This window comes from Cuculus canorus, unplaced genomic scaffold (assembly GCF_017976375.1).
Source record: "Cuculus canorus isolate bCucCan1 unplaced genomic scaffold, bCucCan1.pri scaffold_54_arrow_ctg1, whole genome shotgun sequence".
In the NCBI taxonomy this organism is placed as follows: Eukaryota; Metazoa; Chordata; class Aves; order Cuculiformes; family Cuculidae; genus Cuculus; species Cuculus canorus.
In genome coordinates this window covers 401,106-508,192 of record NW_026527841.1, presented here as the reverse complement: position 1 = coordinate 508,192, position 107,087 = coordinate 401,106, and the positions used below count along the sequence as shown (strand labels likewise).

General features: G+C 46.7%; 3 protein-coding genes and 1 long non-coding RNA gene across 6 annotated transcripts; all 4 read right to left on the bottom strand.

Moving 5' to 3' along the window:
- Positions 1-3,044: 3,044 nt before the first annotated feature.
- On the bottom strand, positions 3,045-8,193 carry LOC128850704 (ubiquitin carboxyl-terminal hydrolase 36-like). Its single transcript, XM_054055684.1, has 12 exons — positions 8,056-8,193; positions 7,658-7,820; positions 7,300-7,521; positions 6,405-6,515; positions 5,989-6,091; positions 5,315-5,382; positions 4,837-4,907; positions 4,506-4,588; positions 4,207-4,318; positions 3,790-3,930; positions 3,491-3,591; positions 3,045-3,240 (listed from the first exon to the last, which is right to left on the bottom strand). Exons 1-12 carry the CDS (start codon positions 8,191-8,193, stop codon positions 3,045-3,047), a joined length of 1,509 nt encoding a protein of 502 aa, XP_053911659.1.
- A 6,501-nt stretch (positions 8,194-14,694) lies between these two features.
- LOC128850711 (uncharacterized) lies at positions 14,695-41,781 on the bottom strand. 3 transcript variants are annotated; one of them, XR_008448056.1, is made up of 4 exons: positions 41,539-41,781; positions 20,494-20,585; positions 18,761-19,724; positions 14,695-17,163 (listed from the first exon to the last, which is right to left on the bottom strand). It is a non-coding gene; the product is annotated as an uncharacterized LOC128850711 (long non-coding RNA). The 3 variants fall into 3 exon arrangements; XR_008448055.1 differs by having other exon boundaries at positions 14,695-18,948; positions 19,595-19,724; XR_008448054.1 differs by having other exon boundaries at positions 14,695-19,724.
- Positions 41,782-58,652: 16,871 nt separating this feature from the next.
- LOC128850703 (E3 ubiquitin-protein ligase RBBP6-like) lies at positions 58,653-61,229 on the bottom strand. Its single transcript, XM_054055683.1, has 2 exons — positions 61,064-61,229; positions 58,653-58,756 (listed from the first exon to the last, which is right to left on the bottom strand). The coding sequence occupies exons 1-2, from the start codon at positions 61,227-61,229 to the stop codon at positions 58,653-58,655; spliced, it is 270 nt and encodes an 89-aa protein (XP_053911658.1).
- A 10,584-nt stretch (positions 61,230-71,813) lies between these two features.
- On the bottom strand, positions 71,814-74,534 carry LOC128850702 (uridine phosphorylase 1-like). The gene is given in 6 exon segments (XM_054055681.1): positions 71,814-72,061; positions 72,511-72,625; positions 73,555-73,600; positions 73,602-73,702; positions 74,206-74,323; positions 74,524-74,534. Coding segments are annotated over 6 exon segments (639 nt in total).
- Between the last annotated feature and the right edge of the window lie 32,553 nt (positions 74,535-107,087).

Genomic DNA, 107,087 nt, shown 5'->3' with positions numbered 1-107,087 from the left:
CAGCTCCCAGGTGGTGTGCTGGCCTCATGGTCTGGCTCGGGGCTCTGGACAGCTGTGGAGAGCCTGGCTCCATCACCAGTCTGGTGTTGCCAGGCACATATTGCTGCTGCATAAACAGAAGAGACACTAGCCCCTCACCTGCCCGAAAAGCACTCTTTTGACTCCATTCTCCTCCTTTTCTTCTTCTTCCCCTCCTTCTTCTTGAGCTCTGCACCCAACTCCTGGCAGCCTGGCTCCTTCTGGCCACCACTGGGACTCTTGCCTGCCTCCTCCCCCGTGATGGACACCGAGTTCCCGGGCGTGCAGCTCTTCTTTCTGGGCGGGCTGGAGGTGTCATCTTTGCCATTAACAGACTGAGCTGGAGGGCTGCTGTCTGCCCTATGGTGGCGCTTTTTCCGCATGCAGCTGAGGTCCTCAAGGGCTGATAATTTGATGATGATTTTCAAGGGAGGCTTTTACGGATTCGGCAGTTTCAGCGCAGATGAAGATGTGCTGAAAGACAAGAAAAGATGCAGACATGGTCTGAAAGCCAGGCCCTGAGTAGGAGCCCCTCCCTTCCTCACCATCCCGAGATGCACAAGCACAGCACTCAACTGCTGCCATCTCAGCCACAGAATCTAAATAACACCCTACTCTAGGGCAGCAGCTGCAAGCTGCTGCACAAACAGAAAAGACTCTAGCCCCTCACCTGCCGGAAGACAGAGCCCTTCTCCTCCTCTTCTTCTTCTTCTCTTTCTTTTTCTTCTTGTCCTTCTTCTTATCCTTCTTCTTCTTCTTCTTCTTCTTCTCCCACTTCTTCTTCTTGTCCTTCTTCTTTTTCTTGTGCTTCTTGTGCTCTGCACCCAACTCCTGGCAGCCTGGCTCCTTCTGGCCACCACTGGCACTCTTCCCTGCCTCCTCCCCCGTGATGGACACCGAGTTCCCGGGCGTGCGACTCTTCTTTCTGGGCAGGCTGGAGATGTCATCTTCGCCATTAACAGATTGAGATTGAGGGCTGCCGTCTGCCCTATGGTGGCGCTTTTTCAGCACGGAGCTGAGGTCCCCAAGGGCTGATAATTTGATGATGATTTTCAAGGGAGGCTTTTACGGATTCGGCAGTTTCAGCTCAGATGAAGATGTGCTGAAAGACAAGAAAAGATGCAGACATGGTCTGAAAGCCAGGCCCTGAGTAGGAGCCCCTCCCTTCCTCACCATCCCGAGATGCACGAGCACAGCACTCAACTGCTGCCATCTCAGCCACAGAATCTAAATAACACCCTACTCTAGGGCAGCAGCTGCAAGCTGCTGTACAAACAGAAAAGACTCTAGCCGCTCACCTGCTGGAAGACAGAGCCCTTCTCCTCCTCTTCTCCTTCTCTTTCTTCTTCTTCTTGTCCTTCTTATTCTTCTTCTCTTTCTTCTTCTTCTTCCTCTCCCTCTTCCTCTTCTTGTACTTCTTCTTCTTCTTCTCCTTTTTCTTCTTCTTCCTCTCCCTCTTCTTCTTCTTGTCCTTCTTCTTCTTGTCCTTCTTCTTTTTCTTGTGCTTCTTGTGCTCTGCACCCAACTCCTGGCAGCCTGGCTCCTTCTGGCCACCACTGGCACTCTTCCCTGCCTCCTCCCCCGTGATGGACACCGAGTTCCCGGGCGTGCGACTCTTCTTTCTGGGCGGGCTGGAGGTGTCATCTTCGCCATTAACAGATTGAGATTGAGGGCTGCCGTCTGCCCTATGGTGGCGCTTTTTCAGCACGGAGCTGAGGTCCCCAAGGGCTGATAATTTGATGATGATTTTCAAAGGAGGCTTTTCTGCATTCGGCAGTTTCAGCGCAGATGAAGATGTGCTGAAAGACAGGAAAAGATGCAGACACGGTCTGAAAGCCAGGCCCCGAGTGGGAGCCCCTCCCTTCCTCACCATCTCGAGATGCACGAGCACAGCACTCAACTGCTGCCATCACAGCCACAAAACCTGAATTAGACCCTGCTCTAGGGCAGCAGCTGCAAGCGCACACGATGACCTGCCCCACGCCAGCCCCACACAGAGCACACGCTGTCCCACGGGGGACAGGGAAGGAGCAAGTGTTGCTGCAGCACGTGCCGATGGCAAAGGTTACAAGGGAGACCCAGAGGAAGATCTAGACCAGGCTGGTGCCTCCTCATCCCAGGGGACACCAGAACATGGCGAGGGCTTGCAAAGCTCCCTCCCACCCTGTGCTAACAGTCAGAGGCACCGCCCTGCTTCCGGGATCCAGAGCGAGCCCTGCCAGCCCAGGAGAACAGAAGAGCCGGCTGCCAAGATCACTCCTCGAGCCAGCTGCCAGGCCAGGCAGTTGCTTCATGGACTATCGGAAGATTGCTACTGGCCTTGCTGCCTGGGAGCAGCTGGCACCACTCACCTCAACTTGCCAGAAGGCTGGGAAGTGGAGTCAGGGTGGGTGGTGTCCATGGGGTGCATCTGCTCTGGAAGCTGCGGCTGAAGTTGTGTGCAACGGTCATCTCTGCTCACCGCCTCCGGAGTGCTGCCCTGTAGTTATGGACATAAATAAAAACTTGGTGGTCTAAAGAAGAGATTCTGTAAGCCAAGAGGAGAAAATGAAAAGGGGGAGCCCAGAGAAAGGGGAGGGGGACAGGCAGCCTGGGGAAGGAAGTGAGAGGTGGCAGAAGAAGAATCAGAAGGTGCCTACTGAAGACTGGGCAGAAACTCAGACTCACCTTTTCAGCAGAGAGTGCCAGCTTCTTGGCTGCTGGTGGTGATGTGGAGCTGCTCTGCTCCACAGCACTGACGGCCAACAGGGACCTCTTCAATTTAGCCTGCCTGGAGTCTTCTGGAGCAGGTGGCTTGACCCCAGGCACAGCAGAGAGGTACTTTCGGAGCTCCTGCAGCAGCTTGGAGGCAGTGGGAAGCTTTGGCCCTGTACTGCATGTTCTACAGGGCACAGACACCCCAACCTCCTCCTGCCCAGACAGCTTGTTTGCAGGCTGCGTCTCTGGTTTCTAGACAAAGAGAAAGACAGGCAGAAGTTCAGTGAGGAGGGAATTCAAGGGGCACGGCCCACCCAGGAACCCTTGGCTCAGCAGGGTCTCTCCTGCAAACGGTCCTCCCTTGTGCCCACCTTCCTCCAAAGCTGCAACCCCTGCCCTTGCAGAGTGGCAGCAGCTCCCAGGAAGCGAGCGTCGGGACTCACCTGGCCCATCACTGGCTGGCTGGGCGCGATGGACACAGCCTTGGCAATGGGTTCCTCAAAGCTCTTGCTGGTGCCGGGTGTTCTGGTGAAAGCAGAGAAGCGCATGTGTTAAGTGTGAGAGGGGCGCCTGCAACACTCTCCTCAGAGATGCACAAAAGAAACAAGGAGGTGAGCTGCTCTTGACCTAGAGTGCTTGATCCACAAGGGCTGGACCTCTCCCTGCCTCCCTGCTCTGAGCCAGCTCCGTCCCACACCCTGGCTCATGCTACCAGCCCTGTTCCAAATGCCGAGAGCAGTGGCCAGAGGGGCTGGGAGACACAGGGTGCTCTCACCTCACGTAGAAAAGCACATAGGCCTGCTGGTTCAGGACCACCTTGAGGTTGGTGAGGCAGACAACAGCATCATTCATTTGGTACCACTGCCCATCGCTGGCCTGCAGAAGAAGAGAGAACGGGGTTGGGTTGCATTTGGGGACCTTCCTGGTCTGAAGAGCAGCAGGAACGGTGCCCAGTGGCAGAGCTCGGCTCCACAAAACCCACAGGTGGCTCAGGGCTAGGAAAGGGGATTTGGCGAAAGAGAACCCACCGGCACCCAGCCCAGAGCGGGTGCCAAGAGAGCGCACTGGGCTCACCTTCACGTAGCAGTAGTAGTGCCCTGAGCGGCAGGAGTACCCAGAGTGCACCAGCACGGCGTAGAGCTCGTAATTCATAGGGTCCCCTTTGTCCTCTGACAAGTAAGGTCGGATGTCCAAGACCTCAGGGTATGTCACGTCCTGTGGAGAGACGACATCTCAGGAGCCCGCACAACAGACCGCTTTCTTGCCGGAGCAACAGCTCAGCTGTCCTCCGAGTCCCCTGTCTTGAGAGAGGAGGGCTCGCTCTCCCCAGACAGAGGTCACAGTGAGCAAGACACCAGGACCAGCTCAACTACCACTGCACAGCTGGAGAAGGGCTGCAGCAGAGCTCGCACCGTGCACCTCCCACCCTGCTCTGGGCCACAGGGCCTTGGGCCAGGAGACAGCCCCAGCTCTGCAGTGCCAAGTACTCACCTTCTTGATTTTGCCTCCACTGAAGATGGAAAAGCGCTTCAGCGAGACTATGAGAACACTGGAGGCTCGGTGGATGCTGAAGCGTTTGATGGCTTGCACTTTGGTCTTGCACCTGCACAGAAAGAGCTCGAGCTATTCCAGCTATTGCATGGCAGATGGAACTGTGATTGCCAGGTGGTTGCCAGCCCTGGCCAAGCGGCTCCAGTGAACGCTTCCATGGCCACGTACCTCCTGGTTTAGCCATGGAGCAGGTAGAGAAGCCCTGCCTGCTTCCCCCTGGCACAGGCCCACACACTCACTTGTCACACATGTAGGCGTTCTCCTCGCACAGCATCTCTGGCCTCACAAACAACTTCAGTGCCTGCTCGATGCTTTCAGCTTCCTGCAAGGACAGAGGAGAGGTCAGGGCACAAGCGGCCTGTCCACGCGACAGCCTGGCTCCCTTCCCAGACACTGGCCCAAGAGACAACACACAGTAGGAGGCAGCGCAACAACAGCATCTGCTTCCCTGCCGCCTGCACTGAGACTTGACAGCAGCAGGTTAAGGAACCCTGAGGCACTAACGGTGCAGCTGCAGCAACAGCCCCTCCGAGAGCTGAGCTCCTCCCCATCGCCACCCTGACACAGTACCTCAATCTCCACCGCCAGGTCCAGGAAGGGTTCATAGGTGTCCGAGGGCCAATTGCACACTTTGCACATCACTGCAAAAGAAAAAGCCATGAGCACTCCCTGACACAACGCCAGCACCCACCATCATCTCAGCACATCGCAGGCAGTGCAGGATTCCCCCTCTCCGTCTTTGGGCACCAGGATTCACCACCTGGCAAGGACGAAGGCCGGCAATTCCACTTTGTGTAGGGGCAGCAAGAGTTGCCAGAGAGCTGGCAACACAGGTTCCTTTGCTGGTGGCAAGGAGCTGTGGACCCACAGCCAACAGCTTTTACCATCTCCACCACAGGCATCACGGCCCGCAGGGATTGCATGATGGACCAGCTGCAGCTCCAGATAATTTACACATACTTAGTAATTTTCCCAAAAGATTTTCCCTGCAAGGCTCTCGGGGAAGCAGCAGCCCCGACAGCTACAGGCCCCGGCAGCCAGCACTCACCACGCGACCGCAGGAAGCCACCAAAGATCTGGTGAACCAGCGTTGTGGTCTGGCTCTGGTGATCCAACCTAGAGACAGCAGCACCGTATCTCACACCGCCCCTCCGCAATGGCCACCCCACGGGCCACTGCTGTGCCCTCAGGACACCTCCCCGCTGTGTTCTGGTCAGCAGAGAGCTGGCAGCCGGTGAGTCACAGCCCCTGTCACTCTGCTCCCCGCGTGGCACAGCTCAAGGGGTGGCACCAGGCTGCTCGAAGCAGCACAAACCCCTGCCTGGAGCTCTGCGCTGGGCACTGCAGGCAAAGGCAATGCAGCTTCCCGCGACACAGGCCTCCCAGGAAGCCCTCCCACCCGCAGCCACAGAGACGGGGCTCAACTAGGAATCACACCTGGATTGCTTGGCACCTGGGACAGGATCCTAAACCCAATGCACCCTTAGGATTTGGTGAGAGGAGCTCAGCTATGCTGGGCCAGAGGAGTCAGGGCAAGGGAGCAGGCAGACAGCAGCCCAGAGCTGTGTCACCGTGGGGCAGAGCTGCACCCCGGAGGCAGCACCTCACTCCAAGCCAACCCGGGGGGACACGTTCACCCCACAGTCCCCTCCCACAGGCACACGGGAACAGTGAGGGGACAGCAGAGAACAGCAGCACGGGCTGTCAAGGGGCCCCACATACTGGGTGCAGCCATCCAGGCAGGCCCTCTGCATGGCATTGATGGTGAAACTCAGGAACTCATGTGCATCCTCCTGGCGGCCTAAGCGGATGTGCGTGGCAATCTCTGTAGGAGAGGGAGGATTCAGTCCCAGCACACGCTCCAACACAGGCAGGCCTTCCTTTTCTCCCTCCCTCCTTCCCTTCCTCCCTCTCTCCCTCCCTCAGGGCAGGGAATATAGGGCTTGAGCCCCCTCAACCCAAACCAGATGTCAGACTCAGGCTGGCCGCGGGAGAAGCCCCACGCAGCCCCTGGCAGGCTCCAAGCGTCAGCTCTGAAGAGCAGTCTGCCAAGACCTGTCCTGATCTCAAAGGTTCTGCTCCTGCATCGCTCACTGTTGCCCTGCATGGCTATGAAAGGGGAGCACAGCTATCCTTACTCTTGATGTTTCTGACGAAGGCCGTGGGCTGTATTGCGCTGCCGCTGCTACTGAAAACCTGCAGTATGTGCTTCTCCATAATGCACAGCATACAAAACTCCCCTTGCTGGCCTGAAGCAGGAGAGAAGACGTTGGGGACAAAGCCAGGAGAGATGGAGGCAGTCCACGGGACAGAGGATCTCTGGTCCAGTACAGCTCAGCCACACTCCGTCTTCCCAATGAGCTTGGTGCTGTGGTGCAGTTCGGGGCCATCCTGGCTTTGCAGGGAGCAGCACATGCCACCCCCAGCTGACGCAGCCCCAGTCGCAGCCCCGGCTGCTGCAACATCCCAGGCGGGACAACTTCCATGTGGATGGAAAACAGATCCCAGGGCCAATCCCACCAGAGCCCTAAGGACAGGGCTGGAGCACCGCAGGCTCCCCTTTGTCACAGCTTGGAGCAGTGCGCACCAGGACACCCCCTGCCAAAGTTCCCCAGAACCAGCGGCGCCTGTCGGTGCGCCGTCTTCTGCTGGAGCACCGCAGGCTCCCCTTTGTCACAGCTTGGAGCAGTGCGCACCAGGACACCCCCTGCCAAAGTTCCCCAGAACCAGCGGCGCCTGTCGGTGCGCCGTCTTCTGCCCTGTGGGTGACTTCACGCAGTCCCCACAGGCAGAGACTGCTCAACCCCCACAAAGCCAGCAGGTCCCATTGGACCAGTCTTAGTCCTGGGTATGCCCAGCAGAGTCAACGCCTTCCCAGACAAAAGGAGGCACAGCTTGGCAACGCTGCTGTCGCTGCGAAAAGTCAAATGGACACAGGAACGACCTCTTGATGGAGAAACGAGGCAGGAGGGAGCAGACAAGGCACGTCCTGACACCCACACACCCTCGCCAGAGCCACTCCTCCCCACTCACAGGTCCGGCTGTGCTCCCTGGACAGCAGGTAGTTAGCGAGCGGAGGCGTGTAGGTGAGGCACTGCACGGTGGAGTTGAGGAAACACGTGTTCCCCAAGTTTTTCAGCCCGGCGCCGATCTGGTGGGTCCGCTGCCACTGCATGGAGAGGCGCTCCACGGGGAAAAGCACCTTCTTGGGCAGAGGGATCCCGTCGCCTTGCATCTGTGGGACATGTTCGCTGCCTGTGGGGAGAGAAGGGTGGTGAGCGGCGAGGTGTGGGCTGCAGGGAGGGCTTCCCTCTCCCTCTCTACAGACGTTGCTGGGCAGGCTCAGGGCTGTCACCAGCCTCCCTGCAGGGGTTGAGCAGCTCGTCCTTACCCTGCAGACGGTTCAGCTGCTCGGAGGTGCTGTGCTCGGTGGGTTCCACCTCCATCTTCTTCTGCCGCGGCGCCTGGAACGGCGTGGCCAGCTCCTGGTGCAGCTCTCGCCCATCCTTGCCGAACTCCAGATGCTCCTCGATGGCGATGGCGCTGCCCGGCGGCTGCGGGGAACGGAGGGGTCGGTCGAGCGGGCGGGGTGGGCGCCAGAGCGTTCCGCTCCAGCGCGCTGCGTCCTGTGGCCACGGCAACGGACCCGACCTCTCGCCTTCCCCCGCGCCCCCCGGACGCCCCATCCGGTCCCCTCCGCGGTCCCCGAGCGCCTCCCGCCCCGCCCCCCCCCCGCCCCTGCCGCCGCGGCGCCGTCCAGGCCGTCCCGGACCGCCCCGCTACGCTCACCGATCCGCGTCGCCGCCGCTCCGCGCACGTGTCGCCGCTCCGCACGGGAGACCGGCGCCACCGGACCCGCCCCGTGTCCCCGCGCTCCGCCTCCCGGGGTGGAACGGGGGCGGAACGGGGGCTCACAGGGGGCGGCATCGCGCTCCTCCCTCGCTCCAACGAGGGCACAGCCTCCGCGCTCCTCCGCCTCCCGGGGCGGAACGAGGCTCGGCTGCAGAGCAGAGCCCTCGTGCTCCTCCTGCCGGGGTGGGACAGAGGGAGGAACAAAGGGAGAACGAGGGCAGAGCCTCCGCGCTGCTCCTCCCGGGGTGGAACAGGGGGAGGGACAGAGTGCGCTGTCTCCTCGCTCCCCCGCTCAGGGGGGAACGAGGGCGGAACGAGGGCGGAGCCTCCCTCGCTCCTCCGCTGGGGTGGGAACAGAGGGAGGAACAGAGGGCAGAGCCTCCTCGCTCCTCCTCTCGAGGGCGGAACGGGGGCGGAACGGGGGCAGAGCCCCCGCGCCTCGTCGCTCCTCCTCTGGGACGGAACGAGGGCGGCAGCTGCGGATCCTCTGCACTCCTTTTGCCGTCGATTGAGGGTTGAACCTCAGCGCTTCCGCGTATATCTCGCAAATTCTCCAAAGGCCGTCCGAGAGCGGGAGCTCAGCACTCCTGCGTCCGGGACTCTCCACCTCGAGAGGCAGAGTGAGAGACGGTTGAGCGCGTCCCCGTCGCCAGGGCAGCGAGTGGGCGGAGCCGCGCATGCCCATTGGCTGAGAGGCCGAGGGGGCGTGGCCAGGGTGCCGAGTCTGGTCTTCCCATTGGCTGTTGTGCGGAGGGGGGCGGGTCCAGGCGAGGCTGCTCGTACCCATCGGGACCCGTTAAGCACGGGGGGGGGGGGGTGCGGACATCCAGCGTCCCTTCATCTCCATAGTGGCCCTGGCAGCCCGGTTCTCATTAAGCCCTATGATCACGGTGGTCCCCGTTAATCCCCGTGGTGGGGGACTGGGACCCCGTTAAGCTTCACGGTGACCCCGGTGGTCCCTGTTGAGCTCTGTGTTAGAGGGGGGTCTCATCCCAGTAAGCCCCACAGGAGGGGGTTCAGTCCCCATCGAGCCCTGTGGTGGCCCTGGTAGCTCAGTCCCCATTAAACCCCGCAGCTGCCACTGCCCTCCCCACTGCGTTGGCTCCCGTCCATCCCTCCCCACATCTACAGCCCCATCAGGTCTCCCCCCTGCCAGTGGACAGCAGGAGAGTGATGAATTCCGGCTTTCCTCACATTTTTTTCTGACCCAGCTTTAATTCCTAGAGTGAAGCTGGCCAGATTTGTTCACAACTTCCAACTTTTCCACACTATTAAACCACTTTTCTTTTCCGGAAAGATTGGAGTCTTTTCAAAATATTTAATTTCATTAAAGCCATCGTGGTCCCTGAATGCTTTTTACATGCTCACAGAACACTAGAACATCTTCACTTCCTCCTAACACCCTGGAAAAACAAGGCAAACTGGAAATTCTCCAGCTCCTGTCCTAGCTTCAGCAGAGCAGAGGCTGTCCATGCTGCCGGTCAGACACCAGCTGAACCTCTCCAATGCCAAACTCACCCCCCTTGCTCTCCTTCACCCGGGTCACATCCACATCTCCTCCCAACTAATGCTCACAGCCTCCTCAATCACAGTAAGGGATTAATACGCTCACAAGGTATCGCTCCAAGCGTTTGGTCCTGTCAGTAATGGTTTTAAGTGCTTGGTTAGTGGGTCATTCGAGTGTTACTTTGCAAAGTCTTTTTGTGTAACCTGGTGTTATCAATTCTGATTTTACCGGACAAATATAAGCTATGGTTTATATGCCTTTCCCAGCTGTGTATGTCATCCAAAGCAGTTGTGTTGCTCAATTAATACCATTTCAAAGATGTATTAGCGAAAATAGGCCTTCAAGTTGCACCTGAAAAAATTCAAACCTGGAACTATTTTGAGTGGAAAATTTTGAATGCCATCATTGAACCTCAGCAAGTCAAATGGCAAACAGCACGTGAGATGTGTTGACCTGATTCGTGTCAGTGTGGAGCAATGCTGGGACCACAGGGTGACATGTAATTTTTAGCCATTCTGTTTGTCCTTGTTCAATGCAGACTTGGGGAAAGCAGGATGGTGCGTATATGGTTCCTATTTGGGAAAAAAAGGGGTCTGCTGTGTTTTTCTGTTCAACCTGTTTGTGTTGCACAAAATTACTGTTACTGCACATGGGTAGTAAAGGGCTTGATTGTTATATAGAAGATCTCTCGATCACCGGAGAAGCTTCTAGAAGAACTACTACGCCTGCGCAACCCAGGGGTGGAGAACTTGTAGGGGAAACACGTCCATTAGGAATATGTAAGTAAAGCTGAGTTATAAAAGAAGTTGCCTTGTATTGTAGGGTGTGCGTTGTGGTTGAGCAGAGACTCCCGGCGCACCCAGCACTGTTTGCTTGCCTTTACTTAATAAATCGTGGACTTTGATTGGAATCCTGCTTTGGTCTAAAGTATTTATCACATCATAGAAGGCAAAACATTGGTAAACATTCTCTCTGCAAGGAAACGGTAGAGTGACCTTCCTGTACCTGAAGGGGCTACGGGGAAGATGGGAAGGGACTCTTTAGCAGGGAGCACAGGGATAGGACAAGGGGGAACGGTTTGAAGCTGAAAGAGGGGAGATTTGGATTACAGAGAGGAGGAAATTCTTTCCCGGGAGGGTGGTGAGGCACTAGCACGGGTTGCTCAGAGAAGTCATGGATGCCTCAGCCCTGGAGGAGCTCAAGGCCAGGCTGGATGCGGCTTTGAGCAACGTGATCCATGCAGGTGTCCCTAACGCTGCCTCCCACCGTGGAGAGGTGAGAACTGGATGGTTCCTCCTGACCCAAACCATTCCAGGACTCCGGGAGATGCCCTGAGGCAGCGGCCGCCGCGCGGCGCCACGGGAAATGGAGTCCCCCAGCGCGCCCCGACGGCGCAGAACTACAGCTCCCGGTGTGCCGCGCGGCGGCCCCCCCTCCCCCCCCCGCGCCCCCTCAAGGTGCGCCCTCCCGCTGGGGCCCATGGCAGCTGCAGTCCGAGCCCGGGGGCGCCCCCTGCCGGCCGTGTGCACCGCGCTCCGGCCCCGCTGCCCGGCTCCCTCCGCGGGAGGCGGCGCCCGCGCTGTTCGCGAACGCGGCGGGTCCCGCTCGCCGCGGGGCGAGGAGAGCGCGGGCGGCGCCTCTGCCGGGGAGCGGAGCCGGCGGCCCGGCCCGGGTCCGGAACAGGGGGCGGCCCCTCCTCCTGCCGAGCCGGCCGAAAGCCCCGCTGCCCGCACCGGACATGGCGGCCGCGGCGCCGGAAGCCGCCCCGGAAGCCTTCCCGTCGCTCCCGTGATGCCCCGTGGTGGCGCCCGTTCGAGCGGCGGCGCCCGTCCCGCGCCGAGCAGGAGGCGGCTTCTCCCCGGCCCTGGATGGCCGCGGCGGGGCGAAGCAGAAGCGAGCTGGGGGCGGCGTGTCCTCCGGGGCGGGTGCCGTTCCCGGGCGCCGTGTGCCGGGAGAGCGGCTGCCGCTTCGCCCGCCACCTCCTCAAGCCCGTCCTGTAGCGGCGGCAGCAGCTCCCGCTGCCCTCACCCTGTATCCAATCTTTTTGCCTGTTTCTGAACCTGTCCCCATTCTCTCTGCCTTTATCTCACCCTGTCTGCGATCTCTCCGCCTGTACCTCACCCTGTCCCTGTCCTCTCTGCCCATATCTCAACCCGTCCCGATTGTTGCTGCCCATATCTCACCCTGTACCTGATCTCTCTGCCTGTATTTCACCTGTCCCCGTTCTCTCTGCCCATATCTCACCCTGTCTCTATTCTCTCTGCCTAACCCTAACCCTAACCCTAACAATGACCCTAACCCTTAAACATTTTGTCTGATAATCGTCACCCATTTGTGTGCTTTGTGGCACCAGCCCCGCAGTGTGGGGTGGTCCCCACTAAGCCCTGTGGTGGGGGTGACTCCGTCCTGTTTAGCCCCGTGGTGGCCCTGGCGGCCCAGTCCCCGTTAAGCCCCGTTGAGGACAGGGACTGGGACCCCATTAAGCTTCACAGTGGCCCTGGTGGAGCAGTCCCTGTTAAGTCCCGTGTTAGAGGGGGGGTCTCATCCCCGCTAAGCCCCATAGGAAGGAGATTCAGTCCCCATCAAGCCCTGTGGTGGCCCTGGTAGCTCAGTCCCCATTAAACCCCGCAGCTGCCACTGCCCTCCCCACCACATTTGCTCCCATCCATCCCTGCCCCACATTTACACCCCCATCAGGTCTCCCCCCTGCAGGGAACCCCTGCCAGTGGAGAGCAGCAGAGTGGTGATAAGGAGCTGATAAGATGAGCAGTTGGGGTTGAGGGCACTTGTGGGTAAGCTCATAGATCCTGGGCTGGGAGCAGCAGTCAGGAGCTGTTCAGAGGGAGCAGGATGAGGACAGTGGCAGCAAGACAGCAGCACCATTGGCCTCTCTGCAGCTCAGCATCCTGGGCAGAGCTGAGAGCTGCCAGTCCTGCCTTGGGCACAGTGTTGCGGTGTGCGGTCCGCAGAGACCATGTCCAGGAAACCAGGTGCTTTCAAGGTATTTCCTCCAAAGAGCTCTGGAGCACAAATCAGAACTTGTCCTTTGTGCTCCTGCATGGGTGGTGAGTTTGGCCTCGGAGAGGTTCAGCTGGAGAATTTCCGGTTTGCCTTGTTTTTCCAGGGTGTTAGGAGAAAGTGAAGATGTTCTAGTGTTCTGTAAGCATGTAAAAAGCATTCAGGAACCACGATGGCTTTAATGAAATTAAATATTTTGAAAAGACTCCAGTCTTTCCTGAAAAGAAAAGTGGTTTAATAGTGTGGAAGAGTTGGAAGTTGTGAACAAATCTGGCCAGCTTCACTCTAGGAATTAAAGCTGGATCAGAAAAAAATGCCAGGAAAGCTGGAATTCTGAACACTCAGCAATGAACCTGTTTGTATGCAAAAGTCTCTCTCATTAAGTAGAAAGGAGGAGTGAGGAGGAAGTGAAGCGTTGGGTATTTGCTACAAAGCAGAGCATACCGGGATGGGGAGTGGGGCAGTGGCAACTCTCTGGATGTCCACCCTGCCCTGGGGGGGCAGGTCCTTTTCCCTTGGTCTTCTCTGCTCCCAAGGGTTAAAACAACTGTGTGACAGCCCTGCCTTGCAGGTGGCCTGGGTATCCTGCTGCACCCTCTGTTGTGGCTTGATCCTGCCTGGTTCTCAGTGCTGTTGTCCTGGGGACTCCTGCAGCAAAGATGCTCTGGAATAGGACAACATCTCACCCCAGGATGAGCAGTACCCTTGCCAGCGAGTACCAAGAAGTGCCATAGGTTTTAATTCTCCCCTTGACTGCCCCGAAGCGATTCCTATAGGATTCGTGGGTGGGTGATAGGTCCTAAACCCCCTGCAAGACACTCTTACGGGTAACCAAGGGCTGTAGGAATTGCCACAATAAAATTCCTGGATGGGTCAGACAAAATCGAAGACCCAGGACCAGAAGAAAGGGAGCAAATTACCAGATATACCACCAGAAAGTCCATTAGGAATAATGATTAGGAATTGGAATAAAAGGGGCCCCAGAAAAGGAAAAAGTAAATTAAAATTGATTCAATATTGTATGATTGAGTGGCCAAAGGAACCTTTAAAACCACATGTTTTTTGGTCTATTTTTGGATCTTTTGAAGACTGGATTTGTCAGGCTTTAAATATACATGTTAATTCAAAGGAACCTTTTAGTCAGGAGGAAAGTGATTATGCAGGATTATGGATTAGGACTTCACGTCCCTTTCCAGCCTCAATACTTACATTAAAAACAGATGAAAAGTTTGAGGAAGAAGAGGGAGATAGGAATGAAAAAGGAAGGGAAAAAGAGGATAAATGGGAGCCACTGGATAACTTTCCACCTCCTCCAGCGGCTGTAGTATCTCCACCAGAGTCACCGCTACCCCTGCCTCCACCACCAACAGCACCAGAATGAGATCAACCTCCAGCTTTATGTACAAGAAGTAGTAGGACTGCTGCATCTGAGGGAGCTTCTCTATATCCCTTACGAGAGGTACCCCTTGGAGGTAATCAGGGAGGCATCGAGTTTGTGGCAGTCCCATTAAATACCGCAGATGTAAGGAATTTCAAGAAAGAAATGGGGACCCTACCAGATGATCCCCTAGGAGTAGCTGAAAAATTACACCAATTCTTAGGTCCCAATACTTATACCTGGGAAGAAATACAATCCATTTTAGGGATTTTATTTACTGCTGAGGAACGGGGAATGATTAGACAAGCTAGAATGAGAATTTGGGAAAGACAGAATCAGGCGGGACCCCCAGGAGATCAGAAATGGCCCACTGTGGATCCTCACTGGGATCACCAACAACCCCTAGGAAGGCAAAATATGAGGGATTTGAGAACATTAATCATACAGGGAATAAGGGAAGTGGTTCCCCGAGGATAAAACATTAATAAAGCATTTAATGAACAACATTCATTAGGATGTTGGATGAATCTCCAACAGAATGGGCGAGGTTAAGGAAAAGCCTACAAATGTATTCTGGAACTGATCCGAATACAGTAGCGGGGACCGCACTCCTTAGAACCCAATTTATAGCCAAATCCTGGGGAGATATAAGAAGGAAATGAGATGACGATGCTTGCCCCATCTGCCGGCAGCCCTTGGAGGTCCTGCTGCACTCCGTGCAGGAAGGTGGCAGCTATGAGGAGTACGTGCTTGGCTTGCCAGCACGCCTGCGCAGGACGATGGCCATGGAAACAGCTCGCAGCCGCCCCCCACAGCAGCGCTATAACCTGCGCCCACGGCCCACCAGCAACCGACCTTCGGGTGGCAGAAGCCGGCCGTTGGAGGCCGTTGTAGTTGTCCTAACTACAACTTAAACAATAATCAAAGTTCCACACTGAATTACACCGATACAGTCAAACAAAAAATGAGAGATCCTCCGGCACTGCCGAGTTTAACTTTACCAAAGCGGTTCTTCTAATGTACTGGTGTACTTGCTGATCCAAACCAGAAGGAGTTAACATGAATAAATTTCACACATTGAGCAGATTAAGTTCCAGATTTTTTGTTAGAGTAAGATCAAATGCTTTAATTTCCTCACCAAATATAAAGCACAGCATTTTTAAAGTCTATTTTAACCCAGTATGGTTAAACAGAGTGATACTTTAACAATAAACGCAGTAACATCCGCATTAAGCACCCATGGTCTTATTTGCTATATCTATGGTTCTACCAAGTGAAAACAGGACTACCAGAACACTAATAAACCTCTGCAAGAAAATGATTTTATACACACACACACACACACACACACACATAAAATGTTTTAAACTAGCAAGAGAAATACTATTATGTCTTGTCATGGCTGAACCCAACAAAAGAATTCCAGTAGTATCTTCCACTAAAGCAGAGCTGATGTTCATTGAAACATGTAGAGTTAAACACAAATGTAATTAACTGCTTTTCAACACTTTCTGAAGACTGTATCTTAAATCAGCTCTAAGGGGTTAGAACAAAATATATTTCTATCAAAACAGGAAATATTAAATGCATTTAAGTATAACTTAATTTGTTGGAACTTCTAATTTTCAGAACTGCAGGTACATTACTATAAAATTAGGAAAAGAGGCTTTTTTTGGTCACTGCTTTTATGTCATCCCTCTTTCAGTTTTCTTTTAACGTGTGACAGTTTTATCTATAAAGGTTACGCTTAAAATCATTTGAGTCACACAAACTCTCCCTTGAATGATCAATCGCCTTCTGAAAGAGATGTTAATAATCCCAAAGTAAACCAAATGTAATTAAAGCAAACCAAAAACTTACAATAAATAATAATATAACTTTAAAATAAATAATCTATGTTATCAGTTTTGTTTTGCTGTTTCTATAGCTTTAAATCCCCACCAACTGTAAAGCATTTCTTGCTCCTTCCAATTTTTGACGGCATAAACTGATTAAATACGCAGTTTCATTATAGTTTTTCATATGTTCAAAATAACATCCCAAACTATGGCTAATTTTACAATATTAATCCTGAAAATTATCACCACCGTTTACAGTGTAATTGCTCATACTAAGCCTAATGACTATTAACGATGCATCCAGAAAAATATATTCTAGAACATTATGGGATGATAATATCTAGTAAATGATAGCAGATATTTTACAACTTTTGTTCACTTTATCAGCCTGGAAAGATCCATTTCTTAACTTGGTATATAATGATACATTTGATGTTCAAGAGATCAAAAGAAGCTTCAGAACGGCAGATCCAGTACAAGTTTTTCTACCGAATATCAGATGAACACTAAGATTCAGTATTAGAACTACTGCACAAAATATCATCTGTAGTGGCCCATTCAGAATGACAACTTTTAAAATTGAATTAATGAATAAAGGTTCAAGAGACCAAATCATCCCATATCAAAATTATCCAAAATTCTAGAGGACTAAAATCTAAGAGCAGATGAAGCGTACATGATCTCTTTCCCTTCCAATGTGCATGGCTTCGGGAGGCTCCAGTTAACTACACTTTTCATAATTCCCATCTGGTATCCTCAAAAGCAAAAATAACAGTACTCTCCGTTGTCACTCATGGCAACTACTTTATGAGCTGCTGTCTGCTCCTTTTAGAGAATTACAGAATGCAAAGGGAAGGCCACAAACAAAGGGACAGAAGCAGCTGAGACCGTGATGATGCCTTAGTTAACTGCTGTTATATTTTTACAACTGTACACTTGGAAGGATAAATGGTTTTGTTTTGTTTTGTTTTTTAAACTAGGAAAAATATTTCCAACTCCACATCCAGCAATACCAGATAGGCTCAAGCCCAGAGAGATCAAGTAGACTTCAATGGAAGTTATTTAGAAAATGGTATTTTGGCTGATTGAGAAAATCAGCACTTGGTAATTAAGGACAATATTTACCTGGATATTTACCTACTGACAACAGCACCACAAACATCCTGTGAAGAGATGCAGAACAGGGCATGTTCGTCTGTGGGAAGAGTTCCACACGAGTGCAGATAGACCTTGGTCTGGACGTGGTGTAGGCAAACAAATACACACTCCATGAACATTATACTAACAGCAGTGGAGTTGCAAAGCTGTGTTTGAATGGAGAGAAAAGAAAGATAATTTGAATAGCATAAGTGTCAGTACAAAAACAAGACAACAGAATGGTCTGTACTGGAAGTGCCTAAACCAGGATCCGTAAATGCTGAAGACAGGATAGCAGAGATGGGAGAACGTACCTTCTGGCTTTAGAGTAATCTAGATCACCCTGTAATAACCTAAAAATATGGAATATGTTTCCATATTCTTAAAAAGAGTAATTTCTTCTTAATAAGAAAGAAATTACAGTAAGGCTATTACTTTCAGCTTTACCTACCATCGCAGTTGCACTCACCATCATAAATACTGTAAAAAGTAATCCCAAGTCCATGCACCAAAGGCGTACATTTCAGATATTGCCCAGGAAAAAAACAAAAAAAGAAAAGAAACAAAACTAAAACAAACCACAAAAAAGTAGTAAGAAAAAAAAACACATCAAATTCATCATCACGGGGAAAACCCAAAAAGTTCCCTTTCTTGGGAGGTCCCTGGGTTAGGTACAGCTTCTTCACAGTCCTTGTTTAGCCTATGAGTTCTCATTTAACCCTCCCTTCCAACTTAATGAGAGGCAAAGCTTAAAACAGGGGAGAAAAAAAAAAGAAATGCATTTTCTGGGGGAGAATAAAATGAGCACAGTCAGCATTCCCAGCTGCACAACTCTGAGCTGGATCAGAGCCACAGCTCTTCATGCAAACACAAGTCAGACAGAAACCTTTTAATTACAAACAGTATGGTGTGCCCTGAACATTCAGAAAGCATGTTGAGAACCTGCAATCAAAATACTTCAGATGCTTAAATATCTGAATAGTTATGTGGAATATCATAGTTTCTGGAATATCAATTCTGGAATATCAATTCCAGAAATCCCTCAGGGAAGCACAGTCCGTGCCAGAGGTCTGTTTGTTAATAAACCCTGGAAGGCGGCTACTTTAGTCAACCGAGAGCAGAGCGAGTAAATCCTCTTTGGAAATTCTGGAGAAACTTCCTGCCATTGCAAATATTTCAGCATAACTTGGAGAGGAAATCTTACATAATGAGAGCAGCTCCGGTTCAAAGAAGCCAAAAACGGGTGACAGACATTCTTGCCTACAGGAAAGCTTAGAAGCACAGTGATAGGATAAAGAGGAACAGTTTCAAGATGAAAGAGGGGAGATTTAGATATCATCTTAGGAAGAAATGTTTAGGTTGCCCCATCCCTGGAGGGGTTCAAGGCCAGGCTGGATGGGGCTTGGAGCCCCTGATCCAGTGGGAGGTGGCCCTGCCCGTCACAGGGGGTGCGACTGGATGGGCTTTAAGGGCCCTTCCAACCCAAACCACTCCACGATTCAAGGATCCATTAGTGTAGGGGGATATACACTACAGCTCTACAACAGCACAAAACGGAAAATACCACCTTTCTGGTACTACAGAACTCATACAGCAGAACTCCGTAAGGAACTTGGTGCAACAGGAAACACTCCAACTGTTTTGAGACATCTCTGAAATAGAGTTGTTTCTGAACGGTGCAGGTAGGCACGGCAACAAATACTTCTATCCCTCGGTCCAGCCTGCTTGGCTGGGCTGGGCTCTATGGAAGGGACAACATCTTACCTTAAACAACTGCTTTGTTCATCACAACCTCAGGCATTCATTTCCTCCTTTGCAAAATTACACTGCCCAGGCAGGAGAGTCTCCCCCCGTCAGTAAAAGGTACACATAGTCGTGCAGCTGATATACCTCAGCACACAGTGCCCTCCTGCAATTTGGGTTACTTCAAGCTGGAGACAGACACTGTAAATCTTCCAGAGGACAAACAAATCAGAGAAGATAACTTACAGCACCTTTGTCATTAAAATTACTCTTTCCATATTGAAAACAGCTGAACAGTAGAAAGCTAAATCAGTTGTAAGATTAAATATGATTAGAATAATACCTTTAAGGTTTTTTTTTTTCGAGAAGAAACATTTCAGAAACTTTTAGAATGAACGGATTCAACAAACCTCAAAAAAGCATATTAAAAAGTCAAAAGTCACAGTGAAAGCTAAACATTTAGTACATTCAGGATACCACAGTATTTGAATTTGGGAATAAATATTAGCACAGCAAAGCCTAGGAAAGGTGTGCTTACAGAAAACTATCTCTGTGTTTTAATGTGACTGAGGCAAATATTCGCTATTTCTTTCATTTACGCATCAAACTCTTGCAGCAAAACCAACAGCTGCTCGTGATTACTCACAAGAAGTGGTTTACTAAAATGAATGATACTTAAACCCAAAAGGCATAACGGCTTCGTTAACATAACTTGTGCTTAAAGCCATTAATATTTAAAGAATTTCTCAATTTTAAAGAAACTGAAGTGCCACGCACCTGAAAAACACTAATAATGTCAGCTTTCTAAGAGCAATGAAAATACAGAGGAAGCATTAGCAAAACCTGGATATTTACCTGCTCTGTTCATAACTACTGAGAATCACCTCATCTCCAAACACGCAGTCCATGATTGCTGTACCTCACTGACCTCTCCCTCTGCAGAGCTATAGATGATCCCATGCGGTAGCGCAAAGAGTGCATCTCACTGCTCGTAGAGTGAAGAAAAGGGGAAAGACTTCAAGAGTTAGATTAGCAAATTTATCTCAGACATATTTTCCAGCTATAGACACATCTGTGTGGAAAAAAACTGTCTTGGAAACAAAAAAGAATATTAAAAGAAAGAATATGAAGTTACCCTTAGCAAAGAGACTAAATTAGAGAATATCATATGAAAAAGACCAGCATTGCTCCTACCATTGGGAGTGGGGGGGCATTATATATAGACTATTTAACATATATAATAATTATATTATACTTTTCAATACAATTGAGACATTTTAGAGCGTCTAATACAAATTAATCACTTAATGTTCAGTGGAAAATATTTAAAGTTCTAAAATAAGCCACTGCATCATTGAAAATTAATTAAAACCGCATATATTAATCAAGTACATATTACAACAAAATTCTCAAGTCATTGCTCACATTGCAGTTAGAAACAATTTGATAAACTCATTTACTCCTCTATACATCATAACTAATATATTGTCTTGTTTAAATAGTAATGCGAAAGAAAAATCAACATTTCTTGAACTATTTTAATCAAATTATTAATAGAATTGTTGCATAAGAGTGCAATTCAGCATTTTATTACATAATACAAATTTTCAATGTAAAAGTCATAAGCTCTAAGACAGCCATATGCAAAAAACCCATCTGATTAAATACTTATAAAATTATCTACAAATCAGCTAAGTTTTTCTATGTTAAATTATCCCAAAAACTTAACTAAGCTTATATATGTATTAACTTACTTTTCTCATCAGAATGCAGCAGTAACAAAATGTTGCTAGCCAGTCAGATTGATCATTTCTCTCCAAAAGCGAGCAAAAAGCATAGATTCAAACTAAGTTTAAAACAAGAAAATAAATGAATACAAATTTAGTTTGCTGATATAATTATACATGTATACAATTACAAATATTACGAACCCTTGTTTGTATGATAAGTCAGTGTTTTTCACTGTATCAAGTTATGGAAAGACTGATAATCTAATTTCTCCCAATTCATGTCTCATTTAGGACAACGTTCTCAATCTCTGAGTGACTTAATAAAATATTTACGCATCTTCTCATTAGCAAAATGATAAGTATAAAAAGGTACTGTCAGAATACTAATCTAAAGAGGCCCCATTCCAATTACTTATTTTTCCTTGCAAAGAACTATAACCTTCCAGATAACCAAAAGCCAAAGCAAGGCAAAGCCGTTGCAGTCAATTCCAAAGCTATCACTTCTTGAGCAGTCAGCCTTTTCCCTTGGCACATCAACTTCGGAAAGAGCATATCTGCTCAGAGTTAAAACAGATTAAGATAAACAGAGAAATATATCCTTGACCAAGACAACTGATTGGGCTTCACTTTTGTAACTTAAATTTAGAGTCTATGGCTATCCTAAGAGCTCCAGAACTTGGCTTTAGGAACTCTCCTATTTTTTTAACGGGAAATGTAAAAGCAACATTCACTACACCAAAAGAAAAGCTATTGCAGTTCACTTCTTGTTTTGCCATGAAACTGTTCAGAACGCAGTTCTGCCATCTTAATCATTAAATGATATCCTCTTTGGTTTTCCGGGAAAAAAAAAAAAATGATCACTTAAAATCAGAGAAAAGAATTTTCTACTCAGTGTTTTTGCAATGTGATTTACTCAAACTATTTCATTTGTGTATCTATACATATTGTACAAACTATTCCAAAGACAAAGTATCAGACGTTCTCCATAAGACCCAAACAGGACTTTGCCAAAGGCTTTTTGGCGGAAGACACCAGGTTCATTATCAAAGCACCTCTCTGGAAGTTACCACTTTGTACTGAACTACTGCCAAGATCGCCTTCTCGGAGCCAGAAAGGTACTTCTGCTCAAAGCTAAAAGCACAACGCGGCCCTGGGAGGAGGAGAGGGAAACACCTGCACCACCACAAGCGACAGCAAATTGACAAGAAAGCTTTTCTGGTATTCTACAGAAAGGGACTTAAATCCTTACCATAACTGATTCACACCCTGGACAACTTCATCCTTCTGTATCAAAAATCAGTATCATACTCTAGGCTAGATTTCTCCCGTGACATTACATTTTTGTGCTAATTTGCATGTAGAAAAATATTATTTTAGACATTTTGCTTTAACCAATATTATAAAAATATGCAAATTTTAAGTGGATGAGAATATTATCATGTTTCATTCCAGAAGCTTAATGTAAATATTAAAGAAAAAAAACATAAAGGAAATTAATTTAATTGCAATAACACTTCCCTTCTAATACAAAAGACTATAGTCACAAACACAAATCAAAGTCAGAGGAACACAAATGCAATTGGACAATGTATAGCTGAACACTGGATTGCTTATTTGTAGATTACTCCTGTTTACATTTATAATCCAAGAAAAAGATATAAATGATTCAAAAATTGCCAAAAGCGCTGGAAAGTAATACATGTTGGTAACGGAGCCAAAACGATGAACAAAGCCAAGTTCCATCCATCGCTAAAGCTCCTATCTAGACTTGACACACGATGATACAATACCCTGCAGGACAACAGCTGAAGAGGGAAACCAAAATGTAAATAAAGCTGAAGAATCTCTTTCCCACTACAGATGTCCTGAAACAATTAACGGGTCACTATCTGGTTAGTTAAGGAATGATCCCTTTAAAGCAACCCCAATGCCCCTCCTTTTGCCAGCAGCCAAACGCTTGCTAAAACAACAGAATGTGATTCATACATCGCCAACTTCATTAACTCATTCTCATTTTAGTCCACCGTGTCAGAGCAACAATCCCTTCACTAATCCTATCAAGGGGATTTTTTTTTTTTCAAATTCCATCTCTCACCGACTCAGATGGGGAATCAAATACTGAATAACACATTCCATGAGTTACTTAATTAGCTGGGTGAAGGTGAAACTGAAACAGCTGCGTCAAATAATGAGATGCCAAGCACAGCAGCTTAGACCAAAGAGGGATTTGAAAGCATTCTTCCCGACAGAAAGAAACACACGGTATTTTTCAAACACAGAATATTAAGGGATTTGATTTTTCCATTTCAGTCCCTCCAAAAATATCAGTGGGTGGGGGAATGGTGGAACTGAACTGACAAGAAGAAGGAGAGCGGAAGACATTCGCTGTACAGCAAAGCATCACTACATACTCACGGTTGATTTCCAAGTTACCCCTGGTTTAAAACAAAGGAAAAGCAAAAAAAAAAGGAAAGCAAAAAAAAAAACCCAAATGAAACATTTCCTAGAAAAGTTGAGTAGAGAATGCAGAACAATTGCAACCTAAGAAGATGATTAACCAAGTAGATTTATCCTCATTTAAGGAGAGGCTTAATTCTCCAATATATCACATGACGAAGCAAAATGTTCGCTGATCTATTAGTGAAGTGTATTTAATTCCTCAGGGTGCACCCCGAGTCGTAGCCTCTATGTCTTTCTGCCTTTAGCAATAGGTGCGGACTCTTGTATAATCAGACCTTATTTACTACAGTTAGAACTGGTTAATGAATTCGTGCTTTATTCCTACATTTGAACAAAGGGTTTGATTTATCCCCACCCTGCAGTCTCTAAATGATGTTTTTGCCAGTATAAAAGACCACAGCATTACATTTGGACCCAGGGGATTTTTCCAAGGACTCTGCTCAAGGGTGTCTGTCAGAGACCCTGGCTAATGCCAGATACTCAAAGCGCTTATTTCCAGTGGCACTGATGGTTAAAAGGTGTCAAACGTTACAAAATACTGAGTTTCAACTCAAAACCCCACCTGCTTAGTCCTCAAACCCCCAAAGGATACCTGTAATATAAAACAATAAGGTGGTTCGTCTTCTGACTTTAGCTCCTCGCAGAAGACAAGCTACAAAATAATGGTATTTTTAAATTTTCACAAAGTCCAGTGGATACAATTGACCTTGGAAAATCCCCGGATTCCACTGTACAAACAACAGTGCCTGCAGATCAGTCAAAACTAATTTTACAGTAAAAGTAAGCAAAACGGGAAGAACATATAACGGGTGTGAATTATGTGCCGTAGGCTACAGGATTCATAAATTCAGGCAAATTAGAGACCACTGAACACTTATTAAAAACAAGCAGAGGTGGTATAGCCCTCCTGCTAATCAGAACACGATTCAAACTGGTATTCTATGAATGACAAGCTCTACAAAAATAATACTAAGTAAGAGCCAGTGATAATCCCATGGGTTACCAGGTCACCCATCATCACTAAAGTTAACAGCTGTGAAAAGAGAATTGTCTTCTGCAACGGCAATTTAATAAATCCAGTCTTTCTGGACTTTGTTCAGTGCGATTCTCCCACTCTGCACCCACGCACAGCTCTCAGTTTCAAATATATACTAAATTTGTCAAGGATTTTTTAAAGTATCTCCTCCCATAAAGTGTGGCAGATGTATAAAAATATTAATGTACAAACAAAATGGCAAATTTTCATAATGTCAGAAATGTAGCGATTCTTTTCCAGTCTTCATTTAATCTCTTGCACACGCATGCAGATAGAGGTTAGGTTATTGACCTGTTGTAGCACATATTCTTGAGATATGAGCACGAGGCAGCTCCATATTACAGGGGGTTATATATTAATTGTGACAACAGCTAATCTTTGAGAAAATCCAGACTTATTGCTATGTGCACCATCCAGTCCAGGCACAAAACAAATTCTGTGAGAGCTTTGTATCTTAAAAGACCTCTTGGCACCACAGTATTTCCCACGGCGACCTCAGGCTCTACTGAAGCACCTTTTCCTGAACAGTCCATCATCTCTCCATACTGGAAGACTACCAGAAGTGAGCCAAGGGACATCCAGTCACCCAGTGGTTGAAAATACACTGATCCTCTTCAGTATACCATGGAGTCTTTTTCTCGTGGCAAGCGCTTTCAGAGCAAGAAACAACTTAATGTACACATGTGCATTATTTACCTTGAAACCAGTGACCTTCAAAGAAAGATTCATCACATTAAAATAGTAACTATAAACATAAATCTATTATTTTTTAGATCTTCCAAAACATAGGAATATAAGAACAGTTCGTTAAGTTTAGTAAAATTTGGATTCCACTTTTATTTTGCTTTTTCATCTACAGGCAATTTCTGCTACCATTTTTTAATATTGTTTTTCCGTTTACTAATCCAGGAAATGGTCAAATTCAAATTTCAAACATTTTGCACTTCACAGCTTAACGTCTTTTTCTCTCGCCTTAATATTGGATACATCAATGTCTACAAATCAAAAGCGTCGTCTTACTAGATCTGCCTTTACTGAGCTATGGCACCGGCGCACGCTATAGATGTAACGTAGAACTGCTTTGGAGAGTCTCAGGAGCTGTCTCCTCAGGATTTTTCCAGATGCCAGGGCAAACGCCACACATTGTGAAATATCAAACACAGGGCAAAAACCTTACAGATAAAAACTGTAGAGTTACAAAAGACTATAAAAATAGTAGTGACTGCCAGGCACCATATTAGAAGGTGAGTACGAGGACTCAGGTTTTAGCACCTCCCTAAAAGACCATATAATTTTATTAATGAAAGTAAAGAGCACTTTAAATGAAGGGCTGCGTAATAGTGAACTTGGAGGTTTGCTTACTTTACTCTTTTCCTCCTCTTTAGAAACAAGAAAATTCCTCAGCTAAACTGATTAACTGTCTACAATATAATTGTGTGATGATGTGTTTTCTTGCTTCTTCAGTTACAATAAGAATGTAAAGTTTTATTTCTTAAATTAAATTAACAATGTAAAACTGTGTACAAGCGTTACCACATACGCAAGCTCAAAAAATTAATACTGATTTAGTGAATTATTCCGTACTGTGGCCATTTGACTTAAGGTAAATGATTTATGATTAGACTCATAAATATCTGACCGTGTGCCTCTATTAGTTGTCAGAGTTATCAGATAACATAAACTTTACATGGAATCGGAACCAATTTCTGCACAGTGCTACTGCAGTAAAGGCTTGCGACAACAATGGCAGACGTATCATTGAATGGGCAAATGCAGAAACATAACTAAATTAACTGATAATCATCTCTCTCCTTCTATCCAGACTCTAATTTAATGCACTTGCAAATGTAATGAGGGTCACTGAATTGAAAAATACTTTGGAAATAATGGGGTTGGAGAAGCTGACCTCTAAAGGTCCCTCCCTACACAAACCAGCAGTCGATGATAAAGCACGCACAGTCACACACACATCAAAAACACGGCAACTTCCCACAGACAGACAATTCCAGGCACCACAGGAAAGCTAAGAGAATATTTTTTAAAGTCAAAACTGGAAGCCTGAGACTAAGACGCTTAGAGTCTGTCTGCACAGGACCTAAATCTTTCAGGAGCACTTTTCCAGGAATATTAGCCATAGTTCTGCAGGAAAAATGGGAACCACTGGGAGAGCTCAGGTCTAATTCTAATGGGGGGAGGGGGCAGAGAAAGAAGCAAAAGAAAAGAATTACCACCTAAAAAAGAAAATTACAATTGAATTAATGACTGACTTAAATAGGAAGTAAACAAATTGTCCTTGTATTTATTACTGAGCATATGATAGCAGAAGCTACAGGTTGTAGCACAGAAAGCATATTTACTAAACCTAAGCTTGTTCAAAAAGAGAAAAGACCTCGACCCTTCTCTAGCAAGGCTCCGACTGAAGGTTTTAAGAATAAATAAATAAAAAAAAAGAATGTAGACTATAATATGCCCCCACTATTGCAGAAGCTGAAAAAACAGACGTTCCCTCATTTCATTATCTATTGTTCAGAGTGAATCTGCCAATGAAGTGTCTGTTCTGTGGCGCTCCGACACACAGCAGTTGCTATTAAAGCAATAAATAATATAAAAACTATGTATAGCACGTGATCATTTATGCCAGAAATTTGGAGAATCAGCTCCCCCCCAAGAACTAAATTGTCCTTCATCAGTAAAAACTGGGTGAAATCATTATAATTTTATACTCACCACATAACAATCTTTTTTATTCTATCAAATTATTGCATACCTCAGGGCACTCTTTTCAACCCTAAAATTACAGTTAAATGCCCTTTATGTGTTGAATAAGTGATCCTTAAGCCGACTGCCCTCATGAAACACACATTACTTAGACAATGACCCTACGGCGCTGACACATTTCTAATTTTAATATACGTTACCTATAGAAAGTACTTCAAAGGAAACATGAGGGAAAAAATCCAAGAAAAAAGCACTCTACTAGAAGACTTGGCTCTGAACGGACATAACTAATGATCATAAGGTCCATTACACCTCCTGCTACTTACACAGAATCACGAGGTTGGGAAAGACCTCTGAGAGCATTGAATCCAACAATACCTATCAATACGCTTATCTGTATCTCAAAACTGATTTTCCTTTAAATATTTGAAACTTCTGGCATTCCCTTTTGTAGCTGCAGGACAGCTGCAGGATATTTTATTCTAAAGAAATACCAGGGTTTATGATCAATTCTCCATCTTCTATTAATGTTACCTCTATCCAGTAATCGTCCTTCAGATTTAATGCAAGTATAACAGGAAAATTAGGTAGAAAACAGTAAATTCAGTAAATATTTTCCAATTTTCTAATTATATAGGCTTCCTCTGGGTCTTTGAAAGCACATTATTAGCATTTAAGGATTAAAACACATTGCTTAATTGTGATTTCTCTACTATTTGTTAGACTGCAATGTAGTCTTTTCTCCATGAAGCAATTCATCGCACGCGCTAAACTGCAACACTCAAGTTGTAAGCAAGTTATATACTTAAACCAAAGCAGAAATATCTTTAGAACATATCCTGTAAGCCCATTACTTTGCAATCTCAGTTACTCTGTAACACCATCCAGGTTTGTGGGAAAGGAGGTTTGGGGTTTTCTTTCTCCAGGAATCATAACACCCCTGGAAGGCTTACAACGTAAACTACACATTAACTTTATATAAAAGCATGAAAAACAAACTGATAAAATATCATAATATTATGTACTTAATCTGTTGTTGCTTCCACTGGGCGGGACTACAAATTACAGCAAGATCCTTGATGAATATATTCTTTTCTCTTGAAAATACTGCACAAAGATCTGCAAACTCTAATGTAGGAGGCTTATAATCTGGTAACACATTTATCTCTACCTTTTCTTGATATAAAGAACCAGCCAAACACAAATGCCCTTATGCCCAGAGAACCTGACTCCTCACATCACATCGCCCCACTTTCCTGAACTCCGACAGAGAAGTGCTGATAAAATGCATAAGAACTTATGTCCACTCAGCTCTGGCTGACGTTCGCAGTTCTAATTTGGGGAACCCAGATGAGGTCCTGATTCAGTGAAGCACTTTGGCACTCCATTCAACGCTAAACCAGAGTCTCAGATTACTTAACCACACTAAAAGTCGCTCCAAAAATAAGCTGTTACTTACAAGATAAAAATCAAAATGACTATGTTTAAAAGCGAGCTTTCATTGTAATAAACATTATTTATTACAAAATATTTATTACAAAATTGTAATAAACATTACTTAGGTTATGCAAATACGACGCTCAGCTTCTCCTTCTGTGGTGCAGACACATAAGGAGCAGCTGCACTCTAACCCTGATGTGACTGCTACTAGAGAAGCTATGAAGGACGTTATACGAGGGACAGCTGAGCCAAACTACCTTACCTCCTGTTCTCTTCAGGCTTAAAATAAGTACAACTCCAGTTTTAAATGTTTTATACATACCAGGTTAAGTCAACTGGAAAGATAAGTGAAGTTGCAGCATATTTCTTACACCCCTGAGGAGATTTTTACACTTTAAAAAAATACAAAATTACACTGTATATGCTATGTAAGCTAAACCATACTTTTAACAATATTGTTGTTAAACTACTGGTTTAGCATTCTGTTCAGTACGGCTGATGAACTGGCTTTCTTAAAAGCTTTGCCCATGAGTTCAGCAAACAATCAGGAAAAAAGTTTAATTCATTTACAAATAGTTTTCCCTAAGCTCCATATTTCTTTCTTTTACCACTCTTGCCTACAATATCTGCTTAAGGCAGATCAGTTCTGTCTCAAGCAAAAGCAACCTAAAACAAACCCTTTCGAAATACTAGCAAGTGTTCCGCTCAGTGAAATCACACTAAATTTTTTGAGCTCTTCATGATATCTGCTTGCCGAGCCTACCAGAAACACTGGAGTTGACTGAATACATGATTAATTTTACATTGTCTTAATAGAACAAGCATGATCTTCCGATAGCAATTTAAACATTACTCAACGTGTTTAAGAAGTGATTGTAATTATTCTTGAAGAAAAAAAACCCCAAAAATATACACATGTGAGTATATTTTTAACTGTCTCTCACTTCAAACCAGCAAAATTAGATTTAGATTTCTGACATGGATCCAACACGAGACGGAGCTGTGATCAGGACATCCCCCCTGCTTCCTTCAGTCACTGAATACACTTTAAAACTCAGCGAAACGAGACACAGGCATTGGCAGTAAAGCTTATTTCCAGAAAGTCTTTAAAATATCTTTTTCCTATGCAAGGACTTACAAAAAAAAACCTAGCACAACATTTCCCACAGGTCTGTAGAAGACATTAAGCGTTGTGTTTATCTGAGACAGTGTGTGCAGTAAAGCAGAGGCCCTGGAACACAGGTTAAAATGCTGGATCCATGCAAGCTAGGCAAGATCTTACTCCATCTTCCTGAGAAGGCAGCGAGATGCAAACATCAGAACTTATTTAAAAACATAAGAATCTTCCAAAGAGAAAAATACCAAACTTCATAATGACTTTTTTTTTTTTCCTTTCTTCTTTGAAGAACAAAACACCTGAATCTGTGCCTGGTTCTTGTTTTCAGATGAGTATCAAAAGCCTTGAAACAGTATCGACCCTTCAACACAGCCTGAAGGAAGCCCAGGACACAGGTGTGACAGTGTGGAAATACCCACGCTTGCAAACAGGTAGGCATGCTTTTATCTTTGCTCATCACTGACGAATAAGATAATAAAAATCTCAGACGTACCATAATGCTCTAACCACATTATCCAGGGGGACAAAAGAAAATACTTCAGTTTAGATTTTTTTAACAAGTTCTCTTGTTTTCACTTAAAGATCCATTCTACTCCAAACCCTTTCCTTTGTGTAATACTCAGTTCCTGTTTGGCACAGAAAACAGGAATTAAAGTGGGTATTTTTGTACCCAATAGGCTGAAAAAAAAAAATTTAATGACAGAATGAGTCATACAACATCCCAACATGTTGTGACTGATGGGATAAATGTCAGAGGGCTTGAAAAAATAAAACTGCTACTGGGAAAACAATAAGGGAAACCCCTTATTGCTACATGGTTATCTACCTAATCATGAAGATGAAAGGAAAAAAAGGGCTGTTACAGACAAAACCCAAATGAAAACCAAAATAAGACTCAGAAAAACCAATAGAAAAGGCAGGGTAAAACTGAAAATTTTAAGGCTAATCCAGAAATTTCCTCTCACGCCTTTTATAAAGTCCAGTACTTTGATGCCTCAATCGAGAATGCCCTTTCTGCCACTACTCTAATATAAATAACATTTTCCTTCAGTTCCAAAACATAGGACTGCCTTTCAAATTCCTACCTGACCTTGACAGGCTTCCCCAGATTTACCTGACAACAGAATTCCAAAGCTGTTGCTTCATCGGGTGATGCTACAAATGAAGCACTCCACCAAATAGAATCATAGAATAGTTTGGATTGGAAGGGACCTTAAAGCCCATCCACTTTGGATCAGGGATGGGCCTGATCCCACCCCACTGGATCAGGGGCTCCAAGCCCCATCCAACTTGGCCTTGAACACCTCCAGCGATGGGGCAGCCACAACTTCCCTGGGCAACCTGGGCCAGTGCTTCTCCACTCTCATTGTGAAGAAACTCTTCCTAATGTCTGTTCTAAATCTGCCCCTCTCCAGTTTACAGCCATTGCAAAATTAATTTGAAAGTATATTGGAAAGAGAAACTTAAGCAAAATATTCATGTCAGTTCCCTCCTGTAGGAAAAGTCCCCACTGGCAGTGTAGAAACCCCATGAAACTCCATCCTCTAAGCACACAAGGTCAAGATCTTTGTATACTGAAGCTATATGTTAACAGAATCCACATAAAATTGTTAAACCATTTAAGCTTGAAAGAATACCTTTTGTTCCATCTTGCCGAGAGACCTTTCACATTGTATAGTTATAAGTTACTAAGCAAGACAGAACCCTTCAATCAATAAAGTCACTTCAAAACTCACTTTGGCAAAACAGCAACCGTTCATTTAATTGCTTCCGTAGTCGGCTTCCCCTCTCCCGAAGGCTCACAGGGACAGGCTGTCTATACAGCTTGGGACCCAAAGTGACCACCACTAATCTTAGAGCACTTAAAAGATGTCATGTTACAGAAACACATATCAAATGGTTCATCAGATTCTGTTACTCAAATCTGGACAGTTATGCAGTAGTTTTGTCACTGGAGGGGGGAAAAAAGGAAGAAAAAATAACCTTGCCATTCATACCTAACAGTATGCGACAATACACTGCTTAAAGCAGAGTATGGCTTTTAATGCAGTATTGTATCCAGAATATGGAACAAAAACTGTGCATAGTGACTTACAATGTTAGTACTACAATATGTTATCACACCTTCTGACAAAGAAAAGCTTTTCCTAACACACTTTCGGCAGAACAATCTGTTTAACGCAGGCTTTATCCCTGTAAGAGTTTGTCTTGCCTGCTTAAATGCCACTTGTTTCGCTTTGCCAACTAAACATAGTAAGAGTTTAATGTTTATACAGAGTACATTGGGATGTCAGTTGGTTATCTAACTGCTTTTGTAGCCAATTTCCTTGCCCCTCAAGGCTCATTAGTCAGTCATCTAATCATTCCATACAATAATGCATCCTCTGTGTTTCCTTCTTGAGTTCAGGAATACATCTTCATCTGTTGTTTCCAACAGTGGTGTCCTTCAGCTGCAACCTTTCTGAGGGCTTTTTGACTGGTTGCCAGTGTTACCATCTGTTCCACACGGAGGTGGAGTTCCCCAACATCTATTAATTCTCTTCTACCATACACTTAGCCATCTGGACAATAATGTAATATAAAAAGACTGCCGTTTCATGAAAAATCTGTATGGCTTTGCAAGTAATGGGGTTGTTGCACCTGCCCACCTCACCATTTTACAAAGATGCCAGAAAGAAATAACAGAATACTACTGTGCTCCCTTCAAACTCTTCAAAACTTCAAATCACACGTACAGTTAGCACAAGGCTGATGGAATTAATATTGAGTGAAGATGAAAAAACAAGGCCATTAATCTTGGAGTACCTGTAAGTTTCGGAGTGCCTATTTAACATTTTCATTTATGATGTCAATGATGGGGCACAACATCACCTCAGCAAGTTTGGAGATGACACCAAATAGAGTGGAGTAGTTGTATGTCAGAGGGTTGTGCTGCCATCCAGGGGGACCTTAACTGGATGGAGAAAGGGGCTGACAGAATATCTACATCCTGCACCTGCGGAGGAACAAGCCCAACAGAAGCCTATGGGCTGGAAAGCAGCTTTGCAGAGAAGGTCCCTGGGGTCCCGTGTACACCAGGCTGAACAGACAGCAACTTTTTTTTTTTAGCAAAGACAATTCACAGTATCCTGGGCTGCATTAGAAGGAAAGCTGGCAGCAGACTGAAAGAAGTGATCCTGCTCATCTACTCAGCACTGGTGAGATCACAGCTGCAGTACTGTGTCCAGTCCTGACCTCCGCAGGACCAGAGGGACATGGAGATCACTGGATAGAGTCCAGCAAAGGGCTACTAAGATGATGAAGGTCCTGAAGCATCTCTCATTATGAGGAAAGGCTTAGCAAGCTGGCACTGCTTAGCCTGGAGAAGAGAGGGCTCAGAGGGAATCTCATCATTGCATGCAAAAAATGACGGCAGCATGAAAAGAAGACAGAGCCAGGCTCTTTTCAGTTTGTGGCCAGTGACAGACAGCACCAGAGGCAATGCGCACAAACTCAAAACGCAGGAGGGTCCCTCTGAACATCAGGAAACACTTTTCACTGTGAAGGGGACTAAGCATTGGCACAGTCTGCCCAAGGAGGCGGCGGAGCCTCCATCCTTGGAGCTATTCAAAACCCATCTAGTCATGGTCCTGGGCAACCAGCTCGAGGTGAGCCTGCTTGAGCTGTGGGGTTGGACCGCATCACTTCCAGAGGTCCCTTCCACCCTCAATCACTGTGTGACTCGTTTCAAGCTATGCTGTAGGTAAACACACATACACACAAGAAACAAAACACATACACAAAAAAACTTATAAAAAAACCAAAACAACCACCACCACCAAGCAAAAAAAAATGCCCAGAAGAAAAATAATTATTTGGTTCCTGAAATAAATAGTAGATAACTCATAAGCCAGCAGGCAAATTCTATTTTCAACACTGCATTTCCATTCAGTTAACAGCTGACTGAGAATCTTTGGAACCCAGATTCAAAAAAAAAAAAAACCTGACAGTGTGTCTCTAAATTAACACAGCAGTAAAGACATGCTTATTTATTTAGTATTTAAAACACCAACAAACACTTAGGTGGAATTACTATAAACATTCGGTGGCTGAACACTGAAGAACAACCTCAGCTGTGGTTGCCACAGAGACTGCCGTCCATCTGACAACACGCTATCAAGAATACATATGTCTTTTGGGGGGGAGATAGGAGGAGGAAGAGCATAGAGAAACGAACTTTTTCTGACTTGAATTCTAACAGAACTGGTGATTGAGAAGCATCCCATTGGTAGCTACTGGGAGGAAGAAATCACCCATGGGATGCCTTCTGTCCACAGAGCGCTGCAGATGTTCCAGCTGCTCCACTCTGCTATTTACTGCTACATACACAGCGAGCAACAAAATAAAACTAATTTAAGAATTCACTAAATGTTGGGTTTTTTCTTTTAATTCCACAGCAGAGCAGAAATAAAGACAAGAGGAGCTCTGCAAGTAATCTACACGCAGATGTAGAATTTCTAGGAACTACAATTTTTGATGAAAAATTATGTAGAAGTCTCCTCACAATGGAAAAGTGACCAGTTTGAAGTGCTTCAAAATACTTACCATATAAAATGAAAGGCTTCTCAGTGCATTACATTACTTGGCTTGGAGTAATTCTCCTAAGTTTCTATTATTAAACGATGACAGTGTGTTAATGAAACTTTCCAAGGAAACTTCAACTACGGCCAGGTGAAAGAAATTGCTCCTAACTCCTTCCCAACTTCGTGCTGAAAGTCACCATGAAAGCAGTATTAAATGAGTATCAATACCAAACGGAAGAAAGCTGATGATTCAAATTCAGGGTTATATTCAGTCTGCAGGAACATAATTTATGCAGTGTAAGATAAACCAAACTATTAGAGTAGCCCAAAATCCAGAGTCCAAAAAGCTTATTACAAAATCTCAAATTTTGTCTTTCATCAACAGATAATATGCAAAAAACCAAAACCAAATCAGTCTTTTGTTTCAACCATCCCTTAAAGATATTTTAATTTGTTTCTTGGTCCAATACCACAAAGAAGCATCAAACCTTGATTCAGATCCTAGAGGTTACTCAAGGGAACAAACAGCTATTTTGAATAACGAACCATCTCATTGGGTGCTCACGCCGCAGCTTAGCAAATGCAAACCTGACCACTCTGAGCACCATGTGTGCAACATCCAAACCAGACTATCACTCGCTGCCAGAGCCTGAGGACACCCTGGCTCATTCCCAATTCAGCAACCTACCTGCTCAGCAACACAAAACACTGCTCTTCACTAATACACGTTTCAGTTCTAGGTCAGCTTGCTGACTTTCCAAGCTTTACATAATGGATCTCAATCCACCCCTCCCTGCAATGAGTTAGACCACACACACCAGCTGAATTTCACTGCAGCGGTCCGCTTGCGGGCTAAACTGCATCCCAGGAAAGCTTATAAAAAAACGGAACCTTCACAGAAGGAGCTGTCAGAAAAAATATTAAGAATCAACTATCCTGCTAGAGCTGAATCTAAAACCACTACTTTGTTCAGCCTTACCTAATAAAAACCTGTAAAAGCAGGTAAAGATCAACTACAGATGAAACAAAAGAATACTATTTTAATTCTTTTTACTGTAGGGAAGGAATACAATCCCATACTGTAATAATGAGGTTTGATGAGACATCCTCAAAATAAGAGAGCCACATAATCTTCTCCATAACTTCTATCCCATAGATCAGAGCTATGTCACTGAAATATTCAAAAGCCTTTCCTCTCTTACCCTTCTTTCACTGGTATTAAAAGTAAATCATTCTAATAGCAACATCAGCTAAAAATACTTCTGTACATTTTATGAACGCAGAACATACCAACGTGCCTAACAACTTGGGCAAAATAAATCTGTCTGAGGAGGGAGTGTCTTTACATTCAAGCAACTGAGTGGCTCCTGCAGCTCCTGTTTGTTCCTGAACCAACCAATTTGTGACCTGCTGAACCTGAGATAGGCAGACCTTTGAAGGTCTCCAAAGATTATTTGAGTTGAATGCAATAGACTTCTGACTACATTGTTCTGAAATGAATAAACATCAGTGGTACAGCCCTGCCTCTGGAAGATTTGTTTCCAACTTGCTACCAAAGCTCCCTGCCCCCACGGCACCGTTACATCCGAGCTCCATAGGCCCAATCTTCGACCTGTTTTTCTCTTAAAGGTTACCCCTCCACAGGCATACACTCCTGTACACTACCCTTACAAACAACGTTTTTCCTACCTGGGAAATCAAGATCTCTCCCTCCTCCACGCTCTTTTTTTTTTTTTTTTTTCCTAAATGAGGACTGAGCCTTAAAAATTAATTCAGAAAGTAAGAGAAATTTGCAGACGACACTGAAGTGCCTAAAATGCAATGCTTAAAATACTTAACACAGCCTAAACCCTGAAAAAGTCAGTTTTCCAACAGGTATGTGAAAAATCATCCTTTCTTTCCCACACAATAACTTGAGTTGAAGAAAACAATAAATGTCATGTGCTGCCTTTTTTTTTTTTAAATCAGTAGCTGCTCACAGACATCCCTGCAGGTGTTTAACTATTTCAAATTAAATCTCACATTAAAAACGGTGCCTCATTCGCAGCTAGACTGAACACATCTCAGATCTGTTCCCAGGATGAAGTAAACCAGTCAGCGAATGACGTTTTCCTACTTCACTCAAAATGAGCAGAGTCATTCTTCTAAAGAAGACAAAGAAAGCGTGGCAGAGCAGAAATATTTCAATATAACACAGTACATCAACGATCAGTAGACAAAACAAAGGAGATTATTTGCTCCTATGTTATGCTGCTTGCTAGCAGGACATCTTCAATAAAAGTCTGTCCTTATTTTAAACACAAAATGAATCATTCGACATCTCCTGTTGATGTTTCCATCCTGTTTGCACGTCCAAATGTAACTGCACAATATAAAAAGAACTACAGTTAAAAATGGGAACAAAATTCAGAGTAAAAACGTGCATTTGCATCCTGGTAGGTAGGAAACAGCCCTGACCAAGACTGTGAAAACTAACAGAAAAGATTCTTCGAAACCCATTTGGCACTCCAAACAACGCTCACAGCTACCTGAGTAAAGATCCATCTGTTCCACATCTTTTATGAACCATGAACGGTAATCCCTGATCAGAGGACTACTCCAAATCCCCTCTCTTGAAAGGGACATGGAAAAGACACAATCCCCAAATGCGGAGGCTCTGCCTCTGCCAGTGCTGCTGTTCCCCCACCATCAACCGAGATGAAGCTCTACTTTCTTCCTGTGATTAGTAATGGATGAAAACACCTCCTGCAGGAAAGATAACCAACAGATGGGTCTTACTAGGACATGGGATAGCCAGGGCCTGTGCCCAGCACTGGGAGCGGGGCTGCGGGGCCTCTGTGAGGAAAGACCGGGATTGCCCTGTGCTGGACACAGACTGATCCAGCCACCCCAGATGGAATTTGTTAATTCAAAGCAGTCTTTGATATCTGCAATCCTTATTAACTGAGGGCTTACTTGCAATAGGAAGTATTGTCAGAAGCTTTGAGCATCTTTTTTTTAATAGTTTTCCCATTAATCTCTTCCACGAAGTACAAATGCACTCACATAACACAGTGTAAATTCTAATGTAATGAAAGTTGTATTACAACAAAAGAGATTCATAAATTGAAAAGTTTGAAAATTATAAGATCGTTGTTAATACATAGAATCATAGAATCATAGCATAGTTTGGGTTGGAAGGGACTTAAAGATCACCCAGTCCCATGCCCTGCCATGGGCAGGGACACCTCCCACTGGATGAAGGGCTCCAAGCCCCATCCAACCCTGAACACCTCCAGGGATGGGGCAGCCACCACTGCTCTGGGCAACCTGTTCCAGGGCCTCACCACTCTCACCATGAAGAAATTCCTCCTTATGTGTAGTCTAAACCTGACCCTCTCCAGTTTATACCTGTTCCACCGTGTCCTATCCCCACAAGCCTTTGAGAACAGCCCCTCCCCAGCTTTCCTGTAGCCCCTTCAGGTACTAGAAGCTGCTCTAAAGTCTCCTTGGAGCCTTCTCTTCTCCAGGCTGAACAACCCCAACTCTCCTGGCCTGTCCTCGGATGGGAGGCGCTCTGGCCCTTGGATCATCTTTATAGCCCTCCTCTGATCAAAATTTATTTCATAACTGATAAAAATTTATTTCAAGGTTTATTGTATTATTTCCTCACTATCTTGACAGTAAGATCACATTTTTAAACATTTACATATGAAGTACATGGATAAAATGAACAACTGAGTCATTCACCTGCTCTTGACTTATATATGTCAAGGTACAGACTGAACGAGCGAGCTTGCAAACCCCATGTAAATGCTCACATTTGGCATTTTGATCCATATGTCTATATTACCATAAGAAAACCAGCTCCCTTAATTTACCCATTTTTAAAGCCTATATGTTCCTAAATAAAACTTCTTGTTGTTAGGTCTGCTGAAGTGTGACAGAGATCCCACCCATTTTTGCCAAGAACCTGACTTTCAGGAGTCCAATCTGCAACAGCACTGCCAGTTAAGTAAACTAATTACATACATGTATATGTTGCAGGTTTTCGAAAGGCACACTAAGAGGCTGTTCGGAACAGTCCACTATCAGAAAAGGCTTACATTGCCATGGAAGAAAATATGTCAAAACAACAAACAATACTGCTTCCTATTTTTTTTATTCAGTGGTTGACAAATACTTTTTACTTTTTAATTTCACTACAAAAGGAGAAAATAAACAAATTTTCAAGCATTACGCATGAAGACCCTCAAATATCTGCATTTCCCTTTTCTTTTTCCTTACACAAAAATGAAAGACAACTATAATTTTCTAATGAAGAAATACCAGCTTCAGAGGAGCAAGCCAACCCCGAATTAAATTATATTACTATATCATGCAAACAGTTACTTAGAACTAATTTAAGCATGATATTTAATAGGATCATAGGTGTTTATCAGCATCTTTAGAAAGGGCAAATGCAAAAAAACCACTCTTTGAAAATAAAACAGCCTTATTTCCAGTACCTCTACCTCAGTAATACTGTGTGTTTTGGCTTTTCTTAAACTCAAGAGGTCTCTTTCTTATCTGCATTGCCTGCCTCAATTCTCATTTGCATGATCTGAAAATCATGCAAGCAGTCTGAGATGAGAAGAAATAAGGAATAAGTCACAATAAATAGACCCTGCATCTTAAACAAACTCTTTAAGATGACAGGCCTTGAAAAGAGGGTTGAAGAAAGCAAACGTAAAATAAATTTCTGCTTGGAAATGTAATTAAAAAGTCTGAAGTGACAGCTACAGTATTTTATGACTGAGAATTTACAAAAAATAAAGAACACACGAGGGTAAAATCTGCATTAGCTCCCTAAGAGAAGCCAAAGCAAATGGCCTTCTGTCTCCAAAGAGGATTCTTACCACTTCTTTCCCCACCAAATGCACTGAGGCACCAAGCGCTTCAGGCAACCAAAATGGAAAACTGTGGGGTCTGTCCTTCTGATATTGGTGGAGCTGACTAAGACGGACACTGGTCAAAATCATCAGACTGCGACTGAAGTATTTAAGCTCTATGTGAAGAGAATCAGAGGTACATTCTTCGAGGTGCACAATAGTCCACCTTAAAAAGACAACGCTGACAAATACAGGGAGAAAAAGAAACAGGAGTTCTAATATCATCTCTGTGGTACCAGCGTAATAATCTCAGGGAAAGACAGAGCTTGGATTACCTGTCAGTAGGCTGCAGACTTCCTTCACGTCGGCTACAGGTTCCATCTGTTCATCCATAGCTTATAAAAGCACCATCTGCCCATCGCCCTAAAAGTGCAACCTGGAAACTTTCCATGATGTTTTATAAACTGTGGTCAGCCTTTTATAGCGAGTACTCCAGTCTATGACTTCTGCATCCTTTCCCATTACATGGCATCACTTTGCCCTTTCGGAGGAGAAGGGAAAGGCTTCTCCACAATGTCACAACGGTATTGATTTTTTGAATATGAGGAAGACAAGAAGCAGCTCATCTGGTTTTGATTATCACGTGTAAACACTAACAAAATAATCTCCAAATTAGGCAGATTTTATTAAACACAGTAGAGTTCAAAAACACTCAGTAGCTATGAAAACAGAAAGAAGGGCAGCAGGATTTGCAAAATGCCTCAGAACCATGAACAAAATGTGCACAAAGAAAGTTCTACAGAGAAAAAAAAAAAGTTCAATGAGAAACTAAGGTGTTAAACTATCAGTAACACATGTCCATTTAGGAAAGGATTTTAAACTATGTTCTTTAAGCAGTGTGAAGAGAGTGAAAGCCAAGGCGTACATGGATGTTGTGCTAAGCCAGGTGTAGAAGACAGAAAGGAAAAAAACCCTACCTTTTCAGTGGAATATTTGAATTAAACAGACCTGCATTAAGATAGCATTACAACACTCAGTACTTCCTCTCATGTTATTTAATTCATAGAAAACTATTGTTTAAAAACAAAAGGGCTATATGACAAGAACATACTGACAACTGCTGGCATTCTATAAATGCATTTCTCTGAAGATTAGGATTGAATATCCTCAATGTTTTTTTTTTTCTTATCTAATGGAGCTACATTAAAAAAATCAGCAATGCCCATATTCGAATATGACAGTATTCTGTAGTTCTAAATGTTAAAGCGTGGGGGACATTCTGTAGCTAAACAGTCTATGCAAATATACCCTTCTTCCATTTTTGATTTCTGAGGTATCACAGGAAATTAATTTTGCCTAATTTGTATAAAAATGCTCAGTGATAGGGCAGACAATTTACATTCAAATACTCTTTTCCCTAATTTCTTTGCTGACAAAAGACTAGCAATTCCAATTTACTATGCAAAGATGTAACTACACCTGTCACTCAGGCAAAGCTCATAATGGTATGTATTGTTTCACAGTAATGCTTAGCAAATTAAAAGAATAGATTTTATTTGTATTACAATCATAGTGAAATGAGACATGTAAAGAAAACACACTAATCATCTAGCAAATCACATACTGCAACTGGGACCCGAATATGGTCGAGAATATCCATTATCATTATCATTCAACACAATCAACACAGCTATTTTGATAACCAGAATATAGTCCAGAAAACTGAACACCTTTCAAAACTATGGCATGTCAAAGTCAGAAATTCTAGTTAGTGCATAGAGTTCCTAAGTCAGCTCAAACTCGGCATCATTGTGAATTTGGAATATTCTGTAAATCTTCATGCACTTCTAAATTTATTTTTGAAAAGCATATGATATATTAATTTAATGCTTGCTATTGGAATTACAGCTTAACATTTCCTCCCCCGTGTGTGCTATAACATAAAATTATGGTTGATAATTTCAACGCAAAATAAAAGTAATTCAAAATTATATCTCATAGAGTCAGCAACTCAGAGGTGTTGCACATACAGAGAGAGGCATAAATGTAGTATTAGAAACAACGATCAAAGTTATTAAATAGGAGCAACTGTCAAGCTGTGCTTAGTGGAAATCATAAATACCTTGCTTAATATTTTTGCATTTCCAAATCAACTGTCAGCTCCAAGGTCAATTCCTTTCATTAACTCATGAGCTGTATGCATTTCATAGGTGTGAAAGTATAAATGAAAACACCAAATTCACTTTTATATTTCATTTTTGTGTGTATTTTTAACCAGCATCTGTTCCTTAAGCTAGACTTACTAAAAGAACTGACAGTAGCTTTTAAACATGAAAAATTACACAGCTCTCTTTGTTATAAACTAAAAAATTTACGACCCATTAAAAAAACTAGGCAAATCCATGGTAGTGACAGGAATTCCCCTTCGCCCCCCAGCCCCGCCGGGATGCCCCGCACCAAAGATCCCCTTCTCCCCCCATCAACGGCCGGGATGCCCCGCACAGAGCTGCCCCCCCATCACCAGGCAGGATGCCCCGCACCGAGGGTCCCTGCAGCCCTGCAGCACCAGCCGGAATGCCCCACGCTAAAGATCCTCTCTGCCCCCCTCCCCAGCCGGGATGCCCCACACCGACGATCCCCTTCTCGTTCACCAGCCAAGATACCCCACTCTGAGGGTCCCCTTCATCCCCGTCCTCGTCCCCGTCCCCATCCCTGTCCCCTTCCCCAGCCGGGGTACCCCGCACCGAGGGTCCTTTCCCCCTTCCCCAGCCGGGGTACCCCGCACCGAGGGTCCCTTTCCCCCTTCCCCAGCCGGGGTGCCCCGCACCGAGGGTCCCTTTCCCCCTTCCCCAGCCGGGGTGCCCCGCACACGCCGCCGCCACTCACCATACAGAGGCAGCCGAGGGGTGGCGGCGCCTCTCCCGCGCGGTGGGACGCGCCTCCGGCCGCCGCAGCCCCTTCAGCGCCTCATGCCGCGCCCCGCGCCCGCACGGCGAGACCCCGGCAGCGAACGGGCGGGACGGGGACCCTCCCGGCGCCGCAGGTGCGGGCGGAGCGGGCGGAGGTTCCCTTCCGCGGCGGCGGGGCTGCGGGAGGCGGTGGCGAGGCGCTCGGCAGCCCACTGCGGCGGGGCCGCCCGGCAGGCGGCGAACGGCCGCGATTGGCGGAGCCCCCGGAGCCGCGCTGCCCCCCCGCGGCCCCGCCGGCGCGGACCGCCCCCCGGCACCGGCCCGGAGAGACAGCTGTGAGGGCATAGAGGGGCCCCGTGACGGTGGAGGAGACTGTTAAGTCATAATAAGACTGGGTAGGAGAAGGCCAATTGTGAAGACATCGAAGTGCGGGAACAGTGAATGGTGAATTGTGGTGCCATAGAAAGGCCAGGGAAGAGCAGGGCTGATTGATAAGTCATGATAAGACTGGGCAGTAAAAGGCCAATAGTGGAGTCACCAAAGTACAAGGAAACTGAAGAGAGAACTGTGATGTCATAGAAGAGCCGGGAAATAGCAGGCAAATTGTTCAATCATAATAGTACTGGGTATGAAAATGGCCAATCGTGAAGTCAGCGAAGTGCAGGGACATTGAAGAGAGATATCATAGAAGAGCCAGGTCAATGTAGGGCAGACAGTTAAGTCATAATAAGACTGGGTAGTAAAAGGATAATTGTGAAGTCATCAAAGTGCAGGGACATTGAAGAGTGAAATGTGATGTCATAGAAAGTCCAGGTGACAGCAGTGCAAATTGTTAAGTCATAATAAGACCGGATCTAAAAGACCAATTGTGAAGTCATCGAAGTGCAGGGACGTTGAAGAGAGATTTGTGATGTCATAGAAGAGCCAGGTGACAACAGAGCAAATTGTTAAGTCGTAATAATACTAGGTAGTAGAAGGGCCAATTGTGAAGTTATCAAAGTGCAGGGACACTGAAGAGAGAACTGTGATGTCATAGAAGAGCCAGGTCATAGCAAGGCAAATTGTTAAGTCATAATACGACTGGGTAGTATAAATGCCAGATGTGAAGTCATCAAAATGCAGGGACACTGAAGAGAGAACTGTGATAAAAGGGCCAGGTGACTGCAGGGCAAATTGTTAAGTCATAATAAGACTGGGTAATAAAAGGACCAATTGTGAAGTCATCAAAATGCAGGGACATTGAAGACAGAACTGTGATGTCATAGAAGATCCAGGTGACAGCAGGGCAAATTGTTTATTTCATAATTAGACTGGGTAGTAGAAGGGCCAATTGTGAGGTCATTGAAGTGCAGGGACATTGAAGGGAGAATTGTGAAGTCATAGAAGAGCCAGGTGACTGCAGGGCAAATTGTTAAGTCATAGTAAGACTGGGTAGTAGAAGGGCCAATTGTGAAGTCATCGAAGTTCAGAGTCACTGATAAGAGAACTGTGATGCTATAGAAGAGCCAGGACATAGCAGGGCAAATTGTTAAGTTGAGGAGATTGATGACACGGATTCCGATATCTTGGATCGAAGACCTTTATTGCTCTTAGCGAGCTCCTTATATACACAATGTTATGTTGCATCTAAAACTTGGCATCATTTGATTGGTTACAAACAACTGTTCACGCAGGTAAGTTTATACTACTATGGGTTAGTTGCTACTGTCCACACACCTAGATCAAATGCTTATTTGGTTAATTAGCTTTGCATATTTTACATGCTTTTCCCCTAAGTTATCATGATTTCTACTTTTCTAACTTAGACCTCCCTCTCAGCTTCTGGGCATACAGCCATAGCTTACTGCTGCTATCTGTTGTTTCCTCTTACTGCACCGTTCACGGCCCTTCAAGGGCATCGTGGCCTTCGTTAATAGAAAATGTTTCTACACATCACTGCCCCATTACCGGCATCACCATCACTGCCCAACACCAGCATCACTACCGGCGAGCTGGATCTGGCCCTGGGAAGGAACCGCGGCCACCCCGGGAGGCGAAGTTGGGGCTGGCTGAGAGCAGAAAACTCAACTCACACCCAGAACGGAGTGGGCACCACTGGCCAGGGCTGACATGCCCACAAAGATTTCAGAGCCTTCCCCACTGAGGTGAGAGGATGCAAAGTACAGAATTACAAGGGTATCCTTTCTCCTTCAGGGACAGCTCTGAGATTCCCAGAAGACAAGTCCTGCTTTCCAGGACTGGGCTGTCCTTGTGTTTGTTTTACTTCAGCAGGAACAAGAGTCGAGTGTCCAGGAAAACCCCACTGCCTCATCACATTCAAGAATATTGTGTGAATTTATCATTTTGATAGCTACAAACCAAGGTAGTGCACATTCAAACTACAAAGACTGGTTGATTAAATTGCCAATGGAATTCTCATCACATGTCCTATGGGTCCCTCCATCCAGGGCCCCAAAATGCCAGTGACAGGGTGACACAGAGTCAGCAGAAGATGCTACCTGGGGAGGATCGGTCTTCCCCAATGATTAGATCTGCTGCTACAGATCAGAAATCCCCCCTGTAGCACTGGGGCATTCCAGCATCCCTGGCAGAGCCATCACACATCATTTCATCACCCTTGATCCCTGCTGGTCCTGAAGCCGATGTGGCTGACCAGCAGCCCTGCTCCTGGAGCCGTCTCTGTGCTCGGGAGGAGCTGCTCACACACCCCTGGCTGACAGCCTTGCTGCCCGAAACCCTCGCTGTGCTGCCCAAAGCCAGGAAAAGCATCCCGCTCCACAGGGACCCACAGCATTGTGTGCCCAGGTGGCCAAGAAGGCCAAGAAGGCCAATAGGAATCAGGTTTGTGAGTGGTTTCATGGGAAGGAGCTGGTCACCCATCAGAGATTAAAACTCAACCAAAGAAAGAGACCAGAGAAACTCTTTTAGAGAGGAGCAGAAAGAAACATTAGGGCTGATCTCTGTTTAAATCGAGGGGTTTGGAATTCTGGAGACTGGAGACATGGCTTCTTTCCCCCTCTTTGTTTAGTTCCCTTCCCTGCAGGGCATAAAGAAACACTTTTGAAAAGAGGTTTTAAAAAGAGTTTACCTTATCTCTTTCAAAAAAGGTCATGAGATTGCCCTGTATTTCATGGGGGAGCTCAAAGTTTCAGGGGAGGAATTCTCAAGAGGAATGCTAAATTTACTAAATGTCCCTTCTCTCAGGAGTGAAAAAGAATTTGGAGTTCAGGGGTTAAAAAGCAAACAGAACCCCCCCAGACCATTCATCAGCCGGGCTAAAGATCCTCTTTTGCTTTTTAAACTGTTTGGGTTTAATTTCCTTGAGAGGTCCAAATGCCACCAGCTCTCCTCAGCTCCCGTGGTGACAAGAACTGTGCTTCCAATATGAAACAAATAAGAGCAAATTCAAAACCAGAAATATGCCAGCAGCTGCAATGACAACTTTTTCAGGCAGACTTTATCCAGCAGTGAGGATCAGGAAAACATAACTCTCATTTGGATCTCTCTGCAGGTCCCCCCACCAACACAACGGTACATCAAATCATAAAGTGTTTCTAATATTACAGATTAATTAATGGTTTACAAAGCATCAGCAGAGCAATTGCTCGTTCAGTCTACCTGTAGAGCTCAGAGTCCTTTAAAAAATCACCAGGAAGTTAACTTCATAGGTGCTGAAACTGAGATGCAAACGGCAGACACAAATTGCCCCAAGTCACCTTCAGGCTGGAAGCAGCCCGTGGCTCTGGCCATCAGGGCACCCACCATGGAGAAAGATCAGCTACATTCCTCCCCAGCTCCTCCAGAACTGCTGTTCCTGTTATCTGCTCAAGTTGGCTCCTCCATGGTCCTTCAGCCCCATGTACGTGCCAAGTCTCTGCCTGGGCCGGCCCTGAATTGTGCCCCTGGAACAGCACGCCTCCCAGCATTTTGTCCCCCGTTTTCCTCTGAGCTTCTGACTCGCTTGAGGGCCACGTAGGGCACATTGGTGTCCTCAGATGTCCCACACTTGCTGCCACTTGCTTGTTGCTTTCTGCTGCCCATTGGCTGCCCACTGCCGCCCAGCGCTGCCCCGTCCCTGCCTGCCTTCCCCTCCTGCAGGGTCTGGGGTGCTTTGCCACCTGGCACACTACCCTCTTCTTCTCCTGCATCTCACGGCTGACGGCTGGCGCAGGACGCTTGCCCTGTTTGCCACCCGCCTTGTGCAGTCTGGGCTCCCCTTGGCTGGAGGCGACAGCTGGAGGCAGTGGCACGCAGGACAAACCCACCCAGGGCTGCCTCCACAGCTCCTCCTCTCCCAGTTGGTCCATGCGTGGTGGAAGAGGCTGAGGGGCAGCCGGGGGGCTGGCCAGGGGACTCGGCAGCGGGACACACAGGGGGCTCAGCCGGGGCCACTGCAGGGGAGCCTCCAGGGGAGCCTTCCGGGGTCCCTCTGCAGGAGTCTCCTTTGGAGTCTCCGTAGGACTCTCCCGAGAAGGCTCCACGGGACCCGCTGGCAGCAGGGAGGGGAGGACCACCGCCACTCCGCCCTGCTTCACTCCGTGTCCAGTAACGGGGACATGGGCCCCCACCACAGAAGGGGTCAACATCTCCCAGTATCAACACTGCCGCTCCTGCCACGGTGCAGCCACTGTCTGCCCTGGACTCAGAGAGGTGATGGAGCTTATTGAGGGTGATGGTTAAGTTGGGGACATCAGGGACGGTGTCCTTGCCGTCCCCCAGGCCCACAGCCACCGCTCCCTCCTTGGGGCAGCTGTTCTTCAGTACGTACCCAGAGAGGTTGGGGAGTTTGTTTGCAAAGGTGATCAACTGGGGCTGCCGAGATCATCGAGGACAGAGTCTGTGCCACCCGCGGGATTGAGTCCGGAGAGCACAGCGTCGGTGTTGGTGTCCTGCTGTGCAAAGGCTTTGGCGAGGGTGCCTGGCCCCTGATCAGCCATGGCTGTGGGACAGAGTGCCTCTCCCTCGACCATGGCTGGTGGCCCCAGCCCCATCAGCTGGGGGGGCACTGGCGTCCCCACCAACTCCTGCTGTCCCCAGTCAGAGGCAGGGTGACAGGGAGCAGCCACGACAGGGAGCTGCTCCCCACAGCGGACCTGGCCCATGGTCAGGAGATGCCGCAGCTGTTCCAGGGCCCCCGTGGGACCTGGCTTCCCCTGCTCGGTGCTGGCTGGGTCCAGGTGGTGGGTGCCAGGTTGGAGCTGGATGGGCTCACAGGACACCGGCAGCCCCCGGACAGAGGGCAGCACCCAGGCAGTGGCCACTGGTGGCACAGCTGGGGCGGTGAAGCTCACGCCGGGCACTTCTGACGCCATCAGCACCGGAGAGGGAACCTCTCTGTTGGGGGGAGCAAAGAGGTGTGATGGGGTGAAATCTCTTGAAAAACAGGAGAGGCGCCACTTGACTGGAAACTGGCAAATGTTGTCCCAGTCTTTGAGAAGGGCACTAGAGGTGACCCCGGTAACTACAGGCCTGTCAGTGTCCCTTCAGTGCCTGGTGACACGATGAAGAACATTTCCCCAAACAAAGGGAAGATAGCGCCTTGGGGTGCATCAGCACAGCACATCGCCAGTCAGGCGAGGGAAGGGATTGTCCTGCTCTGCTGCTCACTGGTGTGGCCCCACCTTGAGCACTGGGCGCAGGTTTGGGTGTCAAAGGCTCTAAAGCTGCTGGAGAGCATCCAGAGGACGCTTCACCAAGTTGGTGAAGGGCTTAGGGGTGAAGTCCTGTGTCGAGCAGCTAAAGGCGCTTGATCTGTTTAGCCTGGAGAAGAGGAAACTGAGTGGGGAGACCTCCTCACAGTTACTGCTTCCTCAAAAGGGAAGGAGGAGGAGCAGGCGCTGAGCTCCTCTCTCTGGGGACCCATGTCCGGACCCAAGGGAATGGCAGGAAGATGTGCCAGGGGAGAGTTAGGTTGGACATCAGGAAAAGTTCTTCACGCAGAGGCTGGTGGAAGCCCTGGAACAGCTCCCCAGGGAAGCAGTGTCACAGCCCGCTTTAAAAGAAAGGGAGTTCTTTATCCCAGCCCAGAGCCAGAGCAATTCAGAATTACTCAGTGGTAGAGGTGTATGCTGGATCGTTTATTAAACAAGATGCATGGCCTTAAATCACTGAATACAAACGATCAAACAACCCTAACGAGACAGAGCACAGAAGGAAAAGCTGCAGCCACAAAAGTTACCGGAACAGCCTGTCAATGGCAGCGCTGCCAACGCGAACAATCTGCTGAATTGAAACAGCACCCGGAGCCCTAATGTTTCCTGGAGTCAAACCTAACATCAAACCAGCTCCAAGAGATGAGAGATAGCCACCACCTTAGGAACTCCACAGATAGCATCACGTGTTTCTTTGTCCGCTGAGTCACGGTGCCGAACCTGACAATATTCAAGAAGCATTTGACCAAAGCACTCAGCCAGGACTTGGATTCAATGATCTTTGTGGGTCCCTTCAAACTCTTTTGGACATTCTATGATTCTACATGTTAAACCTCTGACTGACCCGACCCACGTATAGGACCTTGCACTTGGCTTTGTTGAATCTCATGATGTTCACAGCTTCTTATTAAACCTTTTCTTCATGATCTCCCTGCGTAATCTCACTCTGTCCTGTGTGTGTCTGTGAAGTGAAAGGACTATGAGCCAGCTCCTGGGGTCTGGCGTGGATGGACTGGGTGCCAGCTGGTGGAGTCAAGCAGAGTGTGTAGGGACCCCTGGCTCGTTGTGCCAGGTACGGGGGTGAGTCCCAGTGCGGCTCCTGGAGCGAGTGGGGGTCTGTGTGTTCTGCAAACCACCTAATGCCGGGCCCTGGCCTGAGTGGGGTGAGTGAGAGGCTCTGTGAGTGTCTGCACCTTCTCCAGAACGGGTGCGCATGGGCTGAGTGTGTGCATTCACCAGCAAACCTCAATGTGGCCCAGCTGGGCTCTAGAGGGACTGGGGTCCGCGCTGGACTCTCAGGTGGGCAGAGGGTCCGTTCCGGTCCCTGGGGAGATGGGCGAGCGTGGGGTGCCTGTGGGAGAAACGCGTGAGGGCTGCTTGTTTGCAGGGAGCAGCAGGACGGCCCTGCCAGCGAGCAGGACCCGTGGGGTGGGGGAGAGCGCTGGGAGCCAGGCAGGGGCACTGGGGACAGAGGGGCCGTGCCAGCACTTAGGGGATCCTTGACCGTGGCTGCGCTTGTGAGCACCGAGAGTGTCGTGGCTGCGCCTGCACTGGTGACCTGGCTCTGCCAGCCCAAGGGACGTGGCCGATGTTCCCCCAGTCCCTCTGCTGTCCCCCCACAACCAAACCCTTAGGGACTCAGGACACAGAGTTGCAGTGTCAAAGAGTTCCCCAGGCTTGTTGGTTCCTCCCTGGACACGGTGCTTTCCTGTGCTCATGGGAGCAAAGAAGCAATTTATTTTTCCTTTCAAAGAGCCTTGCAAAGCCCTCAGTTTTCCTTCCTTCTTCAAAGCGCTGCAGCACAACGCGATGAGGAAGTGATAAAGAGCTCACTTTGGAGCCTTGGGAGGAACAAACCATAGAAGACTCTAAAGGTTCATTTCAAGCAGTGAGAAACCTTAAACTATGGAGAAGGAATATCCTTGCTGCATCCTGAGTTTGTCAGCTGCCCGCTATTTCTCAGTCAAGGAACAAGCGGATGCACTCCTGAAACTCAGCTGCTGGGCCTTCTTGTAGCTTTATGTCTTTAATAACTATTGCCTCTTTTTTGGTTTTACCTTCCAAGTGTTTCCTCACCATTCGTTCCCTGAGCTTTTTGATGCATCCAATAGGAGAAAGAAAACAAAGGTACAAGAAGCTGTCGACTGCATTGGCCAATCAAGCTGATTCCCAGTGACATGATAAATCTTGTCATCCACAACGCAGCTAATTAAAAACACACCAAATCAGGTTTCTTTTTCTTGTGTGTTGTTTGTTGTTTGAAATCAAGGCCTAATTAATAAAATGTCTGAATAATAATACTTTTATTAAATGCAAACCAAAAGAAGTCTCCTGTATTGCTGAGCTGAATCTCTGCAGTGAGATGAAGCGCTTGATGGGGACTTGGACCTTAAAAAAAAAAAAACAACACAAAAAATAAAGTTAATTTCAAACAGTCCCTCTCCCCATTTTCTTGCCTCCCAGGTTTCCTTTGGTTTTTATTCTCCGTCAAAAGTTCTCTCAGCTACTGACGTAACGCTGCTGCCAACTTCAGAACTCAATAATGTTTCAGTTTCTGCTTACGAGACAGAGCAGCAGAGAACCACATGAGATAAAGGAAATGAAGACACTTTCACGTGATTCCTCCAAAGCGCTTTGAGGTCATGGTTACCACCACAAGAGGGAGAGACAGCAAATGCAGTAACTGCCCCTATTCCTGTTCCAGCTCCTGGCAGTTGTTACAGAGAAGCTCCAGGAAAAAAGAGGCGCCTGCTCCTTAACAACGGCTGCCATGCTCGAACTCTCCATCAGCCATCATCTCTGCCGTGTTTGAGCTGGCAACCTCCATAGGAAACGCCTGTCCCTGCTAATCCCTTGGATCATCCACTCCATCTCACGATCGAGAGGCAGAGTGAGGCGACTCCTGATTCTTCCAGAAACTCTGCCTCTCTTTTATGGACACAGAGAGTAGTTACCTGGAAACTGAACACCTCTGCGCCTTTGGAATCTTTCATTATTCCATCGATTCCTCAGCAAACTCATTTGTAAATTGGTCAAGTTTGGACTTCTTTGTTTCTCTGTTAAAATAAGATGCACCTTTATTACAAAAACAAAACCAAGCAACAAAACCTGGCCAATATGAGAATCTGTCTCCTGCCTGCAAATGCCAAAGGGGAAGATCCTGTTTAAGCAAAACCAGTTTAGAATTCCTATCAGGTTTAGGGAAAGGTTTAGGATGACATTTACCCAGTTTCAGTTTGGCATTTTCACCCTCTGCAACAAAATAATTTTGGGAAGAAGACTGAGTCCTTTGTGGTTATGTCAGACGCACGTTACTGTAACTGCAGCCTGACCCGCTATCAGAATAGAAATATGAAAAACAACACCATTTCATCAAGGAAAATATTGTCTCCTCTTTACTTCTCCATTGTCCTCTCCCTGGATAAGGAAGGGCAACAGCATCCTGGTTTGCATCAGCTGCGGTGTGGCCAGCAGGACCAGGGACAGGATCCCCCCCTGTACTTAGCATAGGGGAGATCACAACTCAATAAACAGATAAACCAGACCCTCTGCCTCCAGCGGAGAGAAAGCAGCTTGGCCATTTGAAATGGATGAATTTAAGAAATCCAAACTATTCCTAAAAGAACAGCGTTGACTTTTCCAATGATTTGCTCAATCAGTATCAACCAAGTTATTGATCGGGAGATTGACCTCATCAGCCCTACTGAGCCAATATTCAAAGGCGTGGCTTCCCATCTCATCCTTTAATTCTAGGCAGTTTTTGTAAGTAACGATAGTCTCCTCAAAAAGCCTTCATTGTTCAGAGTCCTTTTCTTGGTCCTGCACCGGAGGTTTACTTTGAATACTCTTACTGCAAGCACAGCTCCCCTTTGTAAAAGCCAATTCCAATCAAGCCATTTAAAAATTAATCACCGCTTGCACTCTCCACAACCCTCTGTGCACAATTATACCCTTCTAACTCAGCTGTGGTGGAGGCTCTGTCTTACGGCCTCCTGTCACAGCTCACAAGCAGTAACAGAGTGAGGGGCTGGAGGTACTCACAGTTCCCAGCCTGCTCTTCCACCCGCTGAGGGCCTTTTCCCGCCTCGCTTGGGATGAGCTTTGGGGAGAGGAAAAAGATCGCATTCAGTTGAACTGAAGATAATGTTTTTACAGCAATCCTGCAGTGATGGTTACTCACCAGCTGTGGGCATGGATTGTCCTTGGGGGCCCGGGAGAACTGGTGCCGCCGTGGCCGGTTGGCTTTGGACAGGACAGCCCTTGGGAATAAATGCAAAGAGTTGGAAAAGAAGCTCTGCTGAAATACAAGAATCACTGCATGTGTTGAAATAAAACTTCCACTGTCATCCAACAAATGTCTGACTGACTGAGAGGAAGGTGGAGAAAGTCCAGGGGCACTCACCGGAGCAGCAGGAGGGCTGACAGCCATGAAAGCAGGGGGAGGAGGTGTCAGTGGCAGCTGTTCCTCTGGAACAGGATCTGAGGAGCTGGACGATGGCTCCACCGCTAACAAGGGAGGCTTTTTCTTCTTCTCTCTGGCATAAACTTCCCTGGAGAGGGTCGGGGAGGAAAAGGAAAAAGGTTCAAGATATGTAAAGGAAAGCTTCTTCAAGCTCTGGATTTACCAAAGGAAGAGAATAGATGGGATTCTTCTCTCTACATCAGCCTGTGAAAACACAGGCAGGCAGCTTCTCCTCCTTTTGTAGAGCCACAGCACTAGAAGAGGGAGCAGAAAACAATTTTCCCTCTGCAGAACTCTCCCACTCAGAGGATCAACGGAGAAATTAGCACAGAGTAGAAGCAACAGCAGTTCTGCCTGTTTCAGTGTGGGATTTGACAGAAGCCGGAGGGGGAGGAAATCTCAGTCCGGTAGCTGTTTGTTACATTTTGCAAGACGCCTTTGAAACACAAACCAGAAGCAAAATGTGCTTTCCCAGAGAGCGACTCCACGGTGAGCATCACTGGCATGTTTTGCAGAAATAATTCTCAGCACCCCACGAGTTTACCCAGCACCCAGGGCAGCCCCAGCAACCCCCGCGCCTGTAAGATCAGACGGTGTCCCGGGTTCCCAGGTTAAGATACAACGCCAATGCTTCCTCCCCTGCAGTTACAGACGCTGGCACAATCGGTTGCGCTGCCACTCCGACATCCGCACATGGTTTCTCTCCTTCCCTTTTTGCTCAGGCCAATCAAGTCCATACTTACGCATTAAGGATTGGGATGACATATTTCCCCGTGTTTGCCAGCATAGCCCCCTTTGTGTTGGGATCCTCCACCTCCTTCAGGAAACTCTTTGGAATTCCTGTGCACTTTGTAATTCTGGGAACAGATCCAAAATGTCTTCCCTGTTCAGAACAGAAATGCAGACAGATCTCGTCTTAAGACTCACACTGCAAATGATAATTCAATCATATCTGCCAGCAGCAAAAGCCCTTAATCCTCTCCTTTTACCCAGTGCAAGGGGTTGCGCCACTGAAAGACCTATTTTCCTGACTGAATACAGACAGGATGCTCCCAAGCCCTGAGCAGTGTTTTGAACTCAATCGAGTTTATTGGCTTAACGTCATGTTCTTAAGGGTGAAATATCCCTCAGCTCATCATCCCCTCAGAGCAGAGACACAAACCTGCGCCTCCTCCACTGCACAGTTCAGAGCAAGAGCTGAAACCAAGGCTCTAACTCAGCCCCGGGAGGGACTGATATCCCCCGTCTCTGTACGAAGGCTGAGGTCATACCTCGTGCATCTGCAGTCAGTGACTGATGTGCAATGGCACTGATACTCAACTAAGGACTTGGGTAATTAAAACATACAAATATTCAGTACACGGGGTCAACAGAAACATCTTGGCTTTACAAGAAATACTAATACCCTGAACTGTCATTAAAGAGTTAAAACCAGACCAATTCCCAGGAATACGGAAATAGATTAAGAACCCCATGAAAGCTCACAGGAAGACCTGTGGAATAAAGAAAAATTGACGCTTCCAGGTTCAAGGTTTCCCCTGAATTTTGAAGGGCTCTGCAGCATCACTGTGTAACCTCCATCCTCAACCCCAGGAGACACAGTTCTTACCAGGACAGGCTGTGGATTTGTTACCTCCCTGCCCAGGTAAGAATATCCAAAGCTCGGTGACCCCATAAGTGCCCCACAGCCTTACCCCATTGTCTGGGCCGTTCCTTATGGAGTGGCCAGGTTTTCCATCATGTAACCAAGTATATGGCGACAGAGGTGTCTTCACGTAACTAAAAGGTTTGGGGAAAAAAAAAGAAAAGATGTCTATATGTCTGTCCTCTTCAAACAAACATCTCTACCATTTTCCCATCATCTTCAAAGGACAGGTTGGACCTTATCAACACTTACTTGATGGGGTCATAGTCCTGGGAAGACTGGATCATCATCGCTTTTATTTTATCTGCTTCAGGCACATCGGCTCCGGCTAGATCGGCGCTCTGTGTAACAGGGAATCATTGGACATGCACGTTTGACATACCCGGACAAAGACAGCACCACTCACCCCATCCTGTAAAGAGCAGGACAGCGTGGGCTGAAGTTGTGTGAAAACAGCTGCTGACACGAAAGAGAGATGTCCTGAAGAGGTTCTGGGAGCCCTCACACCATTTCATGATGGTTCTATTCCTGCTCACCTATGAGCAAAGAGCATCGTTGGGCACTCAGAACCTCAGGCCAGGTTTGCCCTTTCCATAAAGACTTGTGTGACCAACTCTGGCTTCTTCCAAGAGGACTGGAGCCACAAGTGGAGAGCATGATACAATCCAGTACTTTCACACTGATCGTTCACCTCCGGACTGTCTGAGGGAGCAGATACCCACTGCGCATTTAACCCAGAAAGACGTGTGCAACTGTCAGTGTTTACACTTTGCAGCATTCAAAGGATCCAACTGAGGAGTCGGGGGAGTTGTTTTCCTTGCTGGAATTCAGCTTCAGACACAGCAGCATTAAAAGGAATCAAACTTTTTACAACCTCTCAGCAAGACAAAAGTTCCTTTCAGTAGCAATTTGCCCACCAGGTGCTGCAGGCGGCCCACAGGGCACGTTCTCCTCTACAAAATTCATCCTATTCAGCCATTTAACTACAGACCACAGAACCTGTGCTGTTTCCAGCTGACTGTGTCCTTTTGACACACAAAGTGAAACAGAAACCTTACGCAGATCTGGGTCTTCCAGTTGTTGAAGCCAGCTGGTTCTTTAAAGGCTTCTGGGTTCAACAGCTGCTTTTATTACACACTCAGCCAGGTACAAGCAGGGGCTGACGGCACGACTGCGTATTAGTTGGACCTTCAAGCACCGCTCCTTCACACCCACCACTCTGGGTTTGGTTTCTGTCTGCCTTCACTCACAAAAGCAAGCAACGCCTTTCAACATTCTAGACCTTGTGGTTTCATAGACACTGTTTTTCCTCAGCAGTAACAGAACCCAGATCAACATCTAGGAAATCATTCCAATAACACTGACAGAAATCCTTACAGGTGCTTGACTGATCTGTTTGAACACAAACGCTTTACAAAACACATCCAAACCCATAAAACATCACTAGGAATAGACCCAAATTGAAAGATGGCATTGAATGCATAAGAATAAGAAACAGAAAACTTTTACAACCCATTGCCTTCTCGCTGAGCCAGCTTGTGCTTGAGAGGGCAAAGGCACTCACAGGTTTTAGCTGCTTTATCTTCTGCCCCTGTATTTTTCTGAAATACTTAATTTTATTTGTTTCCCCAGAATGGACCCGATCTCATTTCTGCAATGAGAGAGGGAAGAAGTTTCCACTGGGAAGAGATTTCTCAGTCTTGGAAAAGAACCTCAGGCTTTCTATTCAGCAGGAGGAACGCTCCTCTGCATTGAGCTCTGCCCTCTCTCATCTCTGCAACCTGACAGAGTCGTCATTTAACGTGCCAGCCCTGTGCCTGCTCTCGCCGAGTGATCACTGGGGCTGCCCCAGACACAGTTACACATTGCAGAGCAAAAACCACAATCGGTGGCACAGCAAAACACGGCGCCACAGCAGTTTCAGCAGTCACATCTGCTCACGCGCCACACACACACACACACACACACACACACACACACAGAGGCGCATTCCTGAGAACCATGAGGGACAGGGACACAATTCAAAGAGTGCGTGGCCAAACAAATCCTATTGCCTTGTCTGCAGTTTGTGTCCTACAGCTGATGAAACCATGCAGCATTCCAAGAAGGGATCTAGAACTGTCATGACTAGAAGTTCAGAAATAGCCATGCCATTGTCCAAGCTCCAGCAATGCTTCTTTTCTGGCTGGGCAGTGTCCCCACCCCGGAAATGTCCATCACTCACAGCCAATTCAATTCTGTTGTAAAAATTGGGTTCTTCTGCAATGCAAAATTAATGAAACTAATGAAGAGCTTCTGCAGTGCTGCTGCTTTCTGTCCTGGAGATAAGGAATGCTGCAACAGGACACTGAGGCTGAGAAGGTGCTCCCCTTCTCTCTTCCCAGCCTTGGACCTGTTCGTTACAGGGCCAGCTCAGAACAGACACTCGTTGTAAAGTTAAAACACATAACTTAAATCATAAAAAATATAAAGTTTTGTGCACATTGCAGCAGTTCTCAGTGACAGAGCACACTATAAGATCTAAAAATATTAAGCAAACACTGGTTTTAGTTGTTAATGAGAATATTCTCTATTTACCTTAATAAGTTGGGCCAGAGCCATCGGTGCAGAGGAGTCATCAACCTGTGCCGAGAAAATCAAACACAGAGTCAAGTTCTACAATCCAAACGCAGCCACAGTGAACCTCTGCTGTACTCTGAAAGTCTGCACCGTGTCCTCCGTGTGGGACTGAAAGAGGCATTTCCAGCCTGGTCTGATTTCTATTTGTTCACAACAAAGCCCAAACCTACGGCAGCAGAAGAGTGCCGTGAGGTTAATGAGAAGAGGCGGAAACAACCACACTCACTTGAGATCAGCTCATTGCTCCAGAACAGCTCAAAGAAGGAACCCAGTCAAAAACTCACAACAGCTTTGGAGTCGAAGGGGAGAGGCAGCTGCCAATTCTCAGCTAAAAAATATTTTAAAAAATATTTCAGTTTATTTGTTTACGAACATGGCATCGGTGTTCCAACACACGCTGAGGAACTAAGAGGAAACGGCACCGAGTTCAACAAGAACTGCTCCTCTGTGGAGTCTGTTATCCTTTTCAAAAAGCATCCTGCAAAAGTAGTCTTGAAAACCAAGAGCGGAGTGATACAGTGTGCAAAGGGCAAAAGTCCACTCCAAACCATTTGAATGGCCAGAAAGGAAAAGCACAGCAGAAGCTGTACAGACAGATGCAGACAGACAGATGCAGAGCACGGCACTGTTCAGCTGTGCAAACCTTGAACCCGCAGGAGCTAAACACAATGGCACATTGCCTGTGCGACACAGAGCCATGCAGGGAATGTTCCAGCATATTCTGGGTGAAATACAATGTACTGCCAGGCACAAACACCACTATTCCCATGAGAACGGTGCAAATGATGCCATTTCTCCGTGTCTATGGTGCTGAATCAAATCTATTCTATTTACAACATATTCTGTGTTTTACTGGAAAACAGATTAAGTTCACACTTGTAGAATGCCTTCATTATTTAGAAATAAGTGCAGAGTGCAGAGAGAACTGTGAGGCTGTGTTTTTACATACTGCTTTTGGTGTTCCACGTACTGCCTCTGTTCCACGTCTAAAAAGAAGAAAGAAAGGCAATCAGATCTGAAAATACAGTACCCACTCATACCCAGCGTAAAGCAGAGAAAACCGATTACAAAGCCTAAGCATCAAACATGGTGTTCTGATAGGGCAGTGAATGTGGAAATTCGTTCGCATACAGAAACTGTTCTCTCTTGGTGCATTCAGTGCAACTAAAAAACAAAACAAACCCAAATGCCATTACTGGTTTTTCACCAATGACTCTGAGACTGACAGACTCGGAAGACAACAGTGCGAGAGGAAGCCCTCCGATATTTTGTCTCTGCCACGTTAGTATCAAACCCACAAAGTCTGTACGACAGTTTGTGTTCTCAAATCATCAACCATTACAAAGAGGTACCGGGCAGGGCCCTTCAGTTTCCAAGAAAGAGCAGTGGTGGTCTGGACATTTCCAAACGCAAGTTTGCCTAAGGGAACAAAGCCACCTTTGACGGCAGCAGCGCCTCTCCTCACATTTTATGGCAGCACTGCAGTGCCTGGAGAGGGGCCATCCAACAGCCCCAGAGGATGCACTGACAGGACAGCGCTGAGCACGCCTATTGAAATTAACCCCCAGAGCCACGCTCTCTTTATAAGCACAACACGGTTGTGTTGAGACTTCCTAGGGAGTACCTGAAAGCACTGCAACCACCACTGCAGTGACAGGCCCTCAGTTTACATTCAGAGACCCACATCTCTAGGCTTCATTGACTGAGAACCCACCTCACGAAGACCTGGCAAAACCGCACGCCAAAAATATCTCCTGGCTGTGTTGGAAAGGGGAGATCTGTCAGAAGTCTGGAAAAGAGCACCATACAAACCCTGCTGGTGTTGCTGATGTAGAACCAGGCTGCGTGAAAGTATCACTGACAGCAGCAATCTGGTACTCAGCACTGAATATATGTAATTCCAGTCAAGAACACGATCCTCTGTCCTCTATAAATCTCAGGAATACAGAACTAAAACCTGGAGCACAGCTATCAGCTCAGGGTACAAACAGCTGAGGAAGATAACCAGGAGCATTTGGCAAGGTGCTAAACTGCTCAGTGAGTTTCAAGTTCAGACAGGATGCCCTATTCCTCCATCGTACTGGCACAAAAGGCAGAACACTTCGGGTTGCTGTTTCTCTTGTCTAAATCACATTGTCTTTAGGGAACTAACAGGAATGCCTCACAAATGAAAGTTCCTGTTTGCGTGGTTCGCCAGCTGGCAGCCCTTGGTCTTTCCTCTACAGTCAGTATGCAACCCCCCTGCTTTGGGGTGTAAGGATACCTGCCAAACCCTGCCCCCTCCCCCACGAGCAGAAATAGCCAAACACGAGAATGAGACTCTTCCAAGATGGGAACGAATGGCAGGGTGACTCTCCAATGCCCACTTGTCTGTACTATAAAAGCAAGAAAGCCAAGACACATAATAAGGAATCTCTCCACGCAGAGGAAACGGGATCTACCAATTGGGTCTCAGAACAACCAATCCCAAGAACAAAGCCAATACAACCATCTTAAAAGTTACCACTGTTGGAGTTTGCACCCCATGCCCCAGCAGGACTGAAAATGTAAGTCTGCTTTGGGAGAGATCCATTAAAATCTTCTCCATGACAGCAACGATTAACAGCAGCTTTAGCAAGAAAGACACAGTGGGAGCACGTCTGGAAACTCATCTCCATACAGAAAGGTAACACAGAAACCCCTCACAAAGAACCCAAGGGAATCCTGTCCGAAACTCATGGAACACAGCGTTTCCTGGCAACTTTAACTCCTGCAGCAGGGATTCTTCTAACGATGACCGATGAGTTCCTGGGAACCAGGGTGTTCTCATCTGTGTATTCTGAAAACAACATAAATACAGAGAAAAAAATCAGTCAGGTTGTAAGAATGTCTATTACTGTGTAATTCCAGAGCACAGCAAAGAACCTCTTTTCAGACAGAGAAGCACAATCTGATGTCACGTCACGTTCTTATCATCTCAGCACACGGACAGAGACTCTCAAGAGATCTTCACGTTGAGTGAACACCAGCAGCAAAAGGTTTGTAATGTGTGAAAGAGTTGAACGCCAGCAGCAGGACAGACTCAGAGGCCACGAAGGACTCTGTGAGCACAGGAGGTTCTCTCCTGATCCGACTGAAGGTGCTTTCGCTTTGGTTCGTCTATACACCCAACAGATCTTTGGAGAAAAAGAAACCCCTCAAAGTCTCACCTGCACAAAGCAGACTCTAAAGCCCGGCCAGCTTGCCCTGCAGCAGAACCAGCCCTGGGCCAAAGCCTGAAAACTCTGTGCCCTGGCTTCCCCAGCTGACAACTAAACCCGATTCAGCCGTGCTGCAAGCACCCGAGGCTGGCAGAACACAGCAGAAAGCCTGCCGCCTCGGGCGACTCCTTGGAGCTTCATCCATCAACAGCCACACTGCTCAGCTGCTCAGGGCTTTAAATTTATGTGGAAACGGAACTGGCAGTGCTGCACTTTGGATCTCAGCAACTTTGCAGGTTTCTGAGCCTGCTTCGACAAGGTGGGCAAAACTTGCTCAGACTGAAGTGGCATTTCCCCTCTTCAGCCAATCATCTGTCCCAGTTAAACACCGTGAGTTCTTCCCATTCACAGTTTGCAGAGCAGAGAGACTCAAACGCAATCACTGATGATGAGTCTGTAAAAGCCTTTAGGGAACAGTGTGGGCCAGAAGCTCTGCAGGCTTTGCCTTGGCTTACACCATCTTCATCTCAGCAGGCGGAAAGCCTTCTGACCTTATTTACACACAGCCCAAACAAAGAAAACAACAGCCTGAGAGCCTTGGGCTTGAAATTGCATTTGCTTCAAATGCCAAGCTCTCTCCAGAAGACCGCCTTTTATGCTGCAATCCCACAGGCTGGATACGATGGAATATTTGAAAGCACCGTCAGCAGTAATTTCCTGGGATCGGCTCACAGTCAGAAATATTGCAAGCCCTGACCTTCACAAACTGAATCAGAACGAGGGGCTGAAAACCAAAGGCACTGTCTCTCAAGCAAAGCTGTCGGGGTGGCTTTGCTCAGAGATTACACACAAAACAGGAACATTTCACAATTTGTACCCCATTTTTCAGTACATTGTTCTTACAAGCAGGAACCCCTCTTAGACCAAAACACCCCCCCAGAAGACACCGTTTCGACACTGAAATGCACATTTCACTGTCATTTCCATGTAACAGAGTGCTTCTTCACAAAACAGAGAAATCATTGAGCTGAAACCAATTCCTGCTCTTCCCCCTTGGGAACCGCCTGCCAGCTCCCTCTGGACTACAGAGCAGTCACAAACTCTAGGAGAAAGGATGGCAACTGATGGGAACAGGAGCAGGTTAAAGGACTCCCAACAATCAGAACAAATTGGCCTCCGCTGGCCAAGATCCACTGGGTTTCCAAAATCATCACAACATTTCATGAGGTCTGCTGCAGAGTCAAAGTTCTATAGAACCAACACTTTATGTCCACATGTAAGAATTCCAAACATCCCATTGAGGTAAAATTCCTGGTCTAGTTTTTTCCCTTTATCTTCTGAAGGGGCCGGGGAGCAGTGTCTGCAACAGTTACAAAGCCAGGTTCCCATGCAGAGGAGTAGAACAAGTGGAAAACAAAATTAAGTCACCGAAACCACTTTTGTTTTGCCTCCAACCAGCCATCTCTTCTATTTCCATCGCTTCCTGCCTTCTGCACAAGATTTCAAAGAAACCTGGCAAGTTTGCTGTTATATTGTCCAACATTTCCTTATCATTTCACCTAAAAAATGCCAGGAGATAAAAACTTTTGTGAGCAATCCCTGTCGCACAGCATCCATGTGTTCTTCTATGCCCGGTCCCATGTGTAACAGAAAGATCTGGAGATCAGAAGAGCAGCCAGGAAAGAACAGCTCTGCGAGGCCCCAGCACGAGTCACAGCTCCTGGTCGTGGCCCAATCCCATCATCACTTCCCACTGCACTTAATCCCCAGCACCACTTGCCCTCCCGTCCCTCTGCCCGCCGGTGGGATGGGCCCCAGGCTGACTCACGCTGTCTGGGGACGACAGCAAAGAGCAGAGTGTGGCTCCCAGAGCCGTGGCTGCTGCGCGGCATCTGCAATGCTGCCAGCCGGGGGTCCCTGAGCCCCGCATCCACCGCCCAACGCACCTTCTCCAGTCTGGGCATTGGAGATCTGCAGCTCACACCTGGACACCTTCAGCTTCTCCCGAGACATGATCTGGTGCTTGAGGTCTCCCAGGGAGATGTCAAGGCCGCTGAAGCTGATGGTATCATAGTTCAGCCTGGAGAAGAACTTGTAATGGATGCACGGCATGGTCAGGGCCACGCGGTGCCTGTTCTGTGCCTCTATGCCAGCAGACTCGGAGCTGTGGGGCTCTGGTCCCCTCTGCAGCAACTCCTGATCTGGAGTGTGGGATGCACGGGCTTGTGGGCCAGTGACACGCTGGCCACTGGCCGTGGCCTCCTTTGTGATGCTGACCTGTTGCCTCGGAGACGTCTCTGGTGTCCAGGGCAAAGCACACTCTGGATTCACTCTCCAGGACTATCTAGAGGAAGGCAGGTGGGCTTTCCACTGGGAGCTGCCTGCGTTTTTTTCAGGGTGTGAAAAACAAAGCGTTTTGGCTGTGATTTGGATGTTGCAGTACCCGGTGCCAGATCCGCCAGAGCAGAGAATTTGTCTATGTGAAGGGTAGGTAAAGTCTGCCTATCTCTGCTTCTGTGCAGTCATTACTCGGATTTTAATCTCCATGGTAGGGCCTCCCATTCTTCACAGTATTGTCAGCTCCTCTTCTCATGCCTTCTGGATAAATTCTGCTGGGAAATGTCCAGAGCCCAGAGGTTTCCCCTTTTGGTTTAACTCTGCCAGCCTTGCCCAGTGCTCTGTCTCCCCAATCACATTTATTTCCCGAGCCCTGTATTGCTGACTCCAGGGTTTGTAGGGAGGCATCCTGGCCTGGCAGCTGAAGCTCCATTCCAATTTAGCTGCCTGCTCGTTTGCTCTGTGATCCTTCGGGATGGTCTTCAACTCCAGCCTCGACTGCCACTGCTTCTGAGATTTGGCAGCGTAAGCTTTGCCGTGGGGAGGTGGAGAGGGCAGGGAGCAGCAGTGCGGTCGGGTCTGGCCCTGCAGAGCACAGGAGCTCAGTCACTTGGGAGTTGTCCTCCTCTCTCTTCTTGGGGAGACATGAAGCAGCCCGTCCCCAGAAGAGACCTTCCTGAGTGTAGGAATCCCTGAACATCCAGAACACTCACAGAAAGAAGGGGAAATTGGTTCAGGCATCAGGGTGAGGTGAAAGTGATGAGTACCCTGGTGACCAGTGTCTAGGGATCCCTGGGGCTCTTGTTGTGTGCTCTGCTGCGAGAGCAGATGGGAATTTCCAGAGCAGCTGGAAAACCAGCCTGTTCATGCAAACAGAAATACCTGACGGCATTTCTCAACTTTAACCTTCCCTGGGACCGTTTGACCATGGTTTCTGTTTCTCTTTCTAGGGATTGGCTGAGGGTCTGTAAAATGCATTTCTGTTTCCACGATATTATGCTCGATGCCATACCTGCAGCAGTGGGACTTCTTGGCTGCTGCTGGATCTATTCGCATAGAAAGAAGCAGGCAAATGGCCACAAAAAAAGAGCAACCGGCCCTAAAGAAGAGAAACAGGAAAAAGTGAATAAGAAGGATTCATCACCTGAATCAGCATCAGGCGTTCCTCAGAGCCTGCCGCTCTCCTTGGAAGAGAAATGCCCAGATAATGAAACCTCAACCTCCCTGCTGTCGGCAGAATCGATGATGCCCGGTACCCTCAGAGAGAGGAGAGAGAAACTTTACAGCCAGGTAAATACCGCTCAGGGCTGGGCTGCTGGGGATGCCGTGCCCTGCAGGGAACTCCTGGGCACTCCTGGGCAGCTGCAGGCCAGCAGCGACCGACTGACGCCAGCCCGGCCCCAGACAGTTGGGGGTTGCTGTTCCTGGCTCTTCCCTTGCACAGGATGTGCCAGGCTGTGTTTGTCGCTCCTCCAGAGCTGCCAAAGCATTGCCAGTGCTCAGCTCTGGCAGCAAAGGGTTCCAACAGCCTGAGCTCTGCCCGCTTCTCTGCACTGTGTGCTAACAGACAGCAGAGCGGAGGGGACTGGCTCCCAGAGAAGATGCCCAAGGCCACCAAGGAGGTTGATGTAGCCTTTGATGTTGGCCTTCAGCCCATGGGCGCTGAGCTCTGGGGAGTGCTCAGGCAAATGAGGCATTGTTCTCAGAAACAGCCTGAGCCTTGTGAGTTAGTGGCACCCTCCGGCTGCCACAGAAGACACTTGCGAGGCTGATAATGGCAGGGAAAGGCAGTTCGTACACTGCCATCCAATCTCTGCATCCTCGAGATCTACTAAAAAGAAGGCTGTTGTCCACAGCCAGAAGAAACAGCCCCACACAGACCGTGCTCAGTGCAATTTTCAGCAAGCTGGTTTTGGTTTTACGCCTGTGCGCTCTCTGGCTGAGGAGAGCGAGTGTTTCCTGGCAAAACGTGGGCTGAATGGCATCCTCAGGCCTGTTGTTTATTTGTTGGTTTGTTTCTACCTCACTCATTCTGAACGGAATTGTCTTAGAGCTGTAGAAAACTTAGTTAAGAGATGTAGGATCGTGGCCTGGAAATGTTTTTGGGTGCTTTAATGGACTCACTGCAGAGCTGAGCAGTGAGCTCTGGGAAGCAAATCCACCGAGCAAGACTGGCTCCCTCCCAGCCCGCTTCCTGATCAGGCCAGAAGTTTCCCGAGCGCCCGGTGAAGCTGTTGCAGCATCGAGCAGCCGGAGCCATGCAAGGGGCATGGATGCTAAGGGGGAGGCTGAGTGGGAAAACAACAGTGAGGCCTGGAGGATGAGGAGAAGGGAGCCCTGAAGGACCTTCCTGACGTTGCAGAGCTGTTAATAGAGGTCTGGGTGAGGCATTGTTGGGCTTTGGGAACTGGCCAATGTCATTGCCAAGCCACTCTCCACGGTATTTGGAAACTCATGGCAATCAGGAGAAGTCCCTGGTGACTGGAAGAAGGGTAACCCATTTTTAAAAAGGGTAGAAAAGGCCGCCCTGGGAACTACCGACCTGTCAGCCTCACCTCTGTGCCATGGAACAGATCCTCCTAGAAGCTATGCTAAAGCATGTGCAGGATGGAGAGGTGATTAATGGCAGCCAGCACGGCTTCACCAGGGGAAAGGCCTGCAGGAGCAAGCTAATGGCTTTCTGTGATGGGGTAATCACAGCAGTGGACATGAAAACCAACGGATGGCATCTATCTGGACTTCTATAAAGCCTCTGACACGATCCCCCACAACATCCTTTTCTCTATATTGGAGAGATATGGATTTGATGAGTGGACTGTTCGGTGGATAAGAAATTGGTTGTATGGTAGTATTCAGAATGCAGTGGTCAATGGCTCAAAGTCCAGATGGAGATCCGTGACAAGTGGTGTCCCTCAGGGGTCCGTACTGGGACCAGTGCTCTTTAATATGTTCCTCAATGATATAGACAGAGAGATGGAGTGCATCCTCAGCAAGTTTGCAGATGACACCAAGCTGAGTGGTGCAGTTGCCACACCAGAAGGACACGATGTCATCCAGAAGGACCTGGACAAGCTGGAGAAGTGGGGCTGTGCAAACCTTATGACATTCAACAAGGCCAAGGGCAAGGCCCTACACCTTGGTCGGGGCAATCCCCTGTTCCAATATAGGATGGGGGATGATGTGGTTGAGAGCAGCCCTGCAGAGAAGGACTTTGGGGTGCTGGTCAATGAGAAGCTCGACATGAGCCCACAATGTGTGCTCGCAGCCCAGGCAGCCAACCGTATCCTAGGCTGCATCAACAGAAGCATGGCCAGTAGGTTGAGGGAGGGGATTCTATCCCTCTATTCCTCTCTTGTGAGACCTCATCTGGTAGACTGTGTCCAGTTCTGGAATTCTCAATGTAGGAAGAATCTGGAGCTGTTAGAGTGGGTCCAGAGAAGGGCTACAGAGATGATTGGAGTGCTGGAGCACCTTCCATATGAGGACAGGCTGAGAGAGTTGGGGTTGTTCAGCCTGGAAAAGAAAAGGCTCAGAGGAGATCTTGTAGTGACCTTCCAATACCTGAAGGGGCTACAAGAAAGCTGGGGAGGGACTATTTACAAAGGCTTGGAGTGATAGGGGAAGTGGGTATAAGCTGGAGAGGGGCAGATTTAGATTAGACATAAGGAGGAATTTCTTCACTATGAGAGTGGTGAGGCACTGGAACAGGTTGCCCAGGGAAGTTGTGGTTGCCCCATCTCTGGAGGTGTCCAAGGCCAGGCTGGATGGGGCTTGGGCAGCCTGATCCAGTTTCCCTGCCCACCGCATGGGGGTTGCAACTAGATGATATTTAAGGTCCTTTCCAACCCAAACTATTCTATTATTCTGTGATTCTGAGTCTGTGATTCTATGAGTCTGTGATTCTTTGAACCCTTGGCCTCCTGCCACTGTGCCCCTGTGCACAAACGATGCAGGCTGAGCCTTGGCCTTGAGATCTAAGAGAATATTTGCCCTTAGCTTGCAGGAGCAGAAGCGACTGGAGCATCACAGGACGAGCAGGGCGATTTCACACAGGAGGTTGCTGAGGAGCTTTGGGCCCAAGTGGCTGCAGATGAAGAGGACTCCTGTGGCAGCCCCCACTGCCAAATGTGTGTGGTGTTGAAGATGCACCTCACGGAGATGAAAACTGCAAACATCCACCTGGCTGAAGAAAATGCTTTCCTCTGTAGGCAGATGGATTTGACAGAAAAGGTTCAAGCTGAAAATGCTGACCTGAAAAGGCAACTCGCACATGTGGCAGAGGTGCTGGAAGAGGCAGAGCAGGATTTGAAAGCCAGGAGAGAAATGGCAGAAAGGAACCAACAACTGGAGAAGGAGCATGAGGAGGCAAAGTTAGTGCTCCAGGGGAAATCAGAAGGCGACTGTTTGCAGAGGGCTCAGACAGAAGAACACACGGAACAGCACAGAGCCCTGCAAGTGATTGAAGCCCAGCCGAGCAAATGGAATGATTGCTTTCTGAAGCATAATGAACAATGCCAGCAGCTCTTTCAGGAACTGGAACACCTGGAAAGATCCAACCGTATCGCTTCCAGGCTGCCCGATGCTACCCTGGCAGCAGACAAAGAGTCCATCCTCCTGGAGGCTATGAGAAAACAGCCAGCAAAGCTTCGAGCATTCATAGCTCGATACAGCTACGATCCTTTCTATGGTCCCAATGAGTGGCCTGAATTGGAGCTGCCTCTTGTTGCTGGACAATGTGTTTACGTCTTTGGAGATGTGGATGAAGACGGTTGGTATGTGGGAGAGTTGTCTGACGGCACCAGAGGATTCGTCCCCTCTAATTTTGTTGAAGAGGTGTCCAATGATGAACCACCTGATGACACAGGAGTCTTTTCAGGGACAAGTGACTGGGAGTAGGACATGGCAAAAGGGGCTTTGAGCAAAAATCATCATAAAAGCCCAAATTCTGTGAAATAAAGAAGGTTTTAGACAAAATCATCATAAAAGCCCAGACCCTCGAATACTCTGTAAAATCAAGTATTAGTCATATTATCACAGCAAGAAAGAAAACAAGTGAGGAGTAGTGATCAACAACAGGTTAACAGCAACAGCTTGTAAAGGCAAGGTGTCTGATCATTACCGTAAGAGAATAAGTATGGTGATTAAGAAAGATACATCACCAACTGCTTTTATTATCATCATCCAGATCCGCAGTTGCTGAAGGGGAGCATTTTCTTTTTCACAGCAAGGATTTGGAGAGGCAATTGGGAAGCCCACGCAGCGTGTCAACTCGTGGATGAGGTCTCCCAGCCACTGCTGTGAGGGACTTAGCTTTTATATCATTGAACTAACAAATTACATCACTTCAAAATGCCGAGCCTATCCCCAGCTGCTCACTGCCCCTCCTCCCCCTAGAATATGGCCAGGGTCCCAGAAGAGGGAGAGGAGGAAGCAGCTGGATACCTGTTATCTTTAAGCTAAGGGGCTGTAGAGATGCAACATTCCTGCCCAGCTCCTCTCTTTTTCAGGGAGCACAGTTCTACTGATAATGAAACAGTTTTTCACACTCTTCTCTATTAGGAAGAGCCCAGCACAATTCTACTGATACAGCAATGCATCTAGCACACACACCCCCTTCCACACCAGCATTCACTCACCACTTCTGCGGGATCTAAGGGATCACCTCTGCAATCAACAAAAGCCTTGAGGACTTCTGAGACCTCCTCATAGATCTGAAACACCCGGCTCCTGAAGATTTTTCTCCTCACTTCTTCCAGCTCTGCCTTCTCCAGCATCAGAAACTCGATAGCTGTGTAGTACAGCTCCAGTTGAGCACAAACCATCATCTCACAAGGCTATCCTCAGGGGAAAACCCTGGCTCCCTGTGCCCTGGTGCTGTGGATGCAGGAGCTGCAGCACTGGTGCAGGGCTGCATCCAGTGCGGTCACCGCCCCCGAGGAGCATCCTTCCTTGGGAGGCTTTGCAGCCTGGCTGGGGGCACCTGGCTGGCCCCCGGGGCACTGGGGCACAGGTGTCCCACAGAGGACAATGCTGCTGTGCTCCAAGCAATGCACCACTGTTGGGCTCCCACCTCTCCTCTGCTCCTCGCCTGCACCACTGCCCCAGTCCACTCTGGGGCCAGAGCAGAGCTTGTTACTGTGCCACCACATTGCCTGTGGATTTACCAGCACTGACATCCCTGAGCAAGCTCTGCAGTGCTGGCCGGTAGCAGCTGTCGGCCTTCTCCAGCATTTCAGCATCCTCCATCACGCACGGAGAGAGCGGCTGTCGCGGGAGAGGTGGCAGGCTCAGCACCAGAGGCTCAGCACCAGGGACACACGGCCACTGGCCGCCTGTGGCTGAGGTGCTCAGGGACCGAGATGGTTTCCCAGCTCCTGTCCCTCCCAAAGGGACTCCTCCCAGGCCCCTGCCAGGCGTTGCTGGTGCCAAGCAGTGCCGGCAGCACCCACCAATCCAGGAGAGTGCTGGAGTCATACCGGCTGTCCAGGTGCTCCGGCAGCAGGAACAGCGGCTTCCCCTGGATCTTCCCACCCATCACAAACATCTCCTTCTTCAGCTGGTGAGAATGTTGCACAATGTCCTCCACCACCACCCCAGGCAAGCCTGCCATATTCTTCTTTCTCAGGAGCAGAGAGAACACAGCCTGGAGAAGAAGGCTCAGTTGAGTGCTCGGCTGGGCAAATTTGCCCACTGCAAAGGGCAGCGTGCGACTGCACTGCTTTGCACAGCATCCCCTCTTGCTGCCCATCCAAGCCTGGTCTCAGCTCAGCTGCAGCTCTGGTAGACACTGATGAGTTTTGCTGATGTTTTTCTTGTCAGTGGGACCAGGAGACCCCTCACCCTGCGCTGGGCTTCCAGATCTCACGAGTTGGGAAGTGCTGGGAGCAGCAAAGTGAGCGCACCCAGCAGGGTCAGGGGCTGCACACCAGCAAAGCCCCTGGCACTGAGGAGGAGGAGGAATCGCAGGGGCTCCTGGCTCAGCTTTTGGGGGCTCTGGGCTGGCAGTGCTCTCAGCTGGAATGTTAACAGGAAGTCTGAGCAAAATCCACTCTAATATTTGGCAGCTGTGAGGGAAAGGAAATGGGGAATTATGGTGAGATTTAAACCCACAAGGAGGAAGCAATCCAGCTGGGGCTTGTGAGAAACCTGGGCTTGTGACCTTCACCCAGTGCTGTGTCCTAGAGGTGCTGGGTCCCCTCCAGCAGAGCGGGACAGGCAGCTGGAAGCCCCCGTGAGGGTCAGCACCTGGGGCGAGGTTTCTTCTAGGAATTGAACTTGGTTTCTTTCTGAGCCCACCTGAAGCTGTGGCTCTAGCAGGCCACGGCGGGTGTGCAGGCCCCACCTGACACCATCAACATCCCAAATGTCTCACAACTGCAGGGCTGCCCCACATCCCCTCAGCAGCACTGCTCATCGTCCCTCCGTGAAGGCTGTTTACACGCATATCCCCAACCCCGGCTGGACTTGCAATGTTGTGCCCAGGGCTGCCCCACCCGATGCTCCATCATCCCCAAGACTGTCGGTTCCTTGGCCCTGTCATCCCCCCATCCTTGGCTCTGTCACTGCCCACTCTTTTGCCCCTTCACCCCCCATCCTTTGCCCCATCAACCCCAGCCTGCTCCTTCACCTCGATCCTGCCCCAATCCTGCCTCGCTCCATCACTCCACCAGCCTGTCGCACCTCTCAGCCCTCACACAGCCACCGTCTGCAGCCCCAACCGACACCGGCCTCAACCAACACCAACCCAAACCGACACCAGCCCCGAACAACACCAGTCCCAACCGACATCGGCCCCAACCAACACCGTCTCCAACCGACTCCGGCCCCAACAGATCTCTACCAACACCACACCCAACCAGCACGAGCCCCAACCGTCAGCGGACTCAACCAACTCTGGCCCTGACCGACAGCGGCCCTGACCGACAGTGGCCCCAATCAACACTGGTCCTGACCTACTCCAGCCCCGACTGTCACCGGCCCCAACCAACACCAGCCCCAACCGACTCCAACCAACACCACACCAAACTACACCGGCCCCAACCGACAACGGCCCCAACCGACAGCGGCCCCAGTTGACACTGGCCCTGACCGACTCCGGCCCCAACCGACACCTGACCCAACCGACACTGGCCCAAACCGACCCCAACCAACACTACATCCAGCCGACACCGGCCTCAACCGTCAGTGGATCCAACCAACACCGGCCCAGATCGACACCAGCCCCAACCTACAGCGGCCCTGACTGACAGGAGCCCCAATCGACACTGGCCCCGACCGACTCTGGCCCCGACCGACACCAGCCCCAACCGATTCCAACTAATACCACACCAACCGACACCGGTCCCAACTGACACCGGCTCCAACAGACACCGGCCCAAAGAGACACTGGCCCCAACATACCCCAACCAACACCACACCCAACTGATACCAGCCCCAACCAGCACCGGCCCTGACGAACAATGGCCCCGACCGACACCAGCCCCAGCCCAAATGCTTCACAACTGCAGGGCTGCCCCCATGCGTGTTCTCCCACAGCGAGGGCTCTTCTCCCAAGTAGCCACCCTCACAGCCAGACTCATGATGTGGTGCCAAGGGCTGAGGATAAAGTCCAATGGAAAGAGTAAGTCGGCTATTGCATGCACTGAGCTTGCAGCTGGTCAGCAAATCCAAATGTCGAAGGACACCAGCCAGCGCTGCTCCAAGCGCATCAGCTTTGCTCTTTCCCTTGGTGATGACGCCAAGCTGAGTGGTGCAGATGCCACACTGGAACGACAGGATGTCATCCAGAGGGACCTGGACAGGCTGGAAAAGTGGGGCTGTGAGAACCTCATGAGGTTCAACAAGGCCAAGGGCAAGGTCCTAAACCTGGGTCGGGGCAATCCCTGTTTTCAGTACACGATGGGGGACAATGTGCTGGAGAGCAGCCCCCAGGAGAAGGACTTGGGGGTGTGTGGGGCCAAGGAGGTCTGGAATCTGGCAGACTTTCATGAATGACTTCCAGAAGCACCAGAGAACTCCCTTGTAATACTCAGCGAGAGAAGCAGGCACATGAGGAAAGGTCTGTGTGTGTGGAGGGAGGCAGCCCACCCCAGCTCCTCTGACAGTTTTGCTGCTGGAAGAATCTGAAGAGGTAATGAAGAGCATCCAAAACCCCCCATCTGATCTCCCAGTTCTTGCAAAAGCAGTAAAAGATGAGACATCCCAGCAGCTGTCGCAGGGTGGGCATACAGATCTCTGCCTGGCAGGCAGGGCTGTCTCTTTCGAAGGTGCTCCAGACCTGCCTGAGGGAGGCAAGACAGGTAGAGGGGCTGAGGGGCAGCAGGTGCAACAAAAGTCCTGAACCCAGGAGCTTCCCCGGGGAAAAGCCCCCAGTGAGCTTTGGAGAGCCCTCCCAAAACAGCTCGTTGGGCAGCGGGGCAGGGAGAGCTGCAGGCTTGGCCTCCCACTCTGCTCCTTGGGCAGTCCCATCCTGCACAGGACTGGGGGCTGAGACGGGTCCTGGCAGAGAGGGAACTGCAGAGAGGAGACCATGGGAAAAGGAAAGAAAGCGAGACCCTAGCTCCAGGGCAGAGCCTCGCTGAACACCTCAGCCAGACTCGCCTCACAGGCATCTCTGAACTACGGGCTGCTCTGATGTGCTGAGGAGACACACAAACTGACAGTGTCTGCTCCTGATCAAGCTGGAGCACTATTAGGAAGACCACTGCTCCCCTTAGCACTGCACCCTTTCTACCCTACCCAGCAGAAGCTATAGGAAGTAGTACCAGGTGTTCGCATGAGATATGAAAGATGTTTGTGAACAGAATCAGGAGATCCAAAATGCATCTGCATATCTATCCAAAGTAAGCCTCAAAAGTCTGCCCTTCCTACACAGCAGCATTGACATAACTCAACAAACTATTTTCTTCAGTTGGCTGATTGCTGCTTTGCTCCAAAGGTGCAAAGGAAATAAGTTCTAACGCTTCTCTTAGAAAAGAGATACTTTAGATACTTAACCAGTTCAAAAAAAAACCAAAACAAAACAACCCCAAAACATCCAAAAATCATTCTCACTCCTCTAACTCTCTAGGATGCCTCAGTGCATCACAGAAACTGGGATAAACATACACAACTGACAAGTACAGGAGAAGCGTATCGTAGATTATACGTATTCCAGAGGATCTTTTAGAGCTGGGGGGAGAAACCTCTACAAAATCAGAAGTTCTATACAAGAAACTGCTAAGCAAAATGCTTGACCTTATAGATATGAAAAATGGGGCTCATTACGGCTGACAAGACAATTCAAAGTAAGGAACGTATTCCATTCAGTGAACTGGAACTTTAATGTTAAAATATTATCCGATATTCATCTATTGCTGCTTACCAATACACTTCGGTTAAGCTGTTGCTGGCCTCACCTCCACTGCAATCCAAAGTGGACCTCGTGTTTCCAATTCCTGTATTGAATTGACGGACTTCTTTCCTGCACTGCCTCAGTTCCTTAGCTAGCTGTTCATCGAGGTTTGTACTGCGAATTACGGTCTTTCCCAGAACAACCTGTTCAAATTGAGGTTTGAAGGTGGCACCTCCAGACTGCTGAGTTATAACCACTGAGCCTGGCTCCAGACCTGCAGGAAAAAGAAACAGACAGGGCTTTACAATGCAGTTAATCCTTTGTTTCCACAGACAAAGCACACATCGTGACCCAATCCTGCTTCTTTTAAAGGTGGCAATTTTGCCTCTGAATTCTCCAAGAGATTGTTTCTACATGTCTAGCTGCTTCATTACAAATCAATTAGGAAGGAAGAAAGTTTTTCCTTTTGGATCGTATATTTTTTCTTATCTCATACAGGGCAGAAATGTCCTTCTCCTCGTGTTGTCACATCTCCAACTACATTTTGTCTATCCGGAGGCAGATGTCGCCTTTTCTTTCAAAGCTACGGAAGCAAAATAATCCTGCAGTTTCCTGCAAGTAACTGTTCTGACCATTAATCACTTACTTGCAGAGACAGATGCTTTACTCTCCTACAAAAATGCTTTGGTTTGAAGAAAAGAAAGAAATCAAAAGGGAAAATACCTATTCCACCACAGGTGCCAACATGAATAATGGTTACATTGGAACACTTGGCATGATACAACAGTTTGATCAGCTCATGCAACATGATTGAAATAGAAGGAATGCCCATACCATGCTGAAATGAAAGCAGAAATTCATATTCCACATTCACACAGACAATGCAAAAAGGAGCCAGGCAATATCTCTTTAGTGATAATTTCTTCCCTCAAATGTCACCTAATTCACTCCCACGAAAAACCTAACCTCTAGGCCTACTGAAAGGCAGGGAAACAGGCAAAGACTCTCACTGGCTTTAATAGGCTACGGATAAAGTACAATATTCCTAAAAATCATTAGTTATACAATATTTACATTTTTACAAGCATAACTATTGTCCTTTCCTAATAGTTGATGAACCCATTTCATCACAGAAATGTCCTTTAATGCATAAAACCCCCTCACTATGTTTTTTTTAGCAAACTGACGTGCTAGGGAATAGTTAAATTCTTTTGAAACACAGATATTGTGGTTTAGCTACAAAGCTCAGCAAATCTGAGTCCACCTCAACATTCACGATAATGCAATAATTACAGCTCCAAAGAAAGGATGCACAATGATACTACAGTGATGCAATTGTAATTGAGGCATGTAATCACATCTACAATTTGACAATGCTACTGCAGGTACTGAGCTCTGCATGCAATACAGCCCTTTTTTCCAGCACCCCACATGCATCCAGTCATCCTTTCCCCCCATTATTCAGGATGCAGAACAGGGACAAGGCAGGAAGCCTGATCAAAAAATTTATAAGGACACTCCTGCAGTGGTACACTGAGGAAAAAGGAGACAAGAAAGGAATGAAGGTCTCAGAGATTTGCTCTGTTCTAATAAAGGGCTGAGAAGGAATTCTCAATTAGCTGACTGCACTATCTTGAGCACACCAATACAAACTTAAAAACCTCACTCTGTCTACTTAAAGTGTTTAAGAGAAATGTGCCTTCACATTTTCTGCTTTGAATAGAATAATTGCAATGTGTTGCCTATCTGTTTAAGTGAGGTACTTACACGGACTGACAAAACAGGCCCCACTTTGCACACTGCGTAATGGTCAGATGTTAGGATAGTCACTACCAGGGCTCCCAAGCCCCAGTTCTTCAGCTACGTAGGCAATAAAAGTTTTCACCTGTGAAGGGTTTCCTCCAACACATAGAAACTGAGGAGGACGATATTCAACAGAACAAGAACCAATTGCATGATTCAGTAGATAAAAGAACACGCAAAGATCAACATGAGCATGCAAACACCTTCAGTTAACAAAAATCTATTCCCAGATATGGTTCTTCTCATGACCATTCTCCAAAGGCCATGAAGAATAATTATGGAAAATAACACCCTTCTATATAGCACTCAAAAGCCTTCATCCCATCTAAACTAGTAAAAGATGAGTATTGGCTTGAAGGCCCTCTAAAAAGGGAGTTCTACCTGAAGAGAGACTGCAGCATTTGCATTTTCAGTGGATAAAAAGAGACAATCAGAAACAATTCTTTTTAGTTTTGCTTGATATTTACAGCAACAGGAACTCACAAATTCTCATCCCCTGTCCATTCATTCCTCAGTTGGTGGTATTCTTACACATTTAGTCTTGTTTTGAAGACAGCTACACCTCCACCTTCTGCAGAAAAGCTTCAGCTTGTTGAATGAAATTAAGTATCTTACCTTTACATCTCCAAACAATGCCAGAAAATCATGGGTAACAGTCCCAAGAGCAAAATTATATGGGATGTCTTCTTTGGTTTCCTCCAGGTGAGGGTTGCAGAGATGAATAAAATTCCCTCTGCCAGGACAGCAGCATTAAGAAACACAGAGTACATGCATACCCGTCCACTGAACAGATGCTAGTTTTGCAAACTTAAGCAGGGAAAGCTGGAAAATGCCAAAGCCAAGTATACTCGCACTACCTTATTTTGGTTCCCCACGCATTACATTAAGGAAATCCTCAATGTCTTTATCACCTTACGTCTCGTAATAAATCACATCTTCAACATTCCGTTCATTACACAGGGGGAAATCGCTGAAGAAAAGCTCAGATGGTAGAGGGCAATTGCAACAGTGCAACCTTTATCTTAAACAGTATTAGACCTGGGAAGCAGGGTGGGTCTCTATGGTGAGAGGCATGATGGGGGCCAGACCACGAAATATTCAATAGACACCTTACTACACAGACCACCTACATCAAAGCTGAAAGGTAAACCTGACTTCTATGTTTTGACTGACCCTCCTAAGGAACCTGAGAGAGGTGGGAAGAGTTGGGCTTGTAGACAGGCAAAAAGGGGATTTCTAGAAATACGGTTTCCTGTAACTTCGTGTCATCCAGCCAGGAGGAAAAACCTCTACAACATGAGACTGGTAATAATACTACGGAGGATCTGAAACAGGAGAGGAAAAAAGCAATGGAAATCTGAAGTACAGAGAAAACCATGGAAAAGGAAAAAAAGCAAGAAAAAGGGCAAGCAAGGAAGAGGTAAGAAGAGTTTACTTCCTCTTACGTTGCTTCCCAGAAGGATGCGAGATAGCTTCAAAAAAAAAAAAAAAATTATATATAAAACTTTCTGAAGAATCAAGAAACAAGGCAAGGAAGGAAAACTGAACTACGTAGACACGCTTCTTGTGAGTGGATGGGATTTCCTGTGCGGGCAAACCCTATTACAAGGTCCTGAATCAATTTCAGGCTTAGCCTGTACACCACGCTTAGCAGTTTCATTGAGACCAGTGGAGGTCCGGGGGACTTATCTAGGATGGCTTTTTGTAGCAGAGGAACTGTGACCAGTATCCATTTTGAAGTGATTTTATTTTAAGGTCCCATGGGTAGGTGGTAAAACCTTGGACCTAGAGTCCCCATGACTTACCAAAGTCTTATTACCACGTGGCCTTGGGTTTCACAGGTATGAGTTGAGTTTTCACAGCAGTGAATAGAAACAAATCCACTATAGTTGCTTCTTCCATTTGCTAGGAGCTGGGAACCAATACTGCTCTCTCCAACACCAAGAAGGATTATGGCTTTCTGACCAGGTTTTCTACTTGGAGCATCTCACAGCTCCTCATTTCCTACTTTCTCTGCCCAGGGCAGTGTTCCCTCAATAGAAGAAGAGCAAGGCAGATGATGACATTATCTTCAAGCAGTATGTCATGGACACAGGTGTATTCCACTTTGGAGAACCTTCATGTGGTCACGCCTCTCGGTACCGTCAGGGAGAAGACATCACCTGTTCAGAGTTTGCGCAATTTCTGGACACTTGGTGGTGAAGGACTTCCCAAAAGTGAGGGTAAAGGCCCCGACATGGACCCTACAAATTTATACCCGACTGAGAGAGAAATATGCCTAGAATTGATGGAATTGTGGAATCCTGGATTGGCTTGGGTTGGAAGAAACCTCAAAGCCCATCCAGCTCCACCCCTGCCATGAGCAGGGACACCTCCCACCGGATCAGAGGGCTCCAGGCATCCTGGCCTTGAACCCCTCCAGGGATGGGGCAGCCGCCACTGCTCTGGGCAGCCTGGGCCAGGCACTGCTCTGGGCACCCTCACACGGAAACATTTCTCCCTAAGGTCTCATCTCAATCTCCCCTCTTTCAGCTCAAAATCATTCCTCTCATCCTATCCCTGCCCTCCCTGATCAAGAGCCCCTCACCAGTTTTCCTGGAGCCCCTTTCAGTACTGGAAGCTGCTCATAGGTCTCCCTGCTGCCTTTTCCTCTCCAGGCTGAACAACCCCAACTCTCTCAGCCTGTCTTGGTACAGGAGGTGCTCCAGCCCTCGGATCATCTCTGTGGCTTCCTCTGGAATCGCTCCAACAGATCCGTGTCCTTCCTGTGCTGAGGGCTCCAGAACTGGACGCAGGGCTCCAGGTGAGCAGAATTTTCGGAGGTGTCATGCAGATCCATAAATGTGATGAGAAATTATTCACTGTCTTGATTTTCACTGTGCATGTGCCTCGAAAACAGCGCATGTTACATGAACAATGTTACATGTTTATTGCATGGGCAAGTGTACTGTTCTAGTACCCCATGCCACATAAGGGAGAGTCCAGAGAGATGCCATAGGCAACCCCAAGAAACTGTTTCCCTGGGTAATAGCCAATGGTAGAATTAAACTATCACATTATACACCTATGTCTCCATTTATTTGCTTTGCTAAGTGTAGACACCACTCAGAAGCTGGCTCTTTTTTTAACATGTATTTTCAAGGTCACACCGTGTACTTATTTCCCTTGAAATGGCTATAAATTTACTGAACACACCCATGTAATCTAACAGTAGATAACAGACTTTCTGGGGTAATCTAAGACTGTGCACTCAGTTTCTAATTCTGTATCTTGACTTTTAAAAATTACTTTTCTTTCTGTGGTGGTGAGAGAAAACTTCCAGAGAGGCCACAAATATAACATACACAGAGACGTGCAGACACAGAGACCCAGAGAAATAGCCTCTCTTCACTGTGTTCTGGCTGTGTGCATATACACATGCATAGGAAACCTACAACTAAAGATCCATTGGAAGAATGTTTGTTTATTTTGTTCACAATTAGGCATATTAGAGCTCAGCAGCAATCTAACTAAGAAATTTAAGGAACGAGTAAATCCTTGTATGTCCAATGAAATCACAGAAGCCATTTAAAAAGAGGAAAATCAAAAGCCAAGACAACCCACAATTATTTAATTTTCTTTCTAGGGAGCTAAAGAGGTTACAGTACTGTGACACCAAGGAAAGGGAGAGTGGAAAATCATGTCTTCATTTAAACAATACTTTTCATTTGAGATAGTCCAAGGTCTTCGGCATCAGTACTTGTACTCTGTTTCAAGGGCGATGCCTGTTATTCTCCCTCTTCTAAACAAATGCAAATCGAGACATGGAAAGGTTAATTGATGAAAGAAAGGCTATCAACCCAGTTTGTCAGAGAAGAGTGAACAACATCCAAGAGCTCTGGTTTCTGTTTACCTATACCTGGGTTTTTAAGCATAAAATATCTTAATTCCTATTTAGGTGTCAATACTCTAAAGTTTTTTGTGTATACTGTGTTACTGGAGTTGTCTTGTGGGCTTAGAAAGTCTTCCTTTTTTTAAGGGTCTTTTGATTTGAATAACAATACAGTGAACGCTATAATGATACCTGCTTTTAGCCTTCATTTCTGAAAAGATAATCTCTGAAACTCTAAATTGCTATGCAAATGCAAATAAATAGTGGTGAATTTTTTCTTACAGATGGAAAATTTTTTCGTGCACTTACCAGTTTTCAGGATCAAAACCTTAAAGCTTAAAATGAAAGGGGAAGTGTCTCAGAACTAATTTAATCTTGCAATGTGAATTTTCAGGGGTTTCAACCTTTGTTCAGGTGGGATCCCCAGAAGGGTGCAGCCCTATGCCATATCAGAAAGCACCTTCAAATAGCTAGATTTTTTATTTATTTACTTTTATTTTGTTTGTACTTGGACGTCTGTAACAACTGCCACTGATAGTGAATCAACTATACTGGAAAATTAATACTGGTATTAAGCCTGGTATTCTGAATAATGACCCTATTTTAATGGATATTGTTTGTCGGCAGCAATCCATGACTATTAACTTGTAACACCATTAGTGACTATCTCAAACTGACCACGGCAGACAGTTTGAAGCAGGCCAATTGTTACAGTGTCCACACCGACAAGCTCTATGCTCACTATGGCTAACAGTGCAAAACTGCCCTTCTGGAGCTTCTGGAGGTAGAGGGGAGGTGTATGTAAACATGGTTTTTAATTAGATCTATGTTAGGACCCACTTTTCACCTCATCTCTCATCCCTAATATGTAGAAGACCGGCTGTAAGCTTGCTATTATTTCTCCGTTAGGGCCTATGATCCTCAGTCACGTGCATGTAGAAATACCACAGATGAAGCCCACCTGAAAGCACTGCTCAGACTGATGAGAGCTATACCACATTTACCCTGCTCGAACCGACTGACCTGCTCAGATCTGGAAAACAAATAAGTGATTGAGGAACTTTGCTATGTGTCTGACACTGACTTCACCTGTTGTGTCATACAGATAAAGCAGGAGACCAGAGGCTGGTGAAAAGCCCCATTACAGCCATTAATTGTCCTCAGACATAGCAGAAGCTGAAGAGATGACTCATGAGCTCATGACTAACTGCACCATCAGCCGTTTGTGATGACAGCCTGTACAGAAAATAATGCACAGTGGGGATAATAACCCCTTGGGGGTGAGGTGCCCATCCAGAAATGCATGGTGGTGTAGAAGAGGTGGCATCAATGGATAAGAGAGCCAGGCCACCACCCTTGTGAAGGGTCTGAGAAAGCGTCCCCTCCCCTGGGGGTGTCCTGGGTGCTGCTAGTCTGCACTGGGCCAGGGCCAGGAGCTCGCTTGAGAAGAGGGTGTTGTTTGTGTCACAGACAAGGATTCTTAGAACAGAAATGGCTTTCCACCCATGATATCTGTCCTGCTTATTAAGTTTTAAGCTGTGTGTCACGGATTCGTATGGTTGGGTCCTTCTGGCCACACCAGCTAAATTCTCCCGTGACAAGAAATCAAGGAGGAAAGGCTTACCTTAAAAAGTACAAGATATGAAGGCAAAGCTAGGCCCTAAATTATGTGAGAATGAAACTAAGAGCAGCAAAACAAGTAATACTGCTAAATCAGAAGATATTGTCAAGGATTTCGTTAAATCCTCTACTTTCCTATGGACATGGTGCGAAATCTTTCTCTACAACACATCTCTTTGTTGAACTGTTTTCATAAAACCATAACTAAGTATCAAATAAAATGAAACAAAATGACAAGTATAATAGTAAATATATAATTCTTAAGCAATTGAAGCCTTTCAAACTACATAACAAAATTAAATCAAATCAACTGTGACTTCCCAAATTTGGCGTATTTGCCAGGAAGCTGGAAAACCCTCGTCAGAATTGCATGCTTTTACTTTTAACAGCTGGTAGCAAGGCGTGGTGATTTAAAGCTCTTGGACTCAGCTTAAGACACATGTTTTCTCAGTGACAGTTACCTAGTTAAAATTTCTTATCAGACATGAGTAGTAGGTACCTGTTTCAAGACTTTTAATGCTTATCCTCTGTGACACTGATTATTTGTAATTCTGTGGAAGGTGTGTGTCTATCACTGCAGATTTTCTGTGTTGTACCCAGTTCAGTTTCATTCTTCCAGCTTGAGCCTGGTATGTTCAGAACCAAATATTGAAGATGTTGGAAAAAATAAATTAAAAATGTTTTATTAGACCTTAAATGTTCACTGCATTTCATTTTACTTATGTATTCAAGATATTGCAGAGAAAAGCACTTCGAAAACCCTCAGCATTTTTTATACAACAGAAAGAAAGCTGGAGAAGATAGAAACAGAAAGTTATATCTACTGGCACTGAAGACAAATTATGAAACCAGACATGCCTATGTGCCACTATCATATTCATTTATAATTAGAAGGAACATTTCAAAACAGAAAGCGGAAGAAACTCTTTCACCTCTTGTATAGGAAAAGAACTTGAAGATCACAACAAAAAATATTCTTTGTTAAAGATGACAGACCTTATGACCCTTTGTTAATTTTTTCTATGAGAAGCAGTTGAAATATGTTGAATTTTACTTTACACAGAGCTTGCATAGTTTACCTTTTCAGGTCTTGACTTTTTACAATAGTCAAATATAAGAAATGTGTGTTCCTATTTCTAAATTTCTTGTTTAGGGGAAATGATTTCTTTCCCTAGAATAAACAGTCCAGTGTGACAAAATAGCAATCCTGGCAGTAGAAAAGGTTTATAGTTTGCTATAGTTTTTCACAAATAAAGAATTACATGAGTGACAAATGTTCCTGAAAAACACCTTATGCTTAGCACCAATAGATGGCTCTTTAGTTTTGCGTCTACCATAGCATAATCAGGGTTCTTTGGGGAGTGATATGGTAATATTCGTTTGGTTTTTTTTTTTTTCATTTGATCTATGCTATAGTATCTGATTGTCTGGGAGAATTCCACTTCTAACGGTGATTTTGCGGAGGAACATTTGAGAATGCATATTGAGGATTGTTGTATTTAATTATGTGGCAACTCATCTCAAACACTATTACCAGCAAATTCTGAACCCCTTGACAAGAGCAAGTCTCTTAGATTCTCAGGAAGAACTATGGATCTAGTGATTACATTGCGGAAATCCTGAACATGAGTTAATCAGAGTATCAGTTATGTTAATGTTTTAGTATATTTTAAGGATGACAAATAAATGGACAGACCTATAGTTTTCTGGGTCCAAAATACTCAACTGAGTAACCAATAAGGGAAAACAGACAGAAACTTGCAGATATATGTTGAAACTAAAAATGTGCTTGTGTGCCCAACCTCAAGGCACCAGCTGACCTTTTACCCATGTGATGTTAAAATTTAAACTGGAGATTTTTATTCTGGCTACATGAATTTATAAGGAAAGGTCTTCTACTACTGTTAGTGAAGGCTTAGGTTTACCTCTGAATGCAGCTGCCTCCCTTGGGCTCCAATTTGCTGTTTGTATGCCAGTGTTTTCACTGCTGGAAGAATCAATGCACAACTTGAAATCAGCAGGGTCCAGCATGGGCCAAAGGAAAGGAATTTATTTGGAAGGTGAACTCTTGAGCTTTATCTGTGAATTAAAATCCTGTGGAAGAGCTTGGGGAGGGGGATGGACACATCCATCCATCAGGTCCAGGAGTCCTTGCTCCCATTCTATCCCAATTCCATCCCATCCACATTTTTCTTGTGGGTCCCCAAAAGAGATTTTCCCCGGGTTCAACCCCTCCCTGATTTGCCTGAGGTTGCAGCAACTTTGCTTTAAGTCTTTAGGAATGACCGAGCTACAAAAGAAAAGCATCTGTGCCTGGAAGGGGTAAAGACTGGGAAACAGAGATTTTTATATCTTTTCAGGCTGCAATCCAGTGCCCTGTCACTGTGGCTTTCACCCAAAGCAGTTTTCAAGTTCTAATGAAATTCTCTGCTCTCTCTAAGCAGAAGGCATTTCAAACAAACAAGCAAACTCGAATGTGGCTTGATAATTTGTAAGCATTTCCAGTGCTGTCACCTCTGGTGATTTTAATTGCAAGTTCTGAGACGCTGGGAGTTTCTTTCAGTCCTGGCATCGAGGTCTGTTTTGCTTTTGAGAAGTGGGGGTGGAAAACGTGGTCAGTGAATGCTCTGAAAGCAGCTCATCCAACTGCAAGCCCTGACTGAACTGCTGCACCACTAGGGTAGTGCAATACCCAGGTAAGCTCCCTTTCCCTCATTCACGGTCATTTTTTACTTCTTCAATGCAAAGGGTAGACTCAGCTCTCATAAATTTAGTCCACGAGACGGTCTAGGGTTCGTCTGAACTCTGCATTAGTTCCAGAGCACCCAGCAGAGCTTATATTGAATCATTATCTGCATAAACCCATAAGGTGGCAGGTAGCCGTGGTGGGGAGATTTTGTTTCACACTGCGGGGGCTGTGATGAATGTTACAGGGCTGGGGCAGAACCTGGTTAATCTAAACCTGCCACCTCCTCCTCTCTGTGACACTTCTAGCTGGGCCATGGCCCGCGCCGCAGCTGCAACGGGGTTGTTTGTGTGATACTGAGGACTCATGTCAGCCTTGAAGCACATCTGAGAGTCCTTGCTCCTGATCTATCAGCCCCATCTCACAGCTTGTAAGTGAGGTTTACGTGGATGTTTTCACTCCTGCAAGGGGACAGGTTACCTCTTCCAGGGAGAACCACGGCCCAGACAACCCAGCCACAACTGCCCATCTCAGATCTGTCCTGTGGGCAGGAACCACCAAACAAAAGATCCATCCATGGGGAATGGTCTGCAAATGTAAAGGGACGATGGGGCCATGCTAACCCTCCTTTACCAAGGACCATCCCGTGCCTCCAACACTGAAGAGCAACAAGGTCCAAAGTGCTGGTTCTGTCTCTGATAGATGATTTGGAGAGGGACTGTTCACAAAGGCTTGTAGTGACAGGACTAGGGGCAATGGGTTACCTTAAACAAACCATTATCCCCTAAGCAACCGGTATCACATCAAATTTCACATCACTATTCAGCTGTTTTCCTGGTTGTATATGTTTAAACCATGTTTGTGGAAGCTGGAATGGATGAGGGACCAAACCCAGTTTTCATGAAACTTATGGGCAAAAGAGGACTTGGCACCTAGAGACAAGTCTAACTGGGGAAAAAGTACATTTATCACCTGTGTTGTATTGCCAATAAAGCACTACAAAGCCAAAAAAAAAAAAAGGCAGAATTCACAGATGATTTAATAATGTGCAGGTCTGAACCTTTTGCAAGAGGCAGCGGGGTTACTCTCCCTTTTCCATTCTCCCAGCCTCTCTCTGTGCTGGTCATTGTTTGGCAGGACTTGATGACTGTTATTCCACATTCAAACATTTAATTCGAGATATTTCATGTGTGTAAAAGTGGAAAGTTTCATTGAAATCAATCTATGGTACAAAGAGTTTGAAGCAAACAGTCAGTGGGATGTTACTGGAATCAATTACTCTCCTTTCTCAATGAGAACAGAGAATGGAGCCGTGGGTTTGGGCTGTGACGGTGACAATTTCACTGAAAAACCCTCTAGCTGGTTTCTGCCATGGAACAAGTTGTCAGCGGAGGTTTTAGTGACACGGGAAGCTCAAAAAGCGGAGATGCAGCTTTCTAGGAAACAAGCAACTTCCCATGGTTGGTTAGGCAGAAAGGTTTTGCAGTGAACAGGGGAATCACAGATGAAAAATCTATAGTACAGTGTTCTTGTAATCACGATTTGCAGTTTGCAATGAAAGCGCTCCCGGGAGAAAGAGCTAACGAGCATTAGCATTCTGGGCTAGCACGTTCCCCTTAGCTGTTATCGGTCAGCGTTTCCAAACACCAGCGTGATTTCCTGAGCACAGTCCTGTCGCAGCTGCCCAATCTATACTTAAGCAGACTCCCAAATAGAGAGTGCAGTGACAGTTCAGCAAGAGATCTGATTCTAATGCAGCTTTCTAGGAAACAAGTACCTTCCCATGGTTGGTTAGGCAGAAAGATTTTGCAGTGAACAGGGGAATCACAGATGAAGAATCTATAGTACAATGTTCTTGTAATCACGATTTGCAGTTTGCAATGAAAGCGCTCCCGGGAGAAAGAACTAACGAGCATCAGCATTCTGGGCTAGCACGTTCCCCTTAGCTGTTAACGGTCAACGTCTCCAATTCACCAGCGAGCTTTCCTGAGCACAGTCCTGTCGCAGCTGCCCAATCTATACTTAAGCAGACTCATAAATAGAGAGTGCAGTGTCAGTTCAGTAAGAGATCTGATTCTAATGCAGCTTTCTAGGAATACAAGCAACTTCTCATAGTTGGTTAGGCAGAAAAGTTTTGCAGTGAACAGGGGAATCACAGATGAAGAATCTATAGTACAGTGTTCTTGTAATCGCGATTTGCAGTTTGCAATGAAAGCGCTCCCGGGAGAAAGAGCTAACGAGCAGCAGCATTCTGGGCTAGCACGTTCCCCTTAGCTGTTAACGGTCAAGGCTTCCAATACACCAGCGAGCTTTCCTGAGCACAGTCCTGTCGCAGCTGCCCAATCTATACTTAAGCAGACTCCTAAACAGAAAGTGCAGTGTCAGTTCAGCAAGAGATCTGATCCTCAGGCAGCTTTCTAGGAAACAAACTACCTCCTATATTGGTTAGGTAAAACGATTTTGCAGTGAACAGGGGAATCACAGATGAAGAATCTATAGTACAGTGTTCTTGTAATCGCGATTTGCAGTTTGCAATGAAAGCGCTCCCGGGAGAAAGAGCTAACGAGCAGCAGCATTCTGGGCTAGCACGTTTCCCTTAGCTGTTAACGGTCAAGGTTTCCAATTCACCAGCGAGCTTTCCTGAGCACAGTCCTGTCGCAGCTGCCCAATCTATACTTAAGCAGACTCCTAAACAGAGAGTGCAGTGTCTGTTCAGCAAGAGATCTGATTCTAATGCAGCTTTCTAGGAAACAAGCAACTTCACATAGCTTGGTTAGGCAGAAAGTTTTTGCAGTGAACAGGGAAATCACAGATGAAGAATCTATAGTACAGTGTTCTTGTAATCGCGATTTGCAGTTTGCAATGAAAGCGCTCCCGGGAGAAAGAGCTAACGAGCAGCAGCATTCTGGGCTGCTGCTCTTATCTATTCTGCAGTCTTTCTTGTCCGCTTGTGGTACTACATAATGAGGATTTTAACATTAATGTTCAATTTGTTACTGTAGAAGTCTTACTCTAAGTTATAGCAAGAACACAGCTGATGAGACAGGGGACAATTGCGCAGTGTGTTTTGGGTACTTAAATTTAAGCTAAAAGAATTCCTGACGTGCTACAGCACTTGGGACATTACATGACCCTGGGGTTCCTGAAAAAAATTACTTTCATTGGTATCTAATGCAATCTGACACCGTGGTCAGTGCTCAGTTTGGGTTCCTGCAGCCCAACATCAAAGGGAGCAGCTGGGTTACAGGCTCCCAGCAGCCTCAGGGTGTGTGGACTCTCATCCACGCTGTGATCCTGCCATGGGCTTCATATCAGGTCATTCACAGAGCCTGGTCTGCTCAGCAGCTTGTCAGACCTTTGCAACAGAATTGCTGGAGGTCACAGCCTCAGCAGAAACCTCAAGCCAGCAGAAGTTGTTCCCATTCTCACATGCTGTGGACCAAACTCTCTGCTACCAAGACATGGGCCTGATTTCCCCATGCCAGTAGGTGGGTGACAGTAAATAACTGGGACGTCTCCAAAGAAGTAGCAAGGTGTCAAAGCTGGGTTGGATGAGGCTTTGAGCAACCTCATCCAGCAGGAGGTGTCCCTGCCCTTGTCGGGGGGTTGGAACTGCATGACCTTTAAGGTACCTTCCAACTCAAACCACTCTACGATTCAATGACTCTGAGTATTTATTCTTCTACGCTGCTGTGCACAAATCAGATTCTTGATCTCCACCGTGAATGAAGCACGTTCCTCTGGTCTGTCTTTCATCTTTTTCTCCTCACACAAACTTCCTACGGCATATTTATGAATGAGTCACTTCTAAATCCCACTGAAACGATGGAGCAGCATGTCTGCAGAACTGTTTTCTCGTGTTCTTACATAATGTAATTGCTGATTAAACTGCAGTGAGTTGTGAGCTGGAGAAGAGATGGCACCACCTCGGTGAGTGTGGGAGCACACAATTATTTCCAGACCCACAGAGCACCCTCAGTGGTCACTCAGATACAGTTTTCTTGAAACTAAGGAAAAATGCTGAAAAAATACAGTGAATTAGTAATGGACGGGGGAAAGGGGAAGCAACTTCCAAGTGGAGACTTTCCACTCTCAGATGATAAAGCTGTGGCTTTGCAGCACCTTTTTGTGTCCCAACACAGCCCAAGAGCATTGAGATGAATGCCAGGAGCTGCTGCAGGGATCCCAGGGTCCAAGCCTGCTCTCCTGGCCCCTGACAAGATTCTTCCCTGGCTTGCAGTGGTACTTGTCACTCCTTCCATCAGCCCAGCTCCAAGCTGGTGCGAAGAATGGGCGAAGAAACCCTGTTGCTCTTCAGCTTTACATGAGAAAATCACTGAGAGCCTGACAATTACAGGAGTCCTCTAGTGTGAGGTTTAAGAACCACCACACCTTCAGAAATGGAGCACTTGCTTCCCAGAAGGTAGAGCTGTGTCAGCTTTATCGCTAGCAGGCATTTAAAAGCTGGCGAACATGTTTATCTGAAAGCATTGATTTGCAATAATGGAGCAAAGTTACAGAAACATAAAACAATAAAACAAATTATTATGTTTGCATATAAAATTAAGGAGTTTCCTTAACAACTTTTGTATCTCAGCCAGTCTATAAGAGTGGTTGAAGACTCTGCCACGCGTTTGTGGGCTGGCAAGGCCTGGAGAGCTCTTACTGCAAAGCTGGTGACGAGTATCACTCAGAGCTGTCACACTGGGCAGCCCAGCTCTGTCTCCAGAGGCAATACTTGCTTCTTAAAGTCTTCCATTTGAATTTCACCCCAGTTATTGCACCAAAGCACTGGAAACCCTGCAGTACTGTGGGCAAACCCTCCCCAGACATATTTTGATCAACATAGTCAGCTCCTTTTTATAGAATCATATAATGGTTTGGGTTGGAAGGGGCCTTAAAGCCTATCCAGTTCCACCCCCTGCCATGGGCAGGGACACCTCCCACTGGATCAGGGGCTCTAAGCCCCATCCAACCTGGCCTTGAACACCCCCAGGGATGGGGCAGCCACCACTGCTCTGGGCAACCTGGGCCAGGGCCTCCCCACCCTCACAGCAAAACATTTCTTCCTAAAATCTCATCTCCATAGTTTTCAAGAACCACAGTGTTTTAACAGTGGTTTAGTTGAAACGAAAGGGATGGAGGAACTGAGTCTAAACAGCTGTTACCAGAGGAGTGCTAGCATTGCAAAGCCTCTGATAAAATGCTCCGGCTTTAGCAAGAGCAGACAAATGCAAACCCCATATTCAATTCAACAAAGACTCATTTCAGGGAGAAATATTATCTGAGCACATATTGTCTATATTATTATATATTACCTATACTTAAGTAGACTCCTAAACATATTGTGCATTTTACCGTAACAGTTCTGCAAGAGAATGCCCTTTCCACTGCATTTACTTCACAAAATTCGAGCCATCGGTCCCACCACAACAATTTTTGTGTAGGCGTTAGGAACTTTGAAGCTAATTGTGTGGCAGCCTCGCTGTTGGGGGTAGCTGATCGCATGTTTGAGCTTGTCTCCTTTTCTTTCCTTGCTCTTTATGCTCCAACAATGATATTTGGTCCTTAAAATCCTCCTCACCACCGGGTTCGCTCTCGCTTTTGCAGACACGTCCGTACAGATCGGTTCCTTAATCTGGTCACTGGATGGCGGTACCGCTCCACCACCCGCACTTGGTGTCCGATTCACCAGCAGAGCTTTCCTGAGCACAGTCCTGTCGCAGCTGCCCAATCTATACTTAAGCAGACTCCTAAACAGAGAGTGCAGTGACAGTTCAGCAAGAGATCTGATTCTCAGGCAGCTTTCTAGGAAACAAGCAACTTCCCATGGTTGGTTAGGCAGAAAGATTTTGCAGTGAACAGGGGAATCACAGATGAAGAATCTATAGTACAGTGTTCTTGTAATCGCGATTTGCAGTTTGCAATGAAAGCGCTCCCGGGAGAAAGAGCTAACGAGCAGCAGCATTCTGGGCTAGCACGTTCCCCTTAGCTGTTAACGGTCAACGTTTCCAATTCACCAGCGAGCTTTCCTGAGCACAGTCCTGTCGCAGCTGCCCAATCTATACTTAAGCAGACTCCTAAACCGAATATGCACTGTCTGTTAAGCCAGAGATCTGATTCTAATGCAGCTTTCTAGGAAACAAGCAACCTCCTATATTGGTTAGGAAAAAGAGTTTTGCAGTGAACAGGGAATCACAGATGAAGAATCTATAGTACAGTGTTCTTGTAATCGCGATTTGCAGTTTGCAATGAAAGCGCTCCCGGGAGAAAGAGCTAACGAGCAGCAGCATTCTGGGCTAGCACGTTCCCCTTAGCTGTTAACGGTCAACGTTTCCAATTCACCAGCGAGCTTTCCTGAGCACAGTCCTGTCGCAGCTGCCCAATCTATACTTAAGCAGACTCCTAAACAGAGAGTGCAGTTACAGTTCAGCAAGAGATCTGATTCTAATGCAGCTTTCTAGGAAACAAGCAACTTCCCAATGTTGGTTAGGCAGAAAGTTTTTGCAGTGAACAGGGGAATCACAGATGAAGAATCTATAGTACAGTGTTCTTGTAATCGCGATTTGCAGTTTGCAATGAAAGCGCTCCCGGGAGAAAGAGCTAACGAGCATCAGCATTCTGGGCTAGCACGTTCCCCTTAGCTGTTAACGGTCAAGGTTTCCAATTCACCAGCGAGCTTTCCTGAGCACAGTCCTGTCGCAGCTGCCCAATCTATACTTAAGCAGACTCCTAAACAGAAAGTGCAGTGTCTATTAAGCAAGAGATCTGATTCTCAGGCAGCTTTCTAGGAAACAAGCAACCTCCTATATTGGGTTAGGTGAAAACAATATTGCAGTGAACAGGGGAATCACAGATGAAGAATCTATAGTACAGTGTTCTTGTAATCGCGATTTGCAGTTTGCAATGAAAGCGCTCCCGGGAGAAAGAGCTAACGAGCAGCAGCATTCTGGGCTAGCACATTCCCCTTAGCTGTTAACGGTCAACGTCTCCAATTCACCAGCGAGCTTTCCTGAGCACAGTCCTGTCGCAGCTGCCCAATCTATACTTAAGCAGACTCCTAAACAGAGAGTGCAGTGACAGTTCAGCAAGAGATCTGATTCTAATGCAGCTTTCTAGGAAACAAGCAACTTCCCGTGGTTGACTAGGCAGAAAAGTTTTGCAGTGAACAGGGGAATCACAGATGAAGAATCTATAGTACAGTGTTCTTGTAATCGCGATTTGCAGTTTGCAATGAGAGCACTCCCGGGAGGAAGAGATAACAAGCAGCAGCATTCTGGGCTAGCACGTTCTCATTAGCTTTTACAGGTCAATCTTTCAAATTCACCAGCGAGCTTTCCTGAGCACAGTCCTGTCGCAGCTGCCCTATCTATACTTAAGCAGACTCCTAAACAGAAAGTGCACTGTCTGTTAAGCAAGAGATATGATTCTAATGCAGCTTTCTAGGAAACAAGCAACTTCCTATAGTTGGTTAGGCAGAAAGAGTTTGCAGTGAACAGGGGAATCACAGATGAAGAATCTATAGTACAGTGTTCTTGTAATCGCGATTTGCAGTTTGCAATGAAAGCGCTCCCGGGAGAAAGAGCTAACGAGCAGCAGCATTCTGGGCTAGCACGTTCCCCTTAGCTGTTAACGGTCAAGGTTTCCAATTCACCAGCGAGCTTTCCTGAGCACAGTCCTGTCGCAGCTGCCCTAACTATACTTAAGCAGACTCCTAAACAGAGAGTGTTGTGACAGTTCAGCAAGAGATCTGATTCTAATGCAGCTTTCTAGGAAACAAGTAACTTCCCATGGTTGGTTAGGCAGAAAGATTTTGCAGTGAACAGGGGAATCACAGATGAAGAATCTATAGTACAGTGTTCTTGTAATCGCGATTTGCAGTTTGCAATGAAAGCGCTCCCGGGAGAAAGAGCTAACGAGCAGCAGCATTCTGGGCTAGCACGTTCCCCTTAGCTGTTAACGGTCAACGTTTCCAATTCACCAGCGAGCTTTCCTGAGCACAGTCCTGTCGCAGCTGCCCAATCTATACTTAAGCAGACTCCTAAACAGAGAGTGCAGTTACAGTTCAGCAAGAGATCTGATTCTAATGCAGCTTTCTAGGAAACAAGCAACCTCCTATATTGGGTTAGGAAAAAGGAGTTTGCAGTGAACAGGGGAATCACAGATGAAGAATCTATAGTACAGTGTTCTTGTAATCGCGATTTGCAGTTTGCAATGAAAGCGCTCCCGGGAGAAAGAGCTAACGAGCAGCAGCATTCTGGGCTAGCACGTTCCCCTTAGCTGTTAACGGTCAAGGTTTCCAATTCACCAGCGAGCTTTCCTGAGCACAGTCCTGTCGCAGCTGCCCTATCTATACTTAAGCAGACTCCTAAACAGAAAGTGCAGTGTCAGTTCAGTAAGAGATCTGATTCTCAGGCAGCTTTCTAGGAAACAAGCAACCTCTTATGTTGGGTTAGGAAAAAAGAGTTTGCAGTGAACAGGGGAATCACAGATGAAGAATCTATAGTACAGTGTTCTTGTAATCGCGATTTGCAGTTTGCAATGAAAGCGCTCCCGGGAGAAAGAGCTAACGAGCAGCAGCATTCTGGGCTAGCACGTTCCCCTTAGCTGTTAACGGTCAACGTCTCCAATTCACCAGCGAGCTTTCCTGAGCACAGTCCTGTCGCAGCTGCCCAATCTATACTTAAGCAGACTCCTAAACAGAGAGTGCAGTGACAGTTCAGCAAGAGATCTGATTCTAATGCAGCTTTCTAGGAAACAAGCAACTTCCCATGGTTGGTTAGGCAGAAAGTTTTGCAGTGAACAGGGGAATCACAGATGAAGAATCTATAGTACAGTGTTCTTGTAATCGCGATTTGCAGTTTGCAATGAAAGCGCTCCCGGGAGAAAGAGCTAACGAGCAGCAGCATTCTGGGCTAGCACGTTCCCCTTAGCTGTTAACGGTCAAGGTTTCCAATTCACCAGCGAGCTTTCCTGAGCACAGTCCTGTCGCAGCTGCCCTATCTATACTTAAGCAGACTCCTAAACAGAAAGTGCAGTGTCAGTTCAGCAAGAGATCTGATTCTAATGCAGCTTTCTAGGAAACAAGTAACCTCCTATATTGGGTTAGGAGAAAAGATTTTGCAGTGAACAGGGGAATCACAGATGAAGAATCTATAGTACAGTGTTCTTGTAATCGCGATTTGCAGTTTGCAATGAAAGCGCTCCCGGGAGAAAGAGCTAACGAGCAGCAGCATTCTGGGCTAGCACGTTCCCCTTAGCTGTTAACGGTCAACGTTTCCAATTCACCAGCGAGCTTTCCTGAGCACAGTCCTGTCGCAGCTGCCCTAATCTATACTTAAGCAGACTCCTAAACAGAATGTGCAGTGTCTGTTAAGCAAGAGATCTGATTCTAATGCAGCATTTCTAGGAAACAAGCAACTTCCTATGGTTGGTTAGGCAGAAAGTTTTTGCAGTGAACAGGGGAATCACAGATGAAGAATCTATAGTACAGTGTTCTTGTAATCGCGATTTGCAGTTTGCAATGAAAGCGCTCCCGGGAGAAAGAGCTAACGAGCAGCAGCATTCTGGGCTAGCACGTTCCCCTTAGCTGTTAACGGTCAAGGTTTCCAATTCACCAGCGAGCTTTCCTGAGCACAGTCCTGTCGCAGCTGCCCAATCTATACTTAAGCAGACTCCTAAACAGAAAGTGCAGTGTCAGTTCAGCAAGAGATCTGATTCTAATGCAGCTTTCTAGGAAACAAGCAACTTCCCATGGTTGGTTAGGCAGAAAGATTTTGCAGTGAACAGGGGAATCACAGATGAAGAATCTATAGTACAGTGTTCTTGTAATCGCGATTTGCAGTTTGCAATGAAAGCGCTCCCGGGAGAAAGAGCTAACGAGCAGCAGCATTCTGGGCTAGCACGTTCCCCTTAGCTGTTAACGGTCAAGGTTTCCAATTCACCAGCGAGCTTTCCTGAGCACAGTCCTGTCGCAGCTGCCCAATCTATACTTAAGCAGACTCCTAAACAGAAAGTGCAGTGTCAGTTCAGCAAGAGATCTGATTCTAATGCAGCTTTCTAGGAAACAAGCAACTTCCCATGGTTGGTTAGGCAGAAAGATTTTGCAGTGAACAGGGGAATCACAGATGAAGAATCTATAGTACAGTGTTCTTGTAATCGCGATTTGCAGTTTGCAATGAAAGCGCTCCCGGGAGAAAGAGCTAACGAGCATCAGCATTCTGGGCTAGCACGTTCCCCTTAGCTGTTAACGGTCAACGTTTCCAATTCACCAGCGAGCTTTCCTGAGCACAGTCCTGTCGCAGCTGCCCAATCTATACTTAAGCAGACTCTTAAACAGAAAGTGCAGTGTCAGTTCAGCAAGAGATCTGATTCTAATGCAGCTTTCTAGGAAAAAAGTAACCTCCTATATTGGGTTAGGAGAAAAGATTTTGCAGTGAACAGGGGAATCACAGATGAAGAATCTATAGTACAGTATTCTTGTAATCGCGATTTGCAGTTTGCAATGAAAGCGCTCCCGGGAGAAAGAGCTAACGAGCATCAGCATTCTGGGCTAGCACGTTCCCCTTAGCTGTTAACGGTCAAGGTTTCCAATTCACCAGCGAGCTTTCCTGAGCACAGTCCTGTCGCAGCTGCCCAATCTATACTTAAGCAGACTCCTAAACAGAGAGTGCAGTGTACAGTTCAGCAAGAGATCTGATTCTCAGGCAGCTTTCTAGGAAACAAGCAACTTCCCATGGTTGGTTAGGCAGAAAGGTTTTGCAGTGAACAGGGGAATCACAGATGAAGAATCTATAGTACAGTGTTCTTGTAATCGCGATTTGCAGTTTGCAATGAAAGCGCTCCCGAGAAAAAAACTAACGAGCATCAGCATTCTGGGCTAGCACGTTCCCCTTAGCTGTTAACGGTCAAGGTTTCCAATTCACCAGCGAGCTTTCCTGAGCACAGTCCTGTCGCAGCTGCCCTATCTATACTTAAGCAGACTCCTAAAGAGAATGTGCAGTGTCTAGTTAAGCAAGAGATCTGATTCTAATGCAGCATTCTAGGAAACAAGCAACTTCCCATGGTTGGTTATGCAGAAAGGATTTGCAGTGAACAGGGGAATCACAGATGAAGAATCTATAGTACAGTGTTCTTGTAATCGCGATTTGCAGTTTGCAATGAAAGCGCTCCCGGGAGAAAGAGCTAACGAGCATCAGCATTCTGGGCTAGCACGTTCCCCTTAGCTGTTAACGGTCAAGGTTTCCAATTCACCAACGAGCTTTCCTGAGCACAGTCCTGTCGCAGCTGCCCAATCTATACTTAAGCAGACTCCTAAACAGAGAGTGCAGTTACAGTTCAGTAAGAGATCTGATTCTCAGGCAGCTTTCTAGGAAACAAGCAACTTCCCATGGTTGGTTAGGCAGAAAGGTTTTGCAGTGAACAGGGGAATCACAGATGAAGAATCTATAGTACAGTGTTCTTGTAATCGCGATTTGCAGTTTGCAATGAAAGCGCTCCCGGGAGAAAGAGCTAACGAGCAGCAGCATTCTGGGCTAGCACGTTCCCCTTAGCTGTTAACGGTCAAGGTTTCCAATTCACCAGCGAGCTTTCCTGAGCACAGTCCTGTCGCAGCTGCCCAATCTATACTTAAGCAGACTCCTAAACAGAGAGTGCAGTGTACAGTTCAGCAAGAGATCTGATTCTAATGCAGCTTTCTAGGAAAAAAGCAACCTCCTATATTGGGTAAGGAGAAAAGGTTTTGCAGTGAACAGGGGAATCACAGATGAAGAATCTATAGTACAGTGTTCTTGTAATCGCGATTTGCAGTTTGCAATGAAAGCGCTCCCGGGAGAAAGAGCTAACGAGCATCAGCATTCTGGGCTAGCACGTTCCCCTTAGCTGTTAACGGTCAAGGTTTCCAATTCACCAGCGAGCTTTCCTGAGCACAGTCCTGTCGCAGCTGCCCAATCTATACTTAAGCAGACTCCTAAACAGAAAGTGCAGTGTCATGTTAAGCAAGAGATCTGATTCTAATGCAGCTTTCTAGGAAACAAGCAACCTCCTATATTTGGTTAGGTAAAACGATTTTGCAGTGAACAGGGGAATCACAGATGAAGAATCTATAGTACAGTGTTCTTGTAATCGCGATTTGCAGTTTGCAATGAAAGCGCTCCCGGGAGAAAGAGCTAACGAGCAGCAGCATTCTGGGCTAGCACGTTCCCCTTAGCTGTTAACGGTCAATCGTTTCCAATTCACCAGCGAGCTTTCCTGAGCACAGTCCTGTCGCAGCTGCCCTATCTATACTTAAGCAGACTCCTAAACAGAAAGTGCAGTGTCAGTTCAGCAAGAGATCTGATTCTAATGCAGCTTTCTAGGAAACAAGTAACCTCCTATATTGGGTTAGGAGAAAAGATTTTGCAGTGAACAGGGGAATCACAGATGAAGAATCTATAGTACAGTGTTCTTGTAATCGCGATTTGCAGTTTGCAATGAAAGCGCTCCCGGGAGAAAGAGCTAACGAGCATCAGCATTCTGGGCTAGCACGTTCCCCTTAGCTGTTAACGGTCAACGTCTCCAATTCACCAGCGAGCTTTCCTGAGCACAGTCCTGTCGCAGCTGCCCTATCTATACTTAAGCAGACTCCTAAACAGAATGTGCAGTGTCTGTTAAGCAAGAGATCTGATTCTAATGCAGCATTCTAGGAAACAAGCAACTTCCAATGGTTGGTTAGGCAGAAAGGTTTTGCAGTGAACAGGGAAATCACAGATGAAGAATCTATAGTACAGTGTTCTTGTAATCGCGATTTGCAGTTTGCAATGAAAGCGCTCCCGGGAGAAAGAGCTAACGAGCAGCAGCATTCTGGGCTAGCACGTTCCCCTTAGCTGTTAACGGTCAAGGTTTCCAATTCACCAGCGAGCTTTCCTGAGCACAGTCCTGTCGCAGCTGCCCTATCTATACTTAAGCAGACTCCTAAATAGAGAGTGCAGTGTCAGTTCAGCAAGAGATCTGATTCTAATGCAGCTTTCTAGGAAAAAAATTATCTCCTATATTTGGTTAGGTAAAACGATTTTGCAGTGAACAGGGGAATCACAGATGAAGAATCTATAGTACAGTGTTCTTGTAATCGCGATTTGCAGTTTGCAATGAAAGCGCTCCCGGGAGACAGAGCTAACGAGCAGCAGCATTCTGGGCTAGCACGTTCCCCTTAGCTGTTAACGGTCAACGTTTGAAATTCACCAGCGAGCTTTCCTGAGCACAGTCCTGTCACAGCTGCCCAATCTATACTTAAGCAGACTCCTAAACAGAGAGTGCAGTGACAGTTCAGCAAGAGATCTGATTCTAATGCAGCTTTCTAGGAAACAAGCAACCTCCTATATTTGGTTAGGTAAAACGATTTTGCAGTGAACAGGGGAATCACAGATGAAGAATCTATAGTACAGGGTTCTTGTAATCGCGATTTGCAGTTTGCAATGAAAGCGCTCCCGGGAGAAAGAGCTAACGAGCAGCAGCATTCTGGGCTAGCACGTTCCCCTTAGCTGTTAACGGTCAAGGTTTCCAATTCACCAGCGAGCTTTCCTGAGCACAGTCCTGTCGCAGCTGCCCTATCTATACTTAAGCAGACTCCTAAACAGAGAGTGCAGTGTACAGTTCAGCAAGAGATCTGATTCTAATGCAGCTTTCTAGGAAACAAGCAACTTCCCATGGTTGGTTAGGCAGAAAGGTTTTGCAGTGAACAGGGGAATCACAGATGAAGAATCTATAGTACAGTGTTCTTGTAATCGCGATTTGCAGTTTGCAATGAAAGCGCTCCCGGGAGAAAGAGCTAACGAGCAGCAGCATTCTGGGCTAGCACGTTCCCCTTAGCTGTTAACGGTCAAGGTTTCCAATTCACCAGCGAGCTTTCCTGAGCACAGTCCTGTCGCAGCTGCCCTATCTATACTTAAGCAGACTCCTAAACAGAAAGTGCAGTGTCAGTTCAGGCAAGAGATCTGATTCTAATGCAGCTTTCTAGGAAAAAAGCAACCTCCTATATTGGGTTAGGTGAAAACATTTTGCAGTGAACAGGGGAATCGCAGATGAAGAATCTATAGTACAGTGTTCTTGTAATCGCGATTTGCAGTTTGCAATGAAAGCGCTCCCGGGAGAAAGAGCTAACGAGCAGCAGCATTCTGGGCTAGCAGGTTCCCCTTTAGCTGTTAACGGTCAAGGTTTCCAATTCACCAGCGAGCTTCCTGAGCACAGTCCTGTCGCAGTTGCCTATCGAACTAGCGACTCCTAAAGAGAAGTGCAGTTGTTAAGCAAACTGATTCACTGCAGCATTCTAGGATCGCTTAAGTATACGTTAGGCAGAATGTGGACAGTGAACAGGAAAGCTGGTGAATTGACTTGACCTTTAACAGCTAAAAAGGAACCTGCTAGCCAGTGAATGCTGCTGCTCGTTAGCTCTTTCTCCGGGAGCGCTTTCATTGCAAACTGCAAATCGCGATTACAAGAACACTGTACTATAGATTCTTCATCTGTGATTCCCCTGTTCACTGCAAAATCGTTTTCTCCTAACCAAATATAGGAGGTTGCTTTTTTCCTAGAAAGCTGCCTGAGAATCAGATCTCTTGCTGAACTGTAACTGCACTTCTGTTTAGGAGTCTGCTTAAGTATAGATTGGGCAGCTGCGACAGGACTGTGCTCAGGAAAGCTCGCTGGTGAATTGGAAACCTTGACCGTTAACAGCTAAGGGGAACGTGCTAGCCCAGAATGCTGCTGCTCGTTAGCTCTTTCTCCCGGGAGCGCTTTCATTGCAAACTGCAAATCGCGATTACAAGAACACTGTACTATAGATTCTTCATCTGTGATTCCCCTGTTCACTGCAAAACCTTTTCTCCTAACCCAATATAGGAGGTAACTTTTTTCCTAGAAAGCTGCATGAGAATCAGATCTCTTGCTGAACTGACACTGCACTTTCTGTTTAGGAGTCTGCTTAAGTATAGATTGGGCAGCTGCGACAGGACTGTGCTCAGGAAAGCTCGCTGGTGAATTGGAAACCTTGACCGTTAACAGCTAAGGGGAACGTGCTAGCCCAGAATGCTGCTGCTCGTTAGCTCTTTCTCCCGGGAGCGCTTTCATTGCAAACTGCAAATCGCGATTACAAGAACACTGTACTATAGATTCTTCATCTGTGATTCCCCTGTTCACTGCAAAACCTTTTCTCCTAACCCAATATAGGAGGTAACTTTTTTCCTAGAAAGCTGCCTGAGAATCAGATCTCTTGCTGAACTGACACTGCACTTTCTGTTTAGGAGTCTGCTTAAGTATAGATTGGGCAGCTGCGACAGGACTGTGCTCAGGAAAGCTCGCTGGTGAATTGGAAACCTTGACCGTTAACAGCTAAGGGGAACGTGCTAGCCCAGAATGCTGCTGCTCGTTAGCTCTTTCTCCCGGGAGCGCTTTCATTGCAAACTGCAAATCGCGATTACAAGAACACTGTACTATAGATTCTTCATCTGTGATTCCCCTGTTCACTGCAAAATCGTTTTCTCCTAACCAATATAGGAGGTTGCTTTTTTCCTAGAAAGCTGCCTGAGAATCAGATCTCTTGCTGAACTGACACTGCACTCTCTGTTTAGGAGTCTGCTTAAGTATAGATTGGGCAGCTGCGACAGGACTGTGCTCAGGAAAGCTCGCTGGTGAATTGGAAACCTTGACCGTTAACAGCTAAGGGGAACGTGCTAGCCCAGAATGCTGCTGCTCGTTAGCTCTTTCTCCCGGGAGCGCTTTCATTGCAAACTGCAAATCGCGATTACAAGAACACTGTACTATAGATTCTTCATCTGTGATTCCCCTGTTCACTGCAAAATCGTTTCTCCTAACCAAATATAGGAGGTTGCTTGATTTCCTAGAAAGCTGCCTGAGAATCAGATCTCTTGCTGAACTGACACTGCACTTTCTGTTTAGGAGTCTGCTTAAGTATAGATTGGGCAGCTGCGACAGGACTGTGCTCAGGAAAGCTCGCTGGTGAATTGGAAACCTTGACCGTTAACAGCTAAGGGGAACGTGCTAGCCCAGAATGCTGCTGCTCGTTAGCTCTTTCTCCCGGGAGCGCTTTCATTGCAAACTGCAAATCGCGATTACAAGAACACTGTACTATAGATTCTTCATCTGTGATTCCCCTGTTCACTGCAAAATGTTTTCTCCTAACCAATATAGGAGGTTGCTTTTTTCCTAGAAAGCTGCCTGAGAATCAGATCTCTTGCTGAACTGACACTGCACTTTCTGTTTAGGAGTCTGCTTAAGTATAGATTGGGCAGCTGCGACAGGACTGTGCTCAGGAAAGCTCGCTGGTGAATTGGAAACCTTGACCGTTAACAGCTAAGGGGAACGTGCTAGCCCAGAATGCTGCTGCTCGTTAGCTCTTTCTCCCGGGAGCGCTTTCATTGCAAACTGCAAATCGCGATTACAAGAACACTGTACTATAGATTCTTCATCTGTGATTCCCCTGTTCACTGCAAAACTTTTTCTCCTAACCCAATATAGGAGGTAATTTTTTCCTAGAAAGCTGCCTGAGAATCAGATCTCTTGCTGAACTGACACTGCACTTTCTGTTTAGGAGTCTGCTTAAGTATAGATTGGGCAGCTGCGACAGGACTGTGCTCAGGAAAGCTCGCTGGTGAATTGGAAACCTTGACCGTTAACAGCTAAGGGGAACGTGCTAGCCCAGAATGCTGCTGCTCGTTAGCTCTTTCTCCCGGGAGCGCTTTCATTGCAAACTGCAAATCGCGATTACAAGAACACTGTACTATAGATTCTTCATCTGTGATTCCCCTGTTCACTGCAAAACATTTCTGCCTAACCCAATATAGGAGATAATTTTGTTCCTAGAAAGCTGCCTGAGAATCAGATCTCTTGCTGAACTGACACTGCACTTTCTGTTTAGGAGTCTGCTTAAGTATAGATTGGGCAGCTGCGACAGGACTGTGCTCAGGAAAGCTCGCTGGTGAATTGGAAACCTTGACCGTTAACAGCTAAGGGGAACGTGCTAGCCCAGAATGCTGCTGCTCGTTAGCTCTTTCTCCCGGGAGCGCTTTCATTGCAAACTGCAAATCGCGATTACAAGAACACTGTACTATAGATTCTTCATCTGTGATTCCCCTGTTCACTGCAAAACCTTTTCTCCTAACCCAATATAGGAGGTTGCTTTTTTCCTAGAAAGCTGCCTGAGAATCAGATCTCTTGCTGAACTGACACTGCACTTTCTGTTTAGGAGTCTGCTTAAGTATAGATTGGGCAGCTGCGACAGGACTGTGCTCAGGAAAGCTCGCTGGTGAATTGGAAACCTTGACCGTTAACAGCTAAGGGGAACGTGCTAGCCCAGAATGCTGCTGCTCGTTAGCTCTTTCTCCCGGGAGCGCTTTCATTGCAAACTGCAAATCGCGATTACAAGAACACTGTACTATAGATTCTTCATCTGTGATTCCCCTGTTCACTGCAAAATCGTTTCTCCTAACCAATATAGGAGGTTGCTTTTTTCCTAGAAAGCTGCCTGAGAATCAGATCTCTTGCTGAACTGACACTGCACTTTCTGTTTAGGAGTCTGCTTAAGTATAGATTGGGCAGCTGCGACAGGACTGTGCTCAGGAAAGCTCGCTGGTGAATTGGAAACCTTGACCGTTAACAGCTAAGGGGAACGTGCTAGCCCAGAATGCTGCTGCTCGTTAGCTCTTTCTCCCGGGAGCGCTTTCATTGCAAACTGCAAATCGCGATTACAAGAACACTGTACTATAGATTCTTCATCTGTGATTCCCCTGTTCACTGCAAAATCTTTTCTCCTAACTTTAATATAGGATGTTTCTTGTTTCCTAGAAAGCTGCATGAGAATCAGATCTCTTGCTGAACTGACACTGCACTTTCTGTTTAGGAGTCTGCTTAAGTATAGATTGGGCAGCTGCGACAGGACTGTGCTCAGGAAAGCTCGCTGGTGAATTGGAAACCTTGACCGTTAACAGCTAAGGGGAACGTGCTAGCCCAGAATGCTGCTGCTCGTTAGCTCTTTCTCCCGGGAGCGCTTTCATTGCAGACTGCAAATCGCGATTACAAGAACACTGTACTATAGATTTTTCATCTGTGATTCCCCTGTTCAATGCAAAATCTTTTTACCTAACCAAATATAGGAGGTTGCTTGTTTCCTAGAAAGCTGCATTAGAATCAGATCTCTTACTGAACTGACACTGCACTCTCTGTTTAGGAGTCTGCTTAAGTATAGATAGGGCAGCTGCGACAGGACTGTGCTCAGGAAAGCTCGCTGGTGAATTGGAAACCTTGACCGTTAACAGCTAAGGGGAACGTGCTAGCCCAGAATGCTGCTGCTCGTTAGCTCTTTCTCCCGGGAGCGCTTTCATTGCAAACTGCAAATCGCGATTACAAGAACACTGTACTATAGATTCTTCATCTGCGATTCCCCTGTTCACTGCCAAATCTTTCTGCCTAACCAACCATGGGAAGTTGCTTGTTTCCTTGAATGCTGCATTAAAATCACATCTCTTGCTTAACAGACACTGCACATTCTGTTTAGGAGTCTGCTTAAATATAGATTAGGCATCTGCTACAGGACTGTGCTCAGGAAAGCTCGCTGGTGAATTTGAGACGTTTACCGTTAACAGCTAAGTGGAACGTGCTAGCCCAAAATGCTGATGCTCGTTAGATTTCTCCGGGGAGCGCTTTCATTGTAATCTTCAAATCGCGATTACAAGTATACTGTACTATAGATTCTTCATCTCTGATTCCCCTGTTCACTGCAAAATCGTTTTTCCTAACCAAATATAGGAGGTTGCTTTTTTCCTAGAAAGCTGCCTGAGAATCAGATCTCTAGCTGAACTGACTGCACTTTCTGTTTAGGAGTCTGATTAAGTATAGATTGGGCAGCTGCGACAGGACTGTGCTCAGGAAAGCTCGCTGGTGAATTGGAAACCTTGACCGTTAACAGCTAAGGGGAACGTGCTAGCCCAGAATGCTGCTGCTCGTTAGCTCTTTCTCCCGGGAGCGCTTTCATTGCAAACTGCAAATCGCGATTACAAGAACACTGTACTATAGATTCTTCATCTGTGATTCCCCTGTTCACTGCAAAATCTTTTCTCCTAACCCAATATAGGAGGTACTTTTTTCCTAGAAAGCTGCCTGAGAATCAGATCTCTTGCTGAACTGACACTGCACTTTCTGTTTAGGAGTCTGCTTAAGTATAGATTGGGCAGCTGCGACAGGACTGTGCTCAGGAAAGCTCGCTGGTGAATTGGAAACCTTGACCGTTAACAGCTAAGGGGAACGTGCTAGCCCAGAATGCTGCTGCTCGTTAGCTCTTTCTCCCGGGAGCGCTTTCATTGCAAACTGCAAATCGCGATTACAAGAACACTGTACTATAGATTCTTCATCTGTGATTCCCCTGTTCACTGCAAAACCTTTTCTCCTAACCAATATAGAAGTTCTTGTTTCCTAGAAAGCTGCCTGAGAATCAGATCTCTTGCTGAACTGACACTGCACTTTCTGTTTAGGAGTCTGCTTAAGTATAGATTGGGCAGCTGCGACAGGACTGTGCTCAGGAAAGCTCGCTGGTGAATTGGAAACCTTGACCGTTAACAGCTAAGGGGAACGTGCTAGCCCAGAATGCTGCTGCTCGTTAGCTCTTTCTCCCGGGAGCGCTTTCATTGCAAACTGCAAATCGCGATTACAAGAACACTGTACTATAGATTCTTCATCTGTGATTCCCCTGTTCACTGCAAAATCGTTTTACCTAACCAAATATAGGAAGTTGCTTGTTTCCTAGAAAGCTGCATGAGAATCAGATCTCTTGCTGAACTGACACTGCACTCTCTGTTTAGGAGTCTGCTTAAGTATAGATTGGGCAGCTGCGACAGGACTGTGCTCAGGAAAGCTCGCTGGTGAATTGGAAACCTTGACCGTTAACAGCTAAGGGGAACGTGCTAGCCCAGAATGCTGCTGCTCGTTAGCTCTTTCTCCCGGGAGCGCTTTCATTGCAAACTGCAAATCGCGATTACAAGAACACTGTACTATAGATTCTTCATCTGTGATTCCCCTGTTCACTGCAAAACCGTTTCTCCTAACCAAATATAGGAGGTTGCTTGTTTCCTAGAAAGCTGCATGAGAATCAGATCTCTTGCTGAACTGACACTGCACTCTCTGTTTAGGAGTCTGCTTAAGTATAGATTGGGCAGCTGCGACAGGACTGTGCTCAGGAAAGCTCGCTGGTGAATTGGAAACCTTGACCGTTAACAGCTAAGGGGAACGTGCTAGCCCAGAATGCTGCTGCTCGTTAGCTCTTTCTCCCGGGAGCGCTTTCATTGCAAACTGCAAATCGCGATTACAAGAACACTGTACTATAGATTCTTCATCTGTGATTCCCTGTTCACTGCAAAATCTTTCTGCCTAACCAACTATGGAAGTGCTTGTTTCCTAGAAAGCTGCATTAGAATCAGATCTCTTGCTTAACTGACACTGCACTTTCTGTTTAGGAGTCTGCTTAAGTATAGATAGGGCAGCTGCGACAGGACTGTGCTCAGGAAAGCTCGCTGGTGAATTGGAACGTTGACCGTTAACAGCTAAGGGGAACGTGCTAGCCCAGAATGCTGCTGCTCGTTAGCTCTTTCTCCCGGGAGCGCTTTCATTGCAAACTGCAAATCGCGATTACAAGAACACTGTACTATAGATTATTCATCTGTGATTCCCCTGTTCACTGCAAAACCTTTTCTCCTAACCAACCATGGGACGTTGCTTTTTTCCTAGAAAGCTGCATTAGAATCAGATCTCTTGCTGAACTGACACTGCACTCTCTGTTTAGGAGTCTGCTTAAGTATAGATAGGGCAGCTGCGACAGGAATGTGCTCAGGAAAGCTCGCTGGTGAATTGGAAACCTTGACCGATTAACAGCTAAGGGGAACGTGCTAGCCCAGAATGCTGCTGCTCGTTAGCTCTTTCTCCAGGGAGCGCTTTCATTGCAAACTGCAAATCGCGATTACAAGAACACTGTACTATAGATTCTTCATCTGTGATTCCCCTGTTCACTGCAAAATCTCTTTCTCCTAACCCAATATAGGAGGTAACTTTTTTCCTAGAAAGCTGCCTGAGAATCAGATCTCTTGCTGAACTGACACTGCACTTTCTGTTTAGGAGTCTGCTTAAGTATAGATTGGGCAGCTGCGACAGGACTGTGCTCAGGAAAGCTCGCTGGTGAATTGGAAACCTTGACCGTTAACAGCTAAGGGGAACGTGCTAGCCCAGAATGCTGCTGCTCGTTAGCTCTTTCTCCCGGGAGCGCTTTCATTGCAAACTGCAAATCGCGATTACAAGAACACTGTACTATAGATTCTTCATCTGTGATTCCCCTGTTCACTGCAAAATGTTTTCTCCTAACCCAATATAGGAGGTAATTTTTTCCTAGAAAGCTGCCTGAGAATCAGATCTCTTGCTGAACTGACACTGCACTCTCTGTTTAGGAGTCTGCTTAAGTATAGATAGGGCAGCTGCGACAGGACTGTGCTCAGGAAAGCTCGCTGGTGAATTGGAAACCTTGACCGTTAACAGCTAAGGGGAACGTGCTAGCCCAGAATGCTGCTGCTCGTTAGCTCTTTCTCCCGGGAGCGCTTTCATTGCAAACTGCAAATCGCGATTACAAGAACACTGTACTATAGATTCTTCATCTGTGATTCCCCTGTTCACTGCAAAATCGTTTTACCTAACCAAATATAGGAAGTTGCTTTTTTCCTAGAAAGCTGCCTGAGAATCAGATCTCTTGCTGAACTGACACTGCACTCTCTGTTTAGGAGTCTGCTTAAGTATAGATTGGGCAGCTGCGACAGGACTGTGCTCAGGAAAGCTCGCTGGTGAATTGGAAACCTTGACCGTTAACAGCTAAGAGGAACGTGCTAGCCCAGAATGCTGCTGCTCGTTAGCTCTTTCTCCCGGGAGCGCTTTCATTGCAAACTGCAAATCGCGATTACAAGAACACTGTACTATAGATTCTTCATCTGTGATTCCCCTGTTCACTGCAAAATGTTTTCTCCTAACCAAATATAGGAGGTTGCTTGTTTCCTAGAAAGCTGCCTGAGAATCAGATCTCTTGCTGAACTGACACTGCACTCTCTGTTTAGGAGTCTGCTTAAGTATAGATAGGGCAGCTGCGACAGGACTGTGCTCAGGAAAGCTCGCTGGTGAATTGGAAACCTTGACCGTTAACAGCTAAGGGGAACGTGCTAGCCCAGAATGCTGCTGCTCGTTAGCTCTTTCTCCCGGGAGCGCTTTCATTGCAAACTGCAAATCGCGATTACAAGAACACTGTACTATAGATTCTTCATCTGTGATTCCCCTGTTCACTGCAAAATCTTTCTGCCTAACCAGCCATGGGAAGTTGCTTGTTTCCTAGAAAGCTGCATTAGAATCAGATCTCTTGCTGAACTGACACTGCACTTTCTGTTTAGGAGTCTGCTTAAGTATAGATAGGGCAGCTGCGACAGGACTGTGCTCAGGAAAGCTCGCTGGTGAATTGGAACGTTGACCGTTAACAGCTAAGGGGAACGTGCTAGCCCAGAATGCTGCTGCTCGTTAGCTCTTTCTCCCGGGAGCGCTTTCATTGCAAACTGCAAATCGCGATTACAAGAACACTGTACTATAGATTCTTCATCTGTGATTCCCCTGTTCACTGCCAGATCTTTTCTCCTAACCAATCATAGGAGGTTGCTTTTTTCCTAGAAAGCTGCATTAGAATCAGATCTCTTGCTGAACTGACACTGCACTTTCTGTTTAGGAGTCTGCTTAAGTATAGATAGGGCAGCTGCGACAGGACTGTGCTCAGGAAAGCTCGCTGGTGAATTGGAAACCTTGACCGTTAACAGCTAAGGGGAACGTGCTAGCCCAGAATGCTGCTGCTCGTTAGCTCTTTCTCCCGGGAGCGCTTTCATTGCAAACTGCAAATCGCGATTACAAGAACACTGTACTATAGATTCTTCATCTGTGATTCCCCTGTTCACTGCAAAATCTTTCTGCCTAACCAGCAATGGAAGATTGCTTGTTTCCTAGAAAGCTGCATTAGAATCAGATCTCTTGCTGAACTGACACTGCACTTTCTGTTTAGGAGTCTGCTTAAGTATAGATAGGGCAGCTGCGACAGGACTGTGCTCAGGAAAGCTCGCTGGTGAATTGGAAACCTTGACCGTTAACAGCTAAGGGGAACGTGCTAGCCCAGAATGCTGCTGCTCGTTAGCTCTTTCTCCCGGGAGCGCTTTCATTGCAAACTGCAAATCGCGATTACAAGAACACTGTACTATAGATTCTTCATCTGTGATTCCCCTGTTCACTGCAAAATCTTTCTCCTAACCCAATATAGGAGGTAACTTTTTTCCTAGAAAGCTGCCTGAGAATCAGATCTCTTGCTGAACTGACACTGCACTTTCTGTTTAGGAGTCTGCTTAAGTATAGATTGGGCAGCTGCGACAGGACTGTGCTCAGGAAAGCTCGCTGGTGAATTGGAAACCTTGACCGTTAACAGCTAAGGGGAACGTGCTAGCCCAGAATGCTGCTGCTCGTTAGCTCTTTCTCCCGGGAGCGCTTTCATTGCAAACTGCAAATCGCGATTACAAGAACACTGTACTATAGATTCTTCATCTGTGATTCCCTGTTCACTGCAAAATCTTTTCTCCTAACCAACATTGGGAAGTTGCTTGTTTCCTAGAAAGCTGCATTAGAATCAGATCTCTTGCTGAACTGACACTGCACTCTCTGTTTAGGAGTCTGCTTAAGTATAGATAGGGCAGCTGCGACAGGACTGTGCTCAGGAAAGCTCGCTGGTGAATTGGGAACGTTGACCGTTAACAGCTAAGGGGAACGTGCTAGCCCAGAATGCTGCTGCTCGTTAGCTCTTTCTCCCGGGAGCGCTTTCATTGCAAACTGCAAATCGCGATTACAAGAACACTGTACTATAGATTCTTCATCTGTGATTCCCCTGTACACTGCAAAATCGTTTTACCTAACCAAATATAGGAGGTTGCTTGTTTCCTAGAAAGCTGCCTGAGAATCAGATCTCTTGCTGAACTGACACTGCACTCTCTGTTTAGGAGTCTGCTTAAGTATAGATTGGGCAGCTGCGACAGGACTGTGCTCAGGAAAGCTCGCTGGTGAATTAGGAATACTTGACCGTTAACAGCTAAAGGGGAACGTGCTAGCCCAGAATGCTGCTGCTCGTTAGCTCTTTCTCCCGGGAGCGCTTTCATTGCAAACTGCAAATCGCGATTACAAGAACACTGTACTATAGATTCTTCATCTGTGATTTCCCTGTTCACTGCAAAATCTTTCTGCCTAACCAACCAATGGGCAAGATTGCTTGTTTCCTAGAAAGCTGCATTAGAATCAGATCTCTTGCTGAACTGTCACTGCACTCTCTGTTTAGGAGTCTGCTTAAGTATAGATAGGGCAGCTGCGACAGGACTGTGCTCAGGAAAGCTCGCTGGTGAATTGGAAACCTTGACCGTTAACAGCTAAGGGGAACGTGCTAGCCTAGAATGCTGCTGCTCATTAGCTCTTTCTCCGGGGAGCGCATTCATTGCAAACTGCAAATCGCGATTACAAGAACACTGTACTATAGATTCTTCATCTGTGATTCCCCTGTTCACTGCAAAATCTCTTCTCCTATCCCAATATAGGAGGTAACTTTTTTCCTAGAATGCTGCATTAGAATCAGATCTCTTGCTGAACTGACACTGCACTTTCTGTTTAGGAGTCTGCTTAAGTATAGATAGGGCAGCTGCGACAGGACTGTGCTCAGGAAAGCTCGCTGGTGAATTGGAGACGTTGACCGTTAACAGCTAAGGGGAACGTGCTAGCCCAGAATGCTGCTGCTCGTTAGCTCTTTCTCCAGGGAGCGCTTTCATTGCAAACTGCAAATCGCGATGACAAGAACACTGTACTATAGATTCTTCATCTGTGATTCCCTTGTTCACTGCAAAATCTTTTGTCCTAACCCAATATAGGAGGTAACTTGTTTCCTAGAAAGCTGCCTGAGAATCAGATCTCTTGCTGAACTGACACTGCACTCTCTGTTTAGGAGTCTGCTTAAGTATAGATTGGGCAGCTGCGACAGGACTGTGCTCAGGAAAGCTCGCTGGTATATTGGAGACGTTGACCGTTAACAGCTAAGGGGAACGTGCTAGCCCAGAATGCTGCTGCTCGTTAGCTCTTTCTCCCGGGAGCGCTTTCCTTGCAAACTGCAAATCGCGATGACAAGAACACTGTACTATAGATTATTCATCTCTGATTCCCCTGTTCACTGCAAAATCTCTTCTCCTATCC

Bases quoted from the DNA above. Each gene is read 5' to 3' on its own strand.
- LOC128850704 (XM_054055684.1), bottom strand. From the start codon at position 8,193: ATGCCGCCCCCTGTGAGCCCCCGTTCCGCCCCCGTTCCACCCCGGGAG. The intron at 6,516-7,299 runs GTGAGTGGGGAG...CTCCTGCTTCAG, and splicing joins CAGGGAGCACAGCCGGACCT to GCCAGCAAGGGGAGTTTTGT. The intron at 4,908-5,314 runs GTGAGTGCTGGC...TTTCTTTTGCAG, and splicing joins TGGCTTCCTGCGGTCGCGTG to TGATGTGCAAAGTGTGCAAT.
- LOC128850703 (XM_054055683.1), bottom strand. From the start codon at position 61,229: ATGCCGTGCATCCATTACAAGTTCTTCTCCAGGCTGAACTATGATACC. The intron at 58,757-61,063 runs GTGCGTTGGGCG...TGTTGTTTTCAG, and splicing joins CAATGCCCAGACTGGAGAAG to AATACACAGATGAGAACACC.